Consider the following 138,832-nt stretch of genomic DNA (forward strand, 5'->3'; position numbering starts at 1 on the left):
GTCAGCTCGAACCAGTCTGGCCAGTCTCCTCTGACCAGGTGTTACCTCCCACAGAACTGACCCTCACACTGTATTTTTTTTTTTGTTTTTTCGCACCATCCCCTTTAAACACTAGAGACTGTTGTGTGTCAGATCAGCAGTTTCTGAGCTACTCAAACCTCCCCGTCTGACACCAACAATCATTCCATTGTCAAAGTCACTCAGATCACATTTCTCCGCCATTCTGATGTTTAGTCTGAACAACAACGGAACCTCTTGGCCATGTCTGCACAGTTTTATGCATTGAGCTGCTGCCACATGATTGGCTGATTAGGTATTTGCATTAACAATCAGGTGTATAGACGTACCAATAAAGTGGCCACTGCGTGCACATTTGTCAATATATATTACTCTGATCCACTTTCTTGCAGGTATTTACAGGAAAATAAAGAAATACAATGGAATTTACGAAAAATCATACTTAACAATGATTGACAAACATCCTATGTGCAAAAGGGGACACATTGTGCAAATAAATTTCTAAAAAGTAAATAAATAATACTGAGTTGTAGAGCCCTTGAAGGTGAGTCTATAGTTTCACTCACCAGTATTCATCAGCTCCAACTGCATCATTTTGTATAATTTGCTGAACAACCTCTTTATAGTCTTAAGGTCCTGATGCATGGTCTCAACCCTACACGTTGCCTCTCCATTTCCTTTTATCGATGCTGCCTGACCTGTTGAATTCTTCCAGCATCTTTGCGTGTTGACTGAGGAACACCGGCTTGGCATTCCGTAATATGTTGTCTGCTGTCTCTAAATCAGTCCATATTCTAACCAGTTTCACTTCTTAGGCAGTCCCTCAGAGTCGAGGATTAAGTACGGTAATTGCTTTGCGGCTTTGTGGGTTCAGGGGGGACTGCAGACTCTTCCACAGATGGACAGGGGGTGCCTGGAGTTGTGGGTATGTGGTGGTTTGTGAGGGGTGATCTCAGGGCATTCAACCTTAGACTGAATCTTTTTCAACTCCTGCTCCAAACAGGAATATCTTTACTCCTTCCATCAGCCTCCCTATCAATGTCCTAACTGAAACGTCTAACTTACTGCCAAACTAGAGAACATTTTCTATCCTTTGCCTGAATATCCTAAGACAGGCCCACCTCACAATTATTTGGAATTATACCCTGACCGCGCAGAGCTGTGACTTTCATCCTCTACATCTGAATTAGATTAAAATGTAAATTCTGGAGGTGAAAGAGTTCTTACCCACATTGTCCAATTCCCTCATGTTAATCTGATTGATGAGCTGAATTCCTCTCTCTAACAGGCTGCTATATTTGCACAAAGATTCCTTGCTTAACTCCCTGCAGTATAAATCACTCCGCAACATTTCAATTCCCAGGCTCATGCTCCTGACCCGAATAGAACATTAGTGCTTGTCCGTTTCGCTGGTACCACTCACAAATTTAAAGACCTGTGAAAAGTTGGATACAATCCATCTGTGCCTGTTGCTCTTTGGAATACCAGAAATTCAACATTTTCAACACAATTACATTTCTAGCGTTACTCCCCTCATGGAATCCAACCCTCTGAAGTGAACAGAACACATCAACGTCAAACATCCGAAGTAATTTTATCAAAGAATATATATGTCACCTTATACTGCCCTGAGGTTTATTTCCTTGCAGACATTTACAGGAAAATAGGGAAATACTATAGAATTTATGAAACCTATACATATCAACCTATACATACTGACAAACAAGCAATGTACAGAAGAATTGTACAAATTGTACAAATAAAACTATTAAGTAAATAATACTGAGAACATGCATTGGAGAGTCCTTGAAAGTGAGTCCATGTGTTGGAGAACGAGCTCAGGGATGAGGTGAGAGAAATTCATCAGCATGGTGGTTGAAAGGTAATAACTGCTCCTGAACCTGGACCTGCATCAAAGTAAAACAGAAATGCAGAAACTTTAAAAATTAGCTACAAAAGTAGACTTGTTGAGCCTGCCCCACCTCCTAAGGGGACTGTGATTGATCACTCAAGTTTATTTATTTTTGAGATACCGCACAGAATAGGCCCTTTCTCATTCGAGCCGCAGTGCCCAATAATCCCCAATTTAACCTTAGTCTAATCAAGGAACAAGTACAATGACCAATTTACCCAGCATCCTAATCGCTGGAGGCACCATCAGTGGAGGGAAATGGGCAGCCCACATTTCACATTGAGACCTTCTCACTCCATTACTCTCTGAGGATTCTTTATTAGCTTTAAATGTTGATTCTGTTTCTTTCTTCCTGGATGCTGCCTAACTGCCAAGTATTTTCAGCAGATCTTTTTTATATACTTCAGATTTCCATCACCTGCAGTTTTTTTTTTTGCTTTTCAATAAAATAAGACCATTTGTTCCTAATCCAATGCAACAGGGTCAATTCTTTGCATTCTACAGCACTAGTATCTCTGACACCCATTTGCTTAAAATTATATTAAAATGTGTCAAGCCATTGTGCTGAAGGCATTGTTGAATGTCCTTGAAACTCATTAGCTAACTCAGCCCTGATGAGTTCCTCCAGCACTTTATGTGCTGCTCCAGACTCCAGCATCTGCATTCTCTTGTGTCTCCAAATTCAGCACCTTGTTCCAACTTTCTCCTCAGGAGTCTGCAGAGATTCAGCATGTCATCAAAAACTTTGACAAACTTCTATAGATGTGTGGTGAAAAATGCATTGACTACATCACGGCCTGGTATGAGGACACCAATGCCTTTGAGTGGAAAATCGGACACAAGTTAGTGGATTCAGCCCAGTACATCATGGGTAAAACTCTCCTAACAGTTGAGCAGATCTACATGATACGTTGCCATAGGAAGGCAGTATCCATTATCAAAGATGCTCACCACCCAGGCCATGCTCTTTTCTCACTGCTGCCATCAGGTAGAAGATACAAGTACCTCAGGACTCACACTACCAGGGTCAAGAACAGTTACTACCCCTCGATCATCAGACTCTTGAACAAAAGGGGATAGGCACACTCATTTAAGGACTCTTTTATCTTATTATTTCATACTCATGGAGATAAGTCTCTGCCAAAGGAGGTATAAGGTGCTCCTTCCCTCTGCTTCCTCGGTGTAGCACCTGCTCAGTCTCCTCATCAGGGTCATGCGAAGCCATGGGAGCAGGTAGTGGATGGTAGTATGAGCAACTGGTGCATATCACAAGTCCTCATTATGCGACCACTAGACAATCTCTGAAGAGTGTTGATAATGGCTGGAGTCATCTACTGGTAAAAACACTGTCCTGAAGAAGGCAATGGCAAACCACTTCCATAGAGAAATTTGCCAAAAACAATCATGGTATTGGAAGACCATGATCACTTAAGTCGCACAAGATGACACATGACGAACAAACGATCATGCAAAACTCCTACAATCCAGAACATGCCCTCTTCTCATTGTTACCATTATGGAGAAGATACAGGAGCCTGAACTCACACACTCAACACTTTAGGAAAAGCTTCTACCTCATGAACACTACTTCATTAAAATGAATCTCGGGGTTGTATATAGTGATGGATATGTACTTTGATAACCATATAACCATATAACAATCACAGCACAGAAACAGGCCATTCCGGCCCTCCTAGTCCGTGCCGAACTCTTAATCTCACCTAGTCCCACCTACCCGCACTCAGCCCATAACCCTCCACTCCTTTCCTATCCATATACCTATCCAATTTTACCTTAAATGACACAACTGAACTGGCCTCTACTACTTCTACAGGAAGCTCATTCCACACAGCTATCACTCTCTGAGTAAAGAAATACCCCCTCGTGTTTCCCTTAAACTTTTGCCCCCTAACTCTCAAATCATGTCCTCTCGTTTGAATCTCCCCTACTCTCAATGGAAACAGCCTATTCACGTCAACTCTATCTATCCCTCTCAACATTTTAAATACCTCGATCAAATCCCCCCTCAACCTTCTACGCTCCAATGAATAGAGACCTAACTTGTTCAACCTTTCTCTGTAACTTAAGTGCTGAAACCCTGGTAACATCCTAGTAAATCGTCTCTGCACTCTCTCTAATTTATTGATATCTTTCCTATAATTCGGTGACCAGAACTGTACACAATATTCCAAATTTGGCCTTACCAATGCCTTGTACAATTTTAACATTACATCCCAACTTCTGTACTCAATGCTCTGATTTATAAAGGCCAGCGTTCCAAAAGCCTTCTTCACCACCCTATCTACATGAGACTCCACCTTCAGGGAACTATGCACTGTTATTCCTAGATCTCTCTGTTCCACTGCATTCCTCAATGCCCTACCATTTACCCTGTATGTTCTATTTGGATTATTCCTGCCAAAATGTAGAACCTCACACTTCTCAGCATTAAACTCCATCTGCCAACGTTCAGCCCATTCTTCTAACCGGCATAAATCTCCCTGCAAGCTTTGAAAACCCACCTCATTATCCACAACACCTCCTACCTTAGTATCATCAGCATACTTACTAATCCAATTTACCACCCCATCATCCAGATCATTTATGTATATTACAAACAACATTGGGCCCAAAACAGATCCCTGAGGCACCCCGCTAGTCACCGGCCTCCATCCCGATAAACAATTATCCACCACTACTCTCTGGCATCTCCCATCTAGCCACTGTTGAATCCATTTTATTACTCCAGCATTAATACCTAACGACTGAACCTTCTTAACTAACCTTCCATGTGGAACTTTGTCAAAGGCCTTGCTGAAGTCCATATAGACTACATCCACTGCCTTACCCTCGTCAACATTCCTCGTAACTACTTCAAAAAATTCAATAAGGTTTGTCAAACATGACCTTCCACGCACAAATCCATGCTGGCTACTCCTAATCAGATCCTGTCTATCCAGATAATTATAAATACTATCTCTAAGAATACTTTCCATTAATTTACCCACCACTGATGTCAAACTGACAGGTCTATAATTGCCAGGCTTACTTCTAGAACCCTTTTTAAACAATGGAACCACATGAGCAATACGCCAATCCTCCGGCACAATCCCTGTTTCTAATGACATCTGAAAGATCTCCGTCAGAGCTCCTGCTATCTCTACACAAACTTCCCTCAAGGTCCTGGGGAATATCCGGTCAGGACCCGGAGATTTATCCACTTTTAAATTTCTTAAAAGCGCCAGTACTTCCACCTCTTTAATTGTCATAGGTTCCATAACTTCCTTACTTGTTTCCCACACCTTACACCATTCAATATCCTTCTCCTTAGTGAATACCGAAGAGAAGAAATCGTTCAAAATCTCTCCCATCTCCCTCGGCTCCACACATAGCTGACCACCCTGATTCTCTAAGGGACCAATTTTATCCCTCACTACCCTCTTGCTTTTAATATAACTGTAGAAGCCTTTCGGATTTACTTCCACCTTATTTGCCAAACCAAACTCGTAACTTCTTTTAGCTTTTCTAATCTCTTTCTTAAGTTTCCTTTTACATTCTTTATATTCCTCGAGCAATTCCTTTACTCCATGCTGCCTATATCTATTGTAGACATCCCTCTTTTTTCGAACCAAGTTTCTAATATCCCTTGAAAACCATGGCGCTTTCAAACCTTTAACCTTTCCTTTCAACCGAACAGGAACATAAAGATTCTGTACCCTCATAATTTCACCCTTAAATGACCTCCATTTCTCTATTACATCCTTCCCATAAAACAACTTGACCCATTCCACTCTCTCTAAATCCCTGCGCATCTCCTCAAAGTTAGCCTTTCTCCAATCAAAAATCTCAACTCTAGGTCCAGTCCTGTCCTTCTCCATAATTATATTGAAGCTAATGCTATTGTGATCACTGGACCCGAAGTGCTCCCCAACACATACATCTGTCAGCTGACCTATCGCATTCCCTAACAGGAGATCCAACACTGCCCCATCTCTAGTCGGTACTTCTATGTATTGTTGCAAAAAGCTATCCTGCACACATTTCACAAACTCTAAACCATCCAGCCCTTTTACAGAATGAGCTTCCCAATCTATGTGTGGAAAATTAAAATCTCCCACAATCACCACCTTGTGTTTACTACAAATATCTGCTATCTCCTTACACATTTGCTCTTCCAACTCACGCTCCCCATTAGGTGGCCTATAATACACTCCTATCAGTGTTACTACACCTTTCCCATTCCTCAATTCCACCCAAATAGCCTCCCTAGAGGAGCTCTGTAATCTATCCTTCCAAAGCACCGCCATAAGATTTTCTCGGACAAGCAATGCAACACCTCCTCCTCTGGCCCCTCCTACTCTATCACACCTGAAGCAACTAAATCCAGGAATATTTAGTTGCCAATCACACCCTTCCTGCAACCATGTTTCACTAATAGCTAATAAAACTAATTTTGAACTGTGAACCTTTCTGCACTATTTATTTAATTTTGTATTTTATAGTAATTTTACATCTGCCAAAAGGTCTTGGCCCGAAATGTCAACTGTACTCTTTTCCATAGGTGCTGCCTGGCCTGTTGAGTTCCACCAGCATTTTGTGTGTGCTGTTCAGATTTCCAACATCTGCAGATTTTCTCTTGTTATTAATTTTATGTCTTGTTTTTCTGCTGCAAAACACCAGATTTCACAAGCTATTTCAGTGATAATAGATCTGATTCTGATTTGGTTGTTGAAAGTTTGAAAGTAAGGTACAAAACTCTGGTAAACATGAGGAAATCTGCAGATGCTGGAAATTCAAACAATGCACACAAAATGCTGGTGGAACGCAGCAGGCCAGGCAGCATCTATAAGGTGAAGCACTGTCGACATTTTGGGCCGAGACCCTTCGTCAGGACTGGTAAAGTGACAAAACTCTGGTAACAAGTGACAGGCTACAGAGCAAGAGGAGGACTAGATTCACATATAGACATGAAACTGGACTGCCAGTTACAGGGAGAAGGCAGGAGAATGGGGTTGAGATAGATAATAAATCAGCCATGATGGAATGGTACCCAAGACTCGATGGGCCAAATACCATAATTCTCCTCCAATGTCAGAAAAATGATACAAATTTCAGTGATTCTATACGAAGTGTGCATGAGTGGCTGAGACAGAGTGAGCAGGAAGGATCAGTCTCAGTAGAGATGACACTGTAATTACTGGTGGCCATCAATCTGAGCCAATTGGTATATGGAGTGAATGAGAATTCCAAATGATTGGCAGGAATCTGGAACTCACTTTATGAAAACATGGTAAAAGCAGTAAAAAAAAATCACGCAAAGCAAACACTAGTACTGAAGGTCATAGGTTAAGTGTGAAATGTGAAATATTTAAGGGGAATCTGAGTGAGATCTTCACTCAGAGGCTAGTGGAAGTGTGGAACGAGCTGCCAACGGAAGTGGTGGTTTGGGGGTTCGAATTGAACCTTTAAGAGAAGTTTGGCTAAGTACATGGACAGGAGAGGTATGGAGGGCTATCATCCAGGTGCAGGTTGATGGGACTAGGCACAACAACATCTAGGCTTGGACTAGATAGACCAAATGACCAGTTTCTGTACTGTAGTATTCTATAGTGGCTCTATATAAAACATACTAATGACTATTTGATATGTAACAGGCTTCAACTGAGAGTTGAGACATTGGTTTCATTTAGGTTGTACTTTTCTTGATCATGACACCAGTCCTCACCGAGGGATCAGAAGTGGAAAGAGTGAGCAATTTCAAGTTTCTGGGGTGTCAACATCTCTGAGGACATATCAATGCAGCTACAAAGAAGACATGACAGCAGCTGTACTTCAGTAGGATTTTCAGGAGATTAGGAATGTCACCAAAGACACTCACTAATTTCTACAGATGTACCGTGGAGAGCATTCTAACTGGCTGCATCACCATCTAGTATGGGGGGTGGGCTGCTACTGCACAGGATTGAAATAAGCTGCAGAGAGTAGTAAGATTAGTCAGCTCCATCATGAGCATAAGACTCTGTGATATCCAGGACATTTGCATGGAGCAGTACCTCAAAAGGGCAGCATCTGCCATTAAGGACCTCCATCACCCAGGACATGCCTTGTTCTCATTGATACCATCAGAAAGGAGGTACAGAAGCCTGAAGGCACACACTCAATAATTCAGAAACAGCTTCTTCCCCTCTGCCACCCGATTTCTGAATGGCCATCGAACCTCACTACTTTTTTGTTTCTATTTTTACACGACTTATTTAACTATTTGACATATATATACTTACAGTAATTCACATTTTTACTATTATTATGTATTGCATTTTACTGCTGTTGCAAAATAGCAAATTCCACAACATATGCCAGTGATACTAACCTGACTCTAATGGAGAATGCAATGGGTCAATTTCTGTTTATATGCCACATACTTCTATGACTTAAAGCTGCCCCTTTAAAACAAAGTATGACATTTGAATATTTATTTAAAACTGTTGCACTTTATACACTGTCTAGCATAATTTATGTATAAGTGATATTCTGTGAGGTATCTGTACTTACTGTACGTGCCCGTGAAACTGATGCAAGCAAGCTGTTCTTTGTACCTGTACCTGTAACAGTAATCTTGACTTGACTTAACAAGTACATTTTCCATGCCTTGTGGCCTTTCTCATGTATCGACACAGCTGCACCAGCTGGTTAACGTGTTGGGTCCTCTGCACCCACCACAGTCAGAGATACAGGCCGTCTGTTCTTTCTCAACACATGCAACTCGTGTTTACACATATCAAAAAGCGTTAGCCTACAGACATTAGAAACTTGTAACGCAAAACAGAAGCAGCTGGGAATACTCCAAAGGTTGGGCGGCATCTGAGGAGAGAGAAACGGTCATGAATTCAGGTCGATGGTCTTTCACCAGACTGGAAAGGAAACTTCTTCCTCCTTCCTTTACTGTTCTGATGAGGGGTGTCCACTGTGTCTTCTGTTCTATAGATGCTGCCTGTCCTGCTGAGTTGCTCCAGCATTTTGTGTGTGTTGTTCTAAATACGTTTCAAGTTGCAGAGGTGGGGGAGATGTGGATGGAACAAAACAATGTCTGTGATAGTAGGATGATCAAGCCATACTGACTGGCAAAAGTGGTGGTGGTGTTCATGGAGTCACAGACACAAAGAGCACTGTAGGGCACTCAGCCCACCAAAGGTCACCTATCCATACTAATCCCATCTCCTAGCTTTTAGTCCATAACCTTCAATGTGTACACAGGTGTGCAGTTAGGCACCTTTTAAATTCCGTCAACAGCTCTGCTTCCACTATGTTCTCTGGCATTGAATTCCATGTGCTCGCCACACTCTAGATGAAAACATCTTGCTCTTATCACCTCTAAATCTCATAGACCTTTCTGTAAATTTGTCAACATCTCCTTCTTATCACCTCTAAATCCCATAGATCTTTCTGTAAATCTGTCAACAGATTCATTCACCCTCGAGAAAGGAAATGATTCCTGTGGTCTATCCTTTCTATACCCGTCATGATGTTATGTACCTCAATCATCCACCCCATAGCGTCCTACACTCCAGGGAGAACAGGCCAAATGTCTCCAGATTCTCCAGGTTCTCCTCATAAGTTTTAAAAAAGAGAGAAAAAGGGGGGGAGGGAGGGAGGGAGGGAGGGGTGAAGTGGGGTTTGGAGAGAGAGAAAGAAAGAGAGAGAGAGAAGAGTGAGAAAGAGAGAGAGAGAGAGAGAGAGAGAGAGAGAGAGAGAGAGAGAGAGAGGGAGGTTTGGTGTGGAGGAGAGTGGAGAGAGAGACGTGGGGGCAAGAAGTGAACCAAATGAGCAGGTGGTATCAGTTGATGCCCACTTTTCTCAGAGATCCATCCCAATCCTACAAAAGACATGTAAACATGGACGTTTAGTTTTATTAGTTTTACTTGTCACGTATACATCAGAACATGCAGTGAAATGCATGGTTTGTGTCAAATCACACCAGTGAAGGTTGTGCTAGGCAGCCCACAAGTGTCAACATGGTTCTGGCAGCATCATTGCAGACCCACAACTCACTAACCCTAACCTGTACTGTACGTCATTGGAATGTGGTAGGAAACCGGACAATCCAGAGGAGGCCCATAGGGACGCGGGGAAATGTACAAACTCCTTACAGACAACTGTGGTCATTGAACCCTGAATATACATCACACTAACCGCAAGCTACCCTGCTGCATGGTGTCGTAGTTTAGTGAAATTCTTCGGCAGGTTCTTCATACTCCAATATTTATTGACTTCTTTGGTCTACAGTGCTCATTTAATTGGCTTCCCCTCCCATTTAGTTGAATGTAGTGTTTCAATCACAAACCTTCCTCCTATTTCAAACTTTTCAGCATTGAATTATCTTCTTCCTTCCTGCTGCATCGATTAACATCACAAAGGCATCTGTTCAAAACCAAGCTGTGGGCAATCAGGTGTCTCACAGGGGTGTTAGAGAACAGAAAGAGGCCTCTTACTTCACTGGGCCAGTGTTGGTGCCCACCAGCCTCACCTCCAATCCCTCTCCAGAGCTAATTATTCTCTCTCAAATGCTATCCATTTCCCTTATGAAGGCACTGATTGGTTCCTCTACTGCTCCTGGAGGCAATGAGTTTCGCATCCCTTTAAAAATAAACTTTCCTCAAATCCCTTTTGTATCTTTGCCACAATTCTAAATCTGTCCCCTGACCCTTGAAATATCTGGTAAAGGGAAGAGCTTCCCCACATAAATCTGTCAGGATCTTGAACACAACTACTGGATTTCCTCTCAATCTTCCTCACTCCAAGGAAAACAACATAGCTTCTCCTGTCTACCCTCATAGTTGAAACTTGTGGCAAAGGTTCAGTTTCCGATGACGCACATACATGCCATCTGAGAATTAGAACTATGCCTACATTATCCTTTGCTGTCTAATTACATTTGCTTGTTAGTTCTCACAAAACATGAATGGGACAGGCTCGGGGCATTTGGGGCAAGATGAAACAATTGTGGAAATAGATGAACATTTTCAGAAGAAAAATGCCAGAAAACTCACTTTTGAGGACTCCAGCTCATGTCCTATGTTATATTGGTTTATTTTTTTACTGTACAACTTGCATGATTTGTCCTCCTTCGCACATTGGATGTTTGTCGGTCCTTGTTGTGTGTGATTTTTCATGGATTCTAGTGTGTCTCTTTTGTGAATGCCTGCAAGAAGATGAATCTCAAGGTTATATACGGTATATATACATTGAAATTAAATTTGAACTTTGAACTTTGAAATTAGGACAGCTTAAAGAAAGGTTAGCTATTTGTCACATGCACATCAAAGCAAATATATTGAACTATGTTGTTTGCATCCATGATCAGCACGCTCCGAGGATGTGCTGGGGGCAGTCCATGAGTATCGCCATGCTTCTGACACCAACATAGCATGCCCACAACTTACTAATCCGTACATCTTTGGGATGTGGGAGAAAACTGAAGAACCCAGAAGAAACCCTTGGGGTTAGGGGGAGAATGTACAAGCTTTTTATAGACAGCGACAGGAATTGAAAGTTCTAAGTTCTAAGTAAGTTTATTTCAAAATATGTATATGTCACGAAATACTACCCTAATTTTTATTTTCTTTAAGGCATTCACAGTAGGACTAAGAAATACAATAGAATTAATGAAAAACTAGACACAAAGACAGATAAGCAATCAATGTACAAAAGACAAATTGTTCAAATACAAAAAAAGCTAATGATAGTAATAATAGAACAATTAAGTTCTATTGGGAATATTATTCCCAAGAATAATATTGGGAATATGTGTTGTAGAATCCTTGAAAGTGAGTCCATAAGTTGTGTTCAGTGATCAACTCAGTGTTGTAGTGACTGAAATTGTCCATGCTGGTTCAGGTATCAGGTGGTGTGGAACCTAAGGCTCCTGTACCTCCTTCCCGGTGGTAGCAGTGAGAAGAAAGCATGGCTTAGATGGTAGAGGTCCTGGATGATGGCTGCTGCTTTCTTGCGTCATCAATCTTTGCAGATGCGCTCAGTGGTGGGAAGGGCTTCTCCTGTGACGAAGTAGCCTTTAACATTCTCGGGCCAAGGTGTTGCAACACCAAGCCATGAGGCAGCCAATCAGGATATGGTCCACTGTGCATCTATAGAAACTAGTCAAGGTTTTAGATGACGTGACAAATCTGCACAAATGCCTAAGGAAGTGGAGGAACTGCCATACCTTCTCTGTAACGGCATTTCTGTGCAATTCTAAGGACAGATCTTCTCATGTGATTGAAATACTCTGGTTCCGTCGGCTGCGTAAGTCTAGGGAAGACAGTCTCTGGCCCTGCCAAATGTGTGAGATTGAGATGTGAGCCCACCCCAAAGCCTCCTGTTTGTCTGGATGTTGCGTGATTTGTTACCCTGTTATAAATAAGAACCACGAAATAAAAGACTACACCACAAATGATTAAACGATTTAGCTTCATAATTCTTAATTTGACTAAAGGATTAGTAAAGAAAAAGCAAAAAAAAACAAAAAGAAAAGGGCCCATTTTAATAAAACAACCTAATGTGCACAAGTTGGGGCTCACAGTTTTCCCTTCACCAATCCTCCTTCGATCTCCCAGGGCATGGCGTTGGAGCTGTGCTTAATCTCACAGTTATAGGTATAAAGTGAGTAGAGCAGGGGGCTAAGCACACAGCCTTGTGGTGAACCTGTGCTGATAGAGATTGTGGAGGAGATGTTGTTGCCAATCCGAACTGACAGGATTCTGTAAATGAGGAAATCATGGATCCAGGTACACAAGGAAGTATCGAGGCTTAGGTTCTGGAGCTTATTGATTAGTATTGAGGGGTGATAGTGTTGAACGTTGAGCTGTAGTCAATGAAGAGCATCCGGATGTATGTATCTTCACTGACCAGATGTTGCAGGTTAATGAGAAAGGTCTGAGGAGAATGGTCAAAGTGGTTCAAGCTGACAGGAAGGCGACAGCAACTCAAATAACCATGCTTTACCACAGCGGTGTGCGGAAAAGCATCTCTGAATGCACAACATGTTCAACCTTGAAGTAGATGGGCTACAGCAGCAGAAGACTACATACTCTCAATGGCCACTCTATTGAGTACAGGAGGTACCTAATAACATGGCCACTGAGTATATGTTCATTCTGTGGAAAGTTCAGTTAAATTTCCAGCTATTTAGAATTCTACTGGTAAGGTGGATATTTGTCAGAAGTTTCTCAAAGTTTTCATAGCACATGACTGGAAGTATATTAATTGTCCACCACAACCAGTCCTTTATATCAGGGACAGATTTCTTATTGCTCTGACATTTACAATCACATTGGGAGATGACCTCCAAGCCTCTCTACTTGATGATAATACACTATTTATTGCAATGCCAAACACAAAACATCATTAGCAGTTGAAAAAGGTACACAATTTATATTAAAAGCAGCTGTTACATACTAAAGTCTAAAACATGAACAGCCCAAGGACAAAAACAATATACAGGAATTGTGGTTTTGGGACAAAACTCAAAAGAGTATTAATGATGTTCTGTAGATTATTCTAGCCCTGCAGCAAAAACAACAGGAGTATGATGGCTAGTGTCATATTGAATCTTGCATGATAGAAACTATTCTCTCTTCCCCAAATAAAATCTTACTGCCGTTTCTTCCAGTCAAGGTCTAAATCACATCCACAAAAATATCAAGTGCACAGTTATGATATGTCAGGGCCATGGAAAAGATGGGCAATTGGCTGCTTTTGGAGATTGACATAGGCGTGTGTCAAAGGACATCTTCAGTATGATTGGATATCCGGCCAGCAAATAATGAAGATGAGGGCTGGTGAACCTCATCCCAGGTTAGCAAGTCATTGGTGGGTTCCAGGGTCCGAGTTCCATGCGGGCAGGAGGCATGAGGGCTAGGTACACAAGTCGGCAAGACCAGAGTTCAGGGTCTAGTGTTCAGGGTAATAAGACCATAAGATATAGGAGCAGAAGTAGGCCATTCAGCCCATCAAGTCTGCTTCACCATTCAATCATGGGCTGATCCAATTCTTCCAGTCATCCCCACTTTCCTGCTTTTACCTCATACCCTTTGATGCCCTGGCTAATCAAGAACCTATCTATCTCTGCCTTAAATACACCCAATGACTTGGCCTCCACAGCCGCTCGTGGCAACAAATTTCCACAGATTTACCAACCTCTGACTAAAGTAATTTCTCCACATCTCAGCTAAAAGGACATCCTTCAATCCAGAAGTCGTGCCCTCTTGTCCTAGAATCCCCTACCATGAGAAATAACTTTGGCGTATACAATCTGTTCAGGCTTTTTAACATTCGGAATGTTTCTATGAGATTCCCCCCTCATTCTATTGAACACCAGGGAATACAGCCCAAGAGCTGTCAGACGTTCCTCATACGGTAACCCTTTCATTCCTGGAATCATTCTCGTGAATCTTCTCTGAACCCTTTCCAATGTCAGTATGTCCTTTCTAAAATAAGGAGCCCAAAACTGCACACAATACCCCAAGTGTGGTCTCATGAGTCCCTTATAGAGCCTCAGCATCACATCCCTGCTCTTATATTCTATACCTCTAGAAATGAGTGCCAACATTGCATTCGCCTTCTGTTGTCAGCAAGTCCGGAGTTTGAGTCCTAGAGTTTGGGGTACTCATTCATCATCGAGCCAGCCAGTGGTGTAGCGGCATTCGCACTGGACTTTGAAGCAAGTGGTCCCGGGTTGGAATGCGGCCGGCTCCTTGCACGCTTTCCATCCGTGCTGGGTAAAAACAGACAAATGCTAAAGAAACGACAAGGTTGCTGCCAGGTGGATCAGAGGGCACGGAGAGGAACAACAAAATCCGTCGTCAGCAATGAGTCCTGGGGTGAAACCAAAGATGCCACTCTTTAAGAAGAGCGGAAGGAAAAAGAAAGGAAATTATAGGCCAGTTAGCCTAACCTCAGTGGTTGCGAAAGTGTTAGAGTCCATTATTAAGGATGATGTTTCAAAGTACTTGGAGACTAATGATAAAATAAGTCAAAGTCAGCATGGTTTCTGTGAAGGGAAATCTTGCCTGACAAATCTATTAGAGTTCTTCGAGGAAGTAACAAGCAGGGTGGGCAAAGGAGAGGCAGTGGATGTCATTTACTTGGATTTTCAGAAGGCATTTGATAAGGTGCCACACATGAGGGCTGCTTAACAAAAAACAGATGTTCTCAGGGAAACGTACGGAAGAAATGTTTGCAAATATTCAGGGGATATGTGCATGGGGTTCTGAGTAGGTACATTCCAATGAGACATGGAAAGGATGGTAGGGTACAAGATCCATGGTGTACAAAGGCTGTTGTAAATCTAATCAAGAAGAAGAGAAGAGCTTACGAAAGGTTCAAAAAAACTAGGTAACGATAGAGATCTAGAAGATTATAAGGCTAGCAGGATAGAGCTTAAGAATGAAATTAAGAGAACCAGAAGGGGCCATGAGAATGCCTTGGCAGACAGCATAAACAAAAACCCCAAGGCATTCTACAAGTATGTGAAGAGCAGGAGGATAAGACGTGAGAGAATAGGACCAATCAAGTGTGACAGTGAAAAAGTGTGTACGGAACCGGAGGAAATAGCGGAGGTACTTAATGAATTCAGTATTCACTACAGAAAAGGATCTTGATGATTGTAGGGATAATTTACAGCGGACTGAAAAGCTTGAGCATGTAGATATTAAGGGAGAGGATGTGCTGGAGCTTCAGGAAAGCATCAAGTTGGATAAGTCACCGGAACCAGACAGGATGTGTCCCAGGCTACTGTGGGATGCCAGGAAGGAATTTGCTGAGCCTCTGACATCATTGCATCTTTGCATCATCAATAAGGACAGGAGTGGTCCTGGAGGATTGGAGGGTTGCAGATGTTGTTCCCTTATTCAAGAAAGATAGTAGGGATAGAGTAGGAAATTATAGGCCAGTGAGTCTTACTTCAGTGGTTTGTCAGTTGATGGAGAAGATCCTCAGAGGCAAGACTTATGAATATTTGGAGAGGCATAATATGATTAGAAATAGTCAGCATGACTTTGACAAAGACAGGTCGTGCCTTTCGAGCCTGATTGAATTTTTTGAGGATGTGACTAAACACATTGATGAAGGTAGAGCAGTAGATGTAGTGTATAGTGTGTAGTGCAAGGCATTTGATAAATTACCCCATGCAAGTCTTATTGAGAAAGTAAGGAGGCATGGGATCCAAGGGGACATTGCTTTGTGGATCCAGAACTGGTTTGCCTACAGAAGGCAAAGAGTGATTGTAGATGGGTCATATTCTGCATGGAGGCCGGTGACCAGTGGTGTGCCTCAGACATCTGTTCTGGAACACCTACTGTTTGTGGTTTTTATAAATGACCTGGATGAGGAAATGGAGGGATGGGTTAGTAAATTTGCTGATGACAAAGGTTGGGGGTGTTGTGGATAGCGTGGAGGGCTGTCAGAGGTTACAACGGGACATTGATAGGATGCAAAACTGAGCTGAGAAGTGGCTGATGGAGTTCAACCCAGATAAGTGTGAGGTGGTTCATTTTGGAAGATCAAATATGATAGCAGAATACAGCATTAATGGTAAGACTCTTGGCAGTGTGGAGGGTCAGAGGGATCTTGGGGTCTGAGTCTATAGGACACTCAAAGCTGCTGCGTATGTTGACTCTGTGGTTAAGAAGGCATACGGTACATTGGCCTTCATCAATCGTGGGATTGAGTTTAAGAGCCAAGAGGTAATGTTGCAGCTATATAGGACCCTGGTCAGACCCCACTTGGAGTACTGTGCTCAGTTCTGGTCGCCTCACTGCAGGAAGGACGTGGAAACCATAGAAAGGGTGCAGAGGAGATTTACAAGGATGTTGCCTGGATTGGGGAGCATGACGTATGAGAATAGGTTGAGTGAACTTGGCCTTTTCTCCTTGGAGAGACGGAAGATGAGAGGTGACCTGATAGAGGTGTATAAGATGATGAGAGGCATTGATCATGTGGATAGTCAGAGGCTTTTCCCCAGGGCTGAAATGGCTAGCACGAGAGGGCATAGTTTTAAGGTGCTGGGGAGTAGGTACAGAGGAGACGTCAGGGGTAAGTTTTTACACAGAGAGTGGTGAGTGCGTGGAATGAGCTGCCAGCGGCGGTGGTGGAGGCAGAAACGATAGGGTCTTTTAAGACATATCTGCAGTGTACTTTGTGTTTAGGGTCTTTTAAGAGCCTCCTGGATGGCTACATGGAGCTTAGAAAAATAGAGGTCTATGGGTAAGCCTAGGTAGTTCTGAGGTAGGGACATGTTCCGCACAGCTTTGTGGGCGAAAGGGCTTGTATTGTGCTGTAGGTTTTCTATGTTTCCATGTTTAAAAGCCTACAGCATTGCAGGAAAGATGTTGGCATGGATAGAGGAATGGCTGACAGGCAGGAGGCAGCAAGTGGGAATAAAAAGGGGCCTTTTCTGGTTGGCTGCCAGTGACTAGTGATGTTCCTCAGGGGTCAGAATTGGGACTGCTACTTTTCACATTGCTTGTCAATGATTCTGACCATGGAATTGATGGCTTTGTGGCAAAGTCTACGGATGGTACGAAGATAGGTGGAAGGGCAGGTAGTGCTGAGGGAGCAATGCGATTGCAGCAGGACTTAGACAAATTAGAAGAATGGGCAAAAATGTGGCAGATGGAATACAGTGTTGGGAAATGTATGATAATGCATTTTGGTAAAAGGAACTATAGTGCGGACTATTATCTAAATGGGGAGAAGCTTTGATCATCAGAGGTGCAAAGGCACTTAGGAGTCCTTTTGCAAGACTCCCAGAAGATTAATTTACAGGTTGAGTCTGTGGTAAAGAAGGCAAATGCAATGTTGGCATTTATTTCAAGGGGAATAGAATATAAAAGCAAGGAGATAATGTTGAGCCTTTATAAGACATTAGTCAGGCTGCACTCGGAGTATTGTCATCAGTTTGGGCCCCATATCTCAGAAAGGATGGGTTGTCGTTGGAGGGAGTCCAGAGGAGGTTCACAAGGATGATTCCGAGAATGACAGGATTAACATATGAGAAGCATTTGGCAGCTCTGGGCCAGTACTCACTGAAATTTAGAAGAATGCAGGGATCTCATTGAAACCTACCGAATATTGAAAGGACTAGATAGGGTGAATATGGAGAGGGTGTTTCCTGTGATGGGGGTATCCAGAACTAGAGGGAATAGCCTCAAAACTGAGGGGCGACCCTTTAGAACAGAGGTAAGGAGGAATTTTTTTAGCCTGAGAGAAGTAAGTCTGTGGAATGCTCTGCCACAGACGGTGGTGGAGGCCAAGCCCGTGGGTATATTTAAGACAGCAGTTGATCATTTCCTAATCGGTCAGGGCATCAAAGGATGTGGCGAGAAGGTGTGTGTATGAGGTTGAGTGGGATCTGGGATCAGCTCTGATGGAATGGTGAAGCAGACTCGATGGGCTGAATGGCCTAATTCTGCTTCTATGTCTTATGGATGGAAGCACAAACGCTGATCAGAAGTCCAAAAGTCGAGACCTAATTGTTAAAGCCATGTATCTGTGAATCTCTGTGAGCCCGCTTGGGAAATTAAATGCCTGCAAGTCTGTTAGTCCTGGAGCCTGGAGGCCCGGAGATGGCCTCTCCTGGGGTCAGAGGACTGTATGTGTATGTGTGTGTGTGGGTGGTTGGTAGGGTGGATAAGTGGATAAGGCATCGGTCTAGTGATCTGAAGGTTGTTAGTTCGAGCCGTAACTGAGGCTGCGTGTGTGTCCCTGAGCAAGGCACTTAACCACACATTGCTCTGTGACGATGCCGGTGCCAAGCTGTATGGCTCCTAATGCCCTTCCCTTGGACAACACTGGTGGCGTGGAGAGGGGAGACTTGCAGCCTGGGCAACTGCCAGTCTTCCATGCAACCTTGCCTAGGCCTCAGTCATCGTCAAAAATCAATGGACAGCCGAAGAGAGAGACAGGTTGGTAGGGAGGTAAATGGCTTGTACTGCTGTAGTTCTGTTGCTGTTATTGCTCGTGTGTTCTGCAAGCAAGGTGGGCTCTGGAATGTGTGGTGACACTTGCGGGTTGCCCCAGCACATCCTGGTTGGTAACACAGATGACGTGTTTCACTGTATGGTTGGATGGGCACATGATAAATAAATGAATCTGAATCTGGTAACCCAACATGTATGGCTACTGACAACAAACACACATTTAATCGCATATGATTGCATTAGTGATCCCTATTGTCACTCGCACTGTACTTAACTGGATTCCAGTGATGCATATGGCATACATTGCTCCTAAACTGTTGAACAGTGCGGTTCAGACAGTAAATGGCAGCCTTAAATACCCATTGAGCAATAAGCTAAGTTAGAATGTTTACAAAAATGTTATACTTTCCAAACACTAATAATTGTTCCTTTGCAAATAACAACCAGCAAAAGACAAAAGACTATAATCCAATTTGGACCTGACCGTAGTGTCTCCAGCCAAGATTAAAATTTGATTAGTTGACAGAAAGAAACATAAGGTACAACATTTTCATTGTGAAGCTGTGATAGCTTACAGACTGCAGTTCAACAAGAAACTTATTTAGGTGACAATTTCTTCCTCTGAGCCAAGAATTTGTAAGTACAGGAACAATCCCATTTGCAAGCTGTTACCTAATGATGCATAAAGTGCCATGCATTGGAATATGGATTAAGAAAATACAAACTTTCACCCTTCCGCATCTTGCCACATCTCCTTGGGTCTTCGTGGATTTTGCACCATCACCAAGTGACCCATCTTCAGGCATGTGGCTGGAAAATGGGAATTTATTAAGCTATTTATTCGGAACCTCACGAGAACATTCAAATAGTTTGTTAACAGTTTTGTTAAATGAAAACATTTTTCAAATCTGACTAAGTTGTCTCAGAGGACTGAGGAACTGCCAATATCAATAACTGTTCACATTTTTTGGTCACCGGTAATGAAATTGCATTGACTTGTTCTCAGTTGTATTTCAGTTGGTACCTGTCTTGACCCACGTGAGGAGATGGCAGATTTCAAGTCCCACTCAGAAGCTTGTGCAGGTTATATAATTCCAGAATTTAATTCTAGTGGTGACGGATAGCAGCATTTTCATGGTGTTAAGTCTGGGATGAGAATTTAAGTCAATGCCCCATCTCCTTCTCACATGATCTCATGGTGTCAACATTGTGGATCAGACTTAATTGCTTTTTAAATTCATAAGGATTGATTTGAGGACAGAGAGGGGAGCTAGGGTATAGGGACAGTGATGGAGGAGCTAGAGATCAGGCCTCTTCTCCATGCTCAAAGCGATGTGATGTGGACAGGGGATGAAGGACATCCGAAGTCCAGGCCTCCACTCCGCGCTCATAGGGTGGTGACGTGGACGGGCAATGCTGGACACCCATAGATGTCAGGCTGTCACAAGTCAGGGGGGTCCCAGGATCAGATGTCTGTGCAAGTAGAAGGCCCAAGCGCTGTAAGTCGGCATATCCAGAGTTGGTGGACCGTCCACATGTGTGGGCGGATGGGGAGGAGGGTGATTTCCCTTTAATTGTTCTCTTGCATTTCTTATACTCCTCCAAGTTAATCTCTTATGTTTATCATTTGTTCCTTTCTGCCTACACCTGCAGTACATCTCCTTCATATGTCTCATAACCTAAGGTTCCCTAAACCTGTTATGTTAGCCTTGCCTTTAATTCTGACAGGAACATACCAACTCTGTAATTTCAAAATTTCACTTTGGAAGGCCTCCTGTTTACTAAGCACACCTTTGCCAGTAACCGACCTGTCACAACTTAAACTTGCCAGATCCTTTCTGATACCATCAAAATAGGCCTTTCTCCAATTTAGAATCTCAACCCAAGGACATATCCTTCTTCATGATTATCTTGAAATTAATGGCATCGTGATCACAACGTGGAAGCTTTAGAGAGACTGCAGAGGAGTTTTATCAGGATGCTGCCAATAAAAACAGGTTAAGCTTTTCTCTTTAGAGGATGAGACTTGATAGAGATGTACAAGATCATAAGAAACATAGGTAGAGTGGACAGCCAAAACCTCTTTCACAGGGCAGAAATGCCGAAAAAGATGGGATATAATTTTAAAGCAACTGGGGCAAAGTATTGGAGGGGGGTGTCAGAGGTAAGTTTTTTTTACACAGAGAGTGGTAGGTGTGTGGAATGTACAGCCAGAGGTGGTGGTAGGATCAGATACCGTAAGGGCATTTAAGAGACTCTTAGATAAGCACACGGATGAAGGAAAAATGGAGGGCTATGTGGGAGGGAAAAGTTAGGTTGATCTTAGATTGGCACATTGTGGGCCAAAGAGTCTGCACTGTGCTATGCTCTTCTATGTTCTTGTGGATTTCTCTACCACTGAAGGCAGTGGAGACCGAGTCATTAGATATATTCAGGGAGGTGGTAGATATTTTTTCTGATTGCCAAAGCGATGAAGAGAAGGCAGAAGCGGGTAACTAAAGTGAATGATCAGATGGTCGTTTTGAAGGGTGGAGCAAATGGATGACTCCTCCTATTTTCAGTGGTTTTATCTTTAAACCACTCTGTGTTTAACTTCCAACACACCTGAGGTGCAGCAAATCCCAATGGTCCAGTTCTTTTGAATCCAATGGCAATGCTTTTTGGTCCTGCCAGCAATTCCCACATCTCATGAATGATTTTTAAAAAAAGTCCTTGTAATTTCTTTGGGGATCTTTCAGCTGGCTGGGAAAAGCTTATTGGAAATCCTGTTTACATGCACATCCAGTAACTGACTCCACAACCTATAGACTCACTTTCAAAGACTCTGCAACTCATATTCTGAGAATTATTTATTTACTTTTTTATTATGTTGCACAGTTTGTCTTCTTTTGCACATTGGTCACTTTGTTATGTATGGTTTTTCATAAGTTCTTTTGTATTTCTTTATTGTCATGTAAATAACTGCAGCAATATGAATCTCAAGATATTATGTGGTGACATATATGTCTTGTTCTTCTTTTTCTTAAGTCCATCATTCCTGCTGGGGCATAGGCCACCAACACCAGCTCACCAGAGTCCTCTGTCCTGAGCCAGTCTTTCAAGTTGTCCCCAGGTGTAGCGCATCATACATCTTCTAGGTGAAGATCCTTCATCTCCCAGTGAGGAGGTCTTTGGTGTTTCTGTAGCACTGGTTTTTTTACGGGATGGGGTTGCTAGCCCCATGCTCAAGCCTCCTTCTTTCACAGCCAGGCTTGGAACTGTTCATGGCAGATTTGAGATTATACATACTTTGATAATAAATTTACTTTGTACTTTTGAACTTTAAACTTTCATTAGCTTTTAAGGTTTAAGCAGTTTGTCAAGTGAATATTTCCCTGCATTACAGGCAACTGCACACCAAATAAAGCATATCATTGGCACTAAATTTATTTTAATATCTCTGGAGACCATGAAAGATGATTAAATAAACATTCCTTTCTTTTATTACACATTCCTGGTTGCTTCTAAAATGAAGTAGAAGTCTGTATCACTGCTCCCAAGAAGTACATAATTTCAGGAATTGAGTCCCACAGAATTAGTTGAATGCCAGTTAATTCAGGATATTTCTTGTGTGTTCTCCTGACCAGTTTCAATAGATTATCTCACAAACAACTGCAGACATTGAAATTCTGGAGCAACACAGAAAAAGCTGGAGGAACTCAGCAGGTCAGAGGGCATCCATGCAGGAAAATGGACAAATCCAGATAAAGTTCAGTTGAAGGGTCTTGAGCTAAAAATCTACTGCCCATAGATGCTGCCTGACCCACTGATTTCTTCCAGTATCTCACGAGCCATTACAGATTCCAGTATCTGCACTCTCTTGCATCTCCCAATTGCCTTTAAGCTTGTAGATGGGCTAAGCAGCCTTCTTGAACCAATGATAAATGTAAACCAGTATGCCATTAGGGAGGGACTTCTGGGGTTTAAGTGATGATTAAGAAATGGAATATGCTTTTGACTTCCAGATGAGGCTTCTTAAGGACATGGTCAGGCCACACGGAGTATTTTGTGCAGCTTTGGGCCCCATATCTAAGAAAGGATGAGCTGGTGTTGGCACAGGTCCAGAGGAAGTTCATGAGAATGGTCCCAGGAATGAAACAGTTAACATATGAGTAGTGTTTGTTGGTTCTGGTCCTGTATTTTCTGGGGTTTAGAGGAATGAGGGGCGATCTCATTGAAACCTTTCAAATGCTGAAAAGCCAAGATAGAATGGACATGGAGATGTTTCCAGTAGTAGGAAAGTCTAAGACTACAAGGATATCTCTTCAGAACAAGATTTCCTTAGCTAGAGGGTAGAATTCATTGCCACAGATGGTTGTGAAGGTTAAGTCATGGGTATATTTAAAGAGACGTTTGATAGGTTCTTGCACAGCAGGGGTGTCAAAGGTTACAGGTATAAGTTTGGAGAATGGGGTTGAGAGATAATAAATCAGCCATGATTGAGTGGCAGAGCAGACTCAATGGGCTGAATGCCCTATTTCTACTCCTATGCCTTATGATCAATTATTTATGATAAGGGACAGGATGTAAAATATCTAAGTTTGCCAATGACACAAAGTTAGGTGGGAGGGTAAGCTGCAAAGACTATTTGGACTCTGCACTGGGATATAAATAGGTCTAGTGAGTGGGTGAACATTTGGCAAAAGGACATTAATGTGGGAAGGAGTGAAGTCATGTATTTCAGTAACAGGAATCTGAAGGCAGACTATTATCTAAATGGAGAACAATTCCAATTGAGTAAAGTACAGAAGTGTTACAAGAGGTTAGCAGGCGGGTGCCGTGAATGTTTAAGAAAGTAAATTACATATTGGTCTTTGCCCCAAATGGGTTGGAGTCTTGAAATACACAGTAGTCATTTTATTGTGTGCCTCCTGTACCTAATAAAATGGCCACTGAGTGTATGTTTGTGGTCCTCTGCTTCTGCACTCCATCCTCTTCAAGATTCAATGAGTTGTGCATTCAAAGATGCTTTTCTGCAAACCATGGGTGTAATGCATGGTTACTTGAGTAACTGTCAGCTTGAACCAGACTGGCCATTCTCCTCTGACCTCTTTCATTAACTACCCACAGAACTGCCAGTCACAGGATGATTTTTGTTTCTCACTCCATTCTCTGTAAACTCTAGAGGCTATTGTGCATGAAAATCCCATGAGATCACCTGTCTCTGAGATATTCTTCCCCACTCTGAACATCTGAACTTTTTGAGTATGTCTGTATGGTGTAAGTTTCAGGTATCAGGGATCATGAAGGGTGTGAAGTTAACATAACTAGAGAGAAGGCTCTTGGGAAACTGAAAGGTCTAAAGGTAGGTAAGTCACCTGGACCAGATGGTGTACACCCCAGAGTTCCGAAAGAGGTGGTTGAAGAGATTGTGGAGGCATTAGTAATGATCTTTCAAGGCTCACTAGATTTCAGAATGGTTCCAGAAAACTGGAAAATTGCAAATGTCATTCCACTCTTCCTCTTCAGGGAGAGAGCCAGAAGGAAGGAAACTATTGGTCTGTTAGTCTGACGTCAGTAGTTGAGAAGATGTTGGGAGTTGATTATTATGGATGAGGACTCAGGGTACTTGGAGGCACAGATAAAATAGGCCGTAGTCAGCATGGTTTCCTCAAGGGAAAATCTTGTCTGACAAATCTGTTGGAATTCTTTCAAGAAGTAACAAACAGGATAGACGAAGGAAAATCAGTTGATATTGTGTACTTGGACTTTCAGAAAGCCTTTGACAAGGTGCCATACACAAGGATGCTGAACAAGCTAAGAGCCCATGGCATTCCAGGAAAGATTCTAGCATGGATAAAGCAATGGATGATTGGCAGGAGGCAAAGAGTGGGAATAAAGGGAGCCTTTTCTGGCTGGTTGCCTGTGACTAGTGGTGTTCCCTAGGGGTCTGCATTGGGACCAATTCTTTTTACCTTATATGTCAATGATTTCAATGATGGAATTGATGACTGTTGAAAAATTTGCTGACAATATGAAGATAAGTGGAGGGGCAGGTAGTTTTGAGGAAGTAGAGAGGCTACAGAAGGACAGAGTAGGAGAACAGGCAAAGAGATGGCAGTTGGAATACAGTGTCAGGAAGTTTATGGTCATACACAGAACATAGAAATATGCAGCACATTACAGACCCTTTGGTCCACAATGTTGTGCCGACTATGTAACCTACTCACTTTGGTAGAAGAAATGAAAGGGTCGTCTATTTTCTAAATGGAGAGAAAATACAAAAAACTGAGGCGCAAAGGGACTTGGGGGTCCTTGTGCAAGATTCCCTAAAGGTTGATTTGCAGGTTGAGACTCTGGTGAGGAAGACAAATGCAATGTTAATATTCATTTCAAGAGGACTAGAATTTCAAACCAAGGATGTAATGCTGAAAATTTATAAAACACTGGTGAGGCCTCACTTGGAATATTGTGAGCAGGTTTGGGCCCCTTATCTTAGAAAGTATGTGCTGAAACTAGAGGGGGTTCAGAGATCCAAGAAAACAATTCCAGGATCAAACAACTTGTGATATGAAGAGCCTGAATTCACTGGAATTTAGACAAATGAAGGGTGACCTCATTGAAAACTATCGCATGGAGAAAGGCCTTGATAGAGTGAATGTGGAGAGGATGTTTCCTATGGTTGGAGAGTTTAAGACCAGAGGACACATATTCAGAACTTGGAGGTGTCCTTTTAGAAGAGATTAAAAGGAATTTCTTTAGCCAGAAAGTAGTGAATCCGTGGAATTCTTTGTTACAGGCAGCTGTGGAGGCCAAGTCTTAATGTATATTTAAGGCAGAGGTTGATATGTTCTTGGTAGGTCAGGGTGAGAAGGGATAGTGGGAGAAAGCAGGAGATTGGGGCTGAGAGAAAAATTGGATCAGCCACGGTGGAATAGTGGAGCAGACTCAATGGGCGAAAGGGTTTAATTTTCTAAATTATTGTCCTTTATACATTTTGAGCTTAAGGTTGACGTTTGCCACATGACTGACTGATTAAATATTTGCATAAACAAGAAGGTTACTAATAAAGTGGCCACTTTACATTTGTGAAGGTGCTGATGAGGTCACACCTGGAGTAGACTCTCAGTTTTGATACCTTTATTTAAGAACAAATATACTGGCATTGCAGACAGTCCAAAAAAAGATTCATTGAGATCATTCCTGGTACGAGATGGTGGTCCTATCACAGGCAGCTAAAGAAATTATATTTACGTTATTTGGAATTCTGAAGAATGAGTGGCTTAAGTATGATCCAGAAGGGTTATGTCTGCATAGATGTCAAGAAATTTCTAAACTCTTGATGTGAGAAATATCAAACAAGATTAGTTATAAGAAAGCAGTCATTTGATCTGCGTGGGAACTACCTCTCACAGTGAGAGATTCTACCCAGGAAGGTTGTGGGAGTTGTATCATTGGACATACTTCAAGAGGAAGTAAAAGCTTTCGTTCAGAAAGAGCAGAGAGCTGACAGCTATGGGGAACTGGTGAAAAAGAGGAGAAGCACTCCAGGGTGCAGGCCATTTATGATCATATTGAAAGGTGGGGTAGCACAGTGCTTTACAGTCCAGACGACCTGGGTTCAATTCCCGCCACCGCCTGTAAGAAGCTTGTACATTCTCCCCGTGACTGTGTGTATTTCCTCCGGTTTCCTCCCACAGTCCAAAGACTTACCGGGTAGGTTAACTGGTCATTGAAAATTGACCCACAATTAGGCTCGGATTAATTTGGGGGATTGCTGGGTAGCGCAGATTGGAAACTGGAAGGGCCTATTCTACACTATCTCAATAATAACATCAATAAACTTTACAAAGGGCATCCCCTTTAGATTTCTTCTTCCCCCTCTGTGTATTACTGTTTCCTTTCTCTCTAACTCAATACTTCTGGTAAAAGTTCCTTGAAATTTCTTTGGGAATCTCCCAGTTGGCTGGGGAAAGTTCATTGGAAACCCTGTGTATGTGTACACCTGCATTGTTACTGACTGGTTTTCAGGGCTCAAGCAACTTGTCAAACCAAAGTCCCTCTGTGGGACATTTCCAGTATCTCCTGCTTCAGATTACCAGCAGCTGCTGGATTTTCTAAGAAAAGGATGTATCAAAACAACCAAATCAGATGTGACATATGAGATGCAGGAAGAACTCTAAGGTCAGGCAGTGTCAATGGAGGAAAACGGACAGTCAACCTTACAGATCAAGAGCCTTCATAAGACACAGGATCAGAATTAGGCCATTTGGACCATCAAATCTCCTCTGCCATTAGATCACGGGTGATTTGTTGTCCCTCTCAACCCCATTCTCTCACCTTCTCCCCATAACTTTTGACATCATGTCTAATCAAGAGCCTATCAACTTCCACATTGAATATACACAATGACTTGGCTTCCACAGCCATCTGGGGCAATGAATTCCACACATTCACACCCTCTGACCAAAGAAATTCCTCCTCATCTCTGCTTTAAAAGGACATTCCGTTTAGAGTGGATTGAAAAGTCAACACAGCATAGTGGGCTGAAGTGCCTGTTCTATGCTCCATGCTCTATTCTGTAGCTGTGCCCTCTGGTCCTAAAATCTCACACTAATGGAAGATTTTATTTTAATATTCAAAGTATTAAGCTAGCTAAAGAAAAATACATTCAAAAACACACAAATTAGAAATCTCATATTTAATAAGGTATACTTTCAGAAGTTTTCAGCCAGAATGCTTGACCATATACATTTTTAAATATTTAACTATTAAACAATACAAGATCATTTTCTTTTAGAATGCAGTTTAGCATCGTTGTTAGGTGGGATCAATCCGGGGCAGTTTTCCTCAGACTTTGGGGGCTGCTTCTTGAGTATTGTAGGTCTGATCACGTCAATATCACGGTATAAGTGATCCAACATGGTGGGGAGAATGGTCGGAGATGCTTCAAAATCCACCATGTAGTACCTGAAATAAATTAAACACGGAGAGTGAGTTCACTTTCAATAAGTATCTTTTAAGCAAGTTGTGAGAGTGGTGGGTGCTGGAATGCTCTGCCTGGGATCAAATTCAAATACAAAAATCAAATCAAGTTCGTTTAATTATCACTCAGCCAGACATGAATCATCAATCAGAGGAGTCAGTGTTCCTCTGCCCCAGATCTGATTCCCAGGCACACAGCACATCCAAGATAGCGAGCACACATACAGTCACACTACAAAAAAATATGGCCCAAGTCCCTGAGAGACATGTCATGCAAATTGAGGGTACAGACAAACACGTGCGCACTATCCAGCTCATCATTCCACCAAATGGACACTGGGGGGGCGGGGGGGGGGAGTACTGACAGGAGAGGCCAGCCCCCAAACGAGTATGGACACAACGCTACACCGCCTCCTCTCCTGGACCTCAGCAGCAGGCAAGCCCATGGATTCAGGCCTAGTCCTTGCTACAACTGAGGCCCCACCATCTGTCAAGAGAAACATGCAAGACAATCACTCACAGGTGCACTGCACGACACCTTTCATGCACCAACTCCAATGCCTTCTTGTAACATGTCCTGCTCCTCCACCAAGGAGCAGCTCACTGACAGGGTAGACCTGCAGTACCTGAACTTCTCAGAGTCCAGCATTGTCTTGCAATTGTAAAAAAAGACATTTAAAAAAGAAAAAAAACAAATCTTCCAGAAGATGGCAAAGGCAGAAATACTAGGGATTTTTAAGAGGTGTTTAGATAGGCAAATGAATGTGAGGGAAATGGAAGATTAGAGACATCATGTAGGTAAAAGGCTCCAGTTTAGTTGGTGATTTGATTACTACTGTAATTTAATTGGTTCAGCAGAACATTGTGGGCTGAAGGGCCTGTTCCTTTGTTGTACTGTTCTATGTTTTAAGTGGCTACAGCTTTAAAATTCTGATTAGAGCACTCTGATCATGGACACTGTATTGTGAAGTGAATGGGAAAAGATGTGGCAAATGGTATATAGAATCATGGAGTCACACACCATGGAAGCAGGTGCTTTAACCCAACATCTAGTGAGCTTGTCCCATCTACCCATGATTGGCCCATAAAACCCTAAATACCTTCTATCCACGTACTTATCTAAATGGCTTTTAAACATTCCTCTTCAGTTATTCATTTATTGCGATAGGCCTTTCTGTCTCTTCAAGCTGCCCCGCCCAGCAGACCCAGCCTAATGACGGGACAAAGTACAGTGACCAATTAACCTAGCAGTAGGAAACCGAACCACCCACGCAGTCACGGGGAAAACATACAAACTCCTTACAGGCAGCAGCTGAAATTGAACCCAGGTCACTGGTACTGTAAAGGGTTGCCACTAACCACTGCGCTCCCATCCCGCCGCTGTTTGTAAGGAGTTTGTACGTTCTCGCCATGACCGCGTGAGTTTCCTCCTCTTACAGTCCAAAGACGGACTGGTTGGTAGGTTAATTGGTCATTATAAAAGGATAGGATTAAATTGGAGGACTGCTGGGCAGAGAGGCTCAGAGGCCCTATTCCGTGTTGTATCTCAATAAATAAATAAATTGCTAATGTGCCCACCTCAGTCACTATTTCTGGCAGCTTATCCAAAGACAAAGGAAATGTAAAAGTCGGCAGGAAAGATAATAAATAAACCATATATTATCTAAATGGTGACGGATTGCAGAGCTCAGAGTAACAGATGCACCTGGGCACCCCTGTGCATAACATGCAAAAAGGTGAATATGTGGTACAGCAATTAGTCAAATCGTGAGGACAAGTTTATTAAAGATTAGCATTATTTGTCACATATACATCAAAATATACAGTGAAATATATCATTTGCATCAAATCAAATCAGCGAGAATTCTGCTGGGCAAGTGCTGCCATGCATCCGGTGCCAACATAGTATGCCAACAATCTACTAACCCTAACCTGTATGTCTATGGAATGTGGGAGGAACCCAGAGCACCCAGAGGAAACCCCCATGGAAACATGGTGACACCTACGGGCTGCCCAGCAGAATCCTCGCTGATTTGATTTGACACAAACGACACATTCGCAATGCACGCAGTTTGGTTGACACAGAGACTGTGGGCCAAAAAGCCTGTTCCTATGCTATGTTCTATGAGTCTTTGAAGATCTCTTCTTCGGAGGGAGTGGAAGCAGAGTCTAGGAAAGCTTTAAGACAGAAATAGCTAATTGATGAGCAAAGAGATGAAAGGTTATTGCTGATAAACTAGAACGCAAAACTGAGATTACAAGCATATGAATCAAAATCTTATTAAATGGCTCAAAGGTATTAAATGACTCTTGTTCCTACTTTATCTGAGCTATTGGAGTAACACCTCTCCCATATTCCCTGTGAAAAAAATATTGGAGGATTTAACCTTGTGTATTCTCTTTCTGTGTTGGTCTCCATTAGGAGGAATGTACCATGAATCATAAAAAAAACACTTCACTGAAAATAAAACTTGCTTGAATAAACAAATCATAGTTTTAATCTAAATCTTCTGCATCCCTCCTGTACAAACGACACAATACAGCTGTTTGAGACTGTTCTGTAACTGAAACCAATACAATTTCAAGATCACTGGGTTAAGAGAAATGAATCCAACAGATAGAAATACCCTTCCCCACGAAGAACACTGGTGTACAACATACAGATCAGATAAAGAAGTGAATAACATTGGCAGCAGGCAGTCTAGCGGTCACTAGTTTCACCAAAGCCAATAAGGAGCAGCTGTGTTTGAGTTATAAACCTTTTAAAATGAGCAGCCTAAGATATTAGGAGCAGAGATTCTCTTTCTTTTACATCATATGTAATAAAAATTGCTGAAGCTGTTGCTCAGAGCCCTGTTAAGGACTGAACTGTCAACACTGCTACATAATACCACATATGGCTCCAAAAACTATTTTCTTCATTTCGTTGTTGCAAAAGGAGCAATAACCTAAAGATTTTTGAGCAACCTTGGCACTTGGCATGTCACCACATACTAACAAACTTGTACAGATGCACTAATGAAACCATCAAGAGCAACACACAAAGTGCACAACACACACACATGGGGCTTCATGGTAGCGTAGCGGTTAGCGTAAAGTTAATATAGCTCAGGGCATCGCAATTCTGAGTTCAATCCCGGCATCCTCTGAAAAGAGTCTCTGCACGTCCTCAACAATTCAGGAACAGCTTCTTCCCCTCTGCCATCAGATTTCTGAAAGGTCATTGAACCCATGAACACTACCTCATGACTTATTTTTTCTCTCTTTTCGCACTACTTATTTAACTTTTATATATAAATACTTACCGTAATTTAGTTGTTATTATGTATTGTAGTGTACTGCTGCCACATGAGAGCTTTCATGATATATGCCAGTCACATGAAACCTGATTCCTCCCTGTGACTGCGAGGGATTTCTCCAGGTGTTCTGGTTTCCTCCCACAGTCCAAAGACATACCAGGTAGGTTAACTGGTCATTGTAAATTGTCCTGCGACTAGGTTAGGTCCAGCAGCTTCTCACACAGGAACATAAGAGGTTGCAGAGGATTGTGGACACAGTTCTCCCCACCATTGAGAACATCTGTAGGAAGTGCTGCCTCAAAAATCAAAGATTCAGGTGTTGGAATCAGTGGTCATCGAGATCCGAACCAGGTCATGCCCTCTTCGTGCTGTTACCATCAGGCAGGATGTACAGAAGCCCAAAGTCCCCCACCACGAGGTTTGGAACGTCAACTTTCCTACAACCATCAGGATCCAGAACTTACCTACACAACCCCAACAGCAACTCAGCAATGAAGCAATGTGAAGCACCTCTTACACTATAATGGATTATTTCTTTTACACTAATGCCTTGTTTTTGCACAACTCTTTCTCTTCACTGTCTTGCATAATATATGTATAGTTTATCTTTTGTATATTATCTGAACATACAAAACATTATATATAATTTCTACCTGGGGTGCAGCAGCAAAGAAGTTTTTACATTGTACCCTGTAACTCACCTTACCAGTGCATGTGGCAATAAACTTGACTTGACTTCCCTTGGCTCTGATTGCAAATGAACACTCAGCTTTAATCATGGCTCACACCACATTCGCAATGGAAAGATACAATGACACTATAAGGATATCATTGAACCGAAGAGGAAACTCGCACAGCCTAACAAAGGCACTGATCTAATATTGGACAAAGTGAATACACATTTAGAAAACTGTGGAGTAATTAAGAAAGGTTGGTGTGGGAAAATAATTGAAGGAAAAGCAGGGAATGTCATGCATTTTATGACTAAAGGAGGTCCAAGGTGGTATAAAGACATCTTGCAGGTGTACTAAGAATTTACAAGAGTAAGTTGTTCATAATGGACTACATCTGGGCTGCAACCACATCCATTTGACACCACGTTCCAGAAGACACAGAAAGAGATCGTCTGTAAGAACTCCTATAGCCCACATCAGGCCAGAACACCGAAAAGGAAAAACTGAGGCAAAGCAGATCACAACCCGTTCTGAAGAGACAGAAAACTCCAGGTAGGGCACAGAGTTTCAGAATAAGGGGGTCATCCATTGAAAGCCGGGATGAACAGAAAACCTTTGGAATTCTATGCCCAGACAGCTGTTCATTTATTTTTATTAATAGGTACAGCACGGTTACCGACACTTCTGGCCCAATTAAACCCACGTGACAAATTAACCTACTAACTCTGTATGTGTTTGGGATGTGGGGGAAAACCAGACCTGCTGGAGGAAACCCACACGGTCTTGGGGAGAACATACAAACTCCTTACAGATGGCGATGGACTTGAACCAGGGTCGCTGGCGCTGTTATAGTATCACACTAATCCTGATGTTATGCGCCAAAAACTGGGGTCTTCCTTGGTTGCACTGGACAACCTTGATGTCTTCTGTGCCTTGTCATGCCCGTCACTCTCCACAGAGCATTGCAGTACCACTTTCTTGGTCTTTGGATCTCACTGCAGTCCACTAGAGCTGACATCAAATGCTAGGACAGGCACGTCCCTATCTCACTGGGATATGAGACTACCAGGTACCCTCACCTGGTTTAGCCCACCTGTCAAAGCGGTGTACCAGAGTGCGGCCACTGTCGCATGCAACCAGTTACTTGAAGCCACAGGTGAGATCTGAGTGTCTGTTGGGAATTAATGTGAGTGACCTGGCCCGGAATGGACACCAGAGGGTCTTGGATACCCCTTACACCTCAGTTTAAAGAGTGCTCAGTGCGTAAATTTCAACTATGATCTGAATCAGGTAATGTTACGCAGGTCACGTGTTTTACCTTATAGAATTCTCCTTGCAAACTTGAACAATTCTAACACAGTCGATTTGGAAAGTACTGTATTATGCCACATCACCATCATATATTCTTAAAGAGGCAAAAGGCAAATTTAAGACCAAAATATATAGGAGCAGAAATAGGCTATTTGGCCCATTGAGTCTGCTCCACCATTTAATCATGTCTGATTTATTTTCCCTCTCAACCCTGTTTTACTGCCTTTCCCCATAACCTTCGACACCCTTACTAACCAATAGCCCATCAACCTCTGCTTTAAATATACCCTAACATGGCCTCCACAGCTGTCTGAAGCAATCAATTCCACAGATTCACCAAGAGCTCATTCTCGACAAGAAATGTCATGGATCCAGAGATTTGAGCATACAACACAGGTCAAAACTCCCAGATCAGAAGTTCAGGATTGGTGAATATACTGTCTGTCTGATGGGATGGGAAACAGAGGCTACGTCCACTCTCTGAGGTGGACGTTTGGGTTATCCTCAGTGCCCTGGTCAACTATTCATCATAATTGGCATCATCATCACTGAACCAGATGGTCTGCCAATTTAACTTATCATAATTTATACAAATGATCTGTTGCAGGAACTCATAGGGTCAAGCAGCATCTGTTGAGTTCAAAGAAACATCAGCGTTTCAGGTCAAAATTCTGGTTAGACCACACTTGGAATAAATAGTGTTCAGTTCTGATCTCCTCATTATAGGAAGGATGTGGAGGGGGTGCAGAGGAGATTTACCAGGATGCTGACTGGATCAGAGAGCGTGTTTTATGAGGATAGGTTGAGTGAGCAAGGGCTTTTCTCTTTGGAATGAAGGGGAATGAGTAACTTGATAGAGGTGTACAAGATAATAAGAGGCATAAATCAAGTGGATAGCCAGAGACTTTTCCCCAGGGTGGGCACAGGGCATAATTTTGATATGGTTGGAGGAAAGTATAGAGAGGATGTCAGAAGTAAGTCTTTTACACAGAGAGTGGTGAGCGCATGGGACGTCTGGTCAGAGGTGGTGGAAGAGGCAAATACACTAGGGGCATTTAAGGAACTCTTAGACACATGAATGATAGAAAAATGGAAGACTATGTAGGAGGGAAGGGTTAGAGTGATCAGTCATTAAAAAGCCAGTTTCCCTGAAGCAACCTTCAGGGGATGAAGGGCCTATACTCTGTAAGTTTCTATGTTCTATACGCACTGAGTCTTTGTTCCTGGTGCTTTCCTGTCAGCTTGAACCAGACTGGCCATTCTCCTCTGATTTCTCTCGTTAACGAAGTTACCCACAAAACTACCGCTCAATGGAATTTGTTTTTGATTTTCGCACCATTCCCTGTAAACTCTAGAGCGGGGGGGTTCCCAATGTTTTTTATGCCATGGACCCACTGCCATTAACCGAGGTGTCCATGGACCCCATATTGGGAACCCCTGCTGTAGAGACTATTGCACATTAAAATCCAATAGATCAGCAATTACTGAGATCTCAAACCACCCATCCGGCACAAATAATCATTCCATGGTCAAAGCCACTAAGATCACATTTCTTCTCCATTCTGATGTTTGATCTGAACAAGAACTGAATCTCTTGAGATGCCTGCATGTTTTTTTTTTTTTTTTAATTTTTTATTAGTTTTTCAAAACATTTTACAAAATTAAAAACCCCAAATCCCAATGAGGAGCATTAATACAGTGCAAAATTAAGCATACAATAACAATATGCTACAAAGGAAGAGAATTTAACAAAAAAGCACCTAAATTAAAGACAAGTAAGCTTAGTGTCCTCCCCAAGCCCCACAACACAAGAAAAAAACAACAACTCCAGACCAACCACCACACAATATAGAGAGTATAAGTCAGGACAGTCAAACTCCCAGACTGTGAATACACTTAGCAACAGAGGATAATAATGCCTACTACCAGAAAAAAAAGGGAGCTGAAAGCAAGGGACTGAAAAGAAGAAAATAAAAACCCTAGTCAAGAGGAAGGTTATGAAAGTACTCGATAAAAGGTCCCCAGACCTTATGGAACTTTAGATCCGAATTAAGAACTGAATAATGAATTTTTTCGAGGTCCAAGCAGGCCATAATGTCGTTAAGCCATTGCGCATGAGTGGGCGGGGCAACATCTCTCCATCTAAGGAGGATCAAGCGTCTCGCCAGGAGAGAGGCAAAGGATAGTATTCGGCATTTGGTCAGACCCAGACATAAATCTGTCTCGCCCCAAAAACCGAACAGAGTAATTAAGAGGTTAGGTTCTAGGTGCTGATTCAGAATACCCGATAATGTAGTGAAGACATCTTTCCAGAATTTCTCCAAGCTAGGACAGAACCAGTACATATGGATGAGAGAGGCCACGCCCCTCTTGCATTTATCACAGAGCGGACTAATGCCAGGGTAGAAACGAGATAGTTTAGATTTAGACATATGGGCTCTATGAACAATCTTAAACTGTAAAAGGCAATGGCGAGCACAAAGGGAGGTTGAGTTAACCGATTTGAGAACTGAGTCCCAGCTCTCCTCGGATAAGGAGATATTTAAATCCTGCTCCCAGGCCATTTTAATTTTATCCACAGGGGCCCGTCGTAAGGCTGCTAGTTTATCTCGGATAATTGATATTAAACCTTTACCTAGTGGATTAATGGAAAGAAGTAGGTCCATAGCATTTTTCGCAGGCATTTCAGGAAAGTTAGGAATTAAAGGAGCAGTAAAGTGTCGGATTTGGAGATATCTGAAAAAGTGAGCGTTAGGCAGGTTGAACTTAACAGAGAGCTGCTGAAAAGAAGCGAAGCGATTATCAATGAAGAGATCTTCAAAATGTCTAATGCCCTTCCTGTACCAAACATGGAATGCTGAATCGTACGTAGTAGGTAAAAAAAGGTGATTATGTGCGACAGGGCTAGAAACGGAAAACCCCTGGAAACCATAGCATTTCCTGAACTGAGCCCATATACGCAAAGTGTGTCTAACAAGAGGATTAGCTATTGATCTGGGCAGACTGCTAGGGAGTGCAGAGCCAAGAAGTGCAGATATAGATAATTCTTAGTGGAGCTCAACTCCATTGCCACCCAGTTAGGGCACTCGGGTTGGCCGTGGAAGAAAGACCAGAAGGCAGCACAACGTATATTAGCTGCCCAATAATATAAACGAAAGTTAGGTAAAGCCATGCCACCCTCTTTTTTAGATTTTTGGAGGTGGGTTTTATTAATTCTAGAGCGCTTATTCTGCCACAGATATGACAAAATAATAGAGTCTAAGGAATCAAAAAAAGATTTAGGAATAAAAATTGGGATAGATTGAAATAAGTATAAAAATTTGGGGAGAACATACATTTTGACAACATTGATACGACCTACCAAGGACATAGATAGAGGTGACTATTGTACCAGACTCTGTTTTATAGCATATGAAAGATTGACAAAGTTTTCACGAAAGAGATCTTTAAACTTCCTTGTGACTGTAATTCCAAGATAAGTAAATTGATTATGGACTACTTTAAAAGGGAGATCACGAAATATTAGTTCTTGTGCTTCTTTATTAATTGGGAAAAGTTCACTCTTATGTAAATTGAGTTTATAGCCAGAGATCTGGCTAAACTGGTCAAGAAGTGAAAACATTAGAGGTAAGGATGTAGACGGATTTGAGAGAAAGAGTAATAAGTCATCAGCATAGAGAGAAACTTTATGCTCAACACCCCCTCTCCAAATCCCGGTCAAATGCCTGCATGTTTTTATGCATTGAGTTGCTGCCACATGATTGGCTGATTAGGTATTTGCATTAACTAGGTGCACAGGTTTACCTAATAAAGTGGCCACTGATTGCAGAACCCTACATCACAGTCCTGATGTAGGGTTCCAAAGCAAAATGCCGCCAATTACTTTCCTCCTACAGATGCTGTTCGCCCAAATTCTCCAGGAGGTTGCTAGTTACTCCAGATTCCAGCAACGGTAGTCGCTGTGTTTACCATGAAGTGGGGAGGGCAGGAGGAATAGAACTGAGGACCACCTGGCTCATTTCCCCTCCACTTTACCTCCCCAGCTCCAGACCTTATCCATGGGATAAGACTGGCAAGCTGTATGAAGATGTCAAACTGACATCTATTGACTCAGCAGTTTGGAGAAAATGAACTCCTAAGAGTACGGGGCAAAATTTTCCACACGGACAGAATCATCAGTGCCAAACGTCCAGAAAAATACACATCCAACTGGTCATCAAGATGGATTGGCCCCAGAAGGAATGAAATTACCGCTGCCAGCCTGAGTTCAGCACACTGATTTGCCAAATGGACTTTGAAAAAGTCTTAGTGTTCTCACATCAATCCTCGGTTGGTTATTAATTTTTATTTGTGTCAAGTAAACAGCATGTCAGCAATGAAAAAGACAAAAAGCTCAGGTATTTTTTTCCAGTTACGATCCCCAACCAATGTGACTCAAGTGATCATAATTGCAACACCTCAGAAGAGCAGCAAAGTGAATATTCCCCTTTGTCAGGGGTTCCAAGGAATAATGTATAATAATTGTACATTTTGTCATCATTTGTGGCTTCGCGGTTGTTCCTGGTTAAAAGAGCTGACTTACAAGGGGAAAGGCAGTTTCATGATGTAGTTCACATTTACACGTACATCAAACCATACATGAAATGCGTTGTTTGTGTTAACAACCAACACATCCAACGGAGATGCTGGGAGCAGCATGCAAGTGTCAACACACATTCCGGCGCCAACATGGAATGCACGAAATGCCCAGTAAAACAACACAGAACATAACAAAACAAAAAAACAATTAACAAAACAAGCCCCATTCCTTCGTCCCTCCCAAATCCAGCCCCCACACTACACACATAGTCTTCCAAATGTAGGACAGGCCTCCAGTCTCCGGGCGTTGACTTCTGGACTTGTGATCGGCCTTTGGGCTTTGGCCTTTAGTGTCCACCCCCAGACAAGCCAATGACAGCACACCAAACTTCAGGCTCGAACTCTGGACTGGCCACGTGCCTCTTGCTCCCTTAGATATCTGATCCCGGGAGCCACCAACTGGGACATCCCAACACTACAGATACCCTTCGTCACCTGCACACGTTGCTAGACTTTGAACGTGGAGCGGAGGCATGACCTCCGCATCTCTGTCCCTATCTGACCTTTAAACACCCCTTTCTGTCCCTGAACTTTGTAATCTTAAATAAAGTCAGCTACCAAGATAAAAAGGAGAAACAACTCCTGTAATTCAATATTACTGAATGAGAAGTCAGTAAACAGAAAATTTGCATTTACTATTAGTGGCAGATTTCTAGTTCGAAAGCAACAGTAATCAATGCCACCAACCACACATTATTATTCCTAGAAACTTAATCCCTACAGTCAACCACAGTTTGTTAATGACTGTAATTATAGAAGCTCGGCAACAATATAAACACATTTTTCAACACTGAAGAGTAGTAACATCAAATCAGAAACAACCAACCCTTTACCAACTTATCCATACCTATCTGGGTTATCCCATTTGCCTGCATTTGCTCCGTATCCCTCTCAAGTGCTACCAAAGCAGCAGTTAGTACAACACTATTACAGCACGAGGCATACCAGCACCAGCTGTAATGGTGTTTGTACGTTCTCCCCATGACCGCGTTCGGTTACCTCCGGGTGCCCCGGTTTCCTCCAACAGTCCAAAGACGTACCAGTTAGTAGGTTAACTGGTCACTGTCAATTGGCCTGTGATTAGGCTGGGGTTAACTAGGTGGGCTGCTAGGCAGTGCAGCTCATTGGGCTGGACATGCCTGTTCCACACTTGATCTCCAATGAAATAAATGAATAAATAAAATGTTTCCATCCCTGTATTTACTCAAATGTTTTTCAACCGCTGCACGTTCTACCCACCTCTACCACTTCTGGTAGCTCGTTCCACATACCTATCATCCTTTACCATACTTTAAACCTATGGTCTCTAGTTTGGAACCTCCTTACCCTGAGGGAAAAACTGTGATCATTCTCTTTAATTATGCCCTTCATCCTTTTGTATACTCCAGACTCCTGAACACAGCGAGGCCCTAAGGTCATAGCCACTAGGGTCCTATATACTTGATGACCTTAGGGGTGCGGCACCTAGCTATCGGAAGGATGTCATTAAGCTGGAAAGGGCTCCAGGCTTCACATGTATGAATTCTGTGATGTTTTGCTCTGCAGTGTGATGAATTGCGGCTGAGGCTGTGGGCCTCCACCGGCTCCGCCGGCCTTCATGTCTATGGAGTCATTTGTTGCTTGCTTTTACTGTTGGCACAGTTTGTGTTTTCTCTCCCTCTCTGTGCATTGGGTATTCTTTGATCTTTTTTTTAAGATGGGTTCCTTTGGGCTTCTTGTTTTGTGACTGCCTGCAAAGAGACAAATCTCAAGGTTGTATAATGTAATAAATGCACTTTGAGCTTTGTACTGGGACTGGATCACAGGCTAGTTCTGCGGTCGACACCAGAGGTCAAAGACCCAATTCAGTTTGTCAGGTGACAGAGGCCCAAAGGACTTCTGGACTAAGTCACGAGTATATTAAATGATAATGGGCATAATTAGTTCACCCTTCAGCCTTTTACTGGATGTTATAGGAAAAACAGTCTAGCCTATTTAGCCTTTCCTTCAAAAATCAAACTCCACACCACCCCTCCCCCCAACACCTCACTGTCCCAGTAATATCCCTGTGAGTCTTTTCTGTACCCTCTCCAGCTTACGATATCCTTTCTATAGCGAGGCACCAGGCGAGGTCTAGTGATCAGCCAGGTCAGCAAGTGCTGGTTTCTGAGGTCTATGCGGCCAGGAGGCACGAGGACCAGTGAGCCCCAGGTCAGGGAATCCTGATGTCAGAGATCCAGGGGTCCAAGCCTAGAGTTCAAAATCCCATGATCAGTGAGTCCTGGGGTCAATACCATAGCTCGAAGCCTGCAGGTCAAGACCTGAAGTCAAAGCCCTTGGCATATCTGGAGGTCGGAGGCCTGAAATCTATGAGTCTGCAAGTCTGGGCCAGAGTCTGGATGCTGGGGCCCAATATCTGTGATTCTGAGTGTGCAGGGCCAAGGACTGGAAGTCGGAAACCCAGAAGCAGCCTGTCCTGGGGATAGAGCCGTGTGAGTGTGTTAGCGTGAGTAAGAGAGCGAAGAGGGAATGAGAGTTCATCTTATCATTCAAAAACTCTGACATAACAATGGGATACTAGCTGTCCTTCAGCCTGTCATCTAAAGATATCTGAGGCAAAGAACTCCAAAGACGTCCAATCCTCCCTTTAAAGTAATTTCTCTTAAGTGATAAATGCTCAACCATTTCTTCTGAAACCAGTCCTCAGCTCGATAACTTTTGCGAACAACCAGTCCTCAACTGTTGCAATCAAACTCACAGCACCAACCATAGAACATCAATGAGATGACCTCTCATTCTTCAAGATGGTGTAAATAGACCAAACACAACCCCTTCTCTTGAGGCAACCTCCTCATAAGGCACTGCAGCACAGAGACTGAGCCTTCGGCCCATCTAGTTCATGTTAAGCTTCTGTATTCTGCCTAGTCCTCTCAACCCACACCTGAACCATGGCCTTCCATATCCCTCCTATCCACGGCAATCCATTGAGAGATTATTTTTGATGTCACATGTACGTCGAAACAGACAGCGAAATGCGTTTTTTGAGTTAATAATCAACACAGTCCACAGATATGTATGGCCATAACTTACTAGCCCTAACCTGCATGTTTTTGGAATGTGGGAGGAACCTGGAGAATCTGGAGGATCCCCACATGGTCACGGGGAGAACATAGAAAACCGTGATGGGAAGTGAACCCCAATCACAATCTCTGGCACTGGCACGCTACCATGCCACTCAGTTTTAAGATACTGACCATGACTGAGTGCAGGATCAGAAGGTCACACTCACTGAGTGGAGCACTGTTCAATTTACTCAGACTGCAGCATTATCAGGCAGGTATGAAGAACAGAGAAAGGAGGAGTCTGTCACAAACCTGGATCTGCTGACGTGAACCATAGGACAGTGCAAACTGAAAGGTGAAGTCAGCCTGTGGGAATGAAGGAAAGTAGTGCAATGGTTCGCACAACGCTTTACAGTACCAGCAAACCAGGTTCAATTAACACTATTGCCTGTAAGGAGTTTGTACATTCTCCCTGTAACTGTATGAGTTTTCTGCCTGGTCCAAAGACATATTGGTTGGTAGGTTAAGATAAGATACGATAAGATAAAACTTTATTTATTCCAAAGGAAATTATTGTTGCAAGGTTGCTCAGTCAGAAATATATACTTTAAAATACACAATGTAAGCATTGAGGTACAAAGAAGAATATGAAATGTACATTAAAAAGTAATCATGCAAAATACAGATGTGCAATGAAACCATATTCTTAAATATTTAAGGAGGAGGAGTTGTAGAGTCTTATAGCCACAGGGCAAAAGGGTCTCCTGTGGCGTCCAGTGGTGCACCTCGGTGGAATCAGTCTGTTACTAAAGGTGCTCCTACTAAAGGGGGTGAGAGGGATTGTCTATAATGTTCCGTAGCTCCTGCAGCATCCTCCTCTCAGACGCAACCACTAGAGAATCCAGTTCCACCCCCAGAACAAAACCAGCCCTTCTGACGAGCTTATCAAACTTCTTGGTGTCAGCTGCTCTCACCCTGCTGCCTGTGCAGACTACAGCGTAGAATAGAATGCTGACCACCACCCAGTTGTAGAACATCTGCAGCATAGCACTGCAGACGTTGAATGACCAGAGCCTCTTCAGGAACTACAATCGGCTCTGTCCCTTCTTGTACAGAGACCTTGTATCTTAGTCCAGTCCAGTTTATTATCCAGGTGAATTCCCAGGTATTTGTAGTCCTGGATGACTTCCACATTCATTCCCTTGATGAAGATGGGAATTCAGGGTATTTTTTCTGAAGTCCACCACCAACTCCTTTGTCTTCATGATGTTGATGCAGGTGATTCAGCTCATACCACTCAACAAAGTTAATTGGTCATTATAAATTGTCCAGGGATTGCTGGGCACCATGTCTCAAAGGGCCAGAAGGGCCTATTCCACAATGTATCTCAATAAATACATTTTTAAAAAGAGAGGACACCCATCCTCCTTGTAAAGGAGGTGGCAATGGATGTCAATCAAATGATGGGGAGGAATGGGGCAAGGAAAACAGAAAATTACCACTGTCGCTTCATTAGTGCAGAATAGAGAATTATCCTGAACTGGTGACTGCAGCATAATCTGATATTGTTATGAATACAGTCTGCGGAGCGGTAGGATGGGGAAAGGCAGACTATTATAAAGAGAACAAGTATATTCTGAGAGAGTTGGAAGAGGGGTGGTGGGAGGAGGTTTGAAGAGTTCAGGTATACTCTCAAGGAGAGAGGTGAAAAAATATCTGTGTACAATAGAAGAGTATGCTCTGAGAACTTCTGGGGAAGAGTGATCATAATATCACACAGAATTTCACATAGAATTTGAAAATGATTATACGTAATGCAAAGCTAGGCTCTAAATCGAAACAAAGGAAACTAGGAAGGCATGAGATGAGGAGCACATTTAACGGTATGACACTGAACAAGAGATAGCATTTAAAGAAATAATGTGCTAATTGCAAAAAAAATCCTAAGATTTTAAAAAATGAAGTAATTTATGTGTCATTTACGGCTGATAGGGGAAATTAGTGTTAAATCCAAGGAAAAAGCTTATTAGGCTGCCTGAAATAGTAGGTCATTTAAAGATTGGGAGTATTTTGGCATTCAGAAAAGCAGGATCACAACTATAAAGCAAGGCCAGATAGGACATGGGATTGAACGGGAGAGAAACATTAGACTATAAGAACATTTATGGTTGAGGAAAAGGAAAGGACTAGCCTTTTAAAGCCAGATAGGAGAATTTATATTGGGGCACCTGGAAATGACACATGAATTAAACGATTATTTTGACTCCGTCTTTACAGCAGATAGACAAAACTTGCCAGAAATATTTGAAGTTCTAAGAGTGAGTGACTGAAAAATGTAAGCATTAGGCAAAAAAAAGCTGACTGAAGTTGGTGAGTTTGAAAGCTGATAAATCCCAGATCTCAATGATCTAGCTCCCAGAGTTTTGAAAGTGGTGGTATTAGTGACAGTGGATACTCTGGTTATCATCTTCCAGAGCTGGATGCATCATAGGAATTTTCCCATGGATTAGGGGATAGTAAACGTAACCTCACCACTTAGCAAAAGAAGGGTGAGAGAAATCAGGGAACAACCAAATTTTCAGCCTCACATCAGTGGTGGAGAATGTGCTGGAGACTGTAATAAAGGATGTAATAGTGGAACATTTTAGAAAGAGTAATCAGACTGAGCAGAACCGATACACATTTTTTGTGATGAAAAACATATGACTGATTTGCATGAGTTCCTTGTGGATGCATCTAGTAGAGTAGGTAAAGACAATCAGTGGATGTAGGTATTTGGATTTACTGAAGGTGTTCAGTAAGATCATTGTTGGGCAGCAGGGTTTGTGCACTTGGAATGAGCAGTGAAATGTGGGGGTTCACTATTGGTCTTCATGCAAAACATAAGACCATAAGATACAGGAGCAGAAGTAGGTCATTCGGCCTATCGAGTCTGCTCCGCCATTCAATCATGGGCTGATCCAATTCTTCCAGTCATCCCCACTCCCCTGCTTTCACCCCATACCCTTTGTTGCCCTGGCTAATCAAGAACCTATCTATCTCTGCCTTAAATGCATCCAATGACTTGGCCTCCACAGCCACTCGTGGCAACAAATTCCACAGATTTACCAACCTCTGACTAAAGTAATTTCTCCACATCTCTGATCTAAATGGACATCCTTCAATCCTGAAGTCGTATGGGAAATAACTGCCATATCTAATTGGTTCAGGCCTTTTAACATCTGGAATGTTTCTATGAGATCCCCCTCATTCTCCTGAACTCCAGGGAATACAGCCCAAGAGCTGCCAGATGTTCCTCACATGGAGAGACATTTTGAGTCTGAAGGAACAGAGAAGCATGGAGTGGGTGTAGATGGCAAATAGAGTTGATGTGGAGAACCAGCTCTGATCCCAATGAGTGCAGAGCTAGCTTCATCCTCCTTTCTTGGGTTCTATTGAGAAAACAGGGATGAAGAGTGCTGGTGTGCAGTACTTTGGGAGAGTCAACCATTATTGCAGGACTTATTTGTCCAAGGCAAAGAAGCAGGAAGAAAAAAAATAATTGTAAACACCACCCACCCAGCAAACTGCCTCTTTCAGAAGCTCTCCTAATAGGTGCAATAGGGTTATTAAAACTAAAACCTCATGCCATCTTAAAAGTTTCTGCCCTCAGGCAGTTAATCTGATCAACCACAAAGTAAGAGAGGCAAGTGTAATAAAGCAGTAGACATCTATCTGAGTGATAGTACAGAGTCAGAGAGCCTCATGATTTTTGAAAACAAAACTTCAATTTAAGATTATCATTGACGTATGCCGTAGAGTCATAGAGCACAACAGCACAGAAACGGGCCCTACTGCTCATTAATTCCATGTTGACCTGCCCTCCATACCTCTCCCGTCTTTGTGCTTATCCACATTTCTCTTAAATGCTTTAATCAAACCTCTTCCACACTCACACACCTCCCCCACCACCCCCCACCCCCCACCCCCAAGGGAAGAAGTTCCCTCTCAGGCTCTCCTTAAGCATTTCACCTTCACACTTAATCCATGACCTCTAGTTCCAGTCTCATTCAACCTCGATGGAAAAATCCTGCTCGCAATTACTCTTTCATTGTCATCAGGTGCCGTCTCGTACGATGTGGGCTATGATGGTCTATGACCATGATTGTTCTTGGCAAATACTTCTACAGACGTAGTTTGCCATTTACTCTATACCTCTCATAATTTTGTATATCTCTGTCAAGTCTCTTCTCATTCTCCTATGCTCCAGGGATCAAAGTCCTAACTATTCAATCCTTCCTTGTAACTCAGGACCCGGCAACACCCTTGTAAATTTTCTTGGTACTCTTTCAATCTTATTGATATGGAATGAAATTTGTTTGGCAGTAGTGCAGTGCAAGGCATAAAAAGTTACTATAAGTTAAATAAAATTACCGTAGATTCCAGATTTTAAGCCGCTACTTTTTTCCCACATTTTGAACTGCTTTGAACTTTGCGGCCTTTAAAACAGAGCGGCTAATGCATTATTTTTTTTCATGCCGCCTCATAAACATTTTGCCTCGTAACAGTAGACCAATAAAATTGATGAGTAGTTCACAGAGGTCCAATGAAATTGTACGATAAATCAAGCGCACTTTCACAATTAAATTATTGTAAATCAGTCATTTGTACTCACCCTCATCAACATGGAAAACACTCGAAGAAAAGCATTGTGCTGCCTTTATGGCAGTTATTTAGTTTATAATATTTTCGCTTAGTAATTCATTTTCTAGTTAAAGTTAGAAGAGTTTTAACTATATTTGTTTTCTGTACTACATCGCGGGATGCTATGACGTCACACCCGGTTTCGCCGCGTCTTGTGGGATACCAGTTTGCGATAAACGGAAAGGAGGGGGGGAGCGGCGGAGCCAAAACGCTGCTTTTAAGTTAAAGGCGATCAATAACTTTTCCTGGTAGGCTGCAGTATATATATTTTTTACCAGTCGTTAGGAGATATTGGAATGTTGTTCAGTAAAGAAGTATACGCAACGTATATTTAAAAGTAGCCGCGTTACGGGCACGGTTCGAAAAAAAGCATTTGCAATATGTATTTGTTTTTGTTACCATATGGATTTAATTAAAAGTTAAAAAATCCTCACGTGTAATATCTTTCTGTATAAATATCTCATATTACAACGTGGGACACCTGCGGCCGAAAATCCAGTGCGGCCTAAAATCCGGTGCGGCCTAAAATCCGGTGCGGCCTTTACAAGTAAAAAATTGATTTTATTTCTAAAATTAGAGCCAGCGGCTTTTAATCAGGTGCGCTCTGTAGTCCGGAATCTACGGTAAATAAAATAAATAAAATTACAAGCCACAGTCTACAAAAATCTCAGTTCTGTACATAAATACATTACTTTAAGCAAAGCCATCCATGACTTAAAATTTAAGGCAGTCGTCAGAAAAATGGTCAGTTTACAAGAAGATAACTAACATGGCCAATTGATGTTCATCTTTTGACAAGTTCTGTGCATGAAGGTATTTACAGCATGAAAATACCTCTTTTTTGAAGGTGAATGAGAGCCAGTCAGTCCTTGAGCTGCTGGTCTCCCACTCTCCTTGTTGCAGAAGCAATCACTCCCTCCCTCGCTAGCGAGAGAGCAGGCTTGTCTGACATGTCGAAGTATCGGGATGGACTGCAGTTTTTGATGGACACTAGATCAATGCCTCTTTGGGGACTTTGCTATTGCTGGCACGGTGGTGGGGGTAGGGGGGGTCGGTGCTTCTGCTGGAGCAAGTGGGGAGGGGGTAGGGTTGATGCTTTTGCTGCTGCTTGTGAGAGGGAGGGGGAGGGAAGATTTGCAGCTCTGACTTTTCTGTCACTCATTCTTTGGGGGTTTTTCTGTTCTGTGAATGTCTGCGAAGAGTAAGAATTTCAGGGTGTATACATTCTCTGATATTAAATTGAACCATTGATTAAACCACTGAACTAAAATGGAGTTTTAATCCATTCTTCCCAATAAAACTGAGTAGTGCTGGTTAAGCCTGCACAGCAGTACATATAACACATTCTTTTACTGGGTGGAAATGTCCTCCTGTTTCTTTGTAAAAACACCTAGCATTCAACGTGTTTTAAAACATAACTTGCAACTGTCATACAGGAACCACAGAAAATATCTCAGGCAAACGCAGACATATCTGAGATGAATGGTTAAGATCACTGAACAGAAAATGCAATCTTCATGCTGTAAAGTAACAATTAACAGTGTTTCTGCACATGACAGTCAAGAATCTGAACAGCCATTTGAATGTCTTCCCTTTTGAATGTGTTCTCTAGCAGGTTAGACCAAAACACAAATGACCAACTAAAATCTTGGTGCAGCCTGCTTTTACTGTGGGAAATGATAAGAAAGAAAACTACTGACTAATCAATGCAAGCTGACATTCTGCAAGCTATATTTTCCACATACAAAGCAAGGGAACCATGTGCCAGAAATAAGTTTCAATAATCTCTTTAGACCAAATGAAAAGTTACAGAAAATAGCGAGTATTGAAAGGAACTGCCATCTGTTTAGAATGCAATAATCAGGGGGATTTCAGGAATAAAGTGGCAGGAAATTGAATTTGAACTGATCAAGCCATCAAAATCTATGAGCATTTAATAAGGGTGACATTGAATCAGGTGAAGTTGTTGAAGCTGTCCGTATCTAGCACATGGAAAGTAGAAACATATCCCGGCAGGGAGGTTTGCTAAGGCTATTGGGGAGAGTTTAAACTAGAATTGCTGAGGGCGGGGGGTGGGAACCAAACTGAAGAGACAGAAGAAGGGGCTGTTGGCTCACAAATAGAGAAAGCTTGAAGACAGTGCGAGAGGAAGGATAGGCAGGTGATAGAGAAGGGATGCGCTCAAACCAATGGTTTGAGATGTGTCTGTTTTAATGCAAGAAGCATCACGAACAAAGCGGATGAGCTTAGAGCCTGGATCAGAACTTGGAGCTATGATGTTGTGGCCATTACAGAGACTTGGATGGTTCAGGGACAGGAATGGTTACTTAGCCAGGCTATAGATGTTTCAGAAAGGAGAGGGAGGGAGGCAAAAGAGGTGGAGGCGTGGCACTGCTGATCAGAGATACTGTCACGGCTGCAGAAAAGGAGAAAGACATGGAGGGATTGTCTACTGAGTCTGTGGGTGGAAGTTGAAACAGGAAGGGATCAATAACTCTACTGGGTGTTTTTTTTATAGACCACCCAATAGTAACAGGGACATCAATGAGCAGATAGGGAGACAGATTCTGGAAAGGTGTAATAATAACAGGGTTGTCGTGCTGGGAGATTTTAGTTTCCCAAATATTGACTGGTAACTCCCTAATATTGACTGGTGGTAAGAGAGGAGGTGTAGGGACAGGTGTAGCACTTACGCTTGCAGGGATAAGTGCCAGGTGGGAGATCTGTGGGGAGGGACGTGTGGATCAGGCAGTCGCGGAGGGACTACACCTACACCTCATCTCTTACCACCATTCAGGGCCCCAAACAGTCCTTCCAGGTGAGGCAACACTTCACTTGTGAATCTGTTGGGGTAATCTATTGCATCCGGTGCTCCCGGTGCGGCCTCCTCTACATCAGCGAGACCCGACACAGATTGGGGGACCGCTTCGTCCAGCACCTCCACTCCGTCCGCCACAACAGACAGGATCTCCCAGTTGCCACTCAGTTCAACTCTCCTTCACATTCCCATTCGGATATGTCCATACATGGCCTCCTCTACTGCCATGATGAGGCCAAACTTCAGTTGGAGGAGCAACACCTCATATACCGTCTGGGTAGTCTCCAGCCCCTTGGTATGAACATCAAATTCTCCAACTTCCGGTAATTCCCTCCCTCTCCCTTCCCCCATCCCACCTTCACTCTGTCTCCTCTTCTAGCTGCCTATCACCTCTCATAACTCTGCCTTCTTCTACTACCCATAGTGCTTTCCCCTTAGATTCCTTCTTCACCTCTCCTGCCTATCCCCTTCCCCAACCCTTGATCTTTCCTCTGATTGGTTTTCCACCCTCCCTCCACCTTCTTTATAGGGCCCATGCCCCCTCCTTCTTTAGTCCTGACAAAGGGTCTCAACCCAAAACGTTGACTGCTTCTTTCAACGGATGCTGCCCGACCTGCTGAGTTCATCCAGCTTTTTTGTGAGTCTTGATTTGACCACAGCATCTGCAGTGTACTTTGTGTTTCCTAGTCTAGAGAAATTTTGGAGAGAAGTTTTTTCATCTCTATCCCATATTCTTAATTGCCACTTAGAACCAAATCCTCTGATTGCCCTTTTTGGTACATTGGGTGAGGCAGACGTGCATTTGAGTCCGACTAAACACTGAACATTATCTTTTGCCTCTCTTTTGGCTAAATGCTTAGTTCTCCTTAGGTTCGAGAGATGTTGCCCCATCCACTCATGCTTAATGGCTTAATGATATTATGTCCTGTTTTGACCTTGAAAAAATTCATTACTCACTTCTCAATTCGGACATAAAATTTCAAAAGTTGTGGGGACCTTTTCTTGAATATTTCCATAACTCCTCCTTAGATTAAGCTTATTCTTTTTAATCCCTTACTTTCAGCTTTTTTTCTCTCTCTGTAAGTTTTATGGTTTCTTTTTGATGGGAATTACATTATAGTTTTGGTAGTAGGCATTATAATTCTTTTTTTCATTTATATTTACAGTTTTGTGGGGTCGAATGCTCTGATTTTTTTTACATATTGTAATGGTTGGCCTGGAATTTCACATGGAATAAGGTGCTGTTTCCTTATTGTTATGAATTATAGAATTGATATGTTTATTTTGCTCTGTATTAATCTTCACTTTGCTGTTGGGTTTTTTTTGTTTGTAGTTGGTTTGTAGAAATGCATTAAAAATTTATTTTAAAAAAAGAAAGAAAGAAAGGGTGCAGAGGAGATGTACAAGGATGTTGCCTGGATTGCGGAGCATGCCTTATGATATGTTGAGTGAACTCGGCCTTTTCCCCTTGGAGCAGCGGAGGATGAGAGGTGACCTGATAGAGGTGTATAAGATGATGAGAGGCATTGATCATGTGAATAGTCGGAGGCTTTTCCCCAGGGCTGAAATGGCTAGCACGAGCGGGCACAGTTTTAAGGTGCTTGAAAGTAGGTACAGAGGAGATGTCGGGGATAAGTTTTTTTACGCAGGGAGTGGCGAATGTGTGGAATGGGCTGGCAGTGACGGTGGTGGAGGTGGATACGATAGGGTCTTTTAAGAGACTCCTGGATAGGTATATGGAGCTTAGAAAAATAGAGGGTTATGGGTAACCTTAGGTAATTTCTAAGTAAGCGCTTGTTCAGCACTGCATTGTGAGCCAAAGGGCCTGTATTGTGCTCTAGATTTTCTATGTTTCTAAAAGAGCTCAAAATCCAATTATGGTTGTGCAGAAATTTCAAATACTTACTAAGCATACATTTTAAATGCTCTACTTAAAGGTAGGCATTCTAACTAGTTGCATCATGGGAGGGCTACTGCACAGGATCAGAAAAAGCTGTAGACAGCTGGAAACTGCCAGCTCCATCATGGGTGCTAGCCTCTCCCATCATCAAGGACATCTTCAAAAGGCGATGCCTCAAAAAGGTGGCATCTTTTATTAAGGACCCCGATCATCCAGGACATGTCCTTTTCTCATTGCTACCATCAAAGAGGAGGTACGAGGCCTGACGAGACACACTCAAACTTTTACGAACAGCTTCTTCCCTTCTGCCATAAGATTTCTGGATGGACAATGATTTCATGCACAATACCTTGCTAGTTTTGTTGTGGTCTATTTTTGAACTACTTATTTAATTTACTCTATATATATATATATATTTTATCGCAATTTACAATTTTTCTTATGTATTGTACTGTTCTGCAGCCACAAAACATCAAAGTTCACATGTGCCAATGATGTTAAACCTGAGAAAAGTGCTAAAAATGTGCACTATTTAAGATAGCATATTTATTTCAAAGCAGCGATTTAAATTTCCGAATGCAAACCATTTCCACATTGTCATGTAGTGATCTCATGTTTCTCCTTTAGCAGATCAGTAAAGTACCCCTAGACTTAACAGTAATGACAATTTCCAGCCTGATCCATCACAAATATTGTTCAAAACTCTTTTGCCTTGTACATGTACCCACTGTAAACTACAAGCAACTCCTTGGGTTTGTCCAGTCTCTTTACACATTAGAACTGAAAGAGTCATAGAAAAGTACAGCGCAGACACAAGCCATTCAGCCCATCTAGCCCGTGCCAAAACACTTAATCTGCCTCCTCCCATTGACTTGCACTGGGACCACAGCCCTCCATATCCCTTTATTCTCCATGTACCCATCCACACTTCTCAAACATTGAAATCGAGCTTGCACTAGCAGCTTATTCCACACTCTCACGAGCTTCTGAGTGAAGAAGTTTCTCCTAATGGTCCCTTCAACTTTTCACCTTTCACCCTTAACCCATGACCTCTAGTTGTAGTCCCACCCAGCAGGTTGGAAATTATTTTTTAGCTTTCTACTGGGTTTTCTTTGTTCCAAATTTAAAGAGTAGCAAAATTAGACCAAATGAATGTTGTGTGTAGTGTATATCTTAGTCCGCTTCTTGTAAGAGGAGTAAGAGGGGTCATGAAGTTTAATCCGAGGCTTTCAGCAGCCCTGTAGAAGTCCACAATTACAAGCCCTTACAGATTAATACTAACCAAATTTACAACTGGTAGGCTTATGATATAAAAATGAATTTTAGAAATTCCAACATAATGAGAATACCAGAGCTCTAACACCAAAAGCGTATAAGAGAGAAGTTTCTCCTTCACAGACTAAACCAGCAGTTAGTGTCTGGAATTTAAGATAATTAATCAAAGATAGATTTGTGGAAAATAAGCATCTGTTCTGCAAAGTATGATGTGAAGGAGCTCGTGAAAGACATTTCAAATTCATTTTTATCTGTTGTTACTTCCCATCTAAATGATGTATGAAAGTTTCTAAAACAAGTTGAGATTTGATAAAGGCGCCACATGGATTTACTTGGAGTGCAATACAATCAAACAGCAATGGAATTTGATACAGTTAATAAATAACAATGAACGTGTTAAAGATTTACCTGCTTATCCCCTGTCGTTTCTAAATATCACCCATAAGCAACCATTTCAGGAAGTCTGAAAGTCACCTGAAACTACGAGCGCTCCAAACAATGACATGTAATGCATTTGGTTTACGTGGTAAAGTTAAGGGGGAAGTGAACCAAATCCAGATCAAAAGGTGAATATTTTCAGAGATATAGCACAGAAACAGGTCTGACAGCTCGCCAAGTTTGCTCTGCAACCTTTTAAGGGAAATCTACATTAATCGCATTGTTAACTCATCCCCACATTCTTATCAACCCCTCCAGATCCGACCACCTATCTACACACTAGGAGCAATTTACTGTGGTCAATTAACCTAGTGAGTCACACACATTTGGGATATGGAAGGAAACCGACCTGATCGCAGAAAAACAAACTGACTCCACACAGACTGCACCCGCTTGTGCTGCCCTCACATAATCTGATCGCTGCTAGTTCACCCGTCGTATATATGACTAGGGTGTTGAAGACTTGAGCAAGTACTCTATTTGTCAATGTGGAGTGGAGAGGAGTTTGTAAACCAGGTGGGAGGATGTTGTGAATGATGAGGGTGGAGTACTGTGGGAGGGGAGTGGGACAGGGAAGTATTGCCGGGGTGTGGGGATGGTGAAGGTGCAGATGCACCCAGCCCAGAGACATGAGATAAGGTCATTTGATTCCTAACAATTGGTTTATTATTATTGAATGTCGCTCTGGTGCTTCCTGCTCCCTCCCCTCTCTCTTCCCTTTTTCTCAACCATGATTCCCCTCCCCCCTTCCCATTCTCAGTCCACAATAGAGACCCATATCAGAATCAGGTTTATCATTGCTCACATATGTCATGAAATTTGTTTTTTTAATCGTGGCAGCAGTACAGTGCAATACATAAAATTACTTTAGTACTGTGCAAACATCTTGGGCACCCAAGCTATATATATGTGCCTAAGACTTTTGCACAGTATTGTAAATCAAACCTTAATGCATTTCCTCCAAAGAGTCTTGATAAAATAATATCCGATATTCCCACTCTGTCTTAGGGACAATCTCTTAAGCCACATTCTATTCATTAATCACTGATAACTTGCTGATCAAAGTTTGGGGTATTTCCAGTTTAAGAAAATTTACAAAATACCCAACCCAAAATATCATGTGACTTTTGCATTCAAAACAGTACGCCAACCCACATGAAAGAACACTACCTTCCCGGTATCATATTCAGAAGTCATCTGAGAGAATTTGTAATTTCAAATGTAAAAGAAAAGTCAAATTTAATGAGAAGTAAGCAGTTAATGGTAGAACCCTTAAAAGTGTTAATGCAAAGAGGCACCACGGGGACAAGGTCTAGAGCTCCCTGAAAGTGGCCACACAAGTTGGTAAGGTGGCAAAGGCAGCAGATAGCGGGCTTGTTTTTAACGATTGGGAACGGAGTACAAGAGTCAGGAAGTTAAGCTGCAGCTGATTAGGCCAGATCTGAAGTTGCATTGCATTCAACTCTGGTTGCTCCACGATAAAATAATATCCGATATTCCCACGATAGGAGGATGTTGACGCTTTGGAGAGGGTGCAATAGAGGTTTATCAAGATGCAACCTGTATTTCAGGGCATATGCTATTAAGACAGGTTGGACAAACTTGGGTTGTGTTTTCTGAAGAGTAGAGGCTAAGGAGAGATCTGATAGAAGCTTATAAAATAATGATGGGCAGAGATAGATAGCCAGTGTCTTCAGGCCAGAGTCAAATTGTCTAATACTAGAGGGCATGCATTACGGTGGGGGGGTGGGGGGGGGAAGTTCAAAGGAAATGAGAGGAAAGGTTTTGTTTTACACAGAGTGGTGGATGCACTGCCTGGAGTGCTGGTGGAGGCAAATGCAAGAGAGGGATTTAAAAGGATCTTAGATAGGCTCATGAATGTGTAGAGAATAAAGCAATAGGGACTATGTGTTGGCAGAAGGATTAGCTTAATTAGTTATCATTAGCTTAATTAATACAACATAACATTCTGAGTCAATGGTCCTGTTCCTGTCACTCAACTTCACTTGCCCCATCATTGAAATGTTCCCACAACCTACAAACTCAATCTCAAGGACTCTTCATTTCAGGTTCTCAATATTTATTGCTTATTTATTTATTATGATTACCTCTTTATTTTTGTACTTGCACAGTTTGTTGGCTTTTGCACACTGGTTGAGCACCCAGTGTTGGTTGTCAGCGAAGTGGAGATGTTATTTCCAATCCGCACAGACCATTGTCTCCTGAAGAGGAAGTCAAGGATCCAGTTGCAGAGTGAGGTACTGAGGCCCAGGCTTTGGAGCTTGATGATTAGAATAGAGGGTATGATTGTGAACACTGAGCTAAGGCAATAAACAGCAGCCAGATGCAAGTATTACTATTGTCCAGGTGATCCAAGGCCGAGTGCATTGAGATTGCATCCGCTTTAGACTATTGTGGCTGTTTATGTCTGTTTGTTCTTAAACATAAACTATAGCCTTGTATTCTTTTCAGTCATTGATAGTTTCTGAGAAAATCAATTTCTCAGTCCTGCTGAAGGGTTTCAGCCTAAAACATCATCTGCTCTTTTCCTTGATGCTGCCTGGCTTGCTGAGTTCCTCCTGTATTTTGTGTGTGTCAATCGTCTCATAGTTGGGTGCAGGACTTCTTTGAATTATGCAACAGTGAATTTCCAGTATCTCAACCTAGCTGCGTGGTAACAGTTTAACTCCAGCCGGAACAGGATCCAGATGCAGCCTGCTCGACAGGCCACACACTAAATTACAATTTACTTCATTCAAGTACTGTGCTGGAATTGATTAATTTGTTAGTGCATTTGCCAATGGAAAATTAAGAAACCCGTTCAAGACTAGGTCTTTCAAAACTCGTATTAGCATCTATGTGTTGTAACTTCATTGTCCCTATAAGAATATAAATTTTGCAGGATTACCCATCACATGGCTGAATACCATACACATTTGAACAACTGGCAGTGTTGTTTAAACCATACATTGCTATTAGCACATAATAGCCACAAAATAAAATGCCTGCAGTACATGTGAATCGAGACTCTTAAATGAGATGTAAAACAGCTTGGCACATTCGAAACCTAAAATTGTGTATGTTTCCACCTGGAGTCAAACACGTGACTTTCCACTTCTAGTACTAATTGTTTATACCAATTGAAGGTCACATTAGAACTCAAAGCAATAAACTGAAAATAATCTCCGTACAAAAATCAGTTTTAATTAAGTCAAATGCAGCTAAGGCTATTACAATAAAAGCCACAATGTCACTGGTGATATGTTGTAAAACCCTTTCTGCTTTATATTTCCACCAATTGTTTTTACTTAAACAGGCAATGTCGGATATCACCTTTGCCAGCAGTGCCTGCATCTCGTGAATGAAAACAAAATTCAGCCCGAGTGTCATAAAGATAAATCATCAATAAAGGCGGACCCATAAACCCAAAGGTGATTTTATGGACAGTGTTTACTGCAACACCAGTGATCATTCCAAATCAGTTCTTTGCTGAAGTCAGCATTACCTACTGTTCAAACAAAAGCAGGCATCCAGAAGAACGCTGCCATAAACCATTGGGATAACTGGTCCTTACAGGATTGGTGCGGAAGAGTAAAGTTGCAAGACACCTTCTGAAGTCCAAGGTTACAGCATTAGCAGTGGAGGAAAATGCTCTGGCCCGCCAGATTTGCTAAAGCGACTAGTTGCAGCATTTTAAAAAATAAATAGCAAGGGATTGATTAGACATACAGTGCATAAAGAGTCAGTGAATAGAAAATAGAATTGAGTGAGACATTAATGATGGATATAATGCACCAGCTGTAGGATCATTCTGTACTGTCGATGGCAATCCATATACATGGTGAAACCTCCCAATATGCTCAAAACTGCTTCAAGGGGACACATCAGAGTCAAACTTAATATTGCTGGCATATATTTGTTATTTTATGGCAGTACACTGCAATACATAATAATGAAAAAAATAAATTACAATAAGAAATATAGTGTAAGCACATGGGTATATCGTCTATTCAGAAATCTGATGGCAGAGGGGAAGAAGCTGTTCCTAAAAGTTGTGTGTGTTTCTTCAGGCTCCTGTACCTCTTCCTCAATGATAGCAATGAGAAGAGGGCATGTCCTGGGTAATGGGTTTTCTAAATGACGGATCCTGCTTTATTGATAGAGCTAGCTGAGCTTACAGCTTTCTGATCCTGTCCAGTCGCCCCTCCATACTAAATGGTGATACAACTAGTAGAATGCTCTCCATGGAAGATCTGTAGAAATTTGTAAGTAACCAAATCTTCTCAAACTCCTAATGAAATACAGCCACTGCTGTGCCCTCTTTCCAACTGCATCAGTATGTTGGGCCCAGGATAGAGCTACAGAGATGTTGACACCCAGGAACATGAAACTGCTCACTCTTTTCATTGCTGACCTCTCGATTAGGACTGTTGTGTGTTCTCTTGACTTCCCCTTCCTCTGGTTCACAATCAATTCCTTAGTCTTACTGCCATTGAATGCAAGGCTGTTGTTGCAACACCACTCAACCCGTTGATTTATCTCACTCCATTACAAAGGGATCACCAAAATTCTTCTTTGGTGTAACACAAACAAGAGTAGATCTGCATATGCTGGAAATCCAAAGCAACACATACAATATGCTGGAGGAACTCAGCAGGCCAGGCAGCATCTATGGAAAAGAGTGAACAGTCGACTTTTCGGACCAAAATCCTTCAGCTGGTCCTGATGAAGGGTGTCAGCCCGAAACATCAACTGTTCACCCTTTTTCAAAGATCTGCCTGGCCTGCTGAGTTGAATTTTGTGTGAGTCGTTTCTTTGTTGTATTGCTGGTTACTTCAGTCACTGCACTGTAAACATTTCAAACCACTTTTATAGTGCTGCTTACACTGTAAATACATGCTGGTATTTACAAAGTACGTATTTGTACTCATTTTATTCCATACCTGTACTTCTACCTATACTTTTAAATAATTCTTATTTTTTAATACTTGTTCAATGTCTTTTTTACATCATGCTAACACACATAGCAAATTCCACTAGCATGTGTAAATGTATATAGTGAGTAAGGTTGATCCTGATGCTCTTTGCCCATTATAACCTGTGCCTTCTTATGGATCAGTCACTCTGAATCCCCTTTGCAGTGATATTCAGAAAATGGCTCTCTCTTTCCAGTGGCGCCCCTCAGTTGCAGCTCTGTAGGCCTGCTCTCTTAACCACATGAAACATGCTAGAGCAACTCTGCAGGTCAGGCAGCATCTACGGAGAGGAATAAAGAGCTGATGTTTCAGGCTGATACCTTTCCTCAGGACTGGAAAGGCGAGGGAAAGGGTCAGAATAGGAAGGGGGGCTGAGGGGAAAGAAGACAAACCAGAAGAACCCGCGGATAAGGAGGGCCGACTGTACAATGTAAATGCTATGTAAATAGTTGTTATACTGTATTGTTTAGAGAATAATGACAAGAAAAAGTAGTCTGTACATGCTCAAACAACGTGCTGGAGAGAGAACTTCCGGGTTTTCCCGATCTGCAGTTGGTTGAATCTGCGCATGCGGAATCCGTGGATAAGGAGGGCCGACTGTACTCCATAACCTCATCCTTAACAACTGGCTCCAACATCTTCACAACCACTGAGATCAGGCTAACTGGTCTATAATTTCCTTTCTGCTGCCTTGCTCCTTTCTTAAAGAGTGGGAGTGACATTTGCAATTTTCCAGTCCTCTGGCATCATGCCAGAGTCCAATGATTTGTGAAAGATCATTTCTAATCAATTCCCAATTTCTACCGCTACCTCTTTGAGAAACCTAGGGTGCAGCTCATCTGGTCCAGGTGACTTATTGAATTGAATTGATTTTATTTCTTACATCCTTCATATACATGAGGAGTAAAAATCTTTATGTCTCCATCTAAATGTGCAATGTGTAATCATGGTAATTTATAATAAATAGAACAGTTAATGTAATATAGCGTACACTCAAGTCAGCGTGAGTTCATCATTCTGATGGCCTGGTGGAAGAAGCTGTCCCAGAGCCTGTTGGTCCTGGCTTTTATGCTGCGGTACCGCTCCCGAATGGTGGCAGCTGAAATAGATTGTGGTTGGGGTGGCTTGGGTCCCCAATGATCCTTCGGGCCCTTTTTACACACCTATCCTTGTAAATATCCTGAATCATGGAAAGTTCACAACTACAGATGCACTGGACTGTCTGCACCACTCTACAGAGTCCTGCGATTAAAGGAGGTACAGTTCTCATACCAGGCAGTGATGCAGCCAGTCAGGATTCTCTCAGTTGTGCCCCTGTAGAAAGTTCTTAAGAATTTGGGGGCCCATACCAAATTTCTTCAACCATTTGAAGGGAACGAGGCGCTGTTGTGCCTTTTTCACCACACAGCTGGTAGGCACAGACCTCGTGAGGTCCTCAGTGATGTGGATGCCGAGGAAATTGAAGCTGTTTACCCTCTCAACCCTAGATCCATTGATGTCAACAGGCGTTAGCCCACCTCCATTCCTCCTGTAATCCACAACCAGCTCCTTTGTTTTTGCAACGTTGAGGGAGAGGTTGTTTTCTTGACAGCACTGTGTCAGAGTGATGACTTCTTCCTTGTAGGCCACCTCATTATTGTTTCAGATAAAGCCAATTAATGTAGTGTCGTCAGCAAATTTAGTTGGCAGATTGGAGCTGTGGGTGGCGATACAGTATACAGGGAGTAAAGGAGGGGACTCAGTACGCAGCCCTGAGGAGCTCCTGTATTGAGAGTCAGAGGATTGGAGGTGAGGGGGCCCACTCTTACAAACTGCTGGCAATCTGACAGGAAGACCAGGATCCAGCTGCACAAGGCAGGGTCAAGGCTGAGGTCTCTGAACTTCTTGTTGAGCCTGGATGGAATTACGGTGTTGAATGCTGAACTGTACTCCAAGAACAGCATTCTCACATAGGCAGGAGACGCAAAGTGAAAGAGCCTGCTGGATGGATGAGTGGGATCCTTGATCCTTGGCCCTGCATACATACTCCTGATAAATGTTCCTGATAAGATGATAGGGAGTCCCCTATGAACTCGGCCGTTTTCACAGTCCATCAATTCCCATTCACATTTGGGGGAATTTCCATGCTTTTAGGATGTCCTCCGTCTGGTAAAAGGTGCAAATAAATACACCAAAGATGAGGACTGAGCTCGGGTCACAGAGCAGTGAAGCAGCAGCTCTAACAACACCACCACAGACCCAAATTTAACTTTAAAAAAGAATACAGAACATTACAGCACTTTATATGCCTTTCGGTCCACAATATTTTTTTTATTTATTGAGATACATCGCAGAAAAGACCTTTTTCTGGAGAATGTACAAACTCCTTACAAGCAGTAGGGGTATTTGAACCCTGGGTCACTGGTACTGTAAAGTGTTGTGCTAACTACTACACTATCGGTGTACTACTCCAACATCACTCTACCTCTTCACTTCCACATAGCCCTTAATTTTTTCATTCATCCAGGAGCCCAAGAGTTTAAATAGCCCTGGTGTAATCTACAACCACTCCTGCAAGGGCGGGCGTTAAGGTATCAGAACCTTCACACACATAAGTAAAGGAGGGAAATTACAAGCATACTTAAAGGAGTACATGGCTTCAAGTTCATCCCCAGAGTATTTCAAAGAAATGAAAACTCTACACCATTTTATATTAAGAAACTTTGAAAGCAGCATTTTAAAAGTCTACATTGTACACATCTGGTATAAGATTTGAACCTTATGATGCCCATGAGATAAAGAATAAATCAGAGCTGAGCCAGTGATTTCTTCCAGATGTTAACTTCTTCTGAGGTTACAAGAGGTTAGCTTGATCACTGGGAAAACTATTGATGGACTCTTGACATATTTTCCTACAAGAAAGATCTTAAATAAATGCAAGTTGCTATTAATGTTCACGCTAATCCACCAAATGCACTGACACATTCTTGGCTTCCTGAGCATGCCAGAATGGACATTTTGTTTACATGCTACAAAAACCCATCAATTCAAATCTCAATCTGGGCTCTCCAGATGCAGATAAATTTGAAAACCAAGATGTAAGATTATAGAGTATGGAAAATATCAAACCAAGTTCTACAAAATCAAGTCCCCTTTCTCAGTATTATGAGCAGGGGTGAAAAGAATGTGATTTGTGGCTAAAAACACAGCAAAGGTAGAAAGAGTCTGAACATCTGTGCACTCAGTATTTTAAGAACAAACTTACATTTAAGCAAACGCCTTTTATATTCTCAAGGAATCATGAAGAGCTACACAGACAATTAACTGTGTTTTAAAAGTGGAAACTGGAGTGTGCAGAGCACATGGAGCACTCACTGAGGTCCAGCAAATGGGATAAATGATCAGATAATCTGTTTCCGTGACGTTGGTTAGAGGAAATATTGACCGAGTAGGACATTTTGTTACCTTGAATACGAAATCACGATGGATTCCCAATCTAACATGCAAAATACATCATTTCTGGTAACAGGAGAGTTCCTTTCCACTGTATCGAATCATCAGCATACTGCGTTCACGGATTCATAATATAAAATCATTTGTTTTGTGGCAGCAGCTAAAGATATAAAAATTACTATATATCACAAATTGAACCAATAGTTTAAATCAAATGAATAACTGAGTAGTGTTCATGGACCATTCAGAAATCTGATAACAGAGGCGAAGAAACTGTTTTTAAGTTGATGAATCACCATCTTTGGGCTCCTGTACCTCTTCGCTGATAGCAGTAATTGAGCACAGACACCCTGTTTTTCCTGATTGAAGATTTCTGATTATTTATTGTCATTCTTCAGTACACGAGTGTAAAGGAGAATGAAATAATTTGTTATTCCGGATTTGATGCAGCATAAAAAAAAGACAATAAATATAAATGTAAAAGCAATCCTATCAAACAGAATATACAAGTGACTGCTGAGTGCAACTGTACATCGTACATACACAAGATGAGCACAGATATTATATATAGTTGGTGAGAAATAAGAAGCAAGACAATTCCGAACAGTTTTACACACTGCGGATTCAAGCATACAAGATTTGAGATGCCAGAAATGGCCATGAGTGAAAATGAAACAAATTTACTACTTCAACAAGTTAGGAACTACAGGAATTTGAAGGTATCAACCATCATCTTGACTGTTACAATGAAAATGAAGACTTAGAGGATGTGATTGTCAACAGCATTGTATGAAGTACTATCTGCACTAGGTGTCTGCGGTGATTTTGTTCATGAGTTCCTCTGTCAATAACTATTAGGAACTAATACATAGTTTTATAGTACTGTAGCACCACTGGCAGTGTTCTCATTTGTTCTGTATTCCATTTAAATACATAATTTGTAACTCAGCGTAGCTTTTTATACATTTTTATCTATTTCCATGAAACTTCGCCTAATTAGGTCAGCCACTTAATTAGGCCAAAATGTATTGATCCCGATGTATCCTAAGTGGAGAGTTATTGACAGAGGGATTCATCCAGTGCGTGTGTGAACAAAATCAGGCCCCTATTGCCGATAGCCTTCATACAATGCTATTGACAATCACATCCTCCAAATCTTCATTTTCATTGTAACAATCAAGATGATGGTTGATACCCTCAAATTCTTCATGGTTCCTAACTTGTTGAAGTAGTAAATTCATTTCAATTTCATTCGCAGCCATTTCTGGCATCTCCAATCTTGAATGCTTGAAGCTGCAGTGTGTTAAACAGTTTGGAATTGTCTTACTTCTCATTTCTCATTAACCATCAGTGACAAAATCACTGTTTATCAAACACAAACACACACAACTGGCACTATTTAAGAAAAGCTTGCTTTAAGCACGGTGTAGCGTCTAATGGCACACAAGTGCATGACTGATACTAGTTAGAAAATGTTCGGTAACAGTCTCCTGTCCCAATTGTGACATTGTGTCCCAAATAAAAAGAAGGAATCCCATCAATTTTCTCAACTGTTTCTGTTCTTTAAGAGTTGTGCCAAGTAACAGCTGCCCTGATGGACCAGTTAACCAGAATCAATTGTGTGTGTATCTTTATTATATCAAAGCTTTTAAAATTAAAACAATTAATGAAAACTACAAATTCACCAATCTGGCACTGTTTAATTCTTTTTCACTGATATTCCTGTAATTGCACAAGTGATTTTAAGAGTTCCTAGACTGTAGACACTGATTACTTACCTTTAAAAAGTTATGAAAATATTTATGTGTCTACTACTACGAATGGCTTAGAAAAACTATTCACTATCAGAAGCACATCATCGAATTTTTCACTTCCAAGATTAAGTGAACAGGACAGTATTCCTTCCATTGCCTCTATATACATGATAAAATATAGTAAAACAATATATAAACCTGTAAATGTGTTCTGCTATCTCTTTTGAGGATGTCTGTGAAGAACAAGAATTCTAGGTTGTATATTGTATATATTCTGATACTAAATGGAACTATTGAAATATCCCTGTTGTGCAGTCGAAACTACTTCCTCAGTATGAACTAGAGTATTGTATTAAGCAATATTGTTGAGCTAGTTAAAAATTAGCAACTGTAAACCCATTATCTTATGCCCAATACTAAAGTTTAGGCTTTCAACTTTGACATTGAGTTTGTCTTGGAGTGAAATCAATGCTTATTTTGATAAACAACTCATTCTGACAAAATCTAAAAATAGCTTTCTGTGTCTCATTTATAAGAATTTGGAACTCAGATCTTAAAATACATCATGAACCCACTGTGCAATTCCCACAACCAGGCAGGGCGAAGTAGGAAAGATGTGGAATAGAGGTTTCTACATAGTGCAATCAAAAGTTAATCATACATGCATGAAGCAAGAGAATTTAAAATGAAGTACAGGGAGGGTAAATAGACCTTTCTGTTTAAATTCAAGAAATTAGACAAAAAGTCTCACTTCACTCTGCATGGAAGGGAACTTCATGAAACAATGCCATCTCCAAATTGTTGGGATTTCCCTTTTCGTTACGAAGGGTAGTTTCATCCAAAGAAGCCAGAACATCAAAGCTCAAAGTAAATTTATTATCAAAGTACATACATGTCTACCCTGGGTTTCATTTTCTTACAGGCATTCACAGTAGAACAAAGAAATACAATAGAATTATTGGAAACTACATCTGATACCTGGTGAAAGCTGTAATACAAATCAGTTTTTGGAGATCAGGAACAGGAGCACCAATAGAAGAGAAAATCTTTAGGCCTGCATGTCACTGTTTTCTATATGCAAATACTTAAGAATGTAGGAAATCAAAGAAGAAATTACATGAGGCACAAAGAGGAACTAGGGGCATTTAAGCTCAGAGCTTGGCATTTGGATCACAGAAAAATGGAAGGCTTTGTAGGAGGGAAGGATTAGATTGATCTTAGAGTAGGTTAAAAAGTCAGCATGACATCATGGGTCAAAATGCCTGTTCTGTAATGTTCTCGAACTACATTCCAAGCTTGAGGTATCACCTATCACCCACCAGTTCTTGCTCCACCATGTCCATTGACAAATTTATAGGGGTTCTCAGCCCCTTTCCTTCCAGTCCAGATGAAGGGTCTTGACCCAACAAGTCATCTGTCCATTTCCTGCCATAGACGCTTTCTTCAGTGCTTTTTGTGTAACTCAAAAAAACAACACATCTTCCATCTGGGCACATTGCAGCTTACAGAACTCAAAACTGAATCCTCAATATTGGGTAACCTGCTCTTTGTCTGTATCAGGAGTGGCCACTCATCCCTGCTATTCCTTTCTTCCTCTATTCTTTTGGTCCAGAGGTCAGCGAGTCCGGGGATCAAAATCCCCAGGTGGATGAGGCCAGAGGTTGAAGCCCCGAAGTTCACAGCATGGGTCTGTGACTCCAGAGGTCGGAGGCCCGACGTCTGTGAGTCTGGAGTTTGGAATCCCAACATTTGTGAGTTCAGGGCTTCAGTCTGGAGGCAACCTGTCCTGGGTTTGGAGGCCTGTCTGTGATTTGGGGGGGGTGGGGGGGGGGTGGTTAGGGTGGGGAAAGGGGTTTGTTTTGCTGCTGTTGCTGGTTGTATGTTGGCTGCATGTTGTTCTGCTGAACGCGCTGGGCATGCCATGTTGGCGCTGGAACATGTGTGGTGACAGGGCGAACTGAACCCCAGCAACATCCTCTGACTGGGTTGCTTGCTAACACTACCGCCACATTGAGAGCCAAAGAGCCTATTCCTGTGCTGTACTGTTCTACATTCCATGAAATATTAGCTGTTTCTCTTTCCACAGATGCTGTCTGACCTCCTAAGATTCTCAGTAAGTACAACTTTAACCTTTACCCAGGGTAAAATCTCCAAAGTGCAAGTTTATGGAATTAATAGTAGATTTTATACTTTGAACGGACATACCCGCCTCTGGTGTGCCGCAGATTGTGTTTGGATATTTTGTATGGCAGTGTCCGTTCTCCCAGGTTTTCCAGGTTCCTCACCACGGCTCCATTTTCCAGCAGTGCCTCTACAGTTCGCCGGAGGACAGCAGCCGTCTCAGGCTATCGGGAAAACAAGGATGAACGGGAAGGTGGAAGAAGGAAGGGGGCGATAAAAGAAAGAAAATATCAGTTGGAGTCCAATGTTCACAGCTACAAAAAGAACATTCAACATCTTATTTGAAAGGAGCAAGCAGTCTTGTAAGATACTTGCTTTTAAAGTCAAAACATTGCATCAGCTTGTACAGCCATCATTTTAGACCTTTGAAAAATCTGAAGAACATAATATTTCAGTTATCTTTCAGTATCTCATTGAAGTGATCATGGGAGTAGACAACCAAGATAGAACCTTCAAAGTTCAGAGTAAATTTAAAGTTTGTATATGTAACTATCCAACCGAGATTCATCATCTCGCAGGTCTTTACAGGAGAGAGAGAAATACACTTGAAATTTACAAAAAGCTACTTAAGCAGAAACCAACAAACACCAATGTGCAAAAGACAAACTGTAAAAATAAAGTTATACTGAGAGCATGAAATGTAAAGAGTTGTAATGAATTATAAACCTTGTTTCTTTGCTAATGACGTTACTAGCAAGGGCTATAAAATTACCTTTTGATGTTAGGTCCATTTTGTTGAATATATGCAAACACAAAGAAATTATTTGCCATTTCTGCTTTTCCTGCCTGTGGTTATCCTTCTGGCCCATCTTTTAATGGCTCGATTTCCATTTCCACTTTTGTTTTTTTTATATAAAATTCAGAATCAAGTCAAATCAAGCCACTTTTTATTGTCATTTCAACCATAACTGCTGGTACAGTAAGTACACAGTAAAAACGAGACGTTTTTCAGGACCACAGTGTCACATGAAACAGTACAAAAACTAGACTGAACTACGTAAAAGCAACACGGAAAAAAAATACACTAGACTACAGACCTACCCAGGACTGCATAAAGTGCACAAAACAGTGCAGGCATTACAATAAATAATAAACAAGACAATAGGGCAGTAAGGTGTCAGCCCAGGCTCTGGGTATTGAGGAGTCCGATAGCTTGGGAGAAGAAACTGTTCAGGTTTACTATCAGTGACATGTCGTGCAGTGCATTGCAATATTAATAATAAAAACCGTAAATAACAGAAAGTATATATACTTAAAATTTTAAATTAATTAAGTAGTGCAAAAAGAAAAAAGTAGTGAGGTGGTGTTCATGGGTAAAATGTTGATTCAGAAATCTGATGGCAGAGGGTAAGAAGATGCTCCTAAATTGTTTAGTGTGTCTCTTTGGGCTCCCTGTATCTTCTTCCTATTGGTAGCAATGAGAAGAGGGCATGTTCTAGATGATGGGGGTCTTTAATGATGGATGCCACCTTTTTGAGGCAATGCCCCTTGAAGATGTCATAGATGCTGGGGAGGCTAATGCCCATGATGGAGCTGACTGAGTTTACAACTTTCTGCAGCTTATTTCAATCCTGTGCAGTGCTGCTCCCTCCCTCCATATAGCCAGTTAGAAAACTCTCCAGAGTACATCTGTAGAAATTTCCAAGTGTCTTTCATGAAAAACCAAACACCTAAATATTGTTTCGTTTCTGCTTTAAATTATTTGGAACATAAAATGTTATGTTCCAAATAATTTAACCTTTGAGATTTTCTTGGCTTTGTCATGTTCTGTCTTGCATCCACCTGTTTAATCTGGATTCTTGCTCTCATTACCACCTTTGTGGCTTTCATTCATCCACTACATCTCATAAATGGTTAACTAGATTTTATTGGAATGTATTTTTCCAAGAGTCTGCTCAACACCATGTTAACTGCCTCCCATTTCTGTTCCCCGTCATTGGCTGCTAATTTGTCCTGTCTATTTTGTTTTCCGAAGTTGTAATTTCCCAGGCTCTGAAAACTGGGTTTCCTCCAACCACTAACCTGATCTTTGTTCCACTTCAGACCTTCTTAATTATTATCATGAAGCACATTCTATTTCTGGTTCTACTTGCCCAGATATTCACCATTCCTCTACTTCCCTTCACTGCTCTGGGTTATTCTGCATTACTAGATCAAGCAGTGAACTCTCCCTTGCAGAGTTACTGGATTAGGAAGAACTGACACACAAGTTGTAGGAACCCCTTGTTCACTCCTTCTGGCCAATTAATATTAAGCTTTAAATCTTCCATAATTATTGGTCCCTTCTCTATTAATATATTTCCTTGTTTTTTGCCCACCACTATCCCCCCTCCCCCCAAACCGAGGATCACAGAGGACTTGTGTAAGCTGATCATTCATCGAATTGAATCAAAGCTCATCTGAACTTATTTTCTTTCCTTATACATTAATTTCTTTGGTAAACAAAAATCTATGCAACTTGGGTTTAAAATTAACATTTCACTTGGCTTCATCCGTCAAACTAATGAAGCGAAGTCAGTTACGCAAACAGCAGTACTTCATATTCAGCCTGGGTCGTTTACAACCCAGTAGCATAAACATTGAACTTTCTGGCTTTTGGTAAACCACTCCCCCATTCTCCTGATCTAGAAAGTCCTTCACTCACCTCAGCCCCCATCACCCTGTTTCTTTCCCCTCCTCACCTCCACCACTTGATTCTATGCTCCACCTTCCTCTCCAATAAGATTCCACCATCTTCAGCCCTTTGTCATCTCCACCAATCATCTCCCAGTTTCTGGTGTTACTTCCACTCTCCCCTCCTCCATCTGCCTATCACCCTTCCTCAGCTGGATCCACCATCATTTCTTTCCACCTTTTATACAGACTATCTCCCCTTCGTCTTTAAGTCTGGACCCACAACAGTGACTGCCCATTTGCCTCCCTAAATGCTGCCTCACCCACTAAGTTCCTCTAGGAACTAGTCTGTAGCTTCCTTAGTTGATGGTCCTGGGTTCCAAATTAACCACTGTGTAAAAGTGTTAGCCAACTTCACTCCTGAATGACTAGCTCTATTTTTTTATCGTCTCATTCACAGTGATGGTAGATCCCAGCATAATGGGGCTAGAGAAATGTCTTAAGAGGAACTGAATGAATGAACCATCTCAGTTTCTTTCTGAGATCCACATTATCATGAAGCCTAGCCTTCAGCCACTTCGTTTCATTCCACATGACATCAAGAATAAGAAAACTGAATACTGTAATACATGTGGCCAGAATACAACCAGGAGCGGTAAAAAGACCTGTACTCTCGAACTAACCGTGCTCCCAACCAAGTTATTCCAGAGCGCATGGAGGAAACCCACACAGTGACAGGGAGAATGTACAAACTCCATACAGACAGCAGCAGAAAAATGAATCCCGGTCACTACTGCCGCTGCAAAGTGATGCGCTAACCGCTGTGCTACACCCACTAAAAAGCTACATTGATGAAAACTCACTGATCTGAAACATTATCCTAAAATGCTGCCTGATCTGCTGATTCAAATATTTTAACCTTTTGCTTACAATTGTTGAAAAATAGTGCATAGATCAGTATGAAGATAAAAGAATTATATTATTAGTGTGGCTTAACCATTGAGAGGAACAAAAGAAGACAATTAAATGTAGGAGAAATATTTGATGGAACAGGCTTGTTGGAGTAGATATCTAAGGCCAAGGGTGGGTTGAGAGGTGGGGGACACAACTTCTGAGGAAAGAAATGGTTGTTCCATACTGAGGTGAGGAAAAATTTCACTCTTAAGGTAGAGAATATTTGGAATTTTCTATTCCAAAAGTCTTATGTTTACTCAAAGCAGATTTCAAGGCTTTAAGTAAATCAAGGGATTTGAAGATGGTGCTGATAAGTGACCTTGGGGTAGAACCTGGAATTTACTGAATGACAGAGCAGGCACCAAGGGCCTAGTGGCTCTCCACTCATCTTATTTCAAAAGTCTTTAGCCTAAATTTTCATTGTCAACATGTTTCAAAGATTCGAATACTTAAAATATACAATCAAATAATTGAATTCTGAATTGGTAGACAGAATTTCCCCAACACTTTTTATTAAAAAAGAGATACCGCAGGTGCTGACCCAACGAGCTTGTACTGCCCAGTTACACCCATGTGACCAATTAACCTGCTAACCAGTACACCTTTAGAATGCGGAGGGACACCGAAGCACCCGAGGAAACCAACGCGGTCAGGGGAGGACATACAAACTCCTTACAGACAATAGTGGAATTGAACCCAGGTCACTAGCACTGTAATAGCATTACTCTGCTACCTTACCTTACAGCCCCAACTTATTTATTGCATATATTTCATTTCCCTTACACTCTCTCTCTCATACATCTATTTCTAACATTAGATCGATATCGTTCTTCTTTCTCATAGCTGTAAAGCAGTGGTTGTACACTCAATCAGAAACAAGAGAAAATCTGCAGATGCTGGAAATCCAAGTCCTGCCAAAGGGTCTTGGTCCGAAACGTCGACTGTAGTCTTTTCTGTAGATGCTGCCAGGACTGCTGAGTTCCTCCTGCATTTTGTGTGTGTTGTACACTCAATAACCACTTTATTTAGTACACTTGCACATTGCTTGTAATTGCAAATGTCTAACCAGCTGATCATGTGGCAGCAACTCAATGCATAAAAGCATGTAGAGGTGGTCAAGAGGTTCAATTGTTGTTCAGACCAAATGTCAGAATGGAGAAGAAATGTAATCTAAGTGATTTTGTCCATGAAGTGATTGTTGCTCTAGACAGGGTGGTTTGAGTAATCTCAAAAATTGCTCATCTCCTGGAATTTTCATGCATAAAGGTCTCTAGAGTTTAGAGAGAATGATGCAGGAAACAAGAAGCATCCAGTGAGCTGCAGTTCTGTAGGCAAAAACGCCTTGTTAATGAGAGAGTTCAGAGGAGAATGCTCAAGCTGGTTCAAGTTGACAGAAAGGTGGCAGTAACTTGAATGGCCACAGTTACAACAGTGGTGTGTAGAGGAGCATCTCCAAATGCACACAAGTTGAACCTTGAAGTGGATGGGTTACAGCAGCAGAAAACCATAGGGGCAGAAGTAGGCCATTTGGCCCATCGAGTCTGCTCTGACCATGACTATATATTCAGTGGCCAATTTATTAAGGACAAGACGTACATTGTTAAACAGAAGAACATTCTTTTTAAGGCTAATTTTCAGATCAGCATAGTGCTGTCTAACTTTAAACGTTAAGTGTTTAGAATGACTGATAAGTTCAATTCACCCTCATCTGCAGATTTATATAGTTTTCATTCTGATTTAATACAATCCTTGTCTTAATTCTTGATGTTGGTGTTGTTGGTTATGACTTTCAAAGTTCTGTATTTCTCAAAAGCATATTTGAGGAAAACTACTATTTAGAACATTTAATTTCAAGTCAAAAGTATGCCAATGAATAATGAACACCGTATGATTACACTTCCTGTACCAAAGTAATGAAACATATTCTGTCTCTCAGCCTCAGTTGTTCAAACTCTGTAAGGAGAATACATAGATGACCCTTTCGTAGCCAACAAATGCACTTAGAGATTGGGTAAAAGAGCCTCTAAAGATACCCAAGTTTGAAATTATACAAAATAGCAATGATAACTGACATCAATTCGTTGAGAACATTTTGATTTTTTTTAATTGCTTACAGCTGTATTTGTTGGAGGCTATATCTGAAGAGTACTGCTGACAGGAATATTGTGTGTTAGTACATCAACTGAAGTGTTGGCAAATAATGTGAGACTTGGCAAATGGCATAACATTAACTGTTATTGTTGACTCCACAACTTCTTAAAATGCTCTGGCTCCACTTCAAGTGTCTGGTCTGTTTTAAAATATAGAAAGAGTTTTTTTCCCCCATTCCCTAGAGTATACAGCTGCACTTGTGTCAAACATCATAAAAACTGGTATACAAGTTGCCCACATGAGCCCCCTGCATTATGTCCATGAATAATGAGCATAAACACAGTACTTAACCACAATTCTGACTGTGCCTTTCTTTCTAAATCAGTATTACCATCTCTGCAAATGGTACATCAAACTCCCAGCTTTCTACGGAGTACGAACATCTGATCGAAATTTAGCAGATGAACTAAACTGCAGATTTAGCAGCATATTGTTATTTACCCCATAAGATATTAATTTATTGCTGGGTTAGTGTCCTACTCTGCATCAAGGACTTAATGCTTAGGTGGCCAATCTAGTGTAGATCTCATTTACCTATGTTAAACTGTATCACCTAATCATTAGCGCATCTTTACTTATTCAGATCTTCCTGAATGCTGAACTTGGTCTCTAGCTTTTCATCCACTAAAAACTTGTTAATATTAATAAACACTATATCATTTATAAATAAGATAGGACCCAGATTAAAAACCTGTAGTGATTTTTAGACTTTGGCTAAAGAAATTCCTCATTTCTATTCTAAATGGACCTACTAGTAATCTGAGACTGTGCTCTCTGATGCTAGACTCCCCCCACATCCTCTCCACATCCACACTATTGCTGCTGTCTTTAGTGTTCTGCCACCATTTGCCTCCAGTGCAATAATGATTATGGTTTTAGAAAATTTCTTTAGCAGTCAAGTATCTCACCAGCCATTAATTAAATTACTTCACATAACCACTCAATGATTACTGCTTCAGGAGGCAGTAATTCAGACTAACGAGGCTCTACAAACAAGCTCTCTTGTCCTATTTCCTGCCTTCTTCTCATAGCCCTGAATTTCTTTTCCTTTCAGAAACTTATCCAACTTCCTTTATTACTCTATAAGCAAATCTATTTCAGAGCTGTCACCTCTGGCACTGTGTACCAGATATTAACTATTTGTTATCTAAGGCATTTTCTTCATGGTACATTTGGTTTTTTCACCAATCATTTATGAACCCCATTCCTTAACCATTTTCCAATTTGAATAGCTTCTTATTGAAGATCCATTCTATCGAGACATTCATGATTTTAAGTCCCTTTACCAGGGATTAAAAATCTCTGTTTGGAGAACAACCCTGGTTAATAAGACCATAGAATAAGAAATCAAAGGAACAGGCCCATTATGTAATCTATACTAATCCTATCAGCCTGCACATCATCATGGACTCCATGATAGGAACCCCTGGTCTAAATGCTTCTTAACTGTTGGTATTGTATGTTTTTACAAACTCGCTGGAGCATTTTCTATGCACTTTGTTTTAAATAAAAATCCCTATAAATTCCATTTAAAGTTTTCCCCCATTTAAATCTATGTTCTCAGATATTTGACATTTCCATCCTGGGATAAAAAAGACTCTGACCATCTATCCTATATGGGCCTCTCATAATTTTATATACTTCTGTCAAGTCGCCAACTTCTCCTTATAGCTCATGTACTCCAATCCAGAACAACATCTCAGTGAACCTTTTCTGTACCCTCTCCAAAGCCTCCACATCCTCCTGCAATGTGGCTGCCAAAACCACACACAATATACCAAACTTCTGCACAGCTGTGATGTGACTTTCCAACTTATTTATTCAGTACCCTGACAGGTGAAGCTAAGTATACCGGACACTTTCTTTACCATTTTATCCAACAGTTTTGCCAAATTCACGCTTCTCCAGTTTATCCACATAATTAAGTTTCCTCATTCGCAGAATTATGTTAGTCAGTAATCTGCATACCCTCCAAGACCTTTGCACCTGGTCTAAATAACTCTCTACATCATGTGCAGCTGATCCTGCCACTAAGTTAACAAATCTCACGACATATGCAGGTGATATTAAACCTGATTCTGAAGATTCTTCATGACTTCCTTTTCTTGCATGCCATGCCTCCATTTTTAAAGCTGTATTAGACCAACTAAAATAATGAACTTCACAAAAAAGATTTTTAGATAGATTTACCAGAAATTCAATTCTATCATTTGACTTTAAATAAGTCTCCAAAAATAATTCCACAATAATTACTGATTTTTATTTTAAAGTAATAGATATGATTAATATAAAGACTGACAAAAAATCTTGTTAAATAACAATGTATTTTGAGATATAATTGAGTAGTTTTGTAATTCATAAAAATTGTAATGATAAGCTGCTTATTTTCCCACAACCTATGGACTCATTTTCAAAGACTCTTCATCTCACATTCTTAATATTTATTGCTTATTTATTTATTATTACTTCTTTAATATTTTCTTTTTGCACATTGGTTGGTTGTCTGTCCTGTTGGGTGCAGTCTTTCATTGATTCTATTGTGGGTCAGGAGACGAATCTGAAGGTGACATATATGTGCTTTGTTAATAAGCTTACTTTGAACCTTGATAATTTCTAGACACCCCTTAGACTCAGTAGAAGGGCAATTAGTGTGCATCCACTTGGTAGGCTAAAATGACCTTCAGCTACATCATTCTTCTTCTTCGGTTGTCCATTGAAATCCGATGACGACGTCCACTCCTTTAACTGTGAGATCTTTGATGACTATACAGTCCTATCCTGGACCCACAAGCTCTATTGCAGGTGGGACACGTATATGTGGTAGTGGTGGTGGTAGTGATGGCAACCATGGCTGCATTTCTCCTGGCTCTCTTCTGCTGTCTTCTGGTTGTTCTTTCCGTCTCCAGAATACAAACCCCGCACCTACTCAGCAGTCGCCAAGCGATACGGTCAGCAGCAACATTGGGTCTGATCTTGCATTTCCTTAAAGCATAAGGATATATTGCAACCCTTTTCACTGCCCTGTCTCGTCTTCTCATTATAAAGTCATGGCATCATAAAGTAATACAGAATATAAAACAGGTCCTTCAGCCCAACCTGTCCATGTCAATGAGGCCGCCCATTGAAGCAAGTTGCATTTGACCATCTTTAACCCCTATCCCTCTAAGCCAGGGGTTCCCAACCTTTTTTATGCCATGGACCAATACGATTAAGCAACAGGTCCGTGGACCCCTACAGCCTTTCCTATCCATGCACTTATCCAATTTTGTCAACCATATTGGAAGTGCAGTAGAAAAGGATGCAATTTAAAATATTGTATTTCAATCACGGCAAACTATCTCATCAAACATATCAGGGAAGCAAAAATGAAAATGCATTACATTTTCACTGTTTTAAATCTGAAGCAATCTGTCCAAGTATCTAGCAGCTTTCCTCTGCACCTTGGCTATGGATATTTAACCAGAAAATATTATGTCTTCCAATCCTGCAACTTTCCAAGAATAGTTAAACTGTTCCAAACCTCACGTTTTCAGCAAACCTGACTTTAATCACTCTATGACCTTTATCCTTTCTTGTGTTTGCCAAGCCAGTAGATTTTGGAAACCATGATCTAAGCTTCGCCATTTATCGTTCACCCTTTATGATGCACTTTAATTTTTTTTCCATTTAACCAAACTTTTGGACACCCTTTAACTCTTTTCACTTTGATAATACACTTCATAGAATCTTCTTTTATCATACTCAAAAGAAATACATACATAAAGGGACAGACACAAGAGATTCTACAGATGCTGCACATCCAGAGTAACACACACAAAATGCGAGAGGAGTTTAGCAGGTCAGCAAATACTTAAAAAAAGGAATAATCAGTCGATGGTTCAGGCCAAGATCTTTCATCAGGACTGGAAAGGAAGGGGGAAGAAGCCAAAATAAGGTGGTGGTGGGACGGGAAAGGCTTCAAGCTAGAAAGTAATAAGTGAAGCCAGGTGAGGATGGAAGGTAAGTTCAAAGTTCAAAGTAAATTTATTATCAAAGTACATGCTGGATTTTTATATATATAAAGTTTCAGATGGTGTGGCCTGATCAGCGCTCTGATCGCAACATCATCAAGGCTCTCTGGGATTACCAGGAGAGACAGAAGCAAGCAAGACTGTCATATGTCTGCAGCAAGTTCTCAAAGATGCTTGGAACAACCTTCCAGCTGAATTTCTTATAAAACTGCATGACAGTGCACCTGAGAGGACTGACAAAGTTTTAAAGGCAAAGTATTGATTTGATTTAGTTTGTTACTGTTCCTTATAGTAATTTAATATTTAGAAATGTTTCAATGTATTAGTTTTGAAAGCATCTTCGCTTTACAGAATTTTTTACATGCGCCTGAGACTTTTGCACAGTACCATACAATGCTGAGATTCATTTCCTTGTGGGCATACACAGAAACAGAACAGAATCAGTGAAAGATCACACCCAAAAGGACAGAAAAACAACCAATGGGTAATGTGGAAACACAAAATAAAAACAACAATAAATAAATAAGCAATAAATATCAAGAACATGAAATAAAGAGTCCTGGAATATGAGTCCATAGGTATGGGAACAGTTCAGTGTTGGGACGAGTGAAGTTACTCCCTTTGGTTTAGAACCTGATGGTTGAGGGGTAATAACTGTTCCTGAACCTGGTGGAGAGAGTACTGAGATTCTGAACCTTCTTCCTGATGAAAACAGAGAGACAGGAGCGTGGCCTGAGTAGTGGGGGTTCTTGATAATTGATGCTGCATTCCTGCGACAATGTAATGTGCTCAGTGGTAGGGAAGGGCCTCACTCATGATGGACTGAGCTGTATCTACTACTTTTTGTAGGATTTTCCTTTCAAGGTGTTGCATAATAGGCCATGATGCAACCAATCAATATACTTTCCACCACACATCTATAGAAGTTTGTCAAAGTTTTGGATGTCATGCCGAATCTTTGCAAACTTCTAAGGAACGATCCAGAATGAGGGGTCACAGTTTAAGGATAAAGGGGAAGCCTTTTAAGACCGAGATGAGGAAAAACTTCTTCACACAGAGAGTGATGAATCTGTGGAATTCTCTGCCACAGGAAACAGTTAAGGCCGGTTCATTGGCTATATTTAAGAGGAAGTTAGATATGGCCCTTGTGGCTAAAGGGATCAGGGGGTATGGAGAGAAAGCAGGTACAGGGTTCTGAGTTGGATGATCAGCCATGATCATACTGAATGGCGGTGTAGGCTCAAAGGGCTGAATGGCCTACTCCTGTACCTATTTTCTATGTTTCTAAGGAAGTAGAGGCACTGTCATGCTTTCTTCATAATTGCAATTATGTGCTAAGCCCAGGATAGATTCTCTGAAATGGTAACAGTGAGGAATGTAAAGTTGTTGATACACTCTCTGACGAGGACTAGCTCACAGACCTCCAGTTTCCTCCTCCTGAAATCAATAATCAGTTCCTTGGTCTTGCTGACATTGAGTAAGAGGTTGTTGTGGCACCACTCAGCCAGATTTTCAATCTCCTTCCTATATGCTGATTTGTCACCACCTTTGATTCAGCCAATGACAGTGGTGTCTTCAGCAAACTTAAGTATGGCATTGGAGCTCTGCTTAGCCTCAGCCTTAAGTATAAAGTGAGCAGAGCAGGGGGCTAAGCCCACAGCCTTGTGATGCACCTGTGCTGATGGAGATTGAGGAGATGATGTTCTTGTCAATCCGAACTGACTGGGGTCTGCAAGTGAGGAAATAAAGGATCCAATTGCACAAGGAGGTTTTGAAGCCAAGGGCTTGAAGCCCATTGATTAGTTCTGAGGGGATGATGGCATTGAATGCCAAGCTGTAGTCAATAAAGACCATCCTGACGTATGTATCTTTGGTGTCCAGATGTTCCAGGGTTGAATGAAGAGCCAACAAAATGACATCTGCTATGGAGCAGATCCAAGTTGCTTCTCAGGCAGGAGTCAATGTGTTTCATCACCAACCTCTCAAAGTTCTTCATCACAGTGGAAGTAAGTACTACTGGACGATAGTTATTGATGCAGGTTACCATGTTCTTCCTGGGCACCAGTATAACTGAAGCCTAGCTGAAGCAGGTGGGTACCTCGGACTGCTGAAGCAAGAAGTTAAAGAGATCAGTGAACTTTGCCAGCCAGTAGACTAGCACAGATCTTTAGTACTCAGCCAGCTACCCCATCTGGGCTGGATGCTTTCTGTGGGTTCACCCTCTTGAAAGATGTTCGCACATTGGCATCAGGATCTGAAATCATGGGGTCATCAGGGGCTGTGGGAATTTGTGAAGGTTCCTCCATATTTTTACAGTCAAAGCGAGCACAGAAGCCATTGAGCTCATCCGACAGTGAAGCCTTGTTGTCATCTATGTCACTTGGTTTCACTTTGTGAGAGGTAATAGCATCAAGTTCTTCCACAGTTGGTGAGTATTCTTCAGTGATTCAATTTTGGTCCAAAATTGCCACTTCACATGTAAGATGGCTTTCCAGAGATAGTGCCTGAAACTCTTGTATCTTGGCTGCCAGACCTCAATGCCACTGATCTGGCCCTCAGCAAATTGTGGATCTCATGGTTCATCCAGGATTTCTGGTTGGCAAAGACTTAATGATTTCATGGGACACACTCATCTACAATTGTTTTTATAAAGTCCGTGACAACCGTGGTGTATTCATTCGCGTCCTGACTCTTGAGCACGGCCCAGTCTGCCAACTCAAAGCAACCCCATAGCCACTCCTCTGCCTCTGCAACCATCTCTTTATTGCCCTCATCTCTGAAGCCTTGCTCTTCAGCCTCTGCCATTATGCAGGTAGGCGAAGGAGAGCCAAGTGATCAGATTTCCTGAAATGTGGTCTAGGCATGGAACAGTAGGCATTTCTTATCATAGTATAGCAGTGGTCGAGTGTGTCAGGTTGAAGGCTACCTAGACAGAATATGAGGTATTACGTGTTCAGCCTAAGAGTGACCCCCATTGTGGCAGTAGAGGAGGCCATGAACTGACATGTCGAAATGGGAATCAGGACTCAGATTACAACCAACATACTAAAAATGTTGGAGGAACTCAGCAGGTCAGGCAGCATCTATAGAAATGAATAAACAGTCAACGTTTCAGGCCGAGACCCTTCTTCAGGACTGGAAAGGAAGGGGGAAGATGACAGAAGGACAGAATTAAAATGATTGGCCACCAGAAATCTTGCTTGCTGTGGACAGAGCAAAGGGGCTCAACAAAGGGATCTCCCAATCTATGTCAGGTCTCACCGATGTACAGTAGGCTGCATTGGAGCATCAATATACATAAAAGCAAGTTTTTTTGTAACAAATCCTGAGTATATACCTAAGAATTTCTTTGAAATCTACAGTAATTTTAAGTTAAAAGCATCATCTTCAGTAACAAGGGAGATATTAATTCAGAACTGGAACTAGAAGAATAAATGATTGGTTTGAATGTTTGACTGCAAACAAAGGTTATTGAAAATAGCTTACGTCATTTGTGCCAATTGAGCTCAAGCGCATCAGAATACTGAAAGGGAAAGATAAAAGAAAAATATTGGAACAACAGTAGACAGGTCACTGAAAAAGAGATACTATTGACCTAAATAGTTCTTTCTTTCCCGAAGATTCCATGAATCTGTCTGACAAACTGTTTGTTGTCCTACAGTAAATTTGCTCTATTTTCTGGAAAAGAATATTTGTATTCATTCCCTGCTGCTTCCTTAAAATAGATTTCAGTTACTTTCTCAACCCCACCCCCCTTGCTTTACACAATGGTTTAAGAAGTTCACAAAACTGCTATTGATTTTGTAAAGCAACACCAATTTCTTTTTCTCCCAACTATCTTCAATCAGCAACTTTAAGCAGGTGAAGATTACCTGTCCTTTTCCATTAAAACAGCACAAACATAGATCACCTAATCTTCAATGCTGTTCAGTATTTAAATATATAAATTCATCTTTAATTACATTGACATGGACATATCTGAAACTGAAGAAAGCAAATTGTTTCTGCTTTTCTTTAATCCTCACGTGTTCGGCTTCATGCCTGGAATGTGTATAAATATTGTGCTAGCTAATTGATTACAATCTGCATACTGGAGCTCCTCAAGAAGGGGTTGATTACTAGTTTGAAGCAATTTGCCCAGAAGAGTGGAAACTGCCAATAATCAATTCTTAGGGCAAGTTTCCTATTCAAACTCTGAGAAGGAATGGACCATCATTTAAGCAATCTCATCTTGTACATTGACATGAGATTATTATTGTCAAATAGAATATCACTTTATATAGATAAGTCTATGTATTCTAAAGGTTATAAAATAACACACGTAAAGTATGATGTGTTGGTACTAAGACATGATAAGGATGCCCAAGAAATGTTTTCCTGATCAGCAACATCCATGCCCCTTAAAAATAAATAAGTATATGCTAAATAGACCAAGATATCAATAAATACCCTGTCCCGTTAATGAACATCAGTGAAGGATATTTTTCAACATGTCTCACTGTGGGCTGTGCACTACCTGTAATGCCTAGCAAAGCACAAGGTCTACAGAAGATGTCATCTCAAACACTATCTATATATTTGCCAACTATATATTGTTGGCAGAATTTCAGATGGTGACATGAACGCTTCCTGGTTGAGATAGATCAGCTGATTGAGTGGTGTTGCAGCAATACCCTTGCAAGCAACATCAATAAGACCAAGGAATTGATTGTGGACCACAGGAAGGGGAAATGGAGGGGACACACACCAGGAATCAGAATTTGAAAGGGTGAGCAGTTTCAACTTATTGTGTGTCAGCATCTGCGAGGATCTATCCTGAGCCCAACATATTGATGCAACTACAAAGGCACAACAGTGGCTACATTTCATTATGAGTTTGAGGAGGATTGGTATGTCACCAAAGACAAAGACACTATCAACTTTCTACAGATGTATTGTAGAGAGCATTCTAACTGGTTACATTACTGTCTGCTATGGAGGGGCCACTGCACAGGATCAGAAAAAACTGCAGAAATTTGTAAATACAGCCAGCTCCACCATGGGCACTAGCCTCTTCAGCATCAAGACCTTTAAAAGATGATGCCTCAAAAAGACGACACTCACCATCCAGGGAATGCCCTCTTCTCATTGCTACCATTCAAGGTGGTGGTACAGGAGCCTGAAGATACACATTGTTTCAGGTACAGCTTCTTCCCCTCCACTATCAGATTTCTGAATGGACAATGAACCCATGAACACTACCTCAATATTTTCCCCCATCTCTTTCTGCATTAATACACACACACACACGCACATTTCAACTTTTGCAAAGTATTGTATATATGAGATTTTTAAAAAATATTTAATAGTTTTTATTACGTATTGCAATGGACTGCTGCACAAAACAAATTTCAAGACATATGCCAGTGATTCTGATAGAGTTGAAAAATGCTTTGCAAAACTAGTAGTGAATGTATTATAAGCCAATTGTATTAGCAAAGCTTTTCAAAATCAATAGTAACACAAAAAGCACTGGAGGAACTCAGTGCACCAGGTAGCATCTTTCTATAGGGGGAAAATGGATGGTCAATGCATCAGGTGGAGACTGACAATAAAGATATAACAGCTGAGATTTATGAAGATATGCCACTTCTGGAAGATGGCAACTGTGAGGAATGAGCTAGGATTTTCTTGAACATATGTAAGGCAATGAGGAGACAGATGGTATGAATAATATTACATAAGTAGGAAGTACCCATTTCCCTGAGCATAGGGGTCCAAAGCAAGGAGGCATTGATTTAAAAAAATTGGGGGAAGCAAGAGAGAGCAAGGTAGGAAAAATAAATCTTCACTAAAGGGCAGTTGATATCTGGAAATCACTACCTGAAAATGCAGTGAAGTTCTACTTCCCGAGTGAATTCATCCCTGAACATCTATCCTGGGCCCAACATATTGATTCAATTACGAAGAAAGCAAACCAGCAGCTATATTTCATTAAAAGCTTGAAGAAATTTGGTATGTAATTCTTGCAAATGAGTAACATATGGTGACATATATGTACTTTGATAATAAAATTTACTTTGAACTTCGAAGTGCATTTTGAGACCAAGGCAGCAGAAATTGTAAATGTTTGCATCATACTCTCTTCAGTTACCAGGTACAGATTTCATAGCACAAGGAGCAAAAGAAACAAAACTTGTGGAGGAAAATAATATTAACAATAAGGACCTTAATATTTTGTCAAGAAATTAGTCTAGAGAAACTTAACCCCTCTACTAGATAGCCTAGATTATAGTTTCTTGATATAGCCCAGCAAAGCCTTGCCCTACAACCTCATGTCAGTGGGACCAAATTCTGCTCTAATTCCACCTACAAGTTTGAGTTAGCACCACCACAGTGGGCCAGATGTCACAAAACATTGAATGCAGGAAGAAGAGCCTAGTGGCATGATGTCAAAGCATCAACCTTTCCCTCAGCATAATAAAACAGCTGATATGATAACTGACTTAGAGAAGCAGACCAGAACATCACCCTTATGTCTATGAATGGTGCACAGGTGAAGATGTTTGAGAACTTCAAATTCCAAGGTTAAGAATATCACCAAAAGGTTGTCCTGATCTAACCATGTTGATGCTGCAGCCAGCAAAGCACACTACTGCCTCAACTTCCTTAGGTTAAGGAAACTTGGACCGCATCAATTTTTAAAAGATGCACCATTATCAGGAGGCATCACACCTTGCTGTGGCAACTGTTCTGCATGACCCCACAAGAAATTGCAGTGTGTTACAGACACAGTCAGTCCATCAGAAAAGAAAAACAGCCTCACGTCTCCTCCACTGACTGTCTGCTCTTCTTGTTGCCTTGGGAAAGCAGCCATCATAATAAAGAACCCTTCCTTTGGTCATTCTCTCTGCTCTATCATTGAACTGAAGATACAAAAGCTTGAATATACTCACCACCGGGCTCAAGGACAGTTTCTATCCAGCAACTAAGACTCTTGAATGAATCTCTGGTACGATAACAAAGAATTCTTGATCTTAGTCTACCTCCGGTCCTGTTCACCCTGTACACATCTGACTTCCAATATAACTCGGAGTCCTGCCATGTGCAGAAGTTCGCTGATGACACGGCCATAGTGGGGTGTGTCAGGAATGGACAGGAGGAGGAGTATAGGAAACTGATACAGGACTTTGTGATATGGTGCAACTCAAACTTCCTGCGTCTCAATGTCACCAAGACCAAGGAGATGGTGGTGGACTTTAGGAGATCTAGGCCTCATATGGAGCCAGTGATCATTAATGGAGAATGTGTGGAGCAGGTTAAGACCTACAAGTATCTGGGAGTACAGTTGGACGAGAAGCTAGACTGGACTGCCAACACAGATGCCTTGTGCAGGAAGGCACAGAGTCGACTGTACTTCCTTAGAAGGTTGGCGTCATTCAATGTCTGCAGTGAGATGCTGAAGATGTTCTATAGGTCAGTTGTTGAGAGTGCCCTCTTCTTTGTGGTGGCGTGTTGGGGAGGAAGCATTAAGAAGAAGGACGCCTCACGTCTTAATAAGCTGATAAGGAAGGCGGGCTCTGTCGTGGGCAAAGTACTGGAGAGTTTAACATCGGTAGCTGAGCGAAGGGCGCTGAGTAGGCTACGGTCAATTATGGAAAACCCTGAACATCCTCTACATAGCACCATCCAGAGACAGAGAAGCAGTTTCAGCGACAGGTTACTGTCGATGCAATGCTCCTCAGACAGGATGAAGAGGTCAATACTCCCCAATGCCATTAGGCTTTACAATTCAACTGCCAGGACTTAAGAACTTTTTTTAAAGCTATTATTAATGCTTTTTGAGTTAGTGATTTAGATGCATATCATATTATAACTGAGTTAAGTATTGTATGTAATGAGTTTTTGCTACAACAAGTGTATGGGACATTGGAAAAAATGTTGAATTTCCCCATGGGGATGAATAAAGTATCTATCTATCTATCTATCTATCTAATCATGGCTCTTGCACTTTATAGTCTACCTGCACTGCACTTCCTCTGTAACTGTAACACTATATTCTGCATTCTGCTCTTTTTGTACTAACTCAATGCACTTATGATTTGAAATGACCCAAATGGATGGCATGCAGGACAGAACTGTTCCATTGTATCTTGGTACATGCGACAATAATTAAGTTATTAGCTCCAAGATTCTGGAAGATTAGAAAGTACAAACAAAAGGTGAAGTGTGAATTGTACATTATTCTGACAACAGCTCAGTCAAAAAATCAAAATTGTCCTAGAACAAATGTAAGCAATCAGCATATGCTATGCCTGGTGGTTCAGATAGAGTATGCCAAAATCCATTCTTAAGGACACATTGAAAAGCATGTTAGAAAACTGTAGTACATTTAGATAGAATGAACATGTTACACAGGGCCGATATGTTTGAAAATTCAGAGGTTTTCAAGATTTGCTTGGAGCATTTGATGTCATATGATCATTATATAATTAAGTGTTTATATTGATGGACACACATGTTTAACAAAAGTTAAAAAAACAAATTACTTTTTTCAGATGAAGAGGCTATTTCTCACGGGATACAGCAAGGATGAAAACTGAGGTCTCAGTTATTTTCTGTACAATCTGATAAAGACTTGTTAGTAGCTGAGCCCTCAGTATTTATTGATTAATGATCAAAACTGAAGACAGAATATATTCTAGTTTATACTTGATATAAAAGCCCATGGAAAAGTGAATAGAAAAGAGGTAAGCCTTCAAAGGGAATCATAGTCAAATTAATTGATGGCAGAGTGGTGGCAGAGAATAACATGTAATAAAAGGATAAATTTTGATAGGAAAAGTTAAATAGAATTATTTTTTTTAAAAATTAAAACTGTATAAACTTGAGCATATGAGGACATGAAATGCAAATATAAAAAGTAACATCATAAATTGTACCTTGAAGTCTTGCTGAGAAAAACCAGTGTACAATTTCAGCTTAACTCCAAGAATGTACCTTTGAAGACACTATAATTCATAAATTGATTTTTCAATTAAGAGGCAAACAACAAACACAAAATGCTGGTGGAACGCAGCAGGCCAGGCAGCATCTATAGGAAGAAGCACTGTTGACGTTTCAGGCCGAGACCCTTCGTCAGGACCCTTAGTGCTGCCTGGCCTGGCCTGCTGTGTTCCACCAGCATTTTGTGCATGTTGTTTGAATTTCCAGCATCTACAGATTTCCTCGTGTTTGCTCTTTCAATTAAGAGGGTTGCTTTATGAAGAGCCAGTGGGTGGGACTGCCCTATGTCCATTGACATTCTAAAGAATGAGGTTCGACAAACCCCATTTCCAGAAAAGTTGGGATATTTTCCAAAATGCAATAAAAACAAAAATCTGTGATATGTTAAGTCACGTGAACCTTTATTTAACTGACAAAAGTACAAAGATTTTCAATAGTTTTACTGACCAACTTAATTGTATTTTGTAAATATACACAAATTTAGAATTTGATGGCTGCAACACACTCAACAAAAGTTGGGACAGAGTTAAAGTAAGATTGAAAAGTGCACAGAATATTCAAGGAACACTGGTTTGGAAGACTCCACATTAAGCAGGCTAATTGGTAGCAGGTGAGGTATCATGACTGGGTATAAAAGTAGCGTCCATCAAAGGTTCAGTCTTGGCAAGCAAAGATGGGTCGTGGCTCACCCCTTTGTGCCAAAATTCGTGAGAGAATTGTTAGTCAGTTCAAAAGGAACATTTCCCAACGCAAGATTGCAGAGAATTTAGGTCTTTCAACATCTATAGTACATAATATTGTGAAAAGATTCAGAGACATCTCAGTGCGTAAAGGGCAAGGTTGGAAACCACTGTTGAATGTGCGTGATCTTCGAGCCCTCAAGCGACACTGCCTAAGAAACCGTCATGCTACAGAGACAATAATAGCCACCTGGGCTCGGGAGTACTTTGGAAAACCATTGTCACTTAACACAGTCCGTCGCTGCATCCAGAAATGCAACTTGAAACTGTATTATGCAAGGAGGAAGCCATACATCAACTCTATGCAGAAACACCGGCAAGTTCTCTGGGACCGAGCTCATCTCAGATGGACCGAAAGACTGTGGAATCGTGCTGTGGTCAGATGAGTCCACATTTCAGCTAGTTTTCAGAAAAAATGGGCATCGAGTTCTCCGTGCCAAAGATGAAAACAATCACCCTGATTGTTATCAGCAAAAGGTGCAAAAGCCAGCATCTGTGATGGTATGGGGGTGCATCAGTGCCCACAGCATGGGTGAGTTGCAAGTATGTGAAGGTACCATTGACTCTGAGGCATATATTAGGATTTTAGAGAGACATATGTTGCCATCAAGGCAACGTCTCTTCCCGGGACGTCCATGCTTATTTCAGCAGGACAATGCCAGACCACATTCTGCACAGGCTACAACAGTGTGGCTTTATAGACACAGAGTGCATGTGGTTGACTGGCCTGCTGCCAGCCCAGATCTATCTCCTATTGAAAATGTATGGCACATTATGAAGAGGAGAATCAGACAACGGAGACCACGGACTGTTGAGCAGCTGAAGTCTTATATCAAGCAAGAATGGACAAAATTTCCAATTGCAAATCTACTATAATTAGTACCCTCAGTTCCAAAACGATTAAAAAGTGTTATTAAAAGGAAAGGTATGTAACACAATGGTAAACATTCCTCTGTCCCAACTTTTGTTGAGTGTGTTGCAGCCATCAAATTCTAAATTTGTGTATATTTACAAAACACAATTAAGTTGGTCAGTAAAACTATTGAAAATATTTTCTTTGTACTTTTGTCAGTTAAATAAGGGTTCACGTGAATTAACATTATCACAGATTTTTGTTTTTATTGCATTTTGGAAAATATCCCAACTTTTCTAGAAATGGGGTTGGTATATCAATTTAAGTTGCATTATTCAAAAGAGACCAAAAGAGATTGCTTCCCCAAAACTTGATGTGATCTCAGAGGTGTTTTTCTTAAAAATTCTATCATCCAGGACACTGCAGAAGCTCCAGTGTTAAGTATATTCAAACCTGAGATTAACAGACTTCCAGGTCCTAAAGGAATCAAGGGATAGAGTAAATAGATCAGAGAGAGATAATCACTCATTAATAACTATATGGAAAGTAGAATATTGATTTTGACTACTTCAGCAACCAGAGGTCAATACAGTTAAGAGTGAAACCATGATTTGTGAAAAGTAGTCCATAGATGAAAAACATCAGAAAGGTGAATTCATGGTTACATACTTCATATAATGTATTTATACAACTCTGCTGTCCCTACATTTTTACATTAATAAGATCACTGTGAAAATACTGTTTTATTTGTTAACAGATGTACTGAAGTTAACACAAGAAATCTATCTTTATTGATAAACCTTGGAATAACTTAACTGAAGCCCATACTGATTCTCAATTCATCAACTTCGTGCAATGGCTTTGGGGAGAATCGGTGTATAAATATCTACTTCATGATTGACATCCCTTGATTTCTATAGTACCCAAAAGCTTTGAATATACTTTGCATTTGAGCTCTGAAGCCTTTGACATGAGCCAAAGTACCTGCTTCTATGCTGTACTTCTCTATGAACCAATTACATAAGAAAACTGGAAAACAGGGTGAGCCTTCATTTACTGCCAATTTTGCAACCTGGGTGATAAGATATAAGAAGATTTTACTTCAGCTGACCAAGAGTTCTGAAATTATATCTAGCAGTTCTCCAGCAAATGTAGAATTCCTCACCTTGTCATATCAATATACCAGATAGATGCCTTTCATTTAACCAGATGGTAACCAAGAGGGAACCATCAGACTGAACTCAATATTCTACCACTACTGATACTTCAACTCTTAACAAGTTGACACTGCAAACACATCATTGCCATACCTTATTGCCTAGATTAAAGACAAAAATAGCATGGAAACAATGCACTCATATAAAAAATATTTAAACTATTCAAGACACATTATTACTAAGTATTTAGTAAAATGAAATATCATCTAAGTGATAAAATGCATTAGCACACTGATTTTCTTGGCTGCTTTAACAATGTTCATTTCTTAAAACCATAATACTTTGAGATAATTTTCTAAAGTAACATTGCCCTCAGTGTGCCAATCTTTCTACAAGAATCCCATTTTAGAATTTGCCCTGACTTCTCATACTTAGCCTCCCCTTTTTAATTTGCCAACCTTTTGTCCCGGCATCATTACACTTCATCTGATCCCTGCTTCATTATCCTCTTCAGACATGCTACTTTGCTCAATTTGAAATGCAGGCAGACTAAACTCATTTGTAACAAAGGTAAACTTGAATAATGAGGCTCTTAAGAAGCTAATCCTGACATACCATGGAAAAAAGGAAAAGGGATTGAAAGAAAATCTAAGGCACGGACAGAGGTCAAGTTTTTTTATGGACTGAGAAAATATAGCAAGGCAGCGGTGAGGAGGAGGCACGTCAGCAGTTCTATTTCATTAAGAATTTGAAGATATTTGGTATGTCACCAAAGACACTTGTCAATTTCTGTAGATGTATATTGGAGAGCATTCTGATTGGCATCATCACCCTGGCATAGAAGCTCCAAGGCACAGAATCAGAAGAGGCTGCAGTGGGTTGTAGGCCTAGCCAGCTCCATTTCAGGCACAACCTTCCCCACCATTGAGGACAACTTCAAAAGGCACTGCCTCAAGAAAATAACATTTATCATTAAGTACCTTTCCTATCTAAGACATACCCTCATATCATTACTCCCAGCAGGGAGGAGCTACAGGAGCCTGAAGACCCACACACACAGTGATACAGCAAAGCTTCTCCTCTATCAAATTTCTGAACAGCCCATGTATACTACGTCATTTTTATTTGTACTTTTTTTTTTAAAAAACTTATGGTAATTCTGTCTTTGTACTGTACTGCTGCTGACAAATTTCACATCATATATGTCAATAATAATGAACACAATTCTAATAATGCTTATGATAGTACTGGTCAGAGTACCAATAAAGATGAGTCACTGTTAGACCACTGCACCCAAATGCAAATTTCCCTTCTCAAAAGGGCAATTCGTGACTAGGTTGACATTTTAAGCTGTCCATGGTCTCATGATCAGTGATTTTAATTAACTGAATTAGAATACCCCAGGTCTCTGAATAACTAATCTAATTCAGTTACCCAATCACAAAGACCACTTGTTATGAAGCAGGCAGCATTTAACAGCAAGAATGCAGTGTTGAAAAGTTTGGATAGCACACTAAAACTCACGGACAGCTCAACCAGAGACTAAGTAAGAAAACCATGAAAACCTGCCCCAATATCTTTAGACATTGGCTTCAATCACTCTGGTGTGCAAGTGCAAGGATGGAGTTTACTCAATATTCAAACCTGGATAAGCACTTTTGACAACAGATGGGTTGAGAGAGCCAAAGCAGCGCTTGGTATTGTCAGCACACATGAACCCAGACACTTATCTGTAGCTTATGTAGTCATGGAGGGTAACACTTTAGATGCATATAGATTGTTAAGAGAAGCAAGCAAGAAAACACAACTGGGCCAGATAATCAATAGTGGGTGTTAAAAGGACAGTAGTGTAATCAATGATGTCCTGGCTGAACTTCTGATGATACTACATGCTGGTGACTTTTGACTACATTTTAGCAATGTCAATAATAGAAATGCTCTGGAGATACTAAAACAAAGCTGCAGTATAAAATAACCATATACTTAGAAGGTTGTAATACTTCTGATAGTTTCAGAAAAACAAAGTAGTTGGAGATGCAAGATGCTAATGATGCAAAATGTCAAGTTTTCTAGAACGTCACAATGGTCAAGCTTTGTGGATGGGATTCAGCAATGGGACTGCTGGCTCAAACTTTACACCTGCTATTACTGATAAAATCTGAACTCTAATGTCCTGCAAACAGTACATTGGTTTATTAGGGCAATTCTAGATAGAACAGTAATTTATTAACATTTTAAACTTAGTGATGGAATTTCTAACGTACCTCTATATTTGCATGAATCTGAAAACCTACAAGTACACAACTGATTTATTGACAGCCTGTGAATATGTACTTGGAAGATCAGAGGGATGTTTGGGCAACTGCTGTGGGGCTGCAGCCATCTACTTCTTAGTGTCAATGGGGAAATTTAGTGTGCCTTCTCTCCTCAATCACCCCCAACCCACTCCGGGCCAACAATAGGGAACTGGGTCAAGCTGTGCAGAGCCGGGAGCACCAAGCAGGATCACTCCGTGAAGCCCAATGCTGGCTGCTCTTCCTATGCCTGCCGGCTCTCTTTTGTCACAGCTCTCTCTGATCCTCTCCAAAACACTTTTTGTTCAGTTCCAACACAAACAGTTTAGGTTATGAAAAGTTCTTTAAAAAACAGAACTATCATAAGCTGGGAGCTGCCTGCAAGAGACAAATGCATAATGGAGAAGCTTGGAGTGACAAATATATTCCCAGGCAGTTATTAATCTTCATAGCAAACACCATGCTATTTTGTCTTCCAAATAAATATCATTTATAACAATGTCATGTAATGAAATTGTAAACATACTAATCTGGGAATAATACACTAAAACAAATAAAAATGTTTTTGATGTATCCAGAAAGAGCCACTACATTCAAATGCATGATTCCATAGCTTTAAAGTATCTGTAATCCTAATGTTAGTTTCCTAACAATTCATCTTCTCAATCTTAATATTTAAAAAATAATTTTTCTATTACTGATTAGAAGTATGACTGCAAATAAGTAACAGACTGACGAACATCAAATGCACAAGTAAAATATTCTTATCTTTTATTGAATATTTTGAGAAGTAAATAGATTTCAGTACACAAGTTGTATTGCAATTACAGGTAAAAAAGTATACAATTTTATTATTGAATACACTGGTTGATTTATATAAGGGTTACATAACAATCATAGGTACTAACAGATATACAAAATGATTAACCAAAGTTAAATAATTTTCTTCCATATTCCAACAGAATAAAATGACAACACTTCATCCAACTGTTATTTAAATTGTCTGTTCAGTCTCCTCCAGCAGAAAGTACTCCCACCACCTGCTGATGCCTTGATAAATCCCATACAAAAATAACTCAAAATATATTGATGGTCCACTATTTTCTCTCTCTCTCTCCAAAATATGTGAAAAGATCATGTGGGGATACACTATTAAAATAGCTGAACAAAAATTTACCTTAAGCATCAGTCCATTCAAACCGCTTAACTCTCCTCACTTCAACCTACACTTAAATCCCTCACCCACATTTTCCAAATATAATCTTAACAGATTCCTTCATGGACTTTTTCTAAAAAAAAATCTTCCTGATAAAATCTTAACAGATTCATGGAACATTAACAAGTTCATTCAGCATAAATTGAGATGGACACTAACTGTCCTACCCAAAACAAAACTTCGCAATATACTCAAACAAATCCAATTTCCATAAATGGGACTTCTAGCAAAAGCATCAATGCCCACCCAAATACTTCCTGGCAAATTCACTGAAATGTGTACACTATTAACCGATGATTTCTGGGCTCTGATCTACCTACCATACTTTAACCCTGATGGGAAATAACAAGCTTTCTTACAATACGTGCCAACATGTTACTCATATAGACATTAATGCTCAGATGAAGATCTCTAACAATTATAATAACTTCAAACTGGCTTAAGAGCCTATTTGGGAGCACAAAGACTTGTTTCATAGTTACACATACACACACACACACACAGAGGAAACAAAAGTGTTTCCAAAATATGTTAAATGTGTACTAGTTTACAGTATATGAAAACTGCAAATGACATTAATCTTCTACCTAAAATAATGGGGAAATGAGGATTGATAGAGAGTTGGGAAAACTCACTCCAATGTTTCAAATACTTCAGATCACTTCAAGATTCAAAATAGAAAGCCTTATCTAGGAGTATGGTTTCTACTAAGTGCAAGTTTAATATCATAAAATTACCTTCAAAGTCAAGCTTTAAGTTAGCTTGTTTAACACATTCAAAATAGTTTGTGTCAGTGCAAAAGTGAAGTGAATAAATTTGCTAACTACTTTCAGGGACAGTCAGGTATTACCGAGTCAATATCTTTATAGTCAGCAAAATGTTGAATACTATAATGGTCATACATGACACTACCAAATTTAAATCTCAGAAGCCATTTCTTTGAGATGTTTTTTTTAAGCAAGATGTGAAAATAGATAAGACTCATTATTAAATCTGGGTTACAAAAATATTCAAATGTTCCAACTTTTCTTTTCTCCCAATTATATTCTTTTTAAAGAGATCAAGCTTCAAGTTTAAATTGAGTGGATTTAGGCAATTCTCTTCCTAGACTGAGCAAGGATATCTGCTGTATTCTTGGTGTCACAGTTGAAAACTACTTTGGGAGTTCAGGAGACCAACAGAATGGATCTGCCACTGCCATCAAGCTGCAGGCATCTTTTGCCACCTGGAAACTTGGTCCATGCTGCATTTCAGACTTGTGAAATGGCCAGATTACAAACAGTTCACAGGAATGGAATCCTGCTGTTATCTGGTGAGGACATGTCCAATAATCCCAATTCCAAAAGGAAAAAAAAAGCCATTCTATGTATTCGGTTATTTAAAAGCATGAACTTAAGATTCAAGTTGCCATGGCCCCTCTCTGTGTTCCACCCAAAGACCACAAGACCTCCAGCATCAGAAGTAGCTTCTCTGTGACAATGGCCAAAGAAATGGCAAGTATACTCAGGGATTGTCAACATAAGGAAAAGCAATGAGTCATAAGGAGCAAAAGATAGTTTAAGTTTTATACAAGTTTTGTTACTGAAAATTTCTTAATTTTTTTTACTGTTTTGCTCAATTCAATTTCCTGAAAACTGCTGATCTATTTCAAGAATATACTTATTTGTTATGTTTCAACCATTTCACATTTAGATTTTTTTTTTAAATTTTGTGCTCCCTATGGTTCTCCTTGAATCAAAGTATCAGCACAAACTTGCAGTTAGTCTTTGTCACCAGATAAAAGATGCTGAAATGTAATTAGAACCATGTCAATATTCAACAGCCAGACATCCATTTGCATTTTGACAGCAATTCCATAGAGAACTTTTAGCAAGGTGGCCTTCACAGGTCAATGATTGCTGACTTCTGTGTCTGCAGATTGAATGCAGAAGTTGAAAACCAGATCAGGGAAGACAGCATTTTTGGTCCTTGTTCCAAAGCTAAACTCAACATAATGTGATATGGCACAAAACTGATGCAGATAAAACTCAAAATTGGCCTCAGCATTATGCCAGCCATGGCTAGCAGTTTTAAGGTGTCATTTTAACACTTTTAATTAATATCATTGGCAGTTTATTTTTAAACAGATTAAATCCAGTTAATTTTTTAAACTGCCTTTGATCAAAGGCCTGTTGACATCAGTTAGGTGGCATCCCGGGGCCTTCAGGACAATCTGAGAACAGGGCATCTGAAACCACTGTCTGAGGCTAAGTCATGGCAAAGAGGTCTAAAAAGATAACTTTAGTAACCCAGTGGCCTTGGGAATAACAGGAGAAAACTGCAAGGAGCAAGCAGAATTGCAATTACTCTCCACAATTACCTAATAGTCAATAAATGTTTTAAATATTGTCTGATGAACAAAATCAAGATTCATATATGGTACTGATTATTTGAGGAAGGCTAGTACACTACATTTATAATTTATGAAGAATATTATATTTAGAATCCATGAATGAGAAAATAGAGCAAACCAAAGAAATGCAGCCAAAGACAGACTAAATTATCAATTTTCAGTGAACCTAACATTATTTTAATCACAGAATGTTAATATTAAAACTCAGGTGAATCAGTTAATTAACATTCATTCAGTTTGGGTAATTTGGTCAGAAGTCCAACTTTTATTCCTTATTATACCCATAGTGTTATTTTTTTATATATCTTTTTGGAACTGGAGATACAAGCCTCAGTAATTGAATCAAGTTCAAGTAGCATTCTACAAGTTACCTTTGAGCTCATGTAGTTCATTTACACTCATGGGAGTTACTACGGCAAGTAACAATAGAGTTACTAATAATGCCCAAACAATGTCAAATGCTGCTAACAATTTAAGTATTTAAAACATTATGATCAATACACTTTAAAATAAAGTTTTTATTACAAATGTCAGGTTGAAAAACATGATTATTGATCTAATAACAAATTCTTGAATTTACACTGAGCACTTCCTAATTCTGAATAAAGATTCAATTTTAAAAGTTGAAGTCTTAATTTTAAATCAAGGTACAAATTTTCATGGTGTGTATTTTCAACATTTTTTTTATATATGTATTTGAACTGCTGTAATTGGTCAACACCTTTTCAGGCACTTGGACAAATGATTATTTATGCTTTGCGAAGGTGGTCTGCTGGTTATGTAGTTACACAAGCAAATATACTGCCTCGTATAAAAATAGGAATGTCAGTCTGGACAGGACACAAAATGGTACTTATATACATTATACATATTATATAATAAATATATATAACATATATGAGCTGTCATCTGCTGGTGATAGGACAAATACTTTGAAGTTAGAATGCTATTTTGCAAGTGCTCATTTATGCAAATCCTATTTATATACTCTACCATAAAGACAAATAGTACTTGCACAGCAATTTAAATTGTTAAATCCTTTTCTTTCCCATATTAAAAAATGAAATCACACATTTTTAATACAATATAAATTATAACTTACTCTTGATATTCATTTTCTTTGGCTGAAATCTAACTTAATTGAATCGAGAAAACTAAGTTAATTAACTTTTAAGCTCAGTTAAAAGTTTCTGCATCCGTGGTCTGTACTTTAGCTTATGTTTTAATAAAATACATTATTATTTCAAAATATAAGTGTTTAAAAAACGAACTAGTTGATAGTAATGACAAATGATGGAGAGATATCTACAAAAGGTATTAGGATACAAGGAAAAGAAACGAAACCCCAATATATAGATCCCATTCTTTTGAGACTAATAGATTGTGCCCCTCACATACTCTTCTAACCCCAAACTCCAATCACTCCTGCTCTATAGGTTTAATCATCACAAATAGGATTGGGAGATCACAAGTACGGATGTTACCCAAAGAATATGCTTCCTAGTAATCACAACCTAGCTCCTGCATCTTAGCAAAGATGAAAATTTACTTGTCATATACATATAAAATTATAACCAAGTCCAGTTAAAGCAGTTAACACTTTCAATATTAAAGCATCAATACTTTTTGATTAGGTTAAAAAAAATTTTTTACAAAAGGACACTTTTTTAAAAATCTAGATCATCCATAATAAAAGTTATACTATACAATGATAGCTATACAAAGAGACACTGATCCTTTTGTTGGCCTACATGAAATGTATTTGCATAAGGGTGTTACCTTTAGAGTTATGAAATAAATCCCTTGGAGTGCAGCATCTGTTATGCAGCTAAACTATTAAACAAATGTTTTCTATCTTTAAACATCAAACTCCATACCTCAAATAAGGAAGATCAACAGGCTCAATGTTGTCCTATAAAATTCATTTACTCCTGTCGTGGGAGGTGTTCCACACAGTACAATAGTTTCATGTGGAGTGGGGAAGGAAGTATGGAAAAAGTCAGAGCTGAACATATTTTTGCAGCTGACTTACAGGCTCTGTGGCAGAAATCCATTACAAGATGGGTGCCCAAGTATGTATGTGAAATGGTGAGGGAAGGGGAGAAATGGAGAAGGGGGAAATGTAATGAATTTAAGAACTCTACATGTCATTAAACTTATTAAATATTTTACAAGCCACTAAAATTGTTTTTATTTTTGGGGCTACTTTTAACTACGCTCATAAAATGGACTTTTATTGGAATTTCCATACATTGTTGTTTTAGGGCATAAAATAATTATTAAATAGCAATTGATTTGAAATAAATCCTGTCGTATCTTACTTGTATTAAATTTGAAATAAATATTTAAAGGGTATTAAATTATCTATCCACGAAAGTCAGGTGATGCTCTACAAATCCCAAGTTAAATTGGCCACAGACTTAATTTCAAGGTCCCAACCACATTTTTCTTCCAAAAGATAATGGCTCACTGTTTCACACAATACACTGGGCATGGGTCTCTCCATTTCTGGTATCTAATAAGATGCCACTGTGATCCTTGACAGCAGCTATCATAAAAGGTATTTGTTAAAAGTAACCAAAGCCACAACTGAATTCTCTACTGGTTCTCCCTTAAAACCCCCAATTCCTGTAAGAGTTGCTAAATAGCAGGTTAGAAGATGAAACACTAACTTCCCAACTTAATACAAAAAGCAACAGGACTAATTTGACTGCCTCAGACCTATTGCAACCAAATTCAGACTGGGCACATACAATTTCAATTTATAACAACTTACTTCCATTACCACCTCTAATGATTTAAAAGCTAGCAAAGAGTTACCTATCCAGGCCAACAAAAGGAATGTAGAAATCTTTAAAATAAAACTGCATTCACTTAAACCTTTAGACTGATTTTACAAAGAGAAATAAATGAACATACTTATTCCAGAAGATAATACAACTAAAAGTCCAATATTTAACAGTAACTTAATCCTTGGGCTCTCCTGTAACATTTCTAAGCAAATATGTTCCTCCTCTATGATATTTTTTGCTACTGGACTTGTCACATCATAATTTTTTAATCCACAAATGCAGTCAAAAAATTTCCACCATTTGCTTCTTTCCAGTTGAGGTTCCTCATTGGTCTGGTGGGCCACAGTTGTTTGACTAATTAAATATCCATCATTTGGTGTCAGTCCTTCAATGCTGGATGGGGAGCACAAAGATTTGGATTCATCACTTCCAGGCATTAACAGAACTAATTCAATACCATCGGTATCTTTGCGATTACAGTCAGACTTATCCACACATATGGTACTGCCATTGCTTTCAGACACAGTTCGACTTGCTAGTTTAGCTGATTCTTCTGGCTGGGCCCTTTTTATGTTGTTCAAGTCTTTTAAAGCCCAGATTGTGGTGTTTCGAGTATATTCTCTTGGAAGAGCAGGTGTCAGCAGACTCACTATGACTGCTATAATGGTGGTGGTCCAAAACAGAGCCATTGCCACATACATATAGTGAACATTTCTAATAAAATTTGGTCTGGTGTCAGGCTGATCACAGTCTGGTTCTTGATAGACGAAGGCAAGAATCAAGCGAATTATTCCCAGAATTGATCCAACCAATCCTCCATAGAAAGCCCCTTGTTCATTGCAACGCTTCCATAAAATACCAAGTAGGAACACAGCTGCCATGGGTGGGATCAGATAATCTGCTACCTCTTGGATATAGAGGTACATCTGTCCTCCTTGCATCTCTACAATTACAGGAACCCAAGCAATGCTTGTGCCGACCATGAAGATAACAAATAGGCGACCCACTACCATAAGTTCTCGAGAGCTGGCAGCCTTTCGAATGTGCTTGTAGACATCAAGGGTGAAAATCGTGCTGGCACTATTGAATATGGAATCCAAATCACTCATTAAAGCTGCTATCATGACTGCCATCATTAGACCCCGAAGGCCTGCAGGTAAGATTCCCAACACTAGGCGTGGGTATGCAATGTTTGAGCAACCTGCACTGCTGCCACATACTTGCATGCAGTGCTCTGGATTAATGCAAACAATTTCATCAGTAAAGAGAATTCTGGAAATCATCCCTGGAATGACAATGATAAACATGGGCAAGAGTTTCAGAAAACCAGCCATCAGAGTGGCTCCTTTGGCATGAGCGATGTTCTTTGCTGCCAAGACACGCTGCACAATGACTTGATCAGCACACCAATACCAAGCAGAGGCTGGTGTTTGACCCAACAGGAAACCAGGCCAAGGAATATCCTCATCAGTTGGTTCACGTAGCATCTTTAGAGAATCCTCTTTAGGGTGGATATGGCAAGTGTTAGTCGAGCTTAGATTGAAAGAAGTAATGATTGTAGTAACATTTGGAGAAGCAAGCATGTATCTTCGTTTCAGTTCATCCAAGCCTCCAACTTTGACCATACCGACAACCATCAATGTTAAAGCTCCACCAATCATAAGAACGGCCTGCAGGGCATCAGTGTAGATGACAGCCACAAGTCCTCCTGTGACAGTTAACACCGCAGTCAACCCAATCAAAATGATGATAGAGAGATACAGGTCCCAGCCCAGTGACACACGGATGAAGAGTGCACCAGCATACAAGTCCACGGAAAGCTTGGTGAAAACATATAATATTAAAAACAACAAAGCAAAATACATCTTTAGTCTGCTACCACCATAACGTCTGGAAAGATACTGTGGCATAGTATACACACCAGATCTAAAATAGACTGGGATGAAGACCCAACCTAATACTTGTAAAAGTAACACTGCGTTGAACTCCCAAGCTCCCACTGCAAATCCACTGGCAGCTCCAGATCCTGCTAAACCAATAAAGTGCTCACTGCCAATATTGCTCACGAACAATGAAGCACCCATTGCCACCCAGGTCATGGAGCGTCCTGCAAGGAAGTACCCACTCACGGTACTTCTGTTGGATTTCCACATCGCAAAAAATCCAATGCACAATACAAGAACAAAATAAAATCCCACAACAGCCAAGTCAGCTGTTTCCATAAAGCCAAACATTTTTGTAATATTTTGGATTCAATTGTATACAGAATAGAATGCGGCCAGGTACGTTATGGTCACTAATGAAATACCAAAAAAAAGGAGTGGTAAAATGTTTGTCCTTTGGTTTGCTGCCTTGATTGAACCTGCAGGATTCCAGTTGTACAGGTACTGGGATGCTATTTATTTATCTTGTTAACTTCACTTTTGACTATTTCTCATGCTCTTTTAAGCAGCATTCCACAAGACTGGCACAGCTTAATTTGTTGGTGTTGAAATTCTTAGCTGTTGCTGAGAGGTCTAGTAAGGCCTAGAGTTACACTCCTGCAAGACAGCAAAGACAAAAGACAAAAAAAATGATATTAGAATTGCACTTACTAGGTTCATTTCCGGAAAAAAAAAACAGAATACATGATGCTAATTTTCACAATGCCTAATGACGTATAAAAACAAGAATGCAGAAAATCTGATTTCCATTTTAAAATACTGATTGCAGGACTGAAAGCCTACAATCAGTAGTATTACTGATCATAGACTTTCTCATTACCACAATCCATTCTCATGTGAATAAGGAATGTGAGGCAAACACCCTCAAGTGGCATGAATTGGGCTGGATCTGATGAAAAAGAAATAACCTTATGGATGTTAGACTTTAAGGATAATTACTCCTTCATTTTACATGAAACAAACTAAGTGGCACCAATTCCATGCACTCTGAATACCACATGCATGGGTTATTAGGCCATAAGACAAAATATATTTTGTGCAATTCTTATAGGCATTTCCTTGAGCATGATTGGTGATGACATTTCTGCCACCAAATATAGAAGAACTTACCAAGTTAGATTTAATGAAAAATTGGGCATTAACATGCCTGGCAAAAAATACCAGACAGCCCAAATTCAAGGCAAAGAAAATGGTTGGTTTTAAGCTCAACGTATTAAAATGTGCAAATTAAAGTCAGATCACGTGACTATGGAAATATCTTAATACTTAAGAGGTTTTATCGGTTACAGTGGAGGAACGAACCACCACCATACACCAAACCCTATAAACACACACACACAAAGAAAACAAATTACAACATTCCTGACAAACTCCTTAGAAAGTTGCACCTAATAACCATATTTTGGAATTGAGAGCTATTTGCATTACCCAACTAAAAAGACCATGTTGTTGATGATATTGATGTTTACTGTGGAGCTTTTCTCCCAAAGCAGTGGAAATATAAAAACAATATTTTAGGTGTTTTACTGGTAACAGAAGTACATTTGAAAAACAAATCAGTGATGTCATTCCTGCATTAGAAGTAGAGCGCAATTTTCAGTTTTAAACTCTCATTTTCAACCAAGCAAATACAACAACATGGCCTTATAGAGGCAAAAAGGATGGAATCTTATTGTACATCGGGAAATATATAATGAATGGTGGGATACACCATATCAATCTCTGGCCTGAGAAATTGGCCAAAATAGTTCGGGTGCTACAATTCACCTCAATGTTTTGAGTTGACTTGAAGTAAAAGGTGGAGTTGTTGGGGTGTGTTGGGGCATTGGTACAGGAAAGATGGGAATGGAAAATAATGAACCAAAATGTTCTGTTCCTGATTGTTATTCAATGATCCCAACTTAGAAAGTATACAAACTCAACAAGTTGATTATATAAAATCTGAATTTAATTATAACCAAATCATATATGACCTTTCAATACCAGTATCACATGAACAAGAGTTCATGTGATCTCTTTCAACGAGAGTATTAATTCAAGTTTGGATTACTGGACAGCAATCAGGCACCATTCGGTTGTCTTTCTTCCTCGCAGCATGAGATGACATGGAGGCCAAATGTACTGCATCAACCTAACTTGTAGCTCAGATCTGCTAACTTAAGAGACCAGTGATCAAATCTGGAACCTTCCAGTCTGTACAGCTCAGTCACACTTCTATTGTTTCAAGTATCAACTACATAAAATGTTGCAAAAAAATAAATAGGAAAGGACTACATACATTTAAGTATCTTTCAAATTGTATTTAGACAGGCAACTTGAGAAAGTTTCGTGCTAGTGTTAATATAATGGCAACCCCCAAAATGATGCAAAAAAAAACTTAATCATAAAGTGCATTTGGATAAAACTTTACCATAGCAGAATGTTACTAGTAAATGGTTAGAAGATATATCTACTCACGTATGCAGAAAGGAGAAACCACGGGTTTTCCAAAAGATTTGCACTTCTGAGGTTCACGTAAGGCACATGAATGGGTGCGGGTATCCTAAACTTACAGTTGCACTGTAAGTACCATTGACAGCAATGCACCTTTAACACAAGTGCTGGAGTAATTGCATTCAAGAGGCTAAATGATCCATTGCTACCATCAAATGTAGTGTACATGTCATGGCTCCATTTTACAGTTTTCTACAAAGCTACCAGTCATACCCCTATAGTTACAGAACAATACCACATATAAATTATACAATTCCTCATCACTAGATACAAATATTCTTAACGTGAATCACTATCAACCATGACAGAATGACTTATAGTCTAAACTGCATTCAGAGTCATTTCTCATAATACTGTTGTGAAAGTTCTTCAAAACAGTTGTGGCTGCAGCAAAATCAATACTTAACTGCTAATATATATTCAGTTCACCATTACACTTCATGAAAGATTAAGAAACATTATTTCAGTGGCCATAAGACTTGCTAATCGGTTATTTATTTGGCAATATGGCATGGGGTAGGCCCTTCCAGCCCTGAGCCACGACACCCCAGCAACCCCACGATCACGATTAACCATAAGCTAATCGCGGGACAATTTATAATGACCAATTAACCTACCCAGCAAGTCTTTGAACTGTGAGAGGAAACCTGAGCACCCAGGGAAAGCTCACACATGCCACAGGGAGAACATACAAGAAGTCCTTACAGAACAGCACCAGAAATGAACTCCAAACTCTGGAAAACCCCAAGCTGTAATAGTGTCACACCAACCACTATGCTACCATAGCAGTTCATGATCTGACTATTTCACAAAAGGAAATATGAACAATTTTAACAAGTTCCAGTAGGTCACCAACAACATTCTGCTGAACGTATCTGGTGTTTTAAAAACATATTCAAAATCAGTGCTAAATACTGGGAAATTCATTTGATCCTCCATTCCAAATTCAGTTTAAAAACTTAGAGGAACTTGCCACATTTGAAGTGTGTTCTTGCAAACATGTTGGCCTAAATTTAATAATTTGGAGCAGTGAAGCCCTAAGAATTCAATAATATTGAGCAAACTGGGCAAAGTTCAGCATCCATTCATATATAATATGCAAATTAGAAAGCTGCCATCCAATTTGGCTGAAACACTAAATATGCCAGAAAAAGTTAAGTTTGTCCATTCCACTATATCTGAATTTAATTTGATTACTGGAAACAAGCTCTAAAAATTTACCTTTATGAACACTGGCTTCATTCCAAATTTAATTAGCATTTTATTGAACAAATATATTTCCTTCATCCTCACTTCCTTTCCTTAAAGTTCACATTCTATGACTTTCCAATAAATTGATCCAAATTGATTTTTAAAAAATCTCTTAATTCAGAAAATATTCTAGAGTCCAGTTAATTGGGCCATTCGTTAATCAAGGCAGCCACTTATTTGGGACAACTCTTAAGGAACAAAAACTAATCAAGAAAATAACCAGGATACTCTTCATTTATTTGGGACACTGTCACTTAATTGGGACAGGAAATTGTTGGTCAACAATTTCTAACTAGCTTCAGACACGTGCACTTGTGTGGCCATTACACACTATACTGTGCTTAGAGCAAACTGGTTTTAAATATCATCACGTGTGTGTGTTTGTGTTCAAAAAGCAATGACTTTTGTCAGTGATAGTCAGCTAGAAATAAGCAGTAGAACAATTCAGAACTGTTTTGCTCACTGTGATTTCAAGGATTAAGGCTTGGAGATGCCAGAAATGGCCAGGAGTGAAAATGAAACAATTTCACTACTTCAAGTTAGGATCTATGAAGAACTTGAAAGTATCAGCAATCATCTTGAATGTTACAGTGAAAACGAAGATGTGAAGGATGCATTCGCTGAATTCACTGTTTGAAGGCAGTCCATTATCTGTACTGGGTGTCTGCGCTGATTTTGTTCATTTACTGTGAATCAAAAGAATACAGTGGTGAACACTGGATTAAATCTTCCATTGGTAACAATCAGGAAGTAATAGTTTTATAATACTGTAGTAGTTTTGGTAGTCTTCCAAATTGTTCCTGATTTTATTCAAAAATACATAATTTATTATTCAGCTAAATGGTAGTTTGGCTTTTATTAAAAATTGATATATTTTAAAATGTATTTTTAATAAAAGAAACTCTGGCTAATTGGGACAGACGCTTAATTGTGCCAAAATGAACTGGAACTGATACGTCCCAATTAACTGGAATCCACTGTATATTTAATTTTACCTGACATAGTATAGTTCAAAGAAATGGCACCTTTGCAATATGCTTATACTTAAAAAGCAACTAGGTGCTTGTTTACACCAGTCCAAGTCCTCTCAAATTGCAACGTAGATGCCCATGAAAAGTTTGGGTAAGTATGAGCCTAATGCATGGTTGATATAATTTGTTTACAGATGAACGCAAAACCTTACTGTCATTTTCAATATCCTTTACTCTCAGTACTGCATTTATCAAGAACAACTTAATCTACACCCATGTTATTAAGCAAGGTACTTTGTACAGTAAATTGCTTTTATCATCAAATTTGCCACATTATAATCACTGCTGCTGTACATTGAATACTTGGAGATGCATATTCTCTTACCTCAACTGTGCTCTCTACCACTTATTGCAGTTAGTAGTTTACCTGATCCTTTTTTGGTTGGCTATTGGGTTCTCCAAAACACTTTCATCCCAATCTCATTTATTATCATACTCTAACTATTCTAAATTCATTAAGCAAAATACTGGCAGATTGCTGAATCTTACAAGATAATGTCCCCCATCCAATTCTTCAAAAGAATTTAATACAAATCAATTATTTTCTATTCTTGTTCCTTTATTTTGCTTCAACCACTGGAACTTTTACAACATTATTGTATGATGTATGACTCACAGAAAGTGGCATTTGGACAAACAAACCTCTTATTCTGATAATGCAAATGCTACTTCTATACAAGAGAATATTTTCTCACATGGCTGGACAATATAGAAAAACAAACATAATGTAACAGCTGCTAATTTGTCCATTTCATTGACTGAATCCTTCTCAACTTTTCAAACTACGTCTAGATAAGAGAATTTTCACTCATTGATTGGAATTTTGAATCAATTGACTGCATCTTCCTTAAATTCTCATTTTATTGAAAAACTAAAAAACTCTAATCCCACCCTCTGTACCTTCTTATGACCTTGTTTATAAAATCTTAGTTGACATAATTTAAGAATTAATTTACCTGGAAATCTGTTCCTACATTGGTAGCTCCTGTAGTATAAATGTTCTTCCTCCAGCTTGGTTTCTCAATTAAAAATGACCAAGACTATGTTAAATTAACAAGCTTACTGGAAAAAAAGTTAAATATTTAAAGAAAATAACTTGGAATCCATTTCATTCCATCCTGTTTGGCAACTGATCTTTCACAAATGAATGCAATTCTATTATATAACATCTAGGTAATAGGGTTGGGCTGCATATAGTTTCTGTATTATATCCAGCCCACCTACCTGCAGTACCACACTAGCACACACACTGTAGAGAGAATATTAGCTATTATACAATAAACAGTGACCAAGTTAGCATGTTCAGCTTCATGAATATTTTGTTCCTTTCTAAAATGTTTTTTCACCAGCACAGCAAATTGATAAAGCATCTTTAAGTTTTAAACCAGGCAATTCAGTACCAACAATTTTCTTCTCATACTTGATAGAAACCAATACTGTACTATTTCTGTAGAAGCAATTCATGAGCAAATTCCAAATCAACATTTCATGAGAAATAAAAACCTTGCCTAACACATTTACCAATGGAATATACAATTTAAAAATATTTAGTTTAATTGAATTTTACTTCAATTAAATTTTCATTAACAATTATTTTTGACAAAATGTATCACTCCACTGATTTAATTTCACAGCCTGAGTCACATTTGGACAGGCTATGGTGGAGCTAGCATATATAGAGATAAAAGGTAGCTACAAGAAAAACTGCTGGGAAAAAGCCAGATCACAACCAGAAGGATTCAATTTCCTTACTGTCAGCCATGACATATATTTACACCACATTTGTACGAACACTATTTCTGAGAAGACCCTTATACACAAGAATTTACAGGCTATATATTTTAAAGCAATAATGGTAATAAAATCCAAAGTAATAGAGTTTAGTTTAATAACAACCTTCTATTTTATTTCCAATTCTGATAATGCTTTATACTTTTCTGTTCTCATGACTACTGAAAACAAATACTACTGTTGTTCTATTTGAACCTTAAACGTGGTTATAATTCTTACCAAAACAGCTATCTGAAAGCTGGAACTTATCAATTAATTTAATGAGTTTATAACCACTATTTTGGGCCAGGCAAAGTTCTTTAATCCAGGAAAAAAATGGAGTAAAAATTTCTCTGACCTACCTGATCTCTAGAATTACTTCATTATCGTATACTACTGCTAAATTATAGAGCAGGGGTCGGCAACCTTTTTGCCTCTGTGGGCCGGATTGCGTATTAATGAGCGGATGGTGGGCCAGATAAATGCCATTTTAAAAAAAACTTGCAATATTGAATTATCCATTTAAATACATCTAGTTATGTTTTGCTTCAAATTAATGAATAACGCATGCTAGAGAATCATTTGTGCTTAAGGTTGCCTACCCCTGTTAAAGAGTCTTATGTGGATAGGAAATGTGATCCGCTGACTTGTTCATTATTGACCATCAGTCACACACTCTCTGTACCCCAATATTAACTTGGCCTTGGCTCCCAGACCCAATTCAATCTGTACATTTACATTCTTTGTTTAATAAGAAATCCCCTTCTAATTCCTTTATGGGGGGGGGGGGGTTGGGGAGGAAGTGTCAAAAAAATGAAGGATATATTGTACCTGGAAGATTATGATGTGTGGCATCTCCTCAAAGAGCTGGGTTTTTGCATCATATTTGTCAATAATTCATATGAAGGAGGAAGAGCTAGATTCCTTTGTCTCCAGCTCATGCCATACGAGATTTATGGAAATGTGAGCAGAAAGTTATGAAAAAAACTGACAACCTATAAAGTGATGAAACTTTTGAGAAAGGGATTCAACAGATGCAAAAGGTGATCTGTTTTGGACACAAAAAGATGATCAAGATTTTTTTTTAAAAATGGTAACAAAGTGCAGAGGATCAAAGATATACGTCCATAAATCATAAAAAGCTGGTAGTCAGGTAATCAAAAAAAAAATTATGGCAGTGTGTCCTCCCAACTGATAGGTGCTTCGATAACAGGATGAAATTGTAGCTCAGTTGGTCAGACCCACACCTGTGGCTCATGAATTTTAGTGTTAAAAATAACTGATTTAGTAGAGAGAAGCTAACTTCTCTGGTAAAGGAAATCATTAACAAAAGGCAGCCTTAAAACTTGTTGGGCCACTCAGAGAGGCAAAATGAGGAACTGATACCTCTGCATACTTAAATATTGCCCCAGACTTTCCTTTAAATGGACAGCACAACTCTAGAACTCTCAAAAGATATTGATCCGAGGAAAAATTGCAGTTTAAGGTCAAGAGAGATTTTGGTGAAGCAACAGAATCAAAGAATATGGCTGCAAATGAAATGCAAATTAACCACCAATACAAATTTAAGAATATCAGTTTTTGATCCAGAGGATTAGGTCTCTCCAGCTGAAGTCTCTTAGCTAAGAATGGAATATCAACAGTAAATGGGAACATCCATTAAAACTTTTCAACTAGTTGTTTAACAAAATGTATTTTGAAAAATTTACCTCCCTTTCCAGTAAAAATATAGAATGAAACATCTCCCCTTGCCATTTGCATCTTAATTCAACTGAAATATCTTCTAACACCCATAATGAAGATCCAAACAGTATGCAGAAAATTGCAATTTTTTCTATCTTGCACTTACCTGCCCCAAAAATTGAAATAACAGGAGATTCCAATTGATACATTAGAGTCTAGCATTTTGTCAAAACATGATACATCTTCTGAAATTATCACTTTAAATGAATATTCTAAAAGTTAGAAATGTAATAATGAAAGGTTTTGACTAGAATTTTCTATTCTCTACCAACATAGTGGTATCCTGTGCAAGTAAAAAAATGCCTTTGCCCCAACTGATTTTCCAGGTAAATATACAATTACAGGAACAGTACTTCTGTTGCAAAGCTTTGTGATCAATTTTTGTTTAATATTTAAACTGTGTAATATTAAAATTAACAATTCAAGTTACAATGACAATTTCACTCAGGTTACAAAGACAATTTTAGTTACTGCTGTATACTGAAATTTACAAATTTGTTTTTGTTTAGCTATAACCTTACAAACATGTCAATTTGAAGCACACTTCAGAAGATTTGAAAACATTATTCCAACAGGCATACAAATATTGGAGCTGAATTTTAAACTTATTTTAAGTGAATTTAGAAACTGTTCTGAGCCTATTGAATCCTATTTATTTTATTGAGTCCTATGTAAACTACTGAAATCATGAAGATTTCCATACAACAGGGTTCCACCGTATTACATCACTACATACTTACCTTCTGACCAAATGAATTTATTCAGAAGATGTGAAAGTTGCTTTAAAGGCTAGCATTTTTTGCTGAGCAGAGATTGTTTGTGAGAAGTTAAATGTGCAAACTGTGTGATTAGTCACACAGTGCTGGCATAAGAATTTAGTTCTTTTTTTTAAACCCAAAGGAGGAATAGTTATTTTTTTGAAACCCAGAATGGAGTTCAAGATGATCAGGAGTATTTACAGCTTCTGGTTTTTCCACACACCTGCTGCTCTAGCCCTCCCTGGTGATGGAATTTCAGGATGGAAAGGTGGTCCCTCTTGGTGATTTACAGGGCACCATAATAGCACACACTGCAGTCGCCATGCGTCACCGATCGAGGGACGCCTGTTCTCAAGGTAAAAGTTTAACCACGAATCGAAACAGAACTTCGCTGATAAGTAGCAGAATTTTCCGGCGATAGAGTTAGCAAGGCACGATTCTGCAGCTGACAAATCATTTTATACCAAGTATCAAACACGTTTATTACTTACTTTGGGCACCCTATATACTAGGCAAAGTTCAAAAAAATAAGTTTGCATTTGCACCACCAGTTGAATTCATGAGAAAAAGTGTAACTTCTCCATTAAACAATGTTCAAATCACAAGCTTACAATGTGAAAAAGACACATCTGCAACATACATTCTAGCTCAAAACATTTAATACCTCATTTTAAATAATACAAATTTCAAGATTGGACGCGATCGCACGAGAGTAACAATGGTCCGAAATAAACTGAGTTTTCCCTTTAGAAAAGGAGTTGAGAGGAGCAGCTTCATCTCAAAACACTTGAATTAAAAAAGAGACACCCGAGGCTTTAGTCCCAAGAACGGGGAGGGATTGAGTTGGGATAAGAGGGGAGGGTGGGGGGGAGAGAGAGGGGGTAGAATCTGCGGGCAGTATCAAGCCTCTGTGATGCGGTTTCTTCAGCTAATCCCTCTGTCCACAGTCTCCACAGAACAGCAGCAGCAACAACACAGCAGCAGCAGCCACCGCTCGTCCCTGGCGGCGCCAATAATACGGCCTGTGGCTTCAATGGCCAACCGACTCTACTGGCAAAAACAGCAACACACACAACGCACCATCCTGACACCGTAAACCACCCAAAAAAATAAACCCTCCATTCATTTTAAAAGGTAGAAACAGCAACAGCAGCAGGTCGGGCAACGCTCCCCATTACTCAGTCGGCTGGCGCTTTCGTTGGATAAACCGGCAGCGGGAAGATGGCGACTGTGTTTTTTTTCGCATTGCTTTCTTGTTTTGTCCTGTTTTTTGTTTTTGTTTTGTGTGGGTATGAACACTCACCCGCTGCATGGCTTTCAGAATCAATGCGAGTTCGTATCTGGGCATGCTGTGGCGCTACTGGCTGTACAGCGCTTCTATCCCGTGTCCTTTATACGTACAGACGGGCGGCCGCCTCCAACACACGATGTACCGCCTGACGACGCCCCACTGCGCAGCCGCGGCGCTCTCTTAAAGGCGCAGTCCACACACACACACACACACACACACACACACACACACACACACACACACACACACACACACACACACACACACACACACACACACACACACACACACACACACACACACACACACACACACACACACACACACACACACACAAACAAACAAACAAACAAACAATACTGGAGGAACTCAACAGCCAGGCAGAACCAGCCACTGGGGAAGATGAAATGAGAAGTTAGAGCATAAACGTTTTCGCGTCTTGAGCTTAAAGGCGCATCCCACTTCTTGCCTCAACTTTAATGCGGTGCCCAACGGCCATTAGAGCAAACAGCAGAACAGAACCGCACAAGCACGAGAAAATCTGCAGATGCTGGAGATCCGGAGCAACATACTAAGTGCTGGAGGAACTCAAGCAGACCAGGTAGCATTTATGGAAAAGAGTAAAACAGTCGACGTTTCGCGCTAAGACTCTTCAGGACGGGAAAGGAAGGGGAGAAGTCCAGGCTCTCGTCGTGCAGGCCATTTAACCTACTTCACTACGGATGGTGCAGACAGGTGGCAACTCTTTGCGTGCAGCTCCAATCCAAAATTCACGTTCAGCTGAAATCCAGTCACAGCCGTGGTTACTTCAATAAGCACCATAATTTTAATACTTTTTAAAAATCTACTGATCCTCAAAATTAGCGTACCCTGGACAGCAGACACAGGACACGAGTGCACTTCCCCTTTTAAGAAAAGGTTTACTGGTACAATGAAATGCAGAGGTCTTAAAGCCTCACTCCTAACTATCCTGCTGGCGAATGTACAGTCTCAGGAAAATAAAATTGAAGACCTCAGAACAAGATTGCATTACCAGAGGGACATCAGGGATTGCTGTTTACTGTGCTTCACAGAAAGGTGGCTCAATCCTGCCATTTCAGACGCAGCGCTGCAGCCCAAGGGTTTTACCATTCACCACAAAGAATAGACATATCAATCTTTTAAAAGCAGAGGAGGTGGAGTACATTTATGATTAATTCATTGAGGTGCTGCCTAAATCTTGCTTGACCAACCTGGAATATCTAGCAGTCCAGTGTTGTCCATTTTATCTGCTGAGAGAGTTTACCACCATCATCCTGGTAGTGGAGTACAAGGCAGTGTACTGCAATGTTGACTGATGCCTCCAGAGATGGTGGCGTAGGCATCAGCATCAGATTCTGCACTAATGGGAACTCTTCAGCTTCAGGTGGATCCAAGCAAAAACAAAGGTTATGACAGATATCATCAGAGATTTCCATTTTGCTGATAACTGCCCTCTCAATCCTGGTTCAAAAGATTATATGGAGTGCTGTGTCAACAAGCTTTCTGGTGTTCATACAAACTTTCGGCTTACCATCAACAAGAAATTGTTGATGAAGTAATGCATCAGCCAGTTTCAGGAAAAATCGTATGTTGAGCCAAATATTACAATCAATGGTCAAAGACTCAACCCAGTGAACAGATTCACGTATCTTGGCAGCACACTATCCCAGAACATAGTCAGTGATGATGAAGTAAACAGCAGGATCACCAAAGCAAGTGTAACCTTCAGCAGACTTTATACCAATGTCTGGAGTAGAAGAGACACAAGTCTACAGACGAAATCTAAGGTGTATAGGGCCATAGTACTTCCCAGTCTGCTTTACCCCTGTGAATCATGACAGTGTACCAAAGGCACGCCAAAAAACAGAACTACTTCCATACAACAACACACACAAAATGCTGGTAGAACACAGCAGGCTAGGCAGCATCTACAGGGAGAAGCGCTGTCGACGTTTCGGGCCGAGACCCTTCGTCAGGACTAACCGAAAGGAAAGATAGTCAGAGATTTGAAAGTAGAGGGGGGAGGGGGAAATGTGAAATGATAGGAGAAGACCAGAGGGGGTGGGATGAAGCTAAGAGCTGGAAAGGTGATTGGCGAAAGTGATACAGAGCCAGCTCTTAGCTTCATCCCACCCCCTCCGGTCTCCTCCTATCATTTCACATTTCCCCCTCCCCCTCTACTTCCAAATCTCTTACTATCTTTCCTTTCGGTTAGTCCTGACGAAGAGTCTCGGCCCGAAACGTCGACAGCGCTTCTCCCTGTAGATGCTGCCTAGCCTGGTGTGTTCTACCAGCATTTTGTGTGTTGCTGTTTGAATTTCCAGCATCTGCAGATTTCCTCGTGTTTACTACTTCCATGCAGTCTGTCCCAGAAAACTCCTCAACATTAAGTAGAAAGAAAGAATCCATGACAATAAGGTACTTACCAAGGCAGGACTGCCCAGTATCTACACCATCCTGATGCAGTCCCAGTTACACTGAGCAGGCCACGTAGCTCATATGCCAGACCATCCACTGCCTAAGAGAGTGCTCTAGGCTGAACTACAGAAAGGAAAGTGTTCCCATGGAGGCCAAAGGAAATGCTGCAGAGACACGCTGAAAACTTCACTCATAGCCTTCAGCATCAACCCAGACACATGGGAACAAATCACACAAGATTGGGTTGAGTGGTGCTTCTCCCTTTATGAGGGTGCAGTAACACAAGAAGCAGAAAGGACAATTACAGCAGAGAGACGTAGGGTGGCCAGGAAACCGCAAACTGATGACCCCCACAACCCAATGTGGCTGCCATCTCTTGTCCACACTGCCAAAGAACTTTGAGCCTCTCCAGCTATCTGTGTACCCACAGACCGGTGCAGCCCCTACAGATTGCAGATGACTAGAGTGGTTCTCATAGTTACATGATGGACGAATGAACAAAGGTTAACAGTATACATTCTACTTCTGGCTAATGTCATTCAGGCACTGCAGAAGCTGAGCATCTTGACCAACAGACACAAAACAGTACACCTTGATGCCCTCACTATTGTTGAAAACCACATTTTTAAAGACCTTATACATCAGATGAAAGTTGTAGTTTTATCATTTGTACTTTTGAACAAACTCATGTATTTTTCACAGCACGTGGAGGTTCGTCCCCACTCACTGGCAGAAAGTGGTATAGCAGTTAAACTAAAGATTTATCACCTTTCTCCTTCTTCACTGGCTAAGTGTTAGCACATAACCCACATGATATAACTGTGCAACCAATAATTAGTTTATTTTTATCTAACAGTTTTCTCTTACAACAGGCCCATAAGATATTGGAGCAGAAACAGGCCATTTGGCCCATCGAGACTGCTCTGCCATTTCATCATGGCTGATCCAACTTCCCTCTCAGCCTCAATCTCCTGCCATCTCCCCTTATCCCTTCGGGCCCTGACCAATCAAGAATCTATCTTCCTCTGCCTTACATGAAAACTTGGCCTCTACAGCGGCAGTGGCAAAGAATTCCACAGATTTACCACTCTCTGGCTAAAGAAATTCCTCCCCATTTCCATTCTGAAAAGGAAACGCCTCTATTCTAAAGCTGTGTCCTCGGGTCTTGAGCTCTCCCACCATAGGAAGTATCCTCTCCACATCCACTCTAGCAAGGCCTTCCACCACTCGATAGGTTTCAATGAGGTCATCTCTCATACTTCTGAATTCTAGAGAATGCAGGTTCAGAGCCATCAGACGCTCTTCATATGGCAAACCATTCAATTCTGGAATCATTTGAACCCTCTCCTGTTTCAGTATATCCTTTTTAAGATATGGAGCCCACACCTGCTCCCAATACTCCATGTGGGGCCTCACCAGTGCTTTATAATGTTTCAACATTACATCATTGCTTTTATGTTCTAGTCCTCATGAAATGAATGCCTTCCTCACCACAGACTCAACCAGCAAATTAACATTTAGGGAATCCTGCACAAGGACTCCCAAGTCCCTTTGTGTCTCAATTTTTTTGTATTTTCTCTCCATTTAGAAAATAGTCAAACCTTTCATTTCTACCAAAGTGCATGACCATACACTTCCCAACACTGTATTCCATCTGCTACTTCTTTGCCCATTCTCCTAATCCAAGTCCTTCTGTAGCCTCTCTACTTCCTCAAAACTACCTGCACCTCCACCCATCTTCAGATCATCTGCAAACTTTGCAACAAAGCCATCAATTCCATCATCCAAAGCACTGACATATAACAAAAAGAATCGGTCCCAACACTGACCCCCGTGGAACACCACTAGTCACCAACAGCCAGTCAGAAAAAGCTTCACTTATTCCCACTCTTTGCCCCCTGCCAAACGACCTCTGCTTTATCCATGCTAGAATCTTTCCTGAAATACCTTGGGCTCAAAGTTTATTAAGCAGCCTCATGTGTGGCACCTTGTCTAAAGCCTTCTGAAAATTCAAGAACACGACATCAACCAACTCTTCTTTGTCTATTGTGCTTGTTGTTTCTTCAAAGAATTCCAGCAGATTTGTCAGAAAAGATTATCTCCTGAGGAAACCATGCTGACTACGACCTATTATATCATGTGCCTCCAAGTACCCTGAGACCTCATCCTTAATTATCACCTCCAACATCTTCCCAACCACTAGGCTAAACTAACTGGCCTATAGTTTTCTTTCTTGTGCCTCTCTTCCTTCATGTAGAGTGGGGAGACATTTTCAATTTTGCAGTCTTCCAGAACCATTCCAGAATCTAGTGATTCTTGAAAGATCATTACCAATACCTCCACAATCTCTTCAGCCGCTTCTTTCAGAACTCTGCTGTGTACACCATCTGGTCCAGGTTACTTATCTACCTTCAGACCTTTCAGTTTCCCAAGAATCTTCTCTCTAGTTATGGTAACTTCACACACTTCATGCCCTCTGACAGCTGGAACTTCAACCATAGTACTAGTGTCTTCCAGAGTGAAGACTGATGCAAAATACTTATTCAGTTTGTCCACTATTTTGTTGTCCCCCCCATTACTACCTCTCCAGCATCATTTTCCAGTCATCTGCTATCCATTCTCGCCCCTCTTTTACACTTTATGTATCTGAAGAAACTTTTGGAATTCTCTAATAGAAACATAGAAAACCTACAGCACCAAACAGGCCCTTTGGCCCACAAAGCTGTGCCGAACATGTCCTTACCTTAGAAATTACCTAATATTATTGGCTAGCTTACTTTCATATTCCTTCTTTACCTTCTTAATGACCTTTTTTTAAATTCCCTTCTGTTGGTTTTTAAAAGCTTCCCAATCCTCTAACTTCCCACTAATCTTTGCTCTATTATATGCCTCTCTTTAGCTTTTATGTTGGCTTTGACTTCTCTTGTTAGCCACAGTTGTGTCATCTTTCCTTTAGAATACTTCTTCCTCTTTGAGTTGTATATATTCTGTGCCTTCTGAATTGCTTCCAGAAACTCCAGCCATTGCTGTTCTGCCGTCATCCCTGCCAGTGTTCTTTTCCGATCAATTCTGGCCAACTCCTGTCTCATGCCTCTGTAGTTCCCTTTACTCCACTCTAATACTGATACATCTGACTTTAGTTTCTCCTTCTCAAATTTCAAGGTGAATTCGATCATATTATGATAACTTGACCGCCCCACCCCCCAGGATTCTTTTACCTTAAGGTCTCTAGTCAATTCTGGTTCATTGTACAACACCCAATCCAGAATAGCTGATCCTCTAGTGGGCTCGACCACAAGCTGCTCCAAAAAGCCATCTTGTAGGCACTCTAGAAATTCCCCCTCCTGGAATCCAGCACCAGTCTGATTTTCCCGATCTACCTGCATATTCAAGTCCCCCATGACTACTGCAACATTGCCCTTTTGGCATGCATTTTCTATCTCCTGTTGTAATTTGTAGGCAACATCCTTACTACATTTTGGGGTCTGTATACAACTCCCATCAGGGTCTTTACTGCCTTGCACTTCCTTAGCTCTATCCACAATGATTCAACACCTTCTGACCCCACGTCACCTCTTTCTAATGATTTGATTACATTTTTTACCAACAAAGCAATACTGCCCCCTCTGCCTTCCTGCCTGTCCCTCTGATACAATGTGTATCCTTTGACATTAAGCTCCCAGCTATAATCTTCTTTCAGCTATGATTCCATGATGCCTACTGCACCATACCTGACCATCTGCAACTGTGCTACAAGTTCATCTACCTTATTCTGTATTCTGTGCACATTCAGATACAACACCTTCAGTCCTGTATACAACCTTTTTGATTTTGTCGCATCATGCTCAACCTTTTGATTCCTAACTTTGCCTGATGTCTTACCAACATCTGCCTCTACAACCTCTCCATAACTTGATCTCTGGTTCCCAACCCTCTGCAACTCTAGTTTAAACCCCACCTTGTAGCATTACAAACCTTCTCGCAGGGATATTAGTCCCCCTCCAGTTCAGATGCAAACTATCCCTTTGTACAGGTCCCACCTTCCCTGGAAGGAAGACCAATGATTCAAAAGTCTTATGCTTTCCTCCTACACCAACTCCTTAGCCACATATTAAAGTTCAGCACAGCATTGTGGGCCAAAGGGCCTGTATTGTGCTGTAGGTTTTCTATGTTTCTAAGTATAATCTTCCTAGTTTTGGCCTCACTGGTATATAGCATGGGTAGTAATCCAGAGATCACAACCCTGAAGGTCCTGCCCTTTAAATTAGTACCCAACTCCCTGCAGAACCTCGTTACTTGTTCTACTCATGTCACTGATACCTACATGGACCACGACTTCTGACTGTTCACCCTCCCACTAAAAGAATGCTGAGTACTCAGTCCGAGATATCCTAGACCCTGGCACCCGGGAGGCAACATACCATCTAGAAATCTCGTTCTCACCCACAGAACTTTCTGTCCATTCCCCTAACAAATCCCCTATCACAACAGCGAGCTTCTTTGCCCTCCCCTTCCCTTCTGAGCCACAGAGGCAGACTTAGTGCCAGAGACCCGATCACTGTGACTTTCCTCTGTCAAGTCACCCACCCCACCCTACCACCCCAACAGTATCCAAAGTGCTATATCTGTGGTTGAGGGGGATGACCCCATATGTATTCTGCACTGGCTCCTTAATCCCTTTCTCCTTCCTGACTCCCAGTTTCCTGGGTCCTGCACCTTGGGTGTATCTACTTCTCTCTATATGTCCTATCTATCACTACTTCAGCCTCCCGACTGATCCAGAGTTCATCCAGTTCCAGCTCCTCAATGCAGTTTGTTAGAAGCTGCAACTCGATGTACTTCTCACAGCTGTTGTGGTCAAGAAGATTCTGGAGGTCACCCTGTCTTCCCAAATTCAGCAAGAGCAGCATTGCACTATTCTGTCATCTCTACCTAGCTGAGCAGATATAAAGAAAATAAAAACTTGAACTTTGCTTTCTCTGAGTGAAGCCTCGAAGCTTCAGAGTGGACACGGTCACCACTCTGATTATGTCCACACATTATCTCGATTATAAAAGGCATGGATTTTTCAGAGGTGCCCATCCTTTTCTATTTTTATCTTCACCTTCTTTGCTTTTTACTCATCTCTGCCTTGCTTCTCAGCTTTGTACTTAGTTTGCTTAATATCTGTATGTTTCTTTAAACTTTACAATAAACAATCATTAAGAATTAAGACTGCTTGCCATTCTTGACACCCAGAAGAAGTAGTTGAGGGAATACATACCAGTGCTTCTTGAGGGATCAGCATTGTCAACATCTCTGAAGATCTATCCCGGGCCCAACATATTTTTGCAATTACAGAGAAAGCACGGCAGTGGCTATATTTTATTAGGAGTTCGAATAGACTTGGTATGACACCAACGACTCACAAATTTCTATAAATGTGCAGTGGAGAACCTTCTAACTGGTTGCATCACTCTCTGTTACGGAGAAGTGACTGCACAGGATCAGAAAAAATTGCAGGAAATTACAACTCAGCCAGCTCCATCATGGGCACTAGCCCTCTCCGCGTAGAGAACAACCTCGAAAGGCGATGCTTCAAAAGTTCAGCATACATCATTAAGGACCCCCATCACCCAGGATATACCTTCTTCTCACTTCTACCATCAAGGAGAAGATACAGGAGTCCGAAAACACATTCAACATTTTAGGAACAGCTTCTTTCCCACCACCATCAGATTTCCGAATGGACAATGAAGCCATGTACACCAACACTAACTATTTTTTTTGTTCTTTTTTTGCACTTATTTATTTTTAAATATATTTCTTATTGTAATTTATAGTTTTTAAATTATGAATTGCAATGTACTGCTGCCACAAAACAAAGTCCATGACATATGCAAGTGATAGTAAACCTAATTCTGATCAATCTAACTCATCCCTCCTACATAATCCAAACACACCCACACCCATATGCCTATCTTAAAATCTCTTAAAAGTCCCCAATGTATTAGCCTCTACCCCACCCCCAGCACTGCATTCAAGTGACTTAACCAGTCTGTGTAAACAATTTTCCTCTGATATCTCCCATAAATTTTCTGCCAATTACCGGAAAAGGATGTCCTTGGTATTAGCCATTGCTGCTCTGGCAGTTAAAAAGTTGGCTGCCCTCTCTACCGATGCCTCTTAGATACCTTAGTCAAGTCACCTCTCATCTTCTTTTGCTCCAAAGAAAAAAAACCTAGTTCACTCAACCTTTCCTCTAAGATGTGTTCTCTACACCATCTCTGTGCCCTCTTCAAAGCATTCCTGATTATTAGATACTTTTGAGTTCAAGCATATTACTCTGGATTCTCAGCATCTGCTGAATTTCTTGTACTGAAAGGCCTAGAGAGAGCTAGCAAGCAATGCAACATGTATACAGGTCCTTCAACCCAAACAGTCCTTGCCAACCCAATGGTGCCCACCTAGCTAGTTGCATTTTCCTGTGCTCACCCAATAATGGGTTTGGATGCTTTTACAAAGCTGCTCCCTACTTTCCCCAATTGCAACAGAGGAGAGGATCTCATACAAAACCTGATGAATACTGAAAGTAGCACACACAAAATGCTGGAGGAACTCAGCAGGTCAGGCAGGGTCTATGAAGGGGAATAAACAGTCAACGTTTCAACAGAGACTCTTTATCATGGCCAAATTCCTTCAGCATTTTTGAGTGTTGCTCTGGATTTCCAGCACCTGCAGAATCTCTTGTGCTCACGAATACTAAAAAGCCTGGGTAGAGCCAGAGAGTAATGCAGCACACATTCAGGTCCGTCAGTCCAACCAATCCACGCCACCCACTAGGCACAGTTTCCTGTGTTCAGCACACATCGCTCCAAGCTCTGACTCTCCATGTACCTACCCAAGCGCTTCTTAAAGTATATTATTGTACCTCTTAACCACCTCTTCTAGCAGTTTATTGCATATACTCACTACCTCTGCATGAAAAGATTGCCAGGACAGTACGACATGGAAGCAAGCTGTTGCCCATACAGTATGCTTCCTTTCTCTGCAGCTGATGAATCCAAAGAAACAGTAAAGACGGATACAGTTTGGCACCAGCAGTGTCACGGGAGTTGCCAGTTAGCATTAAACTCAACGTAGCACTGCCTTAGGGACTGTAGGTCTGGATTTTTCCTCAGACTTTACTCACAAAGCCTTCCCCATGAATAGGTATAGCCATGAGGCAGCAGAGGTTTGAGATCAGAGTTTTCCTTCTCCTAGATGAGCTGCCAACCACAACTGACAAGCCTCATCTGCCTGAAGCAACCGGTTCTAAAGCACCAGTCATCTGCCTTTGCCCCTTCTTCTGTCAGGAGAAATGGTTCCACTGGGCTTAATAGCAAAGCCACATGTGAAGGCCAGGAGCTGGACTTGGTTGTCAGAGGCTACTTGAGATGCATGTCATTGAGATCATTTAATAGGTAGTGGGAGCTTAGCCCCACTACCACCCTCAGCTATAACAACCTTACGGAACCAGAAGACTTACCATCCACCTTATCTATGCCTCCTATAATTTTAAGCATTTCAGTAGATCCCACTCCCGCCTTCACTGTCCTGCATTCCCAGGAAAAAAGACTTAGGACCTAGAGTGGACATAGAGGGAATCTTTCATTAGTATAAAAGTGTAGATTCTGAAGGCACAGCTTCAGAATGAAGGAATATACCTTTAGAACTGAGATGAGGAGTATTTTTTCCAGCCAGAGAGTGGCGAATCTGTGGAAATTGTTGCCACAAAGAGCTGTGGCATTCAATTTATTGGGTGTATTTAAAGCAAAGATTGTTGGGTTATTTATTTTGTGAAGGGGTTAAAGGATACAGGGAGAAGGCAGCAGAATGGGATTGGAAAACAAAATCATGATGGAATGTTGGAGCAGAATTGGGCCTATTGGGCTAAATGGCCTAATTCTGCTCCTATATCTTATGATCTGTAGAAGAGTACAACACAGAAATAGACCTGGGTCCTGATGAAGATCTACAACTCAAAGTATCCGATTATTTTTCCCTCCCTAGATCCTGCCTGACCTACTGAGTTCCTCCAGCATCTTCTTTGTTGCCACAGCGACAGAACTTTCAGCTTATGATGTCTGTGCTGAGTAAGATTTATAATTAAACTGATTCCTTCTGGCTGAATGTGATCCATATCCCTCCATTCCCTGTATATTCATGTGCCTGTCTGAAAGCCGATTGAATGCCCTTACATCCGCTTTCACAAACCCCTCTGGCAGTGTGATCCAGGCACTTACAATGCAGTGTGTAAAAAAAAATGCTGTCCCTTTAATTGTTGAGACACTAACAAGCATCAAGGCTCATTTAGGTGATGAGAAAGATCCCATTGAACAATTTATACAAAACAAGGGAACAATTCCCTAACTCGTGCACATTTGTCCTTTAGTCAGCATTTTTCTGGTAACTATCAGATTTCTGTTCGTGGATGAAACCTAGTGAAAATTGTTTGCCAAGTTCCCACGACAGTGACAAAATTTAGAAGTGTTTCACCATTGTAGACCATCTCGGAACGATCTATTAGTCTTATTTTCATAAAATCTATTTATGATAGATTATACAGCATTCCGCAGACAATAGGAGTCTCAACATTGTGATCATTTTTCATAGACCAGGCTACATAATACAATCACAAAGACAACCATCTTTTCACATGTTACTCTTGAAAGGACCATCATTTTCTTTACAAAATTGCTTCCCAATATTCATCATTTGTTGATGATAATGCACAATAACCCATGTTGTGGCATTTTCCGCTCCAGTATAGCATATGGCCCAATGCAAAAACTGAAGTCACTTAATAAAACATTATTGATAAGCATTTATCTGTTGATAAGGTAAGCAAGCAGCTTGTGGGCAATGTAGCATCAAAATTATAGATGACCATAATAAACACCAAACCTCTCAAAAACCTAAAAAGTGCAAATAACCATTTTCTGCTATTGAGAATTCAACACAGATTGGCTAATTATTGATAACAGGCATAACAGGTTTGCTAATTTACCATTAAGTGCAAATATCCAGTAGAACATCTGAAAATACAAGTATCCCTAATGTCCAGTTTTGATAACATCCTCTGTACCTCAGGATGTAAGATGCATCCTTACAGGCAAAAACATGATCTGTATATTAGTCAAAAAGAAATTCTACAACTTTTGAGAAGATGCATTTGTGAAAATGGGAATGATTTTGTGAGATGCTGTTGATTTGCATCAATATTTTCTTTTATATTCTGCTTGTATTTCGTGTAAGGATAGCACCGCAGGATATTGAAGTGGATGACAAGTGGTGTTTTTCTAAGTGACTATTGTGCTAGTTATGGATAGGTTTACTGCATTTACTTGGAGTCACTCACCAAATATTTTAAGGTTAGAGCAAAAAGTATTGTCTAAGTGAGAATGGAAGAGTGTGAACAAGAGCTGGTAAAACTGGGATGATCAAACAATTAACCTTTTAAAAAAAAATTTGTGTGTACATTTATGATTATGTTATTCAAATTTTAAATAACTCCTGTTGACTCAAAGGTCAAAGCTAGGTGACAATATTTATATGCAAAGAAAACCAAATCACTTTTCCAAGATCTTGAAATTATGCTGCAAGATGTTTATGCTTAAAAGTTTGAGACATTAATTTCATTGCTATTTTAGGGCATTAATAATAAATTTATATTAGTTAATGTATCACAGAAATATATTAAGGAGAAAATTTAGGCAAATAAATAAACATCTATATATTAAAATCCAACAATGAAACTTTCATTGCAGGATTTTCATGAATTCCAATGCACATTGCTGAGGTAGATTAATTGTAAATTTAGATTTATTGTTAGGCCTTCGACATCAACTGCATGCAAAAGAAAAAATGAAAGCAAAATGCAGCCTCCTCTTAAAATTTTAAATTACAGGTACTTGCCACAATTAAGATAATAAAAATCATTGACTTTTGGAGGAATCTAATGATCACAAGGCATTTAGCACACTTTGGCAGGAATGATTCTGATCTTTGGTGCCCTGTCTATATCAACACACAGCTGGTTATATTCAGAAAGCAAAATCAGAGGTCTATTTTAGTCATAGCTTACTCTTTCTTTCTAAAGACATGCATGTTCAAAGACAGAGAGAAAAAAACAATTTATATGGGATCTATGGGGCCCTAAAGAGAACTGCTCATGCTACTATAACTCGAAGGATACACTAGATAGAGGAGCCAAAACCTTGGTCAAGGAGCATCTTTGAAAAAAATAAAAGCATGAGCACAAAAGATAGATGCTTAAAAGTGGAACAAAATAAGATCCCAACAGGTATATGTCTTCACTTGTTGCTTGTGAGGAATTAAATAACAATAATTGTGTGGCAAATTGAAAATTGAGATGGAGGATGTGTTTTGGAGGGGCAATTAATGTCATGGACAATATATAAGGATAAGGAGCCATAAATAAGATTTACTAGTATAGAGACCTAAGAGGATGGCTAGATGGTCAATAGTTGAGCAAGAATGGGGTCAATAGGACAGGAACTAAGTCTCATGGACATCATAAGGTCTGTGTGCACATGAGGAAGAAGTGACAAACATATTTTGACATTATAAGCTTCCATCTGATGCTATCCATCATAACTACAAACTGGTTTCAGTTACAACACTGATGGGGGAGCCAGTGACATAAAGGAATTGTCCACATTTCCTGGAGTTGAAAAATTCTTAAGAGGGAGGGGTGTTGAAATTTAGCAACATACAATTAATATCAGGCATAAATTATCAAATAAATGTAAATAGTACCTTTTTCATAACGTTGATGAAGCCATCTGAGGTTGGTGATCCCTCATCATCAAGGACAATCGCCTTTGTTGATCAGCTGGATGGAAGTAGATGGCCATATTGTTTGCTGAAAAGCCCAATCCTCGAAGCCACAAACTCTAGCAGTCAATACAGCCGATGTTTCAATGGAAGAAATAGAATCCAGGAGTTTGAATCATGTTCTTTCTTCTTATCTTCCTTTTATTCACTTCCATATTGAGATGAACCCATGAGGTGATGCCATGAAGCCTCATTTTGGGCTGATGCCATAGAAGCCTCATTTTGGGCTGATGCCATACTTCCTAACAAAAGTTCCCTTAACTCTGATGCACATTCTCCTATTCTCTCTCTTGCTAGGGTATTCACATGCTCAAATGACTATCAACTGTAAGTGTAACTATTGAATGATTTAAAATATGCCAAATCACAGCTACCAAGTTACCCACACAAAACGCTTGAGGAACTCAGCAGGTTCAGTAGCATATATGGAAAGGAATAAGGAGATGATGTTTCAGGCCGATAAAAGGTCTTGGCCCTAAAGTCACCTCTTTATTCCTTTCCATAGATTCTGCTGAACTTGTTGAGTTCCTCCAGCAAATTGTGTGTGTTACACCGGATTTCCAGCATCTACAGAATCTCTTGTGCTTACCAAATTACCCAACTATTCAAAAATATCCACCAGATAAACTAACTACTTTTCAACAACAGCAACAACTTATAACAAACTAGCACCTTTAACATACTCAGTGCTTTGAAACATCATCACCAGAACAAAATTTCAATGTGTTGGGAGACATGAACACAGATGTCGGTTTTAAGGACAATTTTAAGCGACAAGAGGTGGTGATGGAGGGATGAAGAGGTTTAAGAATGGAAGATTAGTAGAATGGAATAAGGAATTATACAATAGGACAAAACACAGGAACATAGAGGTCCCAAAGAATCCTAGGGATGGAGGAATTGGGGAGGGGCATTAGGGTCACAGAGAAATTTGAAAACAAGGATGACAACTTTGAAATTAAGGGATAACCAGGTCATGGAGTCATTCAACGTGAAATCATGCAACAAGCCCTGCTTGTTCATGACCACCAAGATTTCTTACTGAGTTAATCCCATTTGCCAACATTTGGCCTATATTCTTCCAAGCCCTTCCTATCCCTATATCTGTCCAAATGTCTCTTAAACTGTGTAACTGCACCCAACCCTACCACTTTCTTTGGTAGCTTGTTCCATATACCCACCAACTTCTGTGTGAGAAAAACAATCTCACAGGCTCTTTTAAAACTTTTGTTTCTCACCTGAAATCTATGGCCTCTAGTTTTAGATTCCCCTACTTTGGAATGAAGACTTGATATTCCACCTCATCTATGCCTGTCATGATGTCACAGACCACCATAAGCTCAGCCCTCAGGTCCCTTCACATTAGTAATGAACAGCACAGATACGAGATACTGCCTTTTGTGATATAATATAATCTCAACTTCATAAAAATTGTAAAATCCTATTTTTAACCTTATCTGAGTGCTAAACGTGGAACGGAACAAATTTGCATATGGTACAGGTTCATACTGTCTCCTGGTGGCTAAGTAACCAATGAGTGTTGCTATATAAATAAATCTAGTCTATTTTTATATACAAACTTATAAAATTGATCTGCTTTGGAGTAAAACATTTCTTGTAGTTTTGTTTACTTTTAGGATCTGAAGGTCACAGCAAGACTAGTCTTTAACCTTCCATACCTACTTGCCTTCAAGAAAGTGGTAGTGAGGCATCTTCATGAACTACTGCCCATTCCCCATCCTTTTTATTTTGTTACTGATAGCAAAGAAAGCTCACTGCATTCTTCAGTAAATCTTGCCTTACCTCCCTTTACACTGTTACGAATGTGCCACAACTCTGAGGGGCCAAAGGGTACAAAGTAGCCCCCTCCTTCTTGAGAATCGCAAAATTGCTATTAATTCGGGTCTGGGACCCAGGAAATGGGAGAGAATCCTCAAGGTTTTGGAATGTGTCCTGGCCTCAGCAAGACAAAGCCACGGATAATGGCCATTGTCTCTTGGAGACGGAATTGTGTATTGAGTACTGTACTATTTATTGAAGCCCTCAGGGGATGACCAGAGTGGGCTGGTTGAGGGATTGTTTCATCCCAACCTGATTGACATCTGAGACCCCGTGAGTAAGGATAAAAGGGGGTCTGGGGAACAACCCCTTGAGACGCACCAGGAGAAACGCTAGAAATCCCGTGACAGCGTTTAATAGCGACAGCCGGTGGGGCTCACGTGTGTCCTTTTCCATTGCCTGGGAATTGGCAGCCTCGCCACGGAAGAACGGCTTTAGCTAAAGGAGAGGCCACAAGTGACCGGCCACACCAACAGAACTCTTGAAGGATCGAAATCATAAAAGGAAAAGCCGGCAAATTTCTAAAAATCTCTCGCTTGACTCCAACCAAAGGCTGCAGCCTGAATGAACTGAGTGACTTTTATATTTCCATCGGACAATACATTATCCCCTAGACAACGATAGAGCTTATTTCTTATTATTATTATAACCGCACTTTTAGATTTAGTATTGACGACGTATATTATCTGTATGTTTGCATTGATATTATTTTTGTGTATTTTTACTAATAAATACTGTTAAAAATAGTACCATCAGACTTCAACGGACCTCTCTATCTTTGCTGGTAAGTGACCCAATTACGGGGTTCGTAACAAAGTGGGGGCTCGTCTCGGGATTTGATACCAAATTGGAGGGCCAGTGAATCGGGCTTGTAAGTCCAAACTTGGATCTGGTTGCGCGGGTAGCCAGACGGGAAACCAGCAAAGATGGACGTGGATGAATTTATAGAAAACCCGACTCTGGAGGCGCTAGAGGCTGCCACAAAGTCGGACTTGATAAATATTACGAAAGGACTAAACCTCGCAGAGGTGAGGTTGTCGATGAAAAAGCGGGAGGTGCGGAGGGCCATAACTCAGTATTATATTGTGCAGAATGTGTTTTCTGCTGAAGTATTGGAAAATATCCCTGAAAAGGTACCAGTTAGTGGGACGGCTCAGTTAGAGTTGGAGAAATTGAGGCTGGACATGGAACAGAGGAAGAGGGAGCATGAGCTCCAGCTAAAGGAGTTAGAGCAGGACAGAGCTGAGAAGCAAAGGGAGCATGAAATTCAGTTAAAACAGCTGGAGGCAGCTGAAAAAGAGAAAGAAAGGGCCGACAAAGAGAGGGAAAGAACTGAGAACCAAAGGGAGAAGGAGAAACAGAGGCAACATGACTTGGACATGGAGAAGTTAAGGCAAGAGCGAAGAGCTCGAGGGTCAGACCGAGAGGAGCGGTTTAATGTTAGTTGGGAATTTGGGTTAGTACCTCCGTTCGAGGAGACGGATGTTGATAGTTATTTCTTGCATTTTGAAAAGGTGGCAGTGGGTCAGAAGTGGCCCAAAGAGCAGTGGGTGGCGTTGTTACAAAGTGTGTTAAAAGGGAAGGCACAACGGGCATATGCAGTGTTGTCCATGGAGGAGGAAGAGTCAGAGAATTATGAGAAAGTAAAGGAGGCCATTCTTCGGACCTACGAATTGGTACCTGAAGCCTATAGACAAAAGTTCAGAAATTTAAAGAAAGGGTGGAATCAGACATATACCGAGTTTGCCTATGAGAAGGGTGTGCTCTTGGATCGCTGGTGTGCAGCAGAAATAGTGGACGAAGATTTTTGGCGTCTCAGGGAGTTAATTCTGATTGAGGAATTTAAAGGTTGTGTTTCGGATGATATCCGGATGTATTTGAATGAGAAGCCGAATAAGTCCATCTCCGAATTTGCTAGGTTCGCAGATGAATATGCCCTAACCCACAAGACAAAGTTTTCCTCGAATAAAAGTTACCAGAGAGACCGTGGGAACGGTAGAGAAAGCCCGCTGGCTGAGGCAGAAAGCCCGCCGGGAGCTAGTGGTAAAATTGAGGAGAAGAGGCAAGACGGCAGGAGAGGTCCTGGCTTGACCTGTTTTAATTGTGGAAAGGTGGGTCACATTGCAACTAAGTGCCTTGCTCCGAGGAAGGAGACAGGAAAATGGAAGCAGCAGTCCCTATAGGATGTGCTGTGGTGATCAGTAAATCGACGAGAGAGCCTCGGGTAGACAGAGTACGAGAAGGGTCTAAGAAATGTATTTCAAAAGGAACCGTGTCTGTGAGAGAGGGAGACACACCAGTTCCAGTGCGGATCTGGAGAGACACGGGAGCTGAACTGTCATTAATTAGCAGTAAGGTACTGGATTTTGGTCGCAAGACGGGAATTGTAGCTTTGAGAGGCATAGGAAAAGGGACAGAAGCGGTGCCCTTGCATAGGATCATTATAAATTGTGAGCTGGTATCTGGACCAATTGAAATAGGGGTGCGATCAGAATTCCCGAGAACTGACGTGGACGTCCTTCTTGGTAACGATTTAGCCGGTGGTAAGGTTTGGTCAGCAATGAAGCTGACGAGCCAGCCTGTAGGTGTTGAGGACCCGCCCCTAGATTCGAAAAATCTATCCCACATGCACGATCACTCACAGCATGTCGAGAAAGGCAGCTGAGAACGCGACCAGTTTAAATCCAGCCAGTATCGATTTGGCCGAGACGTTTTTACCGACCCTGTACCAAGAGGGTTTAGAGGGTGGTAAAACGGAGAATAGGAAAGTGAAAGAGAGTAAGGGCAAGGAGGTAGTCCTTCCCTTAGCCAGGAGGAAATTTATAGAGGCACGAAGTAAAGATGAGAAACAGATAAGGCTGTTAAAAGGTCCAGGGTTGGACATGGATGATCTGTCTGGTTTGGCAGAACTGTTTGAAGAAGTTGAAAATTCTAAAGGTGTTCCCGATAATGAAGTGAGGGCAGTCCTAGATGAAAAGGATGCCATTACCTTGAAGAAGTCTGCTGGGTTGGCAGATGAGGTTGTTTCAGCCCGCGGGGTTGAGTTTACTCCGGAAGGGAGTTGCCCAGAGAGTAGCTGGGAGGATCAGGGGAATTTAGAATTTGAAAAGGGTACGGGTATTGAAAGCCTGGAAGAGGCAAATGTCCCGTTTGAGTGTGTTCAAGATGTGGATGCACGTGGTACTGAACCTAGTAATGGAGCTCAGAAAAAGTCTGAGGTATTTGATTCAGTTGAAAAGGAATGCAGTCCTTGTGGGTCAGATGGAGAAAGGGTTCAGTGAAGAAAGGGTTAACCTTGGTAATAGTGGGAAGTGAGAATTCCCAGTTGTTTGTGTTCGAAGGTGTGTTAAAAGTTAGTGAGGAGATAAAAGGTGGTGAGGTGAATCTTATTATTGAAGGAAAAGGGAAAAGTGTAGTTCCTAAATTGAATGAAGAAAATTTAGAGTATGGATTGATGTCAGAAGCAGCAACCAGGCTACAGAGACAATGGCTTGGTAACACGTTGCCTGCGAATCAATTACAGGTTGATTTGGAATGTAAAGGTGCCCCACACGCTATTGTTATTCAAGAATGTGATGCGAAGAGGCAGAATTGGAAATGCTGTTTGAACAAAGACTTTAAACTGAAAACTAATAGCGTGAAGGGTCCTGAAGAGAAACCTAGCAACTTGCTTAAAATTAAAGAATTGTGAGGAAATTCGGAAAGTGGTCTAAGTTTGGAACACATTGTTGATAAAATAACTCCTATGAAATTAGCATGCGGAAGCCTATTCCACACTGGTGCACAAGCTCACCACGTGGGAGTTAACGGGAAACGGGGCGAGGGTTGACGGGATGCCATTTTAAATAGCAGAATCTGGTTTTAAGGGATTTCGACAAAGCAGGTGAATAATAAAGACAACCCCATGGAAGTTTGACTGTTCAGTTTGAAAGTAACATAAAGATTAGTATTTGCATGAACTTTTGTAGTATACACATAAGCTAAGATCACAACTCTTTAGTTTTTGTTTGCTGAAGAAAAGGAATACAAATAAGTGGTTAGCAAATTGAAGTCTGATGCTACAAGACTTTAGTAAGGTACAAGATGTTAAGATATTAAATGAAGTGACAATGTAATCGCTAACTGTTTAGATGCTGAATTGAATGTGTAACTGTATTCCTCTGTAGTGAAAAAAAACTCTTTTGTATTGTGTTAGATTCTAAAATCCTGTAAGACTCTGTATTAATTCATTTTTACCGATGGTAAAAAAGCTTTGAAGGAAGGGGGTGTTAATGTGCCACAACTCTGAGGGGCCGAAGGGTACAAAGTAGCCCCCTCCTTCTTGAGAATCGCAAGATAGCTATTAATTCGGGTCTGGGACCCAGGAAATGAGAGAGAATCCTCAAGGTTTTGGAATGTGTCCTGGCCTCAGCAAGACAAAGCCATGGATAACGGCCATTGTCTCTTGGAGACGGAATTGTGTATTGAGTACTGTACTATTCATTGAAGCCCTCAGGGGATGACCAGAGTGGGCTGGTTGAGGGATTGCATCATCCCAACCTGATTGACATCTGAGACCCCGTGAGTAAGGATAAAAGGGGGTCTGGGGAACAACCCCTTGAGACGCACCAGGAGAAACGCTAGAAATCCCGTGACAGCGTTTAATAGCGACAACTGGTGGGGGGCCCGTGTGCATCCTTTTCCTTTGCCTGGGAATTGGCAGCCTCGCCACGGAAGAACGGCTTTAGCTAAAGGAGAGGCCACAAGTGACTGGCCACACCAACAGAACTCTCGAAGGATCGAAATCATAAAAGGAAAAGCCGGCAAGTTTCTAAAAATCTCTCTCTTGACTCCAACCAAAGGCTGCAGCCTGAATGAACTGAGTGACTTTTATATTTCCATCGGACAATACATTATCCCCTAGACAACGATAGAGCTTATTTCTTATTGATTATTATTATACCCACACTTTTAGATTTAGTATTGATGACATATATTATCTGTATGTTTGAATTGATATTATTTTTGTGTATTTTTACTAATAAATACTGTTAAAAATAGTACCATCAGACTTCAACGGACCTCTCTATCTTTGCTGGTAAGTGACCCAGTTATGGGGTTCGTAACACCACCAAATAAAGTACCTTGAAATGTTTTCTGTGTTAAAACAAGCTGCTATCTGTGCCTTTCAAACCATAGATCTCATATGAGAAGAGCACGAGTCCCAGAGTCTAAGCTTAAAGGTCAAAGCCATGACTGGCGAGTGAAGTCTTAAGTTAGAGGTCCAATGTTCACATGTCAGGAGTAAGGACCGAAGAAAACCTGTCTTGGGGATGGAGACGTCTCTGTGTGTGAGGGTGGGAAAGGGTTTGTTTTGCTGTTGTTGCCTTGTTTTATTTTGTTGTTGTTATTCTGTTTGTGTTGTCCTGCTGAACATTATGGGCATGCTATGTCAGTGCCAGATTGTGTAACAGCACATCCCTTGGGGGTTTGTTAATGCAAAGGATGCATTTCACTGTATGTTTTGATGTACATATAACAAATAAATATGAATGGATTTTAATTTGTAAAATATTTTTTAAAAACACAGGTTTGCAGTTGTTCAGACAAAATTAGACACAAGGTACACGAAGAGAGAGCTAAAATGCTCGATCTCAGAAGTGTCAGCCATTTTGGAATATGTGAAGACAATTGATTCAGAGAGTTATGAATCTTTGGATTTTCTTATCCTAGAATTAAGGAATTGACACAACACTAATCATCTTGTAACTAGAGATATACGGACAGGAGGTACACAGGCCTCAAGTCCTACAAATCACCAGGTTCATAAACAGTTTCCTTCAACCATTCAGTTCTTCAAAGTTCAAAAAATCAATGTAAATTATCAAAGTACATATATGTCACCATATACAGTCCAGAGATACATTTTCTTGTGGGAATACTCAATAAATCCAATAACCATAATAGAGTCAATGAAAGACCACACCAACAGGACAGAAAACTAGTGTGTAAAACAAAATAAACTGTGCAAATATAAAAAGAAAGAAAAATGTTAATAGTCATAATAAATAAATAAGCAATAAATATCAAGAACATGAGAAATAGAAAGAAATTGATCCATCAGGCAGATATAGCATGGATTCAGCAAAGGCAGGTCCAGTTTGACAAACTTACTGGAGTTCTTTGAGGATGTAATGAGCAAAGTGGATGGAGGGGAACAGGTGGACGTTATTTACTTGGATTTCCAGAAGGCGTTTGATAAGGTGCCACACTTACCTACAAGAGAAGGATGCATAGAGTTGGAGGTGATGTATTAGCATGGATAAAGGATTGGTTAACTAATGGAAAGCAGAGAGTTGGGATATATGGGTGTTACTCTGGTTGGCAATCAGTAGTGAGCGGTGTGCTACAGGGGTCTGTGCTGGGCCTGTAACTGTTCACGATATATATCAACAATCTGGAAGAGGGGACCAAGTGGACTGTATTTAAGTTTGCTGATGATACTAAATTGAATGGAAAAGCAAATTGTGCAGAAGATACAGATAGTCTGCAGAGAGATATAGATTGGTTAAGTGAGTGGGCAAAGGGCTGGCAGATGGAGGACAATGTTGGTAAGTGCAAGGTCATTGACTTTGGAAGGAAAAATGAAAGAGCAGATTATTATCCAAATGGAAAAAAAATTTGCAGCGTGGTGCTGTGCAGAAGGACTTGTGAGTGCTTGTGCATGAATCACAAAAGGTTGGTTTGCAGGTGCAGCAGGCTGTCAAGAAGGCAAATAGGCTGTTGGCATTCTTTGCTAGAGGGACTGAACTTAAAAGCAGGGGAGTAAGTACCTCAGTAAATATATTTAAGACAAGGTTGGATAGATTTTTGCATAGTAGGGGAATTAAGAACTTTGGGGAAAAGGCAGGTAGGTGGAAGAATCCATGGCCAGATCAGCCATGATCTTATTGAATAGCAGAGCAGGCTCGATTGGCCAGATGGCCTACTCCCACTCCTATTTCTTATGTTCTTATGTTTCTTATGAGATTATGTGTCCTTGCAAGTGACTCCATAGGTTGTGGGAACAGTTCAGTGATAGGGTAAGTGAAGTTGAGTGAAGATATCCCTTATGGTTCAGGAGCCTTGTGGTTGAGGAGTAATAACTGTTCCTGAACCTGGTATTATAGGTCCAGAGGCTTCTGTACTTTCTTCCTGATGGCACTGCGAGAAGAAAGCATGCCCTGAGTGGTGAGGATCCCTGATAATGAATGTTGCTTTCCTGCAACAGCACTCCATGTAGATGTGCTCAGTGGAGGGGATAGCTTTATCTGTGATGTGCTGGACCACAGCCACTACTATTTGTAGGGTTTTCTGTTACATGCTTGAACCAACCTGCACAACCCCAATCACTACTTCAGTCGAGCAGCACTATGGCCACTTTGTACTACAATGGACTTAGTTTTTCTTGCTCTGATTGTGTACTTTCCTGTTCCTATTTTTATTTTCTAAGTTTTGTTTTTCTTGTGAATGCTGTATTTCTAATGCCTGTAATGTTGCTACAAGAAAGATTTTCATTGCCTCTGTGCTTACACATACTTGTGTATATGACAATGGACTTGACTTGACACAGTAACAGACCTTTCAGACCCATTCAGTCATTACAACTCATATTATATTACAGGCCATCCCTGGGTGAAGAACACCCTTCTTATGGGCACCCCTACTACCTAAGAACAAGTTCCCACAATTCCAACATACTGTACAAAAGTCTTAGCCACACGTAAAAACTCTATAAAGCAGAGATGCTTTCAAAACTAATGAAATGAACTGTTCTTAATTATCAAAAAAATTACTATGAAGAGCAGTAAACAATAAACTAAATCATATCAATATCTGTTTTAACCATCCTTTGCCTTTAAAACTGCATCAATTCTCTTCAGTACACCGTCATGCACTTTATAAGAAAATTAACTGTTAGGTTGTTTCAAGAATCTTAGAGAACTTGCTACTGTTCTTCTGCAGACTTTGGTAGTCTTGCTTCTGTCTCTCCAGGTATCCCCGAAAGCCCTGATGATATTGAGATCAGAGCTCTGTGGAAGCCATACCTTCTGAAGTCATATAATAAATCTAGGGTGTCTAAGACTTGCACAGTACTGCACACAAACATTTGTTCCAACAAACAGAAAAATTCACTCTCTCTTCACTTTACTAACTGTTCTTTCTTATCGGTCTTTTGTTCTTTTGATACCATTCATTACAATACTGTGGAGATGTGGTTGCCTTATCAAGTAATTCATGTTTTTTTTTGCAGCTAACGGCTTTACCAACTCAACTTACAGATGATTGTAAGAACGGAAGCTTTTCGTTAGTCACATGTCCTGTAATCCATCAATTACATTTCCTGTTCTTTTCCTGATTTTATTTATACCTCAGATGCCTATCCAATTCTCCGAGAGCCAACTCTGCTTCTGCCATCCTTACAGGCACGAGTTCCAAATCATAAATATCCTCTGTGTAAAAACAGGTCCTTGAGGAAAAAGAACCTCAGAAGATTCTACTTTTTCTATAGATGCTACCTGGTCTGCTGAGTTCCTCCAGTACTGTGTGCATGTTGCTCTGGAGGGTTGACTGAGTCACATGCAAAATGGCACTAAACAACTTAAGACAGAAAAGAAGATTTTTTTTTCATGGGACGTTGACACAGTTCTAAGGCAACAAGGAGCTACAGCAATGGGATGGGATCTATCTGAACCAGAACAGGATCTACGTCCTTGCAGAAAGGGTTAAGACATCTCCTTTAAAATGATCGAAAGACTTCAAGCTAAGAGGAGAGTAACATAAACAGCCTGAGTATAAGCAAAACAGGAAAAGGGGAAAAAAGATAACGAAATACTACAACAGCAAGGAAACAAACAGAAGTCTAAAAAAAAAATGGTGAACCATAAAATAATAAAACATAAATCATACAGTCCAGGCCCTATGGCCAATGACATTGTATCAGCCCTTTAACCAAAGATCCCATGAAATCAAACTAAACTGTCCTTACAACAATTCATTGAATGCAAATATGCCCTGATGACAACCAGATGAATTAGAGTTTATTAAGGGATATAAAAAAAATCAGGACTGGGAACTAATCATTGCTAACATTGGGTTGTATGGGGTGTCCAGGGAGGTGCGGCACCTCTGGTGAAGGGGCTTGTTATATCTAGTCTGGGGCAGCTCTTTCACCTTTGGTCCCGAGCGGGCACTCAGTTGTCACCATTTGCATGTAACAGCTGCCACACCCCTTCAAAAGGTGGACTAAACCAGGTGAGGACAGCCAGTGGCCTCATGCTCCTATGAGATAGGGACGGCAGATGGAGTTCAACCCGGATAAGCGTGAGGAGGTTCATTCTGGTAGATTAAAATACGAAGGCAGAATATAGTATTAATGGTAAGACTCTTGGCAGTGTGGAGGATCAGAGGGATCTTGGGGTCCGTGTCCATACGACACTCAAAGCAGCTGTGCAGGTTGACTGTGTGGTTAAGAAGGCATATGGTGCATTGGCCTTCATCAACCGGGGATTGAGTTCAGAAGCTGAGAGGTGATGTTACAGCTGTATAGGATCCTGGTCAGACCCCACTTGACGTACTGTGTTCAGTTCTGGTCACCTCACTACAAGAAGGATGTGGAAACTATAGAAAGGGTGCAGAGGAGATTTACAAGGATGTTGCCTGGATTGGGGAGCATGCCTTACAAGGATAGGTTGAGCGAACTCAGCCTTTTCTCCTTGGAGTGATGAAGGATGAGAGGTGACCTGATAGAGGTGTATAAGATGATGGGGCATTGATCGTGTGGATAGTCAGAGGCTTTTTCCCAGGGCTGAAATGGCTAACACAAGAGGGCACAGTTTTAAGGTGCTTGGAAGTAGATACAAAGGGGTAAATTTTTTTACGCAGAGAGTGGTGAGTGCATAGAATGGGCTGCCGGCAACTGTGGTGGAGACGGATACAATAGGGTCTTTTAAGAAACTCCTGGATCTGTACATGGAGCTTAGAAAAATAGAGGGTTATGGATAACCTTGGGTAATTTCTAAAGTAAGTACATGTTCAGCACAGCATTGTGGACCAAAGGGCATGTACTGTGCTGTAGGTTTTCTATGTACCTGTCGAGCATGCAAAGTCAGCTCCAGTGGACTGGGTGGGTCAGATCTACAGTGAGATCCAACAGTAGGCTGCACCATAACGTGCCACAGGGAACAAAGGGCTCCAAGGCACAGAGATGTCATGGTTATTCACTGCAACAGAGGAAGACTCCAGTTTGTGATGCTTTAACATACCACTGGATCCGGAATTCTGGGCTTGAAAGATTGGAACTGCCCCAGTGCAACAGCTTTTTCACTTTAAAAACTCTCTCACACAAGTTTCCTGTCATCGTTGAATACGACAGACAGCCACCAATTATGCATAGTTAGAAAAGATAAAGAGAAAAGGTGGAGTAGCAGTAAATAAAACAATAGAATGAACCGCAGAATAAAATAATAACAGTATTAACAGGACACAGGGAAAAGGTCAAAAATAGAAAGCAACTCAATCAAATTAAAAGATAAAGGACCAGTCAATAACAGGTGTAACCTTTAAGCCTAATAAAAAACGGGGGGAAATTGCATGCAGACAGATTAGGGGTATGAGTGAAACAACAGAGCAATCATGGGAGATTTCAATCACACCTATTTTAATTAAGTCTAAGAGGTAGAAGGAAAGGAGAAAAAGGAGTTCTGTACATAATATGAAAGAAAACTGGGCAATGGAAAATTTGTTAATGAATTATGAGAAATGATGCAAATAAAATTAAAGTAAAATTTTTAAAAAAACATTTAGGTATCAATAAAGGGCATTAATATGTTGATAAATAAGGGGCTGAGAATAGGATGAGAAAATTAAAATGAGCAAAAGTACTGGTGAATACTGGTAACGGTAGCTGTCCATAGGAGAGTTGTTAAGGTGGAAAAGCCGGGGAACTGGGGCAGTTCTACTCTCTTGACCTCAGAATTCCGGGCCCAGTGGTTTGAACAAGCATCACAAACTGGGGCTTTCCTTGATTGCAGCGGATGACTGTGACATCTTCTGTGCCTTGTCAAGGCCCTCACTCTCCAAACGGCATTGCCGTACTGCCTTCCTAGCAGTTAGATCTCTCCCATCCAGTCCGACGGAGCCGACTTCATACGCTAGGAAAGGCATGTCGCTACCTCACAGGCTCTGAGGCCACCGGCTACCCTCACCTGGTTTAGCCCACCTGTCAAAGTGTTATTCAGGGTGTGGCTGCTGTTGCATGCAAACTTGGAGCTACAGGTGAGAGCTGAGCATCCGGTGCGGACCAAAGGTGAATGCACTGCACCTGAATAGATACCACAAGCCCCTTCACAAGAGGTGCTATCCCTCCCTGGACACCCCATAATAGTGGGAAATATTCAAATTGGTATTTAGAGTGTAGTAATACCCAAAGATGCATAAAGTCACAAGGGAAAAACTGAGCGTAAGAAAAGAGAGATAAATTAAGTACATACACTGCAGAGGAACCCAAAGATAGAATACAGAGCATTCAGGGAGAAACACCAAAAAAAAATTAAAGCTGTAAAAGGGACCGTGATATATAAATTATAAATGATTAAACTGTAAAATATTTTACAAATACATCAATAAGATGTTCTGTAAGGTAAACAAAGACTATTCCAACAGAAAGCAACAGCAAAATGGTATAAATATTACATTACAATTTTGCTTTGGTCATTACCAGGGAGATAGAAGACTAGAAATAAGATACCCAGTTCGTAAATTTAAATGGACTTGAGGAATCAATCAAGTCCAAATAAATTAAATATATATTATGCACAGCAATTAAACTCAAACCTAATCAAGGTGGATTGTACTCAAGCATTTGAAAGGGATTTAAGTAAGGAATAAAAAAAATAGAATGATACAGCACAGAAAGGACTCTTTCTGACCATATCATCAATGCCCATGGTGATGGCTATCCATATTAATCCCATTACTACTTTTTTTGCACTACTTAATTTAACTAATATATATTCTGCTACCACAAAGTCAGCAAATTTCATGCATATGCCAGTGATATTAAACTTGATTCTGACTGGCCCGCATTAGGCTTTTGTTTTTCCCCATCTGTTCCTATCCAAGTACTTGTGTAAAGTGCCTCTGTACCTGCCCACATCCTCTGGGAACTCATTCCCAATACCACCACCCTGTGCGTGAAAACAAAATCCTTTAGTCCTCCCTTAAATGTTTCCCATTTTACTTTAAAAGCACGCCCTGTATTTACTTGGCCCTGCAAGAAAGATTCTATTTATACCTCTGACAATTTTCTAAGCCTCTTTTAGGTTACCCCTCTGCCTCCTACATTCAACTGAGAGTAAAGACAGCCTAACCAATCTCTCCAAATAACTACAGTCCTGCCTTCGAGGTGACATCCAAGTGAATCTCCTCTGTAATCTCTCTATTGCTGCACATCCTTCCTATAGTGTAGTGAAATGCATTTAATAATTCATTGGGGAAACAAGTTGTAGTGCTAGAAGACTGTGGATACTTATAACTTGACAAACTGGAAAGTATTTGTTCAAGAAATTATTGACTAGTTAATTTAACATCAATGACAGCAAAAATAATTGGATCCCTACTAACAAAAGAACAACAATAATTAAAATAATGGATAGTTAATGAAGATATCAACAGGGAAAGTCTTACTTAACCATATTTTTGAAATTTTTGAATCAGTAACAGAAAAAATAGATTGTTGTAATGCAGTACTTATAATTTAACTAAATTTTCCAAAATGGCCTCTGACAAGATATTCCTTAGTTGATTATTCAATATTTATTTATTGAGATACAGCACAGGTCGCACCACCCAGTAATCCCCTGATTTAATCCTAGCCTAATCATAGGACAATTTACAATGACCAATTAACCTGCCAAACTGTACATCTTTGGACTGTGGGAGGAAATTGGAGCACCCAGAGGGAGAATGTACAAACTCCTCACAGGCAGCAGTGGGATTTGAACCCGGGTCACTGGTACTGTCAAGCATTGTGCTATCTACTATGCTACCACACCACCTAATAATATTAGAAAATGCAGATTGAGGGGACAACTAGCAGAACAAATTATTAAGCTAGTAGCAAAACAAAAAGCAAAATGTGGGAGTAAACACTAGTTACTCAGAGTGGAACATGCCAACAGACATATTTGGAACAGGAATAGGCCAATCGAGGCTGCTTTGCCACATAACAAGTTAATAGCTAAAGAAGGTGGGTAGTGTTTCATAAGAATCAGTGAGAGAAATGTTGATTGCAATTTACATTAATGATAGAGGTTATAAAATCACAAGCATAATTCATAAATTTGCAGATACCACCTACTTGCTGCCCAGCAACCCTAGACTAATCATGGGACAATTTACAATGATTAATTAACCTACCAACCAGAACTTCTTTGGCAACACAGAAAGCTAACCGAAATCTTGGACTTATTTCTAGAGATATAGACACACTTGTGGTACTCAAAACATATTAGGACACAATATTATTAAAAGATACTGAGGAAAAGATGATGATACAGAGCAAATTAACCATGATGATACACAAATGCATGGGTATTTATCAAGAAAGGATGAACTTTTGGGAAAAGATTGGGGGTGACCTAATAAAGATATTTAAAATTATGTAATATTAATAGACAACACAAAGAAACTGTTTCCAGTTATTCCAAACACTTGAGAGGTGAGAATGTGGAACCTAGGAGTGATTGAAGGGAATAGAATATATGCAAGTAGGGGGAAAGTGAAAAATAAATAAAGGAAAAATGAATAAAGGATGACACTTTGAAATTTATATGATGAAAGGTGGCAGATGGCACAACTGGAGTGGAAATGCCAGCATGGACTGATAGGCCAAATGGTCTATTTCTCTGGAGACACAAGAGACTGCAGAAGCTGAATTCTGAAACAACACACAAAAAGATGGAGGAAATCAGCAGCATTTAGAGAAGGAAGGGCTTCAACCCAAAACGTTGTCTATTTCACTTCCCTCCATAGATGCCACCTGGCTCCAGCTTTTTGTGTGGTCTAGGACACTCATATTTTTCTCAATCTTTAATGGCCAGAATTGGATATTCTGGTCATCAAAAATTAAGAAAAATATGAAATGTGAAAATGTGCAATAGTTGGGCCTAACAAATGCTTTCTACAATGTGACCAAACATCTTTTAAAAACAACGAAGCCTTGGATCCCATAAGCTTTATCAACCATTATTTCTACATGTGCTGCCATTTGCAAGGATAGATGGACATGAACACCCAGATCCCACTACTTCTACACTCTTCAGAACTGCAGAGTTTAGACTACATTATAAGATGACATGACAGGAGCAGAATTAAGCCATATAGTCCAAAATTTCATCTTTTACTTGCCAGCTTAGCTCCATAATGCATCGAGTCCTTCATAAATTTGATTAATGTACTCAGCATACATAGATATAAACTACCGGTATTAAAAAAAAGCTGCCCAGCACTATCCACTACTTGAGAACTGCCCACCACAGTTGTCACTGATATGATGAGATGAAAACAACACACTTCACTGTATGTTTCAATAAACAAGTGACAAATAAAGCTGATCTTTACCTTCATAGCCTGAAAAATAATAGTCTACCACTATTCTTTCTTTTTGCTAATTTCCTGCTATGGTGTTAAAGACCCTTTTAATTACTTGGGCCTTAATCAGCAGCTTGCTCTCCATATCGTACTGCCCAAGCTTGCATAACTAGACAGCTAGGGCGCAATATCCATGGTTAATTCCGACCAACGGAGGCCTTCACAATTTCTCTAACCAGACTTCTATGGACAATGTCACTGTTGTGATAGCAATCAGATTTAAATGATTCAAATATGGATTTTGAGAAAACCTTTTGAGGGAGACGAGAGATGAGTGACATTGAAATTGAGATGGAGTATTGAAGGAAAGAATGGCTGATTTTTTTAAGGAAGAGAAATTAGTTTTGTAATATAGGAACATTAGAAATAGACAAAGTTATTTAGTAACTCGGTCAATTAAATAAGATCATAAATGACTAGACCTTTCCCCCCATAAGACCTTAAGGCATAGGAGCAAAATTAGGCATTTGGCCCATTAAGTCTGCTCTGCCATCTCATCATGGGTGATCCACTTTTCCTGCAAGCCTCAATATACTGCCTTCTCTCTGTATCCCTTCAAGCCCTGACCAGTCAGGATTTATGCCACTTAATATCAGAAAGCAATCAACTCAGATGTGTATTCAGCATAAATTACTGCCTGCAAATATATTTTAAAATTTATATTACCAAGTAGTAGCAGTAGCAGTCTCTTATTTCACCATAGAAAATAGTACACTTTTTTTAAAGAAAAACTTAAACCCAATCACTGTACCTTCTAACTTCCATGAAATAAAACCTTGATTTAATTTCTATATAACTTAACTTCTCACTGCAGATACTAAATCTGCAAAGCACCTCCTCAAAGAACAATATACCCTGCCAAGATTACAAAAACGTGCTGGACTTGACAGGTCAGAAGGCAACTTTGGACAGAGAAGTGCATGCAGTTGCTCACCTCCTTAAAATTGCCAGAATCTACCCCAGCCAAGACCTGCTGTCAAAATATGCATGTGTTTTTGTTACCTTTAAAATACTCCTGATCAGATTTCTATCCATCAATAAAGGGTGTTTCCTGTACCAAGACCAAATTATTCATTAATCAGGGACCTCCGTTGACTCTGAGAAAAGCAACCTGTTCAGGTAGTTCTACTGTAACACTGAAGCGATATTCCTAAAAAAAAACCTCTCATAATAGAAAGTTGTGTAATATCAGAACTGGCTTTAGCTGCTTTCAAAGTACAGCTTCAAACAAGTTTTTCAGGTTGCAATCACACCATAACTGATGCAGCCTGCACAATACAAATGGTGCTCCATTATCCATCAGACATGTTCTAACCATTTACTGTTACGGAAACACATTAAGCAAATTACCTGCACTTGGTTTAAAAATACTCTTCCACCTCACCCTTTCCTAACCAAGTATCTTTTGCAATCTAACAGAACATAGCTATATATCGAATTCCTGCCAATATTTCCCACATAATTCTCCCAACATTCAGCAGTTGTGCCTTTGATGTTGAAGGTCTATATTCTAGAATCTGCTCCTTAAACATTTATGGCTTCCCCTTTCAACGCTTAAGGCCTGCAAAGGTACAAATTAAGGTGTAGCCCCTCAGACTGGTTCCTCTTTTCACAACATGACAGCTGAGCTGACTTCAACCTGACCTCCACGTTCCTGCCTTTAAGAATCTTCACCTATATTCAAAAGCTCTTCTTGAACCATATGTGAGTGAAAGACTCATAACCCTCTGAGTAAAAAAAATTGTTCATCTGTCTTTAAAGGGGCTTCAAAAAGGCATTTTAAAACCAAAACCTAACATATTTGCTCTAAAATTTCCTGCATTACTCTGTGTTGAATTTTGCTTGATAAAACATCATGCTTTATGTTCCTGCCACTAGATAAATATTTTAAAAACAGAGCTCTCGCACTACAAACCATCAAACTCAATGTGTGACTTACTGAAATTAAATTCTCTTGCAAAGTCTATTCAAATGGATATAGACAAGATTAGTATATGGGAGTTTGTAAAAAGGAACATTCCCAAATTCTACAAGGAAAAAACCAGAAATTCTAGTTCTATTTTTGAAAGGAATGTAAGTTGGGAAATGTTTGAGTTCAAAAGGGATCTGGATGAATCTGCACAGCCGCTGAAAATTAAGAAAACCACACATTTTTGGCCTTAGTTGCAAAAGGATTTGAGTATGGTGGGGGGGCAACAACATAGGGCCACACCTGGAAAATATTGAGAAATTTTGGTTTCCAATAGAAAGAAAAATGTACTTGTCGTGAAGAGAGTGTAGCA

General features: G+C 40.5%; 2 protein-coding genes across 5 annotated transcripts; both read right to left on the minus strand.

Moving 5' to 3' along the window:
- Positions 1-27,568: 27,568 nt before the first annotated feature.
- On the minus strand, positions 27,569-120,432 carry mrps6 (mitochondrial ribosomal protein S6). 3 transcript variants are annotated; one of them, XM_073044865.1, is made up of 3 exons: positions 119,964-120,432; positions 64,312-64,451; positions 27,569-27,852 (listed from the first exon to the last, which is right to left on the minus strand). In XM_073044865.1, the coding sequence occupies exons 1-3, from the start codon at positions 119,970-119,972 to the stop codon at positions 27,669-27,671; spliced, it is 333 nt and encodes a 110-aa protein (XP_072900966.1). In that variant the 5' UTR covers positions 119,973-120,432; the 3' UTR covers positions 27,569-27,668. The 3 variants fall into 3 exon arrangements, with proteins under 3 accessions (XP_072900966.1, XP_072900964.1, XP_072900965.1); XM_073044863.1 differs by lacking the exon at positions 119,964-120,432 and adding an exon at positions 106,737-106,896; XM_073044864.1 differs by lacking the exon at positions 119,964-120,432 and adding an exon at positions 77,502-77,546.
- On the minus strand, positions 88,793-105,409 carry LOC140727499 (sodium/myo-inositol cotransporter-like). 2 transcript variants are annotated; one of them, XM_073044862.1, is made up of 3 exons: positions 103,295-105,409; positions 98,845-98,973; positions 88,793-96,984 (listed from the first exon to the last, which is right to left on the minus strand). In XM_073044862.1, exon 3 carries the CDS (start codon positions 96,676-96,678, stop codon positions 94,546-94,548), a length of 2,133 nt encoding a protein of 710 aa, XP_072900963.1. In that variant the 5' UTR covers positions 96,679-96,984; positions 98,845-98,973; positions 103,295-105,409; the 3' UTR covers positions 88,793-94,545. The 2 variants fall into 2 exon arrangements, with proteins under 2 accessions (XP_072900963.1, XP_072900961.1); XM_073044860.1 differs by having other exon boundaries at positions 98,845-99,095; positions 102,119-105,409.
- Positions 120,433-138,832: the final 18,400 nt, after the last annotated feature.

This window comes from Hemitrygon akajei, chromosome 5, assembly GCF_048418815.1.
Source record: "Hemitrygon akajei chromosome 5, sHemAka1.3, whole genome shotgun sequence".
NCBI classification, from domain to species: domain Eukaryota; kingdom Metazoa; phylum Chordata; class Chondrichthyes; order Myliobatiformes; family Dasyatidae; genus Hemitrygon; species Hemitrygon akajei.

Bases quoted from the DNA above. Each gene is read 5' to 3' on its own strand.
- LOC140727499 (XM_073044862.1), bottom strand. From the start codon at position 96,678: ATGTTTGGCTTTATGGAAACAGCTGACTTGGCTGTTGTGGGATTTTAT.
- mrps6 (XM_073044863.1), bottom strand. From the start codon at position 106,781: ATGCCCAGATACGAACTCGCATTGATTCTGAAAGCCATGCAGCGG. The intron at 64,452-106,736 runs GTGAGTGTTCAT...TTTTCCCGATAG, and splicing joins TTCTGAAAGCCATGCAGCGG to CCTGAGACGGCTGCTGTCCT. The intron at 27,853-64,311 runs GTATGTCCGTTC...AATTTATTTCAG, and splicing joins CTGCGGCACACCAGAGGCGG to GTACTACATGGTGGATTTTG.